General features: G+C 34.2%; 13 protein-coding genes and 1 long non-coding RNA gene across 20 annotated transcripts; 8 read left to right on the top strand and 6 right to left on the bottom strand.

Moving 5' to 3' along the window:
- Window positions 1-6,787: 6,787 nt before the first annotated feature.
- On the top strand, window positions 6,788-8,961 carry LOC11425069 (cyclin-dependent kinase inhibitor 4). Its single transcript, XM_003590663.4, has 3 exons — window positions 6,788-7,323; window positions 8,188-8,382; window positions 8,477-8,961. Exons 1-3 carry the CDS (start codon window positions 6,920-6,922, stop codon window positions 8,544-8,546), a joined length of 669 nt encoding a protein of 222 aa, XP_003590711.1. The 5' UTR covers window positions 6,788-6,919; the 3' UTR covers window positions 8,547-8,961.
- Window positions 8,962-13,490: 4,529 nt separating this feature from the next.
- LOC25484359 (uncharacterized) lies at window positions 13,491-14,573 on the bottom strand. Of its 2 annotated transcripts, XR_003010841.2 has the most exons (3): window positions 14,205-14,573; window positions 13,992-14,042; window positions 13,491-13,896 (listed from the first exon to the last, which is right to left on the bottom strand). It is a non-coding gene; the product is annotated as an uncharacterized lncRNA (long non-coding RNA). The 2 variants fall into 2 exon arrangements; XR_003010840.2 differs by having other exon boundaries at window positions 13,992-14,573.
- Window positions 14,574-19,457: 4,884 nt separating this feature from the next.
- Window positions 19,458-24,028, top strand: LOC11423132 (uncharacterized). The gene is made up of 4 exons (XM_003590662.4): window positions 19,458-20,057; window positions 20,936-22,177; window positions 22,264-22,334; window positions 23,581-24,028. The coding sequence occupies exons 1-4, from the start codon at window positions 19,608-19,610 to the stop codon at window positions 23,840-23,842; spliced, it is 2,025 nt and encodes a 674-aa protein (XP_003590710.1). The 5' UTR covers window positions 19,458-19,607; the 3' UTR covers window positions 23,843-24,028.
- A 2,163-nt stretch (window positions 24,029-26,191) lies between these two features.
- Window positions 26,192-29,825, bottom strand: LOC112418611 (uncharacterized). Its single transcript, XM_024775036.2, has 4 exons — window positions 29,669-29,825; window positions 28,538-29,562; window positions 27,159-28,293; window positions 26,192-26,769 (listed from the first exon to the last, which is right to left on the bottom strand). Exons 1-4 carry the CDS (start codon window positions 29,823-29,825, stop codon window positions 26,192-26,194), a joined length of 2,895 nt encoding a protein of 964 aa, XP_024630804.2.
- Window positions 29,826-30,476: 651 nt separating this feature from the next.
- Window positions 30,477-36,867, top strand: LOC11425617 (uncharacterized). Its single transcript, XM_003590661.4, has 8 exons — window positions 30,477-30,908; window positions 32,081-32,220; window positions 32,379-32,478; window positions 32,593-32,691; window positions 34,185-34,532; window positions 35,573-35,665; window positions 35,747-35,953; window positions 36,276-36,867. Exons 1-8 carry the CDS (start codon window positions 30,570-30,572, stop codon window positions 36,534-36,536), a joined length of 1,587 nt encoding a protein of 528 aa, XP_003590709.2. The 5' UTR covers window positions 30,477-30,569; the 3' UTR covers window positions 36,537-36,867.
- A 1,828-nt stretch (window positions 36,868-38,695) lies between these two features.
- On the bottom strand, window positions 38,696-56,995 carry LOC11433288 (ATP-dependent DNA helicase SRS2-like protein At4g25120). Its single transcript, XM_003590659.4, has 29 exons — window positions 56,834-56,995; window positions 55,616-56,663; window positions 55,476-55,517; window positions 55,142-55,305; window positions 54,160-54,358; window positions 53,386-53,442; window positions 53,181-53,286; window positions 52,948-53,081; window positions 52,749-52,823; window positions 52,499-52,624; window positions 52,272-52,403; window positions 52,097-52,180; window positions 50,949-51,062; window positions 50,719-50,819; window positions 49,739-49,805; window positions 48,466-48,516; window positions 48,017-48,094; window positions 46,025-46,231; window positions 45,886-45,924; window positions 45,085-45,156; window positions 44,892-44,978; window positions 44,765-44,821; window positions 43,350-43,561; window positions 43,148-43,241; window positions 41,496-41,546; window positions 40,314-40,376; window positions 40,144-40,203; window positions 39,458-39,520; window positions 38,696-38,873 (listed from the first exon to the last, which is right to left on the bottom strand). Exons 1-29 carry the CDS (start codon window positions 56,935-56,937, stop codon window positions 38,784-38,786), a joined length of 3,777 nt encoding a protein of 1,258 aa, XP_003590707.2. The 5' UTR covers window positions 56,938-56,995; the 3' UTR covers window positions 38,696-38,783.
- Window positions 56,996-61,708: 4,713 nt separating this feature from the next.
- On the top strand, window positions 61,709-65,922 carry LOC11429747 (nuclear transcription factor Y subunit B-1). 2 transcript variants are annotated; one of them, XM_024780333.2, is made up of 7 exons: window positions 61,709-61,854; window positions 62,025-62,266; window positions 62,697-62,826; window positions 63,036-63,041; window positions 63,141-63,224; window positions 63,347-63,385; window positions 65,409-65,922. In XM_024780333.2, exons 2-7 carry the CDS (start codon window positions 62,043-62,045, stop codon window positions 65,454-65,456), a joined length of 531 nt encoding a protein of 176 aa, XP_024636101.1. In that variant the 5' UTR covers window positions 61,709-61,854; window positions 62,025-62,042; the 3' UTR covers window positions 65,457-65,922. The 2 variants fall into 2 exon arrangements, with proteins under 2 accessions (XP_024636101.1, XP_039684277.1); XM_039828343.1 differs by having other exon boundaries at window positions 61,799-62,266.
- Window positions 65,923-68,709: 2,787 nt separating this feature from the next.
- LOC11421339 (uncharacterized) lies at window positions 68,710-72,568 on the bottom strand. The gene is made up of 2 exons (XM_003590657.4): window positions 69,395-72,568; window positions 68,710-69,250 (listed from the first exon to the last, which is right to left on the bottom strand). Exon 1 carries the CDS (start codon window positions 72,385-72,387, stop codon window positions 69,403-69,405), a length of 2,985 nt encoding a protein of 994 aa, XP_003590705.2. The 5' UTR covers window positions 72,388-72,568; the 3' UTR covers window positions 68,710-69,250; window positions 69,395-69,402.
- A 12,248-nt stretch (window positions 72,569-84,816) lies between these two features.
- Window positions 84,817-90,126, bottom strand: LOC11423131 (pre-mRNA-processing factor 17). Of its 2 annotated transcripts, XM_024780322.2 has the most exons (2): window positions 88,179-90,125; window positions 84,817-85,138 (listed from the first exon to the last, which is right to left on the bottom strand). In XM_024780322.2, exons 1-2 carry the CDS (start codon window positions 89,924-89,926, stop codon window positions 85,132-85,134), a joined length of 1,755 nt encoding a protein of 584 aa, XP_024636090.1. In that variant the 5' UTR covers window positions 89,927-90,125; the 3' UTR covers window positions 84,817-85,131. The 2 variants fall into 2 exon arrangements, with proteins under 2 accessions (XP_024636090.1, XP_024636095.1); XM_024780327.2 differs by lacking the exon at window positions 84,817-85,138 and having other exon boundaries at window positions 88,175-90,126.
- Window positions 90,127-92,801: 2,675 nt separating this feature from the next.
- Window positions 92,802-96,203, top strand: LOC11431277 (protein disulfide isomerase pTAC5, chloroplastic). 3 transcript variants are annotated; one of them, XM_003590650.4, is made up of 7 exons: window positions 92,804-93,472; window positions 93,602-93,697; window positions 94,014-94,142; window positions 94,612-94,852; window positions 95,494-95,531; window positions 95,629-95,758; window positions 95,842-96,186. In XM_003590650.4, exons 1-6 carry the CDS (start codon window positions 92,894-92,896, stop codon window positions 95,722-95,724), a joined length of 1,179 nt encoding a protein of 392 aa, XP_003590698.1. In that variant the 5' UTR covers window positions 92,804-92,893; the 3' UTR covers window positions 95,725-95,758; window positions 95,842-96,186. The 3 variants fall into 3 exon arrangements, with proteins under 3 accessions (XP_039684272.1, XP_003590698.1, XP_024636086.1); XM_024780318.2 differs by having other exon boundaries at window positions 95,629-96,203; XM_039828338.1 differs by lacking the exons at window positions 95,494-95,531; window positions 95,629-95,758; window positions 95,842-96,186 and adding an exon at window positions 94,964-95,452 and having other exon boundaries at window positions 92,802-93,472.
- Window positions 96,204-97,142: 939 nt separating this feature from the next.
- Window positions 97,143-108,491, bottom strand: LOC11423130 (non-lysosomal glucosylceramidase). 2 transcript variants are annotated; one of them, XM_013613154.3, is made up of 19 exons: window positions 108,002-108,491; window positions 107,413-107,523; window positions 107,170-107,226; window positions 106,942-107,018; window positions 106,654-106,753; window positions 105,504-105,577; window positions 104,581-104,690; window positions 104,395-104,498; window positions 103,505-103,558; window positions 103,356-103,411; window positions 103,220-103,258; window positions 101,166-101,307; window positions 100,853-101,037; window positions 100,437-100,504; window positions 100,219-100,291; window positions 99,551-99,612; window positions 98,121-99,426; window positions 97,513-97,706; window positions 97,143-97,412 (listed from the first exon to the last, which is right to left on the bottom strand). In XM_013613154.3, the coding sequence occupies exons 1-19, from the start codon at window positions 108,098-108,100 to the stop codon at window positions 97,375-97,377; spliced, it is 2,949 nt and encodes a 982-aa protein (XP_013468608.1). In that variant the 5' UTR covers window positions 108,101-108,491; the 3' UTR covers window positions 97,143-97,374. The 2 variants fall into 2 exon arrangements, with proteins under 2 accessions (XP_013468608.1, XP_003590701.2); XM_003590653.4 differs by having other exon boundaries at window positions 97,143-97,706; window positions 108,002-108,490.
- A 5,558-nt stretch (window positions 108,492-114,049) lies between these two features.
- LOC11434597 (BTB/POZ and MATH domain-containing protein 2) lies at window positions 114,050-117,447 on the top strand. The gene is made up of 4 exons (XM_003590645.4): window positions 114,050-114,728; window positions 115,343-115,691; window positions 116,273-116,549; window positions 117,001-117,447. Exons 1-4 carry the CDS (start codon window positions 114,289-114,291, stop codon window positions 117,189-117,191), a joined length of 1,257 nt encoding a protein of 418 aa, XP_003590693.1. The 5' UTR covers window positions 114,050-114,288; the 3' UTR covers window positions 117,192-117,447.
- A 2,054-nt stretch (window positions 117,448-119,501) lies between these two features.
- On the top strand, window positions 119,502-124,235 carry LOC11424433 (protein PALE CRESS, chloroplastic). The gene is made up of 7 exons (XM_003590644.3): window positions 119,502-119,785; window positions 119,866-119,939; window positions 120,662-120,856; window positions 121,125-121,211; window positions 122,819-122,869; window positions 123,297-123,485; window positions 123,725-124,235. The coding sequence occupies exons 1-7, from the start codon at window positions 119,656-119,658 to the stop codon at window positions 123,959-123,961; spliced, it is 963 nt and encodes a 320-aa protein (XP_003590692.1). The 5' UTR covers window positions 119,502-119,655; the 3' UTR covers window positions 123,962-124,235.
- Window positions 124,236-125,006: 771 nt separating this feature from the next.
- Window positions 125,007-127,256, top strand: LOC11425068 (legumin J). The gene is made up of 4 exons (XM_003590641.4): window positions 125,007-125,334; window positions 125,445-125,716; window positions 125,870-126,643; window positions 126,746-127,256. Exons 1-4 carry the CDS (start codon window positions 125,049-125,051, stop codon window positions 127,121-127,123), a joined length of 1,710 nt encoding a protein of 569 aa, XP_003590689.1. The 5' UTR covers window positions 125,007-125,048; the 3' UTR covers window positions 127,124-127,256.
- The last annotated feature ends 443 nt before the right edge of the window (window positions 127,257-127,699 follow it).

Here is a 127,699-nt window from a genome sequence, read left to right as displayed (position 1 = left end):
CTTTTTTGAATAAATATAGTATAACACTAACAATGTTCCTTTTGAATATAGTATAACACTAATGGTGCTCTTTTTGGGATATATTATGTATGTAATCGACTAATCATCACTCTCTTAATCGTCAATATTATTTATATTTATGTTGATGTGCTACGAGCCTATGACCGATTTCTTTTGTTTGTTAATATATTTGCATATTAAAAAATAGTTATAATTACATTGTACATTTAATTATATAATTTTTCTTATTAACATATCTCAGCCGTATCATATCTTGATTTTTGAAATTTTTCCGTATCGACGTATCATTGCAGTATCATATACGTATCGTATCTCGTATTCGGGCTTCACACACACACACACACATATACATACACATACAAGGGCGGTTTTACCACCCCAGCTACATGGGCACACAACCGTACTCACCACAAGAAAATTGACTTTTAGTGACAGCCAAATTTCGTCACTATATGACAAATTTCTGTAGCTAAATTTGTCTGTCATTGCCAAATGGTCGTCACTACATGTTTTCCACCTTTACCTACGGACAAAACTGTAGGTAATTCTAAGGAGACCATTTTAAAAACATAATGGACCTTTACCTACGGTTACGGCTGTCACTAAAACTTATCATTGTTTTATTTTATTTTTTATATTTTCTACTCTATTATAAATTCTAAAAATGAATAATTCATAAAATTACCACTAAAATTAGTTTAATCGATATAATAAAATATTATAACTAATATCATTGAAATTTGAAATTGATTACTATAATCAATTTTTAGAACAAATTTTTGAAGTGACTTAACTAGAATAATTTTTTCTAACTATGAACTATTATATCATTCACCCAAACCAATACTTAATACTCACAAGAGAAAGAATTGTTACCAACAAGATCAACGATGTGTGGTTCAATGACTTGATATGTTACACCAAACGGGAGATATTCAATTCACTTGATGATGTTGATATTATTCGAACATTTACGCAAAGAGGTATCGAAAATGACATTTACCTCCTAATTTTATTTAGCACACTATTGACAGGTTATGATTCACCTCTCTTATTTTAAATTGTAATTTATTGACAAAATGACGAGTCTCTTTTATTTCGATTTATGATTATTTATATAACATGTCACATGTGAATTTGCGTTCAAATTTTTTGTCCAGTCTCTACAAAATTCCTGGCTCCTGGCTCCGCCACTGTGTGTGTCTATATATATATATAGGTTTGTTAGGATACACCCACTAATTTTTTTATTAAGGCGTGTTTTAGCAAAGATGTAACTAAAAAGTTGTTAAATACATCTCAAGGTGAATGTTGCTAAAACACCTGCTTAGAAGGTGTGTTTTAGCACATTATATAACCAAAAAATAGGTAAATGCTTAAGGTGTAGCTTGCTAAAACACTTACACGTAAAAACCAGTAGATGTTTTCTAACAAATCCCATATATATATATATATATATATATACTAGATCACAATAATAATAAAAATAAAAATAATAATGATATAACATTATTTTTGCAGAAAATACTACAAAAACTCTGAATGTAGTTTCATCAAATACATTGAACATAAAACAAAAAACTAAAAACCATTGAATATGGTACTTTCTTCGAAAAAATATGTCAGTCACAAAAAATATGCAATTGACCGGTGGAATATCTATTGACGGAGTAAGAAAATAAATCCAGTCAAAAAATTAAGCACTTTTAATAAACGAGTAATACAATTAATTTACTAACTGAACATATAAAACATATTGACATAATAATGCAGATAAATTAAATCATCCTAATCCTAATGATAATAAATCAATAAGATTTTCTTTCCATCTAAGGAAAAAAAGATTTTCTTTTGAAATGAAAAATAAGTAAATATAAAAAGCAATTTTATTCTATATCTTTACGCCAACAACTAAATCATAAACCTTCACACGTGTAACTTGAAAAATATTTATATTTAAAGTCAATAGTTTTTAATAATTTGACAATTTTGTATTCGAAAAAATAATTTGACAATTATTTATTCGAAAAAATAATTTGACAATTATTGTTAATTAATAGTATAAAAATGTTTATATTTATTATTGTATATAGATTAAATCTTAAAAACAATAATAATAATAATACAATATCATTTTGTGATAGAAAATAAAAAGATGATTATAGGTTCATAATAAACATTGAACTGTACACAAAAATTTAAAAAACATTGAATATAATACCTGCTTAATTTTTTTTTAAAGAACTTGCTTAAAAAACATTGAACACAATATATTTGACCTTCAAGAAAAAAAAAAAAAAAACCACAAAAATCATACATATGACTTGCAAAAAAATTATGATATAGTCAAACTTTTTTCCAGCCAAAAAGTCAAACTATTTTATATACAACAATTACGATAATTGACTGTATAAAAAATTGCTTAGTTAAAAATTCAAATAAATTAAACAATAATACTAATGCATGAGCATTTTCTTATATAAAATAATGCCAAACATCTGGAATATAGCTTCGTCAAAAACATTGAATTGCACAAATAAACAAAGTTAAAAAAAATAGCACTTCCTTAAAAAAAATTGAACATATTATTTTTATTTACAAGGAAAAATATTGAAATACAAATATCATATAACAGTTTCCTTTTTAAAATAAAATGAATATAATAGGTTAATTATTTAAATACCAAACTATTCCATTCACACGAAAAAAGTGAAAATCATCGAATATAGTACTTCTTTAATAAAAATTTGGACATAGTATTTTTATTTACAAGGTAAAAAATTAAAATGCAAATCTCGTTCAACGGTTTCTTTTTAAAAATAATATAAATATAGCAAATCTATAATATAAATACTAAACTATTCCATCACCACCTTTTTATATACCTATGTCTTCCCTATTAACAAAAAGTAATATAAAGTGATTGAATATAGTCGGGTTCATAAAAAACATTGAATATAGGTTTATTAAAAATGGTATTTTAATAACATTACAAATATTTAAATATCAAAAGGAATATACCAATTTCCTTTATTTGGATGATAAGAAATATAAAAAAATAATAATATAAATACCAAAATATTCTCATTTACCTTTTTCTCCCACCGACTAAACTTTTTTAAATCAATTTTCCTTCTTGTAAAATAAATAATGAATAGGGTCATGTTTTAATTTAAAAATATATTTTTAGTGTGTGAAAGCTATAACAAAAAAATAGATTTCCCTTAAGTTGAAAATGACAAATACATGAAACGAAAATGGAATTATAAGGTCAGAGGTTTTGTTGTTTCTCTCTGCTGATGTTTCATCCTACGTTTTTTGTTGTTGTTGTGGTTGATTCTTTTTTGAATGTTTGGCCATGTATGGAGTTTCTTTTCTTAGAATATGGATTATTATCCTATTCTACCTCTATTGTGGTTAAAAAATATAGGGCACATTTATTGGTTTCAATGTTGCAACCGAGTATTTCAATGATATGTTGTGAGTGTTGAAAGTCCAATTGTGTATGTGTTCAATTTAGGGTAATATTGATCAAGGAGTGAGATCAAAACCATAAAGAATTATAATACATCTATAAAGAAACATGTCTACGAATGAAATCAATGATGAAATGTTATGAATGGTACAAGTTTGGTGACACAAGCCTGATGGTGGAATCTAATGATTCATTTATGCATGCTGAATTGGCTAAGGATGATGGTGTTCAACTAAAGTCCTTTGCTTAACTTTTAATCAATGCTTGTGTTATTTCTCAAAGTTGGAATGGATGCATGCAAGAATCATCTTCAAGGAGGTTTGGTATCGTTTAAGGGGCAGTTCTCCTCTTAAACTTCAAGAACTACACGCCAGGTTGGAATTTTGTTGAAGCCTTTGGGAAAATGAGGAATTGTTTCTTTAGAAAAAGGATTTTATGAACTTTTATTTGCCATTGAAGATCTTTAAAATTGTTGGATTCTTGCTATGGGATTGCTTCAAGAACAATGACGTTCAAAAATTCTTTTTGCAATTACTATTTGCCTCGGAACAAGGGTGAGTTTGGATGTTGTTACAAGTAAGTCATCTCTTTCTATATCTTTTAGTCATTTTGCATGAATTTTAAGATATTGATTTATTGGCAAAAATGAGAAACAAAGGTTACACTTTTCTTGTTAATGTTGGATATGAAATTATTCCTCTTGTATGTTTGTATTGTCAAAGTATTAGCCACACTTTTTATACTTATAAACATAATATGATTAGTTTAAAGCATGACGAATTTTACATGAGAAACCTATTAAGCGAGTATTCAGTAAATATATTCATATTCGAAAAGATTTATTTGAAGAAAGTAAAATATTATAAGGTGGGAGATAATAATGATGTTATTTTTATACATTATTTGACCATTGATATGGCTATTTTACGTATTAATAATGTTTCTGCTCATGATTATGTTGACATAGTACTAGTTGTAAGTTGTAACAATGATTATAAAGTCTCTCTCGTTACTTGGGCTGGTTAGGAGATTATTGGTGATGGGATATTGGCATTTAAACTGATTTAAAATAAACCTTAAATCGATCAAAAAAAACTTGAAAATTACTCAAACTTAACATTTATTTGGTGCTTTTGAAACAACCCTTCGTATTCATTTCAAAATTTGGATTCTTTTTTCAAAACCGAATCAAACTGAACTGCATATATATACATAAATATTAATACTTATTTATTTTTTGTTAGTATACAAACTGAATAATACATCTATAAACTCTAGTTTTGAGAGCGGTGAATCTGGACATATCAACTTAATATTAAACGTCCACAGTTGGTATAGTGAAAAAAGATCATGGTGCCAATAAAACAAGGACTATATATATATATATATATATATATATATATATATATATATATATATATATATATATATATATATATATATATATATATATATATATATATATATATATGAGATTTGCTAGAACACATCCATTTGTTTTTATGTGGGAGTGTTTTAGCAAGTTATAACTAAAAAATTAATAAATACACCTTAAGGTGTATGTTGCTATAACACATCTTCTAACAAAAACAAGTGGGTGTGTTATAGCAAATCCTATAGACATTTGTTACGATACACCCACTTAGTTTTTAGAAGGAGTATTTTAGCAAGTGAATAACTAAAAAGTGGTTAAATACACCTTAAGGTGTAACTTGCTAAAACACTTCCACATAAAAACTAGTGGGTGTGTTCTAGCAAATCCTATATATATATATATATATATATATATATATATATATATATATATATTAATAATTTTTTGATGAATACATTTGTAACACAAGGATGAAAATACAAAAATTTTTATTATAAATTGGGTTCCAATAATTTTTAAAGTCGTTTAAATAGAATTTCCCTATGAGAGAGCATCTTCTCAAATTAAATAAAAATCTAAGGGTAAAAAATGAAAAAAGTTACCCTTTAGAGTGTTTATATTTAAATCGATGAAAAAATACAACCAATAAAGTTATGGGGGATTAGTCACTTTAGTCCCTAAATGCAAATAAATTGCAAAATAGTCCATGAATGTATTAGTCAATTTAGTCCCTGAATGCAAACTCTGTTAGTCAATTTAGTCCCTGAATGTAGACTATGAAATTGACTAACACAGTCTACATTCAAGAACTGTTTTGCAAATTCTATGCATCCAGGGACTAAAGTGACTACTCTTTCCTATTCAGGGACTAAAATGACTAATTCCCCGTAAAGTTATATACTTGTGACAAAAACAAACATTCTTATTGATTTTTTTTTTGAGTTGTTTGGTCAAAGATCAATCAAATCAGACCATGTTTATAATTTTAAATAGGTCAAATGCATCTAAAGATCCTTTAAGTTTTTTGTTTTTTTCAAAGTGGTCCTTTAAGTTTCAAAATCCCAAACAAGTCCTTTAAGTTTCAAAAGTCTCAAACAAGTCATTTTAGTTTTTGAATCTTTTCAAACAAGTCCTTTTAGAGGATGATGGTGATCATTCAGATGATAGTAACAAAGAGCATTATCCACCATTTGTCATGCCTAAAAAGATGACTAATTTAATATTTGCTCGTACAATGTGCATCAATAACGGTACTAAAGTTTGTAACCTTAAATAAAATTTAAGGATAATAGTTTAATTAGATACAATGTTAGTCTAAATAATTTTACACTAACAAAAAAACCACATATAGATTTGAGAAATATTTTTTTTGGAGGGAATATTTGAGAAAAATTTATATAACAATATAAAAAGAAAAATTTATATAATTCTTCATATTTAAATTTATAATTAAATCCTTATATAAGTATTATTGAATAAATATTTATCTTGTGAATTATTTTTGATTAAGTAAAATATTTTTTCACTCAAAAAGGTCAAATAATTTTAATATACAACAATTAGCAATGTTTTTTTAGTAAAAAAAAAAAAAGCAATGTTCTTTTTTACACAATAGTGTATATAAATAATAATATAATATAATATAAAGCAATGTAAACACATTTTCTTCAAAAAAAAAAAAAAATGTAAACACATTAAATATAGATTCATAAAAAACATTGAATTGAACACAAAAGAAAAAGTAAAATCCATTGAATATAGTACATTCATAAAAAAAATATTGAACATAGTAATTTTATTTAGAAGGAAAAACAATAAAAACAAAATCTGATACAACAACTTCCATTTATAAAATAAAAATAATATTAAAAAAATAAGAAAATGAATAATATAAATAGCCGCAAACTTCCGCCCTTTCTTTCATTCTCTCAACAAACAAAACCACTTATAACCATAAAAACCACTCTTCAAATCAAACACTTTCTTACATAAGATTCCTCTGTTTTTCTGTGTGCTTTTTCAAATTCTTCCCCTGTTTTTCAATTTCAATGGGGAAGTACATGAAGAAACTCAAATCCAAATCAGAATCACCTTCACCCAATTCAACACCAATCACCAATTCACCACCAACACCAATCACCACCAATTCACCACCACCAGCAACAACACCCAATTCCTCTGATGGTGTCATAACTCGTGCTAGAACCCTAGCTTTTGAGAATTCCAACAATCAGAATCAGAATCTTTCTGTTTCTTCTGATTCTTACCTTCAGCTGAGGAACCGTCGCCTTAAGAGACCCCTAATTAGGCAACATTCCGCTAAGAGGAATAAGGGGAATGATGGAAGCCCTAAATCCCCAATTGGGAATTCAACTGCTGAAGAGAAAACTGTTCAGAAGAGTCCTGAGCCTGAAAATGCTGAATTTGGGGTGAATGCTGAGGATGCTGAGAGGTGGGTATTTCGTTTTCTTCTAAATTTCGATAATTTAATTTTCGCTATTTTTTTTTTTATCGCCAATTTTTTGAATTTCAATTGGGATTGTTTTCTTTGGCGCTCTCCGATTTTTATATTTATTTTGACAGAAAAAGCTGACAATTGATTTTTTGATTTAATTTTAAACTACGGTTAAAAAAATTGTTTTTTTTTCTTTCTATTGTTATCATTTTTATTTAATTGTTACACTGACATTAGTTTTTGGTTTTGATTTGTAGAACAAAGCAGAACATGAATTTGATTCTGGGATTCATGATGTTTTGTTCAATTAACCATGCTGTTTTTATTCCCACAAAAAGAACAAACTTTTTCTTACCAATTACACAATTTCATGGTGCAATTCAGTTCGTTTCTGTTTTTCCTGATTATGGGTTCTAAAGATGATTGAATTTGGTGAAGTTTTTTTGTTTTCAAGCTTAACGGTTCCCTGTTGATTATTCCTTTTTGAGTGATTTCAGCATTTGCTTTATACAAGTTCTCTTACCTTCTGGATTTTGCCTGATTTTAAGGGTTTTTTTTTCTTCTGCTTTTTAGTTTTTGTGATCTTCATCACATGCATAATGCATTCATGTTTTCTTAGTGCATAAGCTTAATATGTTGGGATTAATGTTTTTTGTGCCATGTTGTTATTATTTATTATTATTATTGTTACTTTTTTTGGCAGAAAGTGGCGTTACTTTCTCACAGTTTTACAATTTTTTGTTTTGACTTGTTTTAATATATATATATATATATACTTATTCACAATGATTGGAATCTTTCCAATTCATGTGCTATTTATTGGATTGAAATTGTTATCTATGTATTATTTACTTGCAACAGAAGCGCTAGGGAAACTACACCCGTCCATTTGATAATGCGATCAGATGTTCTCAGGCCTCCTAGGTCAATTACCAAGCGTACTTTTTCAACTGAAGCTAATCCCAGAACGGAGCAGCCAACTATCCCAATTTCACCCGAATTTGAGGAATATTTTGCTAAACATGAAGCTGAGCAGCAAAGGGAGTTCATGGAGAAGTATGTTTTGTTGATTTGATTTTCTTAGTTTAGTTCTGTAACTTTTGCATCTCTCCAAACCAACTAATTTATTTATTTTATTTATCAATTTCAGGTACAACTTTGATCCTGTGACAGAGCAGCCACTCCCGGGACGTTTCGAATGGGAAAAAGTGTCACCTTAGAAGGAATGCTAGTATTAAGTGTTCCGTCAATACATCTTTAAAGTAGCAGCATAGTTAGAATTTGTTGAAAAGGGTGGTGGTGTTATTTCCATTTTCCATCACTTTCTATTTTACTTGTAAAGAAAGTAGGATTTTCAACATATGTAGACTAATGATCTGTAACTTTACAGAGGTGTTGATTACACAACAATACAAAGTCCCCCTTTGTCTAACAGATCATTAAAGAAGGGTTTGAGGGAATAAGGGTCTATAGTTGTAGGGTTTAGGGTATAAAATCAAAGTAGGGTATGTAAGAGAGGTTTTACAAGAATTTCCTTTTGTTCTTGTGTTTTACTCTTAGTTTTGTCTATACTTGTACTCATGGAACTTCAACAAACTCTTAAGAAATAAAGAACCAGATTCCCTCAAGTAGAAATGTATGTCATTTTCTTTGTCATCTTTATTCAGCTCTATAAAAAAAAATTGGCATTGTTCTAGCGGGAGACACTGAATCTTAAATCTGTTTTAGATTATGCTAGCTGTTTCTGTGGACTTTAGCTATATTTCTAAAATATGTTGGTTTTTAGTGTCCTATAGTGTGGGGCCATGTTATGCCAAGAGTGAAATGTTGTTTTCTCTGTTATCATGTTGGAAACCTGTATGTTGTCATTGCACACGTAGTAAAGGGCCAATAAAATGGAATAGAATGGGATAAAATAAATGAAATTGGATATTAGTATATATCATTGTATACTATGGATATTTTTACCGAGCGATTATATTTTAAACTCGCGTGGGGGAAAGGAGAAGTGTTACATAAATTAATCAAAAGTCGTTGTACTTTATAAGATCGTAGTATTTATAATTTACAACAACTCAAATAACATCCTAATAAGTGCCTAAGGTCTTAAAAAAAAGTGCGTACGGTCTAACTCAATCAAGAACATGGATGCCTCCTAATTGAATGTGAGTTTTAGTCGTGTTTGCCACTTAATCGAGTGTATATTTGGTTCCACTTTTAGAGAGGTGAGAATTGATTATGGAATTCTGATATCTTCGATTTCTTTTGAGTATAATTGATTATGTCTCCAAAATTTATACTATTTCTACTTGAAGTTAGAATTTGTAATTTTTTATTCTAGAATTATTTTTTACACACAAATTTATAATTGAACTTGCTTTTACATGAATGTATCCAAACACAAATCACTTTATAATCAATCCATTATTAGTCAAAATCAATTCTACACAATCAATTCACTCAAAATCAATTATTTTATCACCGTAAAACCAAACATACACAAAGTGTTAACATTATCTCATAATAAGTTAAATAACATAACATATTAACAGTGACTTGACGCTGCGAGAGGCATTGCAAATTGGAAATTACGTGGTACTAGTAATGTAGCACTTGCTCAATTTGAGGCCATGACACAATTTCCACGTTTTGCGAGTGTTATCATATATGTCTATTCGGGATGGATCAATGTTGGAAAATAATACTACACGTATGATTGATGCGGTTTCTTTAGAATGATATAGAATTTTAAGGAGAAATTCTTGCATGCATGCAAACGCACCTAACACATAAGGGTTTTATAAACAACAACTAATAACTTGACATCTCATTTTTTTTTTTATATTTATTTATGTTTGAAAAAAAAAAAAAAAAAAGTTCGAAATGTCGTGCAACATTTCTCTCTCATGTGATGCAAAACGGTTTTTTCTTCTTTTGTTTTCTTTTCTGTATAACTATTGTAGCAAACTATTTCCATAACTATTCTTAAGTTGTACCTAAGAATGAATTGGGGTCCTCGCTCTCATCTTTAAAAAAATCTATTTCCCTGTTTCTTTATTGTGGATACAAGACTTTGATTGAGTTTCTATAATTTATTTTGCTGTCTCTTAAAAAAAATAAAAGTTTGGGCATCAACATATAAATGCAGAAAATCAGGGGTTGTTTTTTAAAATGATGTAAAGAGGCATATCATATATTCACAAATATAAAAGCATGGTGGTAGAAGTTTAATTGCAAGTTTAGATGGGAGGTTTTGTGGAGCTTTGAATATGCTAAGGAAAGGAACGGATGACATTGAAAGTGTTGATTGGATGATCTATTGAGGTACCAATATCAAATTGCATAAAAATATATGCTACGGAAAGGAATGAACATCAATGAAGGTTTTATTGGGCTTCTAATTGCTTAAAAATATATCATGTCAGCATCACCTTAGGATAACAATAGCTCTTTGGATTACAATTTAGTACAACCTGGTAGTGCAAGATTCTTTTGATTACAATTTAGTATAATACTAATTAATACAATATGGTATTACAAGGCTAAGACTCTTTTGATTACAATTGGAATTTCTTCCATTAATTCAATACAATTTACTTGAATGCTTCCTCTTCATAATCAATGTTGTTCTTTTGTCATTAACCTTTATAGGACATAATATCAGTCAGTGTCGTGATTATTAACCAAGTAAGGCTTTTTTGCATTTTGAATCCACTTTCTAATAATGTTTTTAATTTGTCGTTCCACTAGTACATATATTTCTTTTGATGAATATTGAGACAATTGTCAGGACATAATCTTTGCAACATACAAGAAACAACTAATTATTAAGTCTCTCGTTTGTTGACATGTAGAAAAAGGTCAAAATTTATTTGCTTCCAATTTACATAACCTATACATGGTAATTTTAAGGGTCTGTTTGGTTAACCCTAAAAAAGAGCTTTTAACTTTTAGCTTATAGCTTATAAGCTTGTTTGACAAAAAAAGCTCTGTTTGGTAACACTTTTTCACCATGAGCTTATAACTTATTTCACGAGCTTATATGCTATTTTTCAGAAGCTATTCCAAGTAGCGTTTGAGCTTATAGCTTATAGCTTCTCACTTTTTCTTCCAATTTTACCCTTATTATTTCATTTAAATTGTATTTTTATCCATTATAATTTTTATAATAAGCTACGTAATAAAGACTATTATCCCTTTATTCCAATTTTTGTATATATATCAGCTGGCCTTTTTTTTTATTTTTTTTTTGAAAAAATATATACCTTCGTTTTTTTTTTTACGAAACAAAATACTATTATTCTATTAGTGTTATTTTTTTTTTTTTAGAGGTAAGTGTTATTTTATTTATTCTCTGTTATTAGTATTACTCTATTAGTGCTACCCTTTTTTTTTGTTTTTGAGGTAAATGTTATTTTTTTTATAAAGTGAAAACACTTAAATGATAATAAATATAAGATAAAATTTTAGTGAATAAAATTTAATTTAATTTATAATACATAGGATATATTAAATTAATAAATTTAAAGTATTTTTTTAAAGAAAAATTAGTTTACAAAATTACAAATACTTAAATTAATGATATAATTTTTATTATGAATTAAGAATACCCTTTATGTCATTTTACATTTATCAGCTAGTTGAACCGCTATTTTTACCAAACACTTCAGTTAGCTTATCAGCTAAAAGCTATCAGCTAGCCTATCAGCTAAAAGCTATCAGCTAACTTATCAGCTATCCGCTATTTTTACCAAACAGAGCCTTAATGATGGTCTTAAATTGACCAACACAAGTTTCACAACATGAAGCACTCATAATAACATCATCGAGCAATAATGTTTAATAACCACACAAGTCAAATGCACATAAGAGTGAATCCTATCCAATGATCTGTTAATTTTCTTTAGAGAAGAAAAAAATAGTTGTAAAGTGACGACCCAAGATGGGTTGGTGATATAAGGGAGGAAGAAATTATAGAAATAATTTGCTACAATAGTTATACAGAAGAGAAAAAAAAAACAGTTTTCTACCACACGAAAGAGAAATGCTGCACGGTATTTCCGACTTTTTTTTATTTTATTTTTTTAACATAAATAAATATAAAAATGAGATGTCAAGTTATTAGTGGTTGTTTGTAAAACCTTATATGTTAGGTGCGTTTGCATGCAATAATTTCTCAATTTCTAGTACGCAATCGAATGGAGAGTTGAATAGAAAATTAGAGTCATGCCGAAACAAAAAGTTATTCGCTGAGTAAAGTTATTGCTATAGCTAATTAGCTATGTTGTTAGGGGATTCAAGTTTTCTCTCTCTCTTTCACGTATCAATATTTAATCAGCTACGAAACATTTACTTATCTAGTTTATTAATCTGGTTAACCAATATCATAATGAACTGAACAAGAATTTTTATATGCAAAAATCACTTAGATAAGATGTAGTTTAACCAAAGTTTTGGGTTGAAGTTTAACCCTGGACATGCAGCCGATAAAACTCGTATTTGCACAACAAAAATTCAAGTTATAACTTTTTTTTTTTTTTTTTAAGAAATCATATGCAACTAAAAGAACTCCCTCTTCAAATATTTAGAGTATACTTCAAGATTGCCTCTATATACAGTAGATCTTCATGAGCACGGGTCCTACATTTGAACTAAATTTTGAGATTTTAGTTCTAGTTTTATAACTCTTTTTATTAAGTTATATTTTAACCAAAAGCAAATGAGTAGGCAATAAAAATTACACACGAAAATTTAACCAGCATCAAGACTTTGGGACTGGAATATAGTTGTGGTTGATGTTGTTGTTGAAGGAGGTGGATTGATCTCCAATTCCCAAAGCAAAACACTTTCTCTTTTTTACAAAATATATGTTAGGATGGATGGATATCCCTTTGCATCTGCATGCACTAAATTCAAACGGGTATTCATGATTACCTCACCCACTAAAATACACTTCATAATGAAACAAATTTCAACATGATGCTTTCTTTGACTATACGGGAAATCACAATGAGATTGTAAAATAACTAGATAAGGTTTGTACCTACTAACGGGTGTACTTATAGCAGCACATCTCTACTGAATTTTTAAAATGTTAAATTATACTCTCCATCTATTAACTGGGCAGCGATAATTGAATTTGATAATTTTTTAGGCAAAAAGGAGTTATAATAAATAAATAAAACGAGATAGAGAGACTAGGGGATATAAAAGCTGATTGAGGTACAATCCAAGTGGATATAACACATAAAAATACAAACCACATGGACCAACCTAATCAATCCTAATAAAACAAACATTTATCACGAGCGCAACCTAGCGAACTCGCGTACGAGCACGAAACCATATTACAAAAAAAGTGAAGAGTGAGCGTCCATAAGATCAACCAGGTTCACAATTGGCGAATGGATCGATCACCAATCCACGTACCAACAACCCCTCAAACAATGCAGCAGGCATAAAAGCTCTTTCGAGCATAACATTTCAATCTCAATCGCAAAACTGGGATGGATAAGAAGTGCCGGAGAAGAGGCATCCATGAAGTCTTGAGACCTGCAGATCTCAACTGACCTGTGATATCAGAGAATCAAGCATCAAGCATACATACACCATTTCAACCAATTTCAAAGAACACCAAACAACCATTTCAGGTTAAAATAACAGACCTTCAGGTTTAAGCAACCAAACCACCGCAAAGCCATATATGATGCCACCACCTAATGTCGTAACAAAAACACACAGAAGCGCAAAACAAACATGAATAGTAACACAAAACGATGACAAACAAGCAACAACAGAACACGAAAACTAAAAAACGGCGAAACCTGAGCCTAAACCGATTTGAAAGGCAAGATCCACCGAGAAGACAATGAACCAACCTATTTTGAATCTGAAAAGAGAAAGAAGAGCCACCGGGCGAAAAAAACCCCAAACCCACTAACTTGGCTCCGAACCTTGAATCACCAACCAAAACGCAGAAGCTTACTAACAATCACCTTCAAACGAAGGACGGTGGAAGAGACAAGCTAGATCACCGAATCTTGAAGGAGAAGACAAGGAACAGAGAAGGAAATTCGTCGTCCGAATAGTAAATATGAGTAAATGGTGGTGCGAAGGGCCTAACACCACTCATCGCACCACCAAAAACAAGGATTACGTGGTGGGAGGCCGCAAGCGGCGGATTTGGAGAAGGGAGTAAAGGGTGGTTTCACTAGAGAGAGAGCATAAGATTAATTTTTTTTTTAAGTAGTTGATCGAATTTGATCAAATTGATTTTAAAATAATTGATTTTAGTCAAAAGTGAGTTGAATGTAAATTGATTTATGTTTGAACATATTTAAATAAAATTGATTACCATCAATTTATGATGTTTAGATAGTTTGAATTAAAATTGTTTTTGAATGTATAATTACCCAATTTATGATGTTTAGCTAGTGTTAACATAGTTTTAAAAACCGGCTCGGACCGGCCGGTCGAACCGGTCCGACCGTGAACCGGTGTGTAGTCCGGTTCGAGACTAATATCGGATCGGCCGTGTTATTAAACCGGTCAAACTCGCTAAAAACCGGTTAAAACCGGTGACTCGGCCGGTTTTTTGAGTTAATCCGGTTTAATAAATATTTTATGTTTAATGCTCCATTATGCCTACTTTAATATTAATTAATGCTAATTAATGACTTATTTAATTCCGATTATGATTCAACGGCCTTGACATTTTAATATTAAGAAAAAATTTCGAATTTGAAAAAACTGCCGAGCAGAAATCAAACCGCAGACATTGTGAAGGTCATAAGAAACTTAACCACTGCAACAACTAATTGATCATGTTAACAACTGTAATTTATTATATATATTTAAGTATAACACAACTTTTATTAAAATTGAAGGAACACATAGTTTTTTTTTTTCTTTCAAGAAGAACACATCATTATTAAATATAATATAACAATAATACTAATACTGGTAATATACATATCATCTCTCCCCTAAAAACAATATACATGTCATATGTTTTTGTAGAAAATCTATTTACTATATTAATATTAGTTGATATGCATCTATTTGTTGTCAACAAAATATAGTTATACTCTTTTAAAAAAATATAGATATACAAATATACATATTATATGTTAGATTTTTAGTTTTGAGGTGACCGAGTCACCGGTTAAATTCGATTTAATTTGGTTAAATAGTTATAAAAATTTAATCTTAAGACCGAGTCATCTAACCGAGTTATCCGGTTTAATCCGATTCAGTCATGCGGTTCAACCAGTGACCCAGTGGTTCGACCATTAACCCAGCGACCCAATACCCCTGTCGAGTCGATGACCGAGCCGAATTTTAAAACTATGAGTGTTAATTCTCATAAACATATGAGCTACCGATCCTTGCTTCTACTTAAATCACTTTTGATATTACGTTCAACAATTGCTATCCAAACATCTAATAAATTGTTTTGAAGTTTCATGTTGTTTGCCTAAGTAACAAGTGTCGAGCACTCTAACTCATACAATATTTTTCATTCATTTTGATTTCTTAAGTTACAAACTTTAAATATCCAACATTTGTAACTTTTTTTTGCAAGTTGCCACAGCCGAAATGATTTCCATTTTCTTTGCATGCCTCATTACAGTTGAGTTTGACCCATCTCTCTTGAGGATATTTCCAATCAATATAAATTATTTCGGTGTGCCCATAATCCATCTACAAAATAATTACGAGTACAATCATCGATATTACGGGTAAACTTTTGGATGATACTCGTATGATTATCCGATCTTTGGAACTTTTCCTCAAAGATTGTTTTGTTCCACCATTTCCATAAATGCCAACGAGTAGACATGAAAGTTGTCTTCCACCTAGAGTTGGTCTCTCTGTTCCAATGTTTGACATGAAGATTAGTATCCACGTAAGAAGTTGTCGCTAGAGAAACGAGGGAATCGTTGTTTGGAGCCCACTTATCCAACTATAAATTGACATTATTACCATCTCTTATTGGTCAAACAATGTTTCTTTGAAAATCATCCCACACCCCAGCGAGAGCTTTCCGTAAAGTAGAGTCATAAGGCTGGAGCTTGTAGTTATATGCAAATCATCATTTCTCTCATACTTACTATACCACCCTACACCAAAGGTCATTTGGCTTGTTGACAAGGATTAAAAAATTGTTGCTTCCATATTTGTAACTTAAACTCTTAAAGGATTAAAGTGAAATGGAAAACCATAAAAGATAAAAATGCATAACATTTATATTTTAACCGTATGTTATAATTGAGTGTTTAGGAGAAGAAGAGAGGAGATAACCTAGTTTTTTTTTATTCTTAAATTACGGACACCGTAAGATATATAATTTTTAAATTGAAATAATAACATGATAGATGATTATATAATGTTTCAGTTACACTTAATTCAATTTAAAAAACAATTTATTTTTATTTGTAATTCAGAAAAACAAAGTAAGCTCTCCTCTACATTTTCCTCCTAGACCCTCAATTTTAACACATCAAAAGAAACCAAAATGTTAGAAAAACCTTATTTTTATTGGACGTGTCATTGTATTCAGATTAAATCCTAAATTATTAAATATCAAAAGCACATTTCTTTTATAAGTTAAAAAAACGTATAAATCCGAGTTGGTCGTGAAAATGTGTCTTTGTGCGATGAGAGATGGCTTCATAAAGGAAGAATTTGTAATAGAATTCCTTTTGTTCGTATTAGTGATCCTAGCTAGTGATACTGACTTCCTGAGGTGTTTTTCATGATTCTTTCTTTATTTTGATGATTGTGCATGACTGGTTACCCAATAATTTATTGAGATTCAAGCATCACATATATAACGACCCTTCCAGTCCTAATTCCTAAATGTGGTGCGCCCGTGGAGAGACCTCTTCACACTTTGCGGGATTGTCCAAAAGCCACGGGAAACATGGAAGCTCTTGGATTTTTCTACAACTCATAACTTTTTTGATCATATTTGCTCTAATTGGATTGAAAGCGACGATCAACACTTTTTGATTACTTGTCGGTTTATTCTATGACACCCCTATATAGAATGATGTATTATTAATCTCATTAAATCAGAGTTGGAAGCTACAATCAGGAGTTTTGGTTTCTTAAAAATTGGCAATGAGTGATTAGCCTCATGGCTTCCTCCTCCAAGCAGGGGCGGATATTGGACAAAAGTTTTGGTGTGGCTAAAATAACAGCGTTAAAATAATTTGTTCAACAATGTTTAAAATTGTACTGTTTCATTTAAAATAACACTTTGGGCTAGTTTTATTAGTCCAAGTCAATTTGCAACCCTAACAATTGACAATTGGAACAAAATGAATCACCAACTTCCTGTAACATTTCATTCTCATAGATATAAAAAAAACGGATTATTTTTTTGTGTGTAGCTATGTATTGGATCCGCCCGTGCCTTCAGGTGAAACTCGATGTTCATGTAGCTCCTTTGGAAATCCTGGCTGCTCTGGTCATGGTGGTTTAATTCACATCTCCTTTGATATTTGGTTATACAAATTTTATGATAGTCGTGGTATCGCTACTTATATGGATGTTGAATTGCAGACTATTTATTAAGGTCTTGGGGAGGCTTGGAGTACTGGATTTAGATGTGTAAATCAGATCGCAAATCTACTCTAAGTTTGATTGGAGATGGAGTCCAACCAACACATCCACATGCTCCTATCATGAATAGTATTCAAAAGTTTATGAAATATCCTTGAGTTTTACTTTTAATCATTCCTTGAGTTGAGAGAGAGGGAACAATTGTGTACTTTGGTTGACGAAATACAGTCCTAGGTTGGACTATTGCAACATGTCTTACGAGTCCATGTCCAACTTCTCCAACTAGTTATTTGATTTTTTATATCTATTTTTTTCCTTTATTTTTCATAAGAAAACTGTCAAAATTTAAAATATTGGGAACTAAAATATTAGCGCTTATGTTTATGTTTAGGAGTGTTCAAATCAAAACCAATTCAAATTAAAATTACAAATCGACAAAAAATGAAAGTCGCACAAAATCGAATATTGTTAATGTGTTTGGATGAGGTTAGGATCCTCTCCATTTATACATTTCTCCATTTCTTCAATTAATGATGATGGGACCTACTTAGTAGTAGGATCCACCATCTATCTTTTGTGTCCATCTCTCTCCAACTTACAAAACTCTAATTATTTCACCAAATGGAGAGGATTTTCACCGGTTTAGATGTCATTTTATTAAAACCATTCGAGTTGAATTGTATTTTGGATTGATTTTACAAAAGCAAACCAAACAGAACCAAATGACATACATATATTTTAATACACATTTTCATTTTTTATAAACATTATATATTATAACATTCTATTATTTTTTCTTTTTAATTCTTTTAACAATACGAATGAGTTTAATTTAATCAGTTTTGTTACTATATTATATATTTGAAATACAATCAATCATTGTTATGTTGTGCTATTAATCTTTTATAAATCATATGTTTTATTTTTAGATATAACACATCTTTGGATCCTTTAAATTTGATAAAAATATCGGAGTAATCTTCTAAGTTTGTTAAATTTCAAATAAGTCTTTAAGTTTTTTTAAGTTTCTAATAGGTTCTTCAAGTTCTTAATTTAATGCACCTATTTAAAATTTTTTAAGTTTTAAATATATTCATAAAAAGTAATAAGGACTTATTTAAAACCTAAAAAATTTAAAGGACTAACTTAATATTTTTGTCAAACTTAAACGACAACAAAATGTATTTTAACATATTTTTACAAGATTATTATTAATAAAAAAAAAAGTTACAATTTATAATTTGAATATCCTGATTCAAATTAAACCACATCAAATTAAATTGAATGAGATGAAAGTATTTCCCTTTTTAAAATTAATCATCCGAAGCTAAATCGAAGTGCATATAACTTTATTTTTATGAGTTTTTGAGTCAAAACCAATCCAAACCCTACGACACTGCACCGTCAACACCCCCAATCAATCATGTGACATGACCTCTTTCCTTTCCCCCACACATTAAATCACATCAAATTAAATTGAATGAGATGAAATTTTTAAAATTAATCATCCGAAGCTAAATCGAAGTGCATATTATAACTTTATTTTTATGAGTTTTTGAGTCAAAATCAATCCAAACCCTACGACAGTGCACCGTCAACACCCCCAATCAATCATGTGACATGACCTCTTTCCTTTCCCCCACACACATTTTCCCTCCAACTGAGTACTGGAGTGTGAAAAACAATTGTGTCCTCTCTCCGATGAAACCCTAATGGACGAAACCACCACCGCAACCACCACCACCACCACCACCGTCACCACTACTACCAATCCAATTCTCAAAGACACCACCACTCTCTGCGAAACCCTCTTCAATCAACTCAACGCCAAGTTCGAAGAATTCTTCTCCCATCTCCCTCTACACCATCATGAGAATCTCTCTGGGCCCCTTCCGCCTCCGGATTCACGGTTGTCTCCACTTGTTGAACATCTTTCTCTCATACTTCGCCGCTCTCTGGTTGTTCTGACACTTCCCTTTTCCGACCAGGAATTCCTCATCAACAAATGCCGCTTCATTCTCAGCATTCTCAAATCCTTACTCTCCGCCGATATCACTCAACTCAGCGATGGAACTACCGTTCTGCTACTTCGCAATTTTCTCTCTCATGTTCAATTCCAACTTTCTGATTCTTACCGTCCCTTTCTCTGTACCGTGCTTGAGGTAGGACCAAATTCATGTTTAATAGAATCGGGAACATTTTTCAAATATTCATAATTTTAGTTATCTATTTGAGATTTACTCTGTTTGTTTTTCTTGCGATGATGATGATGATTATTATTTTATGCTAATAAGATTGTTTGCAAAAATAAAATAAAAAATCAGTATGCAATTAGGATTTAGGTTTCTTTTAGTAGTAAATTAAATACGAGCAATCATGTAGAAGTCTTCTAGTGTTTGGAAGTACAATGAATGTGAGAGGGAAATGTAAGAAAAGAAGAAGTTAGTTTTGGCAAAAAAAAAAAGCTTATAGCTCATGTCTTATAAAGTAGCTTATTGCTGATAGCAGATAAACTAGCTGATTGAATTTGTAATGTTTGGTAAAATTAGCGTTTGAAGTAGCTTATAAAAGATGAAATGACAAAAAATGTGCATTTAATTAATATTTTTTTCTAATTAAGATTGTAGGGATAAAATTGAGATAAAAAGTGCTAAGCTATAGGTTACTTGAATTAGCTTATCAAAAATCGCTGTAAGCTCATGAAAATAAGCTATAAGCTCGTGTAAAAATGACAGTTGCGAAACGGATCTTTTTTAATCATACGAGCTTATAAGCTATAAACCATTAGCTCAAATCCACGTCTCACCAAACAGACCCTTTGTTTCATTGCTCGAGTTTTTTTTGTTTCAGTTTGAGTGGACATCTATGTGATATTGGTATTAATGATTGCTATATCTTGTCTAATTTTTTTTCCCGAGTTATCTGATATTCTGAAATTTGGTAGTATGCTTAGTTCTGTGTATTTTATACGATATTAAATGTGTATAGGATTCTTACTAGAGTTGTATTCATTCATCTAATCTCGAAAATGTTGTTCAAGGTTTTTGCAGATGAACTTTTAAGACATCAATCATTGAGAATGCATCTTATGATGGCTGATTTAGCAGCATCTTCCAACAGTGAAAAGATGTTTGTGTGCCGATCCACCCATTGTGATATTGCTAGTGTCCTGGAGGTGATATCCGCGCATTTTATCCTGTCAGTCTCTAATGAGAAAGCATTTGAGAATTTCATCAGCAGATTATGTTTACATTGCGACAAAGATTTTAGATTTCCTCAACTTGGACTTGAACCTGCCATGGCATTGCTGCTTGATCCTATTGTATATTCTGCACCAAAGATATTCCAGGCACATGTAATTTCATTGGTTTATGAAGTTATTGGCTCTAGCTTATCTTCTGAGAATTTGTCTCAAGATGTGGGCTTCTACTTAATGGCATTTCACAAATCTGTCAGCTTGTACTCTATTCATGTGGCTAGCTTGCATATGGATGGTTTTTACATCGAACCGAATTGTGACTATGATGTATCCCTGTTCAAGAAAGGTCATCCAACTTTTGAATCGTATATTCAGGAAAGAACAAGTAACAGATTAAATCAAGTCTTATCAAAATCAAATAATTCATTGGACTCTTCTCAGTGCAAAATGTCATCCAAAACAAAAGCCGATCTTTTGGCTGAATACATCAAATATATGAAAGGGAGGCAGTACATATTTGCTGATTCATGCCGGGATAAGGCTACCTCATTCTTACATTACATAATCCATCGAACTTTCTCTCAAGATGCAGCTGGAGATGTATTGTATGTAAAGCAAAATACTAGTGCTGAAGACATTTCTCTTCTTGCGTCCATATTGAAGTTAATGAGTGTTTCGCTGTTACTTGCAATCAAGTGTCTAAGTAACAGTGGTGTTTCACGTTGTCTGAAAACAATGGGAAGTTCCTCTGTGTGTGATGAATATGATTTCTTGATCAGCATCATCAACCCTTTTCAACAACTTCAATTTTGTTTACCCATTCAGACTTCACTGTATGATATGATGAAAAATCCGCAGTCAAACTACAAAGTCTCCAAGTCAATGCTTGTGCACTTTTCAGGCTTGCTATCTTTAAGTTTTTACAATGGTTTTGATGTGTTAGCAAGGGGGTGTATATCTGTAATGATCTCACTGATGTCTATGTTTATTTTTGAAGAGGGAGATTTAGTTGATTTAGGGTCACTCAGGGGTCTGCCATTGCAATCTTGCTCATCTGAGATTTCGTTCTATAAGAGTGGAGAGGTCAATTGTACTTTTCAATTCTCATTCACTTCTTAAATTAAAGTTTGCTTATATTTCATGTCTAAATCATTGGTGCAATGTTGCAGGGGGCCAGGAAAAAATCAAGTGTATATAAAATTGCAGCAGAGTTTAATAGAATTCGAACACGTAATTTAAGGTATGTATTGTGCCTAATTCTCTATGGCCTTTGCGTATGCTGTCTTAAATGAGTTAAATATTCTCAATTTTTTATTTACATATTATCGATTCATTCAGCCCTTCACCAGCAACCCGTGCTTGCTCAAGTGGTACTAGTAAGGGAATACTCTTGTGGGGTTTGGATTTTATTTATTTAAAACCTGAAGTCTCGTTGTTCTTTCATGAAACTATGAGATATTTAGAAATTCAAAGTATTACTCTTTATTCAATTGGATTATATCATATTCACTTTCACTTTTCTTGTAACTCGGGGGTTGTTTGAACTTTGAAATTACTTGCATCGGCTTGTTAATCTGTATTATCCATGATTTTGAGATAAAGTGGCATATACTAGTTAAGGAATGAAAAATAGAATTTTGTTATCGAAAAATGTGGTGTTTATGCATGTTTGTTTTGAGAAATTGGGATGAGAGAGGTACAAAAGTGGGAAGAAGTGAAGAGAGACAGGCTTTCTCCTGATCGGTATAGGCGATCAGCTTCAGCTATAGAAACTAAGCAGACAACTTAAGCAGACAACTTTTTTTTTTTCGATCTTTGCATTCTTCTTATGGATGCAAAGAAAGTGATGAGAAACAAATTGACAAATTTCCAATTATCTATCTACACATCCTTATTGATTATCACTGCCAGAAGAAAGGAACTTGCTTGTTGCTTAGACCCATTCTGATTTTTGGTTATTTGTTTCTTTTTTATTCTAATCTTTGCAGTGGGACATGCCTTTCTTCTATGTTTACTTAGTTAACTTTTGAAATTTTCCAGCATTTTATCCAACGATCTCTCCCCATATTTTTTTACTAATAATATGTTTAACTGACAAGTAATGTAGGTAATGTTGTCCTATGAAAAACATTTTTCTTTCTTTTCACTTTTTACTTTTCTTTCTCCTCTCTTTCTCACATTTCTTATACTAGATAATACAGCAAATCTATTATATTTCTCTCTTCTCACTTTCTCCTCACAACAACCAAACACAGCATTAATGTTACTGTTGCATGAATACTGCATCTTTTAAAAAAGATTTTCCTTCTTGACTCCTTAACCATAAAGGAATTGGTCGGCATGATCCACAATTTTAATAAAGTAGACTATGGATGGTGTTGTGTAAATAGAAATCTTATGAAGTTGTTCAATGTTGACTTTTAATGCCATTACTCTTTGATGCTATCTTGTGGTCTGAAGACTCTGAATCATCTTATGTTTTTCAGAAAGGGTTGCATAGTAGCAGATGGATCTGAGGAGATCTGTAACGGGGAACTGTATCTTGATTGCACATTATCAAAAAATGTACCTGATTATGATGAACTTGCAGACTTCATTGTGTGTAGGGAGGAGAAAGATTATTCCAGCTGGTTGAATAAACGGCAAATATACAGAAGGCAGAAGTTTCATAAAATAAGAGGCTCAAAGAAGTTTAAGAAGGAAGGAGTGTGGAAGTCTTTGAGATTGAGAAAATTAGTAAGATTTTGAAGCGAGGTGATACGATGGATGTGATTTACGATCTGTCCAATGTATGTATAGATGTTAACATACTAGTATAACCATTAGGTTCAAATATTTCCCCTTTTTGTTCCATACAGAAGTACAGAACATACACTAATTCTTCCACTGTATATGAGAAGTGTCATAGAGTTGAAATATTTATATTTAACTTAATTTTGCATATAAACCTATAAATTTGAGGAGAAAGGAGCACCATATTTTTTTATCGAAACAAAAAACGTTGTGAGTCAGAGCGGTCGCTATATCGGCGTAGCGGAGCAACAAGAAAGTGCTATGGTTATAAAAAAATATATATACGTATTTACTTGACAAATTGTAAAATAATTTTTTTTAACTATATAGATAGGTCAAAAAGTACAATGAAAAGTTTAAAATATGCATATTTCCATGTAATATAAACCCAGTCTTGGTAAATTTGTACAGATGTTGTTTGTTGTTTTGGTGCGAGAGTTGGATATGGACCAAGCGAAAAAGTGAGCTTAGTAAGTTTAGTTTCTTCTGTACAATTGGATTTTAAGATTGAAAATAGAAAACCTAACCAATCAAATTCAACTTTCTTTGATTCGGTTCGATTTTTGAACCGGACTAGAAAAGATCAGGTAATTTTCAATTTGATCTGGTTTGATTTTTTGGTGTCATCAATTTTGTCTAAACTACTTACACTCTTTAATTGGAGTCAAGAATCAATCACTTCAACCTCAATGCAATCAAGTTCAACTAGAATCAATCATCAAAGTGATTTTTTTAGAGGTGTGTTGGGGGTTATTGTTTTGGTGATGGTGCCGTGTTTTTGGTTTGGTTGAGTGATTGTCAAGCAGTTTTTTGTTGCTCTGGTTGTTGGCTTGTGCGTATTGTGTACTGGTTCCCAAGATTTTTGTATTCTTTGGGTTTTCTGCTGTGTTGTTCTTTCGGTTGTAGATTTGGTGCAGCCGCATATATACGACAGCTGATTTTTGCATCTCTTTTTCATAGCCTCGTATGTTCTCCTTCTGCGGGGATGACCTTATATGTATAATTTGATGATTAAAAAAAATGACAATAACCTCCCAAAATCCCCCACGCACGAGTGGGTAAGTCAAGGTTTGAATCAAGGTCATGGTGTCATGCGTATCAAGATCAATATATTTTTTGTCACTTGAGCTAAAAATTTATGGACACTTGATTTTGATTTTTAAACATTAATAATAATGAATATATGCTAGCAAGTGACAATGTAATATAACTTTTACATTAACAATAGATACAATAAAAAGTTGTTCACAAATCCTAATTCAATTAACAAAAATATCGAAAATGCTAAGTAGGATGTTGCAATCTCCGATATAAAATAACTTTGCACCAAAGTTCCGTGTCAATTAATCTCCTAAAATGTTCTCACAATGACTACCTAATTAGTATTAAACTAATTTGGTTAATTTACGTTTTTTTTCTTCTGAATGTAATGTAACATTAATTTACATGCATCATAAAGTTTTACACGTAAATATTATCTTTCTCCTTAAAGAAAGTTTTAAGCGTAAATACAATGAAATTCATATAAATTTCAATGATTTTAATTAATATACTATGTCAGTGTAACTATCAATCACTTAAAATCAATTTTTAAGACTTCACCAACAAAAAAAAAATCAATTTTTAAGACACATAAATTTAATAAAATCTGGACTAATAACTTCGATCACTCCACCATTAGTTTTTTTTTTTTTACATTTTTGATTCAATATCTTTTTGATCTTCAAACTATTTCTCCCGCACTTGTCATGGCAACAAATTTAATCCTAGAATGCTTTAGATCAATATAAATCTCTTTATTAAAAAATTGAGCGTAAGAAACTTGTAAAATTGAGCGTAGTTGTAAAACAAAATTAATTTTTTTTCATGCTCTCGCACTCTTACCTAATGCTCCCTATCTATTGTTTTAACAACGATCCAACAATTTTTTTTTTCGAACAAGCTAAAATGGAATTATATACGAATTAGTAGTTCCAAACGCACAAGGTGTGCCTTAGAGACTACCTCAAAAACCAAGAGTTACAACGGTTACAAACAAAACACAACAGAAAAACATTAGCCAATACCCAAACAAACAAGAGGGCTTGACCACCACTGCTGAGTCCCAAAAACAAAGGTAGCTTTTTTAGCTTTCAACCAACCTAGAGACAACAGCTTAATCTTATCAAGTAAACAAGGGATGGGGGTAACAACATAATTAAACATACGGTTATTACGTTCATTCCAAACAACCCAGGCACAAAGAAGCCAGATTAGTTGCATAAAAGAACGTCTAGCAGCACCACCACCTATCAAATGAGTGAACTATAAAAAATGATCTGAAATATTATCTGTGTCCACCCCAAAGCAACCGATCCAATCTCGCACCAAATGCCACAGAGAACCAAAAGTATCACACAGTAAAAATAGATGTCGAGCCGATTCAGGATGACCACAGCCAGCAACACACGAAGACATGTCAGGCGACAACACCCGTCTAGCAATCAAATTTGTCCTTGTTGGTAAACGATCACGGATGAGCCTCCACGCAAAAACGGAAACCTTCAAGGGAACCTGTTTGTGCCACACGAAATCCAGATCATAGTCGGCGACCGGAGGTACCTGAGAGATTAACAAACTATATGTGCCTCGAACTGTGTATCCACCAGATGGGTCCGGAAGCCACACCCAGCTATCTGAAACATTAGGATTCAAGGAAACATCAAGAAGTAAAGCCCTACACTCATCTAGCAACTCCTCCTTCCACTGCCATAACCTACGTCTCCACCTCCACACCTCCCCCCACCGCTCCGAATCAACAGAGAGCAAGTCGGCCACGGACATAGACTTATTCTCTGTTAACTCAAACAACCGCCTAAATCGCACACAAAGAGGAGCCTCCCCTATCCACATATCAGACCAAAACGAAGTGTCAACCCCATCACCAACTCTCCTCAACACCTGATCCTCAAACCACCCGCTACCACATCCCTAAGACGCCTCACCTCCGACCACCAGCATGAAACACTCCGGCCCCCAACCTCCAACCTGCCACCTAATTCGCCATACCTAGCGACTAAAACCCTATACCACAAACCACCTCTATCCACCAACATCCGCCAACACCATTTTCCTAACAAAGCTAAATTAAACTCCTTCAATTTCCTCACCCCCAAACCGCCATACTCCTTTTTTAAACAAACAGTTTGCCAACTTAACCAAGAAATTTTCCTATTATCCTCACTCCCCCCCAAAAAAATAATAAACAAAGAATCAATAGAGGAGATTATACCTGCTGGAGCTTTGAAGAAGGAAAGTGCATAGACAGGCAGAGAGGTCAAGACAGATTTGAGTAGAACCAAGCGACCACCAAAAGAGAGAAACCGACTATTCCAACCCGACAGTCTAGATTTAATACAATTCACAATAGGTTCCCAGAAACACAATCTTCGAGTGTTACCACCAATAGGAATACCTAGGTACAAGAAAGGGACAGTTCCAACTTTACAACTCAACACGGATGCAGCTTCATATAACCAGGACAACCCAATATTCACCCCCACCAGCATACTCTTATGAAAATTCACTTTCAAACCCGACATAGCCTCGAACAGCACAAGGGCCGCCCTTAACGCACGGACATTGGCCCAACTTTTAGACCCTAACAATAATGCGTCGTCAGCAAATTGGAGGTGAGAAACAACAACCGGATTAACGGCCCCAATGTTGTAGCTAGAGAACAATTGAGCCTCAACCAATGATTTCATCACAATATTAAGACCCTCCGCCGCCAACAAGAACAAAAAAGGAGATAAAGGGTCGCCTTGTCTTAACCCTCTCTTCAACGGGAATTCATCAGTTGGACTTCCATTAACTAAAACAGACGTTGTGGCAATGCTGACACATTCTTTGATCCATTTTCTCCAGAGAACAGGAAAAGACATGCACCCCATAACAGAATCTAAGTAACCCCAGTCCACCGAATCATAAGCCTTCTCAAAATCCACCTTAAACAACATAAGCTCTTTTTTAGATTTACAAGCTTCATCGACAATTTCGTTAGCAATTAGAATACCATCTAAAATTTGTCTATTCTTGACAAAAGCCGACTGAGACTCTGAAACAACAGAACCAATAACCCCCCGCAATCTATTAGCTAGCAGCTTAGCCAAAATCTTATACAGACTCCCCACCAACGAAATAGGACGAAAATCATTGAGCTTTTGAGGACTAGCTACTTTAGGAATGAGAGCAATGAAAGTAGTATTGATACCTTTGGAAAGCTTCCCATTGCGGTGAATTTCAGAAACAAAACGCACAATCTCATCCTTCATATCAAGCCAGAACTCCTTAATGAAGCCAAAATTAATCCCATCAGGACCTGAACTCTTATCACTATCACAATCCCACACTGCTTCTCTAATCTCCTACACTGAAAAAGGCTTGATTAAGCTCCCACCTTCCGACACAGACAAGGCCCGAAAGTTCAAGTTCGCCACACTAGGACGCTCAACATTGATAGCCTGAAAATGGTCCGCGAAATGCGTGTAAACAGCAGTCTACCACCACCCCATCAACAGAAATAGAACACAAAGCATTATGGCGGCGCCTAGAAGACATCTAAGAGTGAAAAAATTTCGAGTTAGCATCACCATCACGCAACCAACGCACTCGAGACTGTTGCCAACAAATACTAGCATTAAGACGGGACAAAGATTGAATATCTGTTGCAATACCACGCATCTCAACACACTCAACATCAGACAACAACTCGCCTTCTCCTTTCGCATCTAACTCCGCCAACCTGTCCTTTAGTGCGGTTATCTTACCTGGTAAGTTTTGAGTATGGTTGACATGCCATTCCTTAAGGGCCACTTTAATCAATTTGAACTTTTCCTTTAACACATAACCACTCCAGCCGTCGACCTGAAAAGATTTCCATTTAGTACTAACAAACTGCTTATAACCCGGAATATCAGTCCAACACTTTAATAACCTGGACGATCTAGGACCCCAATCCTCCTCATCAACAGACAACACCAAAGGACAATGATCCGATAAACCTCGCAACTGAGCTATCTGTAAACAATTTGGCCAAGCCAGACACCAATCCTCCGAAAGCAAAAATCGATCAAGCCGACTCATAGATCTCCCATCCCCTTTAAACCAAGTAAACTTACGACCTCCCAAAGGCAAATCATTCAGAGAATTTTCGTCAATGAATGAATTGAAATGAGAAAAATCCAAAGAGGAATATCTTGCATTCACTGATCTTCTTTCTTCACTACACCGGACATCATTAAAATCCCCGCAGGCACATATTTTCCGACCCCTCAAAAGCTGTAAACGCAGAGTTAAAGAATCCCATAACAACTTCCTAGCTGCTCCATCACAAGGAGCATAAATGTTAAACAAGTAGAACTCCTCATTAGACTTAATAAAACGGCCATTAATTATAAGCGTATGGTCACGACTAACAGAAGACCACACCTCCACCTCTGAAGTATCCCACACTGACAACAACCCCCCAGACGCCCCACAAGAAGGACGGAACGAAAAGGAACAAGGCGAATCCCCCCACAAAGAAGAAACCACCCCAAGATCAACCACTTGCAATTTAGTCTCTTGTAAACACAAAATAATAGGCCTTTTCTCAAGAACCAAAGAACGAACCTCCTTCCTCTTCTCAAACCCTCCTAACCCCCGAACATTCCAAGAAATCAACTTCATCTCAAACCCCCTCCCCCGCCAACACACCCGCAGGCAACACCACCACCTAATTAGCCCCACTAGACGACCCACCTCCCTCCGACACCTCCTGACTCCGCGACGTAACCCTACCTTTCCCATTTCTTGCTAGCGCACCAAACATATTATGAGTATCCCCCTTAAATTGGAGCCCTATCGCCTTACCAATCCCCCATACATCCTCTACCGCAACCTTCTCAACCCCATGCATGACTACCCAATTAGACCAATCGTTATTCACATAATCAGATGAAGACGGACTATTCAATTTGCTTAGAGCTACCACATCCACCCCCTTCTTCAACCTAGCGGAACCTTGACGCTTCCTCACTCTATTCTTCAAAATTTTCAAGACTGACGAGCGATCCTTACAGGGTAGCCTTACAGAAAAAACAACCCTTTATCATTAATTGAGAAGCTTGCCGTGTTGTATCCACCATGAAAACTAGGTATGAAAGGTGAAAGGAGGAAGTAGTTCTAAAGATAAAAAAGAAATTGAATCAAAATTGTAAAAAATTAAACATGGAGTGATGGCAATTATTACTTCAGTCTTCAGATTTTACTTGATTTTTTATTTTTATTTAGGCTGATGTATTTTAAAAGAGTGATTTTATTTGGTTGATTACTAATTTTAATCGATTGACCGTGTAAAATAATTTTATAGTTTTAGAATATTTGAATTGAACTTATTTTAATTAAAATACTTTATAAGAACATCAAAAAAAGAAAACATATAAATATTCATATTTGTTAATTAATGTCACGAATATTCGATCTTATCATTAATCATTAATATTTATAAATTTTATGTAGTAATATTTTTATAAAAAAAAAAAAAACAGAAAACATAAAAAGCTCTCTAATACAAAAACCAACGTATGTATGAAAGTGATTGGTAACAGATCAGATTCCGAAATGATCTTTCAACTGTCACAGTAATTCAATTCCCTTTCCCATGGCACCTTCCTCCCCTCCGTCACCTCCCATCACCGACAATTCCGACCCGGAGCGCCGTCTTCGCGAAGCGGAGGACCGTCTCCGTGACGCAATCGAGGAGCTTCAACGCCGTCAACGACGCGCCGCTGCTCATGCTTTCCAGAACCTCCACCACCACAACAATCTCGACTCTCCTCCCTGCGATCATGGTCCCGATGAGTCTTGCATCGCCCACGCCATTGGTAATCTCTGCCAGACCTTCCTTCTTTCCTATGGTGTTAGAGTCGGCATTGGTATTCTCCTTCGCGCTTTCAAGCTTGCTCGAAGGCAATCTTACTCTTCTCTCCTTGATCTCAAGGTTTGTGATTGATCAAATTAGGGTTCTAAAATTTCAATTTTCGATGTTTATTAGCTGCATTGAATGTTTGATTATATAAAATATTGAATGTGTTTGACTTAGGAAATGTATGTCTGATCAAAATTCAGTTCAATTTTGTTTTTTGTTGGATCAAGTTTCGATTGAATGAACCAGAGACAACAGAAACCTAAAGCTGATTTTGAAATAATTGTGCTTTCAAATTTATATATTTTGATAAATTATAGTTAAATTAATCTAGAAGTAGGGTCTTATCAAGTTTAGTTCAATTTTAATTTTGTTGTGTGTTGATTTGTGAATTGGTATTGACTCGGGTAAAAAAATGGTGGATAGCTTATAGTCTAGCTTACAACAGACAGATGATAAATTAGCTGATAGTTGGTGGCTGATAAGCTAGTTGATTGAATTTGTAGTGTTTGGTAAAATTAGCGGTTGAGCTAGCTTATAAATTTGAAATGACATACTCCCTCCATCCCGGATTAACTGAGCCATTTGCTCAAATCACACATATTAAGACAAATGTATAAATGAAGGAGAGAGAAAAATGGTTTTAAGTGCTCTTGTTAAGTATTGGTCTATTTTCCACTATCACAAATGCAAAGTGGAATATATTGAATTGGGAGTGATGAAAGTAGTACTACCTCCGTTCCTTTTTAATTGTCACTTTTGACATTTTACACAAACCAATACAATCAATAAATATTACTACTTTTGATACAATACTTCATACTTTTACTAGAATAACCTTATTCATTTAATATCTCATTTTATATATTTCTTTCTCCACAATAAATAACTAAGGGTAATATTGGTAAAACAACATTTAATGTTGCATTGAACTTTGAAAGTGGCAGTTAAATTGAAACAAAATTTTTCTCCAAAAGTGACACTTAAAAAGGAACGGAGGAGTATTAATTAGAGTTATAAAGGGAAAAAAGTAATTAATGATGTATTGAAAAGTGAAATAGCTCACTTATATTGGGACAATTTTTTATTGAAAATGGCTTAGTTATTATGGGACGGAGGGAGTAAAAAACACACCCAATGGGCTTCTCTTAAAACTATTGGCTGTTGTTTATGTGGTACATTTTTTGCTTTTAAACAAAGTGAAGAACCGGGAACATATGAGTATGTAAACATGTTTTTATTTGCAGCAACTTGTTTCAGAAAAAGACCTAATGGTGAGGGAAGAAGCTTGTCGTATTGGTTTACTTTTTGGTGGTTTCACTGGATCTTATCATGCTCTTAGATGCTTGTTTAGAAAGTTGAGGAAAAAAGAGACACCAGTGAACGCGTAAGTTACAATACAAACTCTTCTTGATTTAGAGGTTATTGAATAACCTTCTTTTTGATTTTGCTTTGTTGTATATAAATGCTTGGATATTGTTTTATGTTGTTGATGTATGCATACGTTGCTTATTTATGACTCTGTTTAAGGGGATGATGGAGCAGAATTTTAGCAGGTTCAGTTGCTGGCTTCTCAATTCTGGCACTAAATGATTCAAATAGGAGGCGCACACTGGCTTTATATCTGTTAGCTAGGTTGGCCCAGGTATTTGAAAGCGAATCCCCGGAGTGGTTTCTGAACAATTTGATACAGATGTATAAACATTTTTAACTTGAAAATTATCTGCATCCACAAGGCTAATACATGTTTATATATCAGTGCGCTTATAATTCTGCAAAATCTAAGAACAAGTTTCACCTTTGGGGAAGTCATTGGAGACATGGAGATTCTCTGCTGTTTTCCCTTTCTTGTGCACAGGTATTCACTTTTCATTTGGCTTTTCATGCTAGGGTTTATTCGTAACTTATCACCCTTGTAATTTCTAAGTGTCAAATAATTGATAATCTGGCATCAATTGAACAACCATGAGAATCACGGAATTTTTTTTTCATGAATAGAAGGGTTGATATTTGTATGGTGACAAAACTAGAGTTGTTACGTAAAGCTCAAATGGGAAGGGAAAGTAGTAAAATTTGAAAAGAAATTAGGGAAGGGAAAATATACATTTTTACGTTATCAAGAGACTTCTCAATTATCAAGATGCCAAGCCTTGTTGGATGGCACTGGCTTTTGTGAACTCATTTCTGATGCATTTTTCTGAAAAGGAAGACATATACATATAACTTGACCTCATAGGAGATATGTTTATCAAGCGGGTATTGCATGTTGGGCTGTATAGTGACAAAAGGAGGGGTGAAATAATTGCATCAGACGTGTATGCTGAGGTGAGTGATTGGACTCTATTTAAGTCATGGGATTTTAGATAAAGAAATGGTGAGAATAGAAGATCAATAGAGGCTTCTATGAAAAAATGGATCAAATGGAAGATTGAAAAAACTCTAGGAGAAAACCTTAAAAAGGAACTCTGATAATAATCGAAGCCTCAGAAAATGACCAGACAAAAAAAGTATTGAACGGGCTTGTGCAAAAGCTTTTTGAAGATCAAGTGACAGAGTGCAATAGAACTGGAATTTATTTAGGATATTTTCATATTTTATTAGGGCTTTATTTGTACATATGATTGGTACTTTTACATATTTTATTTATGAATTTGATTAGGTTTTCTATGTTTTATTTGGAGTTTTATAATCTTATTTTGTTCTTTTGCAATTATTAGCTATGTAGCACTGACACTTTAATTAAAGATGTATCCGATGTCCGAATGTGTCGGTGTCCGAAACCGACAATGACACAAGTGGTTACATTCAATCCCTTTCATTTTCATAAATTACTACTCGTTTCAGTATCGTGTCCGGTGTTTGTATTTGTGTCAATGCTTCTATGATTATTCATTCTTTGTGTTCTCGTACTATGTAGTATGTACTAATGCAGTTTGTGAAAATAATTGAAGATGTATAACTTATCGTAGAAATCTACCAAATTACCATGAAATGCCCAACCATTGTAAGACTGATCTGGTGTAGATTTTGTTTTTCCTGGTTTGAAGTTTGTTAATTGTTATCGTCAAGCCTTGTGCAGAGGTTCAATGAATGAGTCTCTCACAATCTCACCAGCTCTTCAATTATGCCTATTGTGCCTATACTCTCTGCAGAGTATAAATTACCATCTGTGTGACTAGTAAATTGCTTAGTAATTAATGTTTTCAACTTGATTCTTTTTAGTGCAATACGTCATGGTTTCCTCAACTAAAATTATCAGTGGTTATGGTTTTCATGTAAATCTTAAATTTTTTGTACGTCCTACTTGGTGGAACACTTTCAATGATGTTATTAATAAGAAAACTATTTCAGGTTATGTATGCATTTGTAATGCGTCCTGAGAGCTTGCCGAAATCCTATCAAGATTTCATTCAAAAGACCGGACCAGTTGCAGCGCCTGTATACAGGGCTGTAAGGGATAGCTGTAGAGGTCATCCAGTTGACGTTGCATCACTGCATGCCTTCTTATCTCGCAGAGGAAAATCTGACTATGTGAAGTTGGAAGAATTTCCCTCCATTATTCCTTGTTCCATCATTCACGCAGGAACAAATTCATGTTTAGCTCACGAAGTAAATGCAACATCAGCAACATTTAAGAAAACGTTCCCGCTATACTTCTCTCTGACCTTTGTGCCATTTGTCGTTCTGCACCTACAAAAGGTACTCCCCAACCAAACTATTTGTGTAAAACTCGAAAAGTTTAGCAATAAAACGGTCATGTAAAAAGCAAAGATATGCGTAAGTTTAGAGTCTGACAATTTTTTATAGAATTAGCTATGTGTCTATCACGTTGCCACAAGGATGATAGTTTCAGTTTGATGGTACAGACATTTGAATTTCATGTTTGTAATTTTTATCTTTCCTCTCCACGCATTTCAATCTGAAATTCTGAGTAATTTGAAACGAAAGGCTTCTAAAGGTCCAATACTACTGATTCCCAGTTTTTTATTGATGATTTCTTTCACCGTCTCCATATCTCTATACTGCTATAATGCACTTGTCAAGGTGCCTCCGTTGCCACAATATGTTTAGGGTTTAGGGGGTCAAAATTTGACTATTTATTGTTGTCTCTCATTTTTATAAGTTACATATTTATATAAGTGGGAGGCATCTCTTACCTTACAAGCTGATTTTTTAGGGTTGAGTTAGGTTCAACCCAATTTTTAAGATGGTATAAGAGTCTATCCAAGATCTGGTAGGCCACCTTCTATTGGGCCAGTTGGGACATGTTCAAGATATCTAACCTTGGGCGTTAAGAGTGCGTGTTAAGACTTAAGAGGCCCACATTGGATGAGATATGCTTGAAAAGTTGTTCATAAATGGGATACATCTCTCACACCCTACAACCCGGTTTTATTTGAGTTAGGCACAACCCAAATTTTAATAGTTCACTTTAAATCTTGGGTTTCATTCGTTTTCTTTTTCTATCATCAATCTAAGTGATTTTTTTTGTCTCATTTCCAAACTGTCATCTCATGATTTAAAGGATGAAATAAATATTCTACTAACATATTGCTAAGATTGAGTAGTTTTTTTTGCTATGATTGAATAATGTCATTGATAGACATTTTGTCTTCAGTCTGCAATAACCAATGCCGCAACTTCTATCACTGCCGTTGCTGTAACTTCTGTGATCGCCATTGTTGTTATTTTGGACCTTTTTTATTTCTTTCTGATGAAGATGCTTGTTTTTTTTTTAGTTCACTGCTGCTCCTTTCCGCACTTTCTGGTTTGCCGTTAAAGGTGCTGTGCGCTCAACAGCCTTTTTGTCTGCTTTTGTTGGAATCTTTCAGGTATATGTTTTTCTTTGTTGTTTTTTACATTTCTAATACATCCGTAATATTAATATTTCTAATGTCTTTCTGGTTTTGCAGGCAGTCATATGTTTACATAGAAAAGTTGCATCAAAAGATCACAAACTTGTGTATTGGATAGCAGGTGGAATATCTGCCCTTTCAGTGCTATTGGAGAAAAAAGCAAGGCGTGGTGAGCTAGCTTTATATGTTCTTCCCCGATCAGTAGATTCATTATGGTATATCTTGGTGAACAGGCACCTGCTTCCAAAAATTAGGAATGCAGAGGTATGTTGTTTTGTTACCCTGCACTGAATTAAAAGAAGCAATTCTCTTATCATTCTATAGCATCCATCCATTTGTTATGAAATGAATGTTTGTTCGACCATTGAGGCTTCTTTTTTAGCTCTAATGTCCATCTACAACTTCATATAATCAGAGAATGAGAATTTAATTGTAGGAGATATAAGAAATACGAGTAGGAATTAAGACATTAATTCAACTAATACTCCAACTATTTTGCATAAGGGCCCTCTATGGTGAGAAAATTGAGTCTAGCCTTGTATTACGACTGTCAAAATTATCTTATTTTATGCTTTCGGTGGTATAGGTCTTCTTGTTTTCTCTCTGCATGGGAGGGATCATGTATTACTTGGAATATGAGCCAGAAACCATGGCTCCATTTCTTAGGGGACTGATCCGCCGCTTCCTTGCCAGCAGAATTAGCAATCCAAGTCCACCACCGTCTAATCAAACTGCCTCTTACACATACTTACAAGCTCTTGATGGCATCGCGACGCCGAAATTACAAGAGAGAAGGGACGCTGAATCTTCCGAGAAGTACAATCTTGAGTCTATTCCTGGGCTTTGACTTTGTAATTTGGGTATTTTTTCTGAAGAGGTTCTGAGAGGAGGGAACCGTCTCCCTGAACTTCTGTTTTGTTTAGGTTATAGGATATCCTTCCTGGTATTCAATCATTTCAACATGCCAACTACAAGTTCGATATTCAGGGAGCCAAATTCTATATTAATAATCACCGTTGGCTCCACATTTTTTATTGGATTGTTCATGAAGTTGTTCTTGATGTTCAGGTGGATTGTAATTTATTTATTTTTATCAAACATTATTGAGTGCGTGGTTGTTTAGTTTAGGAATAAATGTTTTTGGCCTTTGTAAAATTAGTAAATTTTAGTTTCAGTCACTGTATTTTTAAAATTTTAATTCTTTCAAAAGTATTGTTTTCTATCTCCAGGATGTGCGAATTTTTAGTTCAATTCCTTCTAATTTTTCCCCCTTCGATCTTCGATTTTCTAGCACACAACATAACCGTTTTTTGTCCTTGACATTCGCTTTAGACAAATGTCTATGAATAGTCACATGGAAACATTACAATCACATCGTCTACAATATCAGGTTTACCAAAGATGATGATTGGGTGACATTTTGTTGGAGATAAGCGGTTAAAGGATAAATCAAGGAAAATATTTCATAGGAATTAAAATGAAAATTTGTTAATTTTAGAGGACTACAAATATATTTAATCCTTTAATTATTATTTTCCATCCACATAAAAGAAAAGAAAATAAGGATGTTCCTTTGAATGTTTTAGTTTCTGTGTGGCATTATTACTAATGAGGCACATTTTTATACCGGTGGTTGCGGCGAGGTGAAATCGTAAATCATTTGTTCTTAATTGTAATTTTTTTGCTATTCTCTGGGTTCTGGTTCGTGATTGGCTGGGGTTCTCTTCAGTTGACCCTAGTTCTATTTCATATCATTTTGTTCATTATGCTAATTTAACATGTGGATCTAAAGCACGATGATCTTTCATGCACTTAATCTGGTTTGCTTGCGTTTGGGTCATTTGGCAAGACATAAATGATCGGATCTTTAATATTAAAGAAAAAATTATGACTCAGTTGCTTGATAAAGTTAAGTATATGTCATTATGGTGGCTGAAGACAAAAACTGCTAATGTTTATGTAGGATACTATGGTTGATGGTGGTAGCCTTTTAATTGTTTGGACGTGGGTCAATTGTGTTTGATTAGTGTATACCTCTCACTCTCTAGCAAAGGCTCTGGTTTCTTGTTTTAAGTTTTCTTTTTCATTTTCTTCGTTCAAACAAGGGTTTTGTTTGATTCAAATTGATAGATCAAGTTTCCGTCTTGACATTGTGTTTGTTTGATTCAGATTGATAAATCAATAATACCTCTCACTCTCCAGCTTCTTTTTTGTTTTTGGCGATGTTGAATTTATATTTGATTCTAATATACTCTATAAATTTGAATGAATGAATATCATTCTTTTAGAAAGAAAAAAAAAGGCTTAATTGCACTTTTGGACCCCTATCTTTTCAAAAGTTGCGGTTATGGACCCCTAACTAATTTAAATGCAAAACAGCCCCCTATGTTTTGATTCTTTGGTAGTTTTGAACCCCCATTCCATTGTTGACTCGGTCAACGCTGACGTGGCACCCTAAGTGAGATGCCACGTGTCAAATTTGTTTTTTTTTTCCTTGGGGGTCCAAAACTGCCAAAGAATCAAAATATAGGGGGCTGTTTTGTATTTAAATTAGTTAGGGGTCCATAACCGCAACTTTTGGAAAGATAGGGGTCCAAAAGTGCAATTAAGCCAAAAAAAAATTCAGCATTCGCACATTTGAATTGGCTAGTGTACGATGATCGGTTCTTAAATACCATCTTGTTATTTTGGTTCATTGTATGCATTTTGCAAGTAATCCAACAAGCGATGATAGTATAAACATCTGCGATGTTGATTTAGGATTTCTAAGTGTCTAACATTTATCCTTTAATTTTCTATGTATCATCCTTTTTTTTTGTTTAAAGAAATCATCCATGTTTACCTGAGCGGTTTTTCTTTAAGGATCTTATACTGGAAGACGTATAAATCATTTGAAATTTTAGCTAAGGCTTAACTACGGGATATATTGAGCGCACACATTCAGTTTTAACGAAATACCTTTGCAATTTTTTTTTTTTTTTTTATATTTATAATTAAGGATAATAATTGTAACATAACATAAAGTTGACAAAATTTAACCTTAGTGGATGATAGAAAATCACAACTTATTGTACCAAAAAAAAATCACAACTTATTACAATGATTTGTATTGCTCAATAAGATGAGAAGCGTGGAGGCGGGATGTAGGGGTCATGGTGCACCCAAGTTTCTTCAAATAGGAGATCTGCGATAAGCCAAAAACAAACCATTAATTTTTTACAAAAAGTAAATAAAAGGTAAAAGTCCATCAGTTTTTTCTTTCAACTAAAGTGTGACACCAACATCATTAAGCTAGTAGTTAACAAAAGATAAGAAAGAACCAATCAGGTATTTTCTTGAAAAGGATCACATAGTATGGATATTGTCAACTTATGAAGCACATACATCAGACACGATACGGTCACGCCGATACTAATAATAATTTGAAAAAATGACATAATTTAATGCAATCATGTGTTAGACACCGACACGTATCCGATATCGGACAAACTAAATCCGAGGAGGTCTAACAAACAAAAATTAAGACACGGTAAAATATCCAATCATGATGATAAAACTTTACTGCTACAAAATCGATAAAAAAAAATGTAGATTCAGAACCAGTAAGGCAGTTGGCAAAACAAGATAAATAGGACATTATAATAAATAAAATTAAACTCAACATAGCATGAATGTAGAAAGCAGTTTTAAAGGCTTCAAGTGAATGCATGAAAAATATTAAATATGAAAGGCCTAACAGCCACAGGTCCGTTCACCGTGAATTCTTACCTGCTTGTCAGTTGGTGTTGCCGAACCCATTGCATTCTCAATCTTTAATTTCAGGAAATGTTCCTGAAAAGTGCAAAACATGTTTTTAAATCTCAACTCCATTATAACAAGGAAAACCCAGGTCAGGCTATGTCAACATATCAACCCCGCAAACTCACGACATCACGCCCAAGTCAATAGATTTCACTTTGCATCATCAAATGATATATACACCGATTCTTAATAAGGTTAACTTGGTAAAATTATTATTCTATTTATTTCATTTACAGTCTTTCCTTAATGTGCAAATAAAAATTTGTCACTAATCGTGAGAAATGGAGTATAAGATATGTTATTATATTTAACGTATACCAAATATTCTAGTGTAGTCGTCAAAAAATATTTTAACTGGAGATATGAGATCTCAATCCTTACTAGACATAGCCAAGGCTAATTGACTTATGCCAAAATTAAGGGATCAAATACTATTTCCTCTTGAATATATTTGTACAGTCCTTTTTAATGTCAGTGAAATATTCAGAGGTTCAAATAGAAGGAAAGGATAAGAGTTAATGATATGGGATATGTGTGAACATTATTCACACCAAGAATACCATGAGATGGATAAAACGGTAAGAATACTAATATTTTAACAGATCCCATAAAATTCTAAATGATAACTAGTGAACAGAGAAAGCACAGCTAACCTGTTTTTCCCTCATAAGATGAGCACGTTTATCAGCAGGGATTTGCTCCCATCTCAAAACCTACAAGGATAAATTTCAATAGGATGTGACAGAAGTTCCAATTTCCTCTATCCTCTTATCTAAAAATTGAAACCATGTTTGGCCTTAGCTATACAAGTAAAGGCACTTACATATTGAGCATACTGCATTGCTTCATCACAGCTTAAGCTGGACTTTAGAGAATTCAACAAATCCTGAAATCGCAATTACAAATAAGGTGTTTAAAATGATTAATGATCAATTACCATGCATCCACCACAAAGGAATTTAAGTTATACATTGTTGCATAAGATATATCAACAGAAGTAATGGGAACAATATTTGACAGACTGGTGTCAGTAAAGCCAACTATTTGTCTGGATAAAACAGAGAAAGACAAATTATGTCTTGCTTCTGGAAGAAAATTTATAAATGAATATGTTAATCGGCATATCGTCTTGAACCCTTTTTTTACAGAGGCCTGAATCCTTTAATCACTGTATCTAAACAACCGACATCATTTCAAGTCAAATGCATTTTCTTTAAACTTTGGTCTCACGCAACCTAACATAAATGGCTTGTAAGGTGATAACTGCCCAAGTCTTTTAAGCACTACCAAGGTCATATCTCTAGTCGGTGTGAGACTCTCAACACACCCCCTCGCACTCAAGACTACACATCTTAATCATGGAGTAATGTGAGTGGAATAACAAAGACCTCGATACACCTTGTCACGTCCAGACAAAACATCCAACATCTAGAAATTTGGCTGTAATAACAGATTATGGCTCAACAACAATTGTAAGATAGGATAGGTGTGTGGACTAATGCGGGTGAAAAAACAGGGATATCTCATTACCCCTCTCACGTCTAGAACTAGATATATTTTGGCCCGTTAACAAACCTAGGATAGGCTCTAATACAAACCTAAAATTTGGGCTTAGGGTCTAACTCGTCCTTACAAAATCAGTGATGACTAGCCAAATCTTATAAGCACTACTTAAGCAATATCACTAGTCAATGCGGAAATCACGACATATCCACAATCCATCATGCTTAGGATTGCATATCTAAAACACAGTCTAATAATGTGGGTGAAATATTAAGGATATTTTGTCAACACTTTTAAATATTGGAAATACTCAACACAATCGAACAATAATACGCCCATTCACTTCACTATTAATAATGAGTTAATGCCAGAATACATGAATGTATCCATTAGAACTATTTAACATAACAGAGAATTTGTTAATGTGAAATAAAATACACATTCAAGAAAATGATATGTAACAAAAAAAACATGCAGTTGAGGGAAATATGATACCACAGACCTTGTGTTTGTTCTTCTTCTGTCTTAGGCGTTCATCAATTACAAAACCAACCTGAGCATCCAATAGGAAAATAAATCATTTGCAAACAAGCAAATTTAATAATATTCATACAAGATATCTGTGAAATGCCTCATTAACAATCCCCCTACCTATATTCAAGATAGACCATAAGAAAATTATTTACACATTATGATAATAACTCAGAGCTGAACAAAATTTCAAGCAAGTTTATCTCCATGAAATCAATTATAAGGGACTTGATCAATTCAATTAGTTTGTAATTTCCAACAATAAGATAAACACGAGTCTCACTATCTCAATTAGTTATTCAGTTCAAGCATATCTATTTGAAGGATTTACCATAAGTACAAACAGGATCCTTCTTGGTCACAAAATTTCTGTATTTCCATATGCATTTCATAACAGTTTTTTGTAAGAGACTCTGTAAGATATATAACCGATGACACTCTTTGTTCCAATCTTTTCATCTTTTGCTACCTTTTCACAATTTTCTTTTAACACTTTTGAAGGATTCCCAATCCATGCTGCAAGCTTGCAATAAAACCCAATAAGTAATCAAGGTGAAGTAAACCATCTATCAAATCGGGGAAGCTCAGTCCCACCATCCTTCACTCTTTTGTAATTAAAATCTTTGTGATTTGCCAATTTATCCATCTAAGTTGAACTTGTTACACTCCTTTTGTGTGCTGCATAGAGAACCTATCTTATGATGTGTGTGTTTGACCATCAATTTTGAATTGTAATGCTATGTTTGAATATTCTGGTCAAGTGCCAAACTAGAATATTGACTATTAACTTTGCACAATAGAAGTTGTCTTTAGATGCTATAGTATATGTTTTAAACATTATTTTGCATCAATTGAACTCTTACAAGTTGTACTTATGGAGATTTCACAACATTACGTAGACGCTGACAATCTTGTCTAGGAGAAAGAAGTGAATCTGCTAAGTTTGAATAATTTTTTTTTATAAAAAAGACATCACCAGAACAAATTTGCAACACATTTTCATTTTAATAATAACACATAATCCTAAAATATACAAAAATAGATAATAGTTATGCATATGCATGTACACCATATAATAATTATAAAATGATCAATATCTGAACTTGAATTAGTAAATGTTTTCCAGTGGCAAATCTCATAACAGTGCCCGGAATATCATAGAATTGTAGATGTAGTTCAGTTTGCGTAGCTTGAGCAAAGAAAGAAGGCCTTATCGATATTTTTTCACAGGCCTAAACCCAAGTCCCCAAAATCGTTAGGAGTCAGGGTATGTGTTGAGTGTGCAAGGGGAGGAAATTGAGTTATGGAAAGAGGAAGTGAATCCAATCTGGTAAAAGGGGACATTTACAAGAAAGGGAGAATCACATGCTGGGTAATAGTTGTCAGCTGATAGCATTGGGCCTGAGAATCCATTACTTGGTTAGGAATGATCGTAATAAATACACCACACAAGCACACATAGACAAGCCCGGGGGGTTGGGTAGCTCAACTCGTTTAAGTTAAGGGATAAGGAGTTGAAGGTCTTGGGTTCAAACCAGGACAAAGGAGAAAAATTAATCTAACAACAATTATTAACATTTGCATTCAAAAAAAAAAAAAAAAAAGACACAACTATAGAGTCACCTTATCTAGCAACCTCTTTGGATCTTGAAAGGCTTTCTTTTTGGCCCATTTATGGAATATATGGGAAACAACAGATCTGTCTTCTACATCGAATCTGCAAAATAACAATTATGTACTGATTAATACCAATTTTTCAAAATTATTCATGGCTGAGATCATCAATGCATAATAGTAATGCAATCGTCAAAATGAAAAGTGAAACCTTCTTATGAAATCATTGCCGTTGTTTGCCTCTGCAAATTCTGCAAGCTCACTGGAAGCCTCACTAAAATGATTGTTGAGCAAATTATTTGGCACAGGGTCCAAATCAGCCTCAGATTGTTGCTTTTTTATCAACAAATCAGTGGTACAACAGGTAGTTTCCTTTTGATGGCCTTCTCGCTTTATTTGTAGTTCTTGCATATTTATATCACCCTACACAAGTACATACTACACACTGACTCACAACTTATAAACCTTGATGTTGAAGTTATAAAGGTCTTGGATAAAAAAAGAAAATATTTTAGAAAGCAACTCAGAGATGTTGGAGAAGTCGAAGAGAATAGCTAGAAAGATATTTTTGCAGGCAGGAACGGATCCAGAAATTTCTACTACAGGAGGCGGGATTGTATATTGTAAATACTTATATAACATCCACTTTTAAAGTTGAACTACCTTTTCAATTCAAATAAATAAATAAAAATTGAAAACACCTTAACATCTACTATTATAACTCTCTACACGTCTTCATATTTTAAATTTGTTGTATGATATTTTTATTTTCAACACTATCAATTTCTAGTATAACTCTTCTGGGGAGTTGGATAGTTCAATTGTTTTGAGCCAAGGGTGGAAGGAGTTGGAGAAATTAAAGGACCTGGGTTCAAACTTTGGTGAAAGAGAAATACTAAAATAACAACTAATCACTAACATTTGCCTATAAAAAAAAACTTTTCTATGTATGTGACCAAACAATCATTCAAAAATTCATCTATCATACCGTTGTGCATTTAATTCTGCACAAATAAAGTTACTCATCAATTCATCTATCATACCATTGCGCATTTAATGAGAACAAAGCAAGGTCCGTGTTTTTCGAAACCACGTTTCGAAGTTGTAAATCAATAATATCACAGACCCAAAAGTACTTGTTTGGTTTTGAAACCAAATTTGAAAAACCTCCATCTTATCATAGGATTGTTAACTCAACTGTTTTTACTAATTTTCCTCTCAAATCTCACATCCATAACCAATATTCTACGTTGGGTGGTTAGAGTGAAAAAGTATAACTTTACAGTTCATGCAAAGTTTAATATCCAATTTCCTTATAAAAAGAAACAGGTCAACATAATTCATAATGTTGATAAATATAAACGTCGTGTACATATAAAATTAAGAGATGATTGAAGGGAACAAACACTTTGTAGGTTTCTGTTTTGAATAACAAAAGGTATGTAACTTGTCCGCTAAAAACAAAATAATAGATATTTTGCCTTGACATATTCAAACTTAAAATATTATGCCGGCATCCAAAGACACGCTTCACACTTCTCCAATAGAAAGGGTAAGGAATTCAAAATGGCTTCTATTCAATAATGTGAAAGTTGCAATTGTTTATGAAAAGGCAGTATGACATACCTGAAACTCTAGAAGATGATGAGGGATTTCTTTCAGAAATCGTGAAGGTTGAAGCATCTAGAGACACACAAAATTAGCAAAACCCAACAACTATAAAGAGTCGAACTGAAAGTTATGCTTGACAAACCTGCCAATTTGAGTCCACCATGACATAGAGCATAAAAAGCTTCTGCCGAGCACGAGTCATTGCAACATATAGTAAACGTCTTTCTTCCTTATAATCATAAAAGAAATAATCATTACCAATAACCAATCTATTATAACAAACTACAAGACAAAAAATGAACATATGAATAAATTATAGAATAATAATAATGTACCTCAACTATGGCTGCAGTGTCCTTCACAACACCTTTGAAATCGTGTAATAGAGGGATCTCAGATTCATTTGCCTGTTTAATATACCAAAATAGAAGTCAAGGAAATACTTGTTTTCATGATAAATTTGAACAAAACAAGAAATTGACCCCCAAACAAGGCAGTCAAATTGCAATTAGACAAATTCCTCCCTCACCTAAGCTGTAACACTTGGTTAACCAGGCGTAAACACCAGCCATAAAATTATTAATAGATAACATGAGTAAATAATAACATTTGAATAACTTTTTTTATTAACATGAGAGAACATGTTGAGGAGGCAATAAATTACCATTCATAAACAAAGTAATCATACAGAAGATTCAGATCACAAAAAAGATATATCCTAAGGCTATATGAAATGCATTATTTGGTAATTATGCAACTGAATCTTCAATGAGTTTCTCATACAAGGAGGGAGAGATTATTCTTTTCCACGTTCCATTTAAACCCTGGATTGGCTACTGTACAGGGAGAAAAAAAATTAAACACACTCCTTTCTCTTCTATTGCTCTCATTTTTCTCATTTACCAAACAATAAGTCGAATCTAGTTTATTTCTCACATTTTTCTCATCGTTCACTCTTCCTCCTTTCACAACCAAACATATCCTAAATGTTGGCCATATAATTGTCCAAGGATAATATGGATAAACAGGTATAGAAATCTGAGCATCTGTTTCAAAAACATCACAATCATATATTCATGCACTTGTTTTGTTTTTAGGCAAGACAAAAAAAAAAAGTTCTGAATATTATCACATACCTTAACTATGAAGACAATGTCCCACTCTAAACCTTTTGCCTACAGGACAAATGAGTATGAATTGGCATTACTGTGGAGCTTAACTCTATTAAATACTAATCAAGCTGTTGAGAAAATACTAATCAAGCGGGATAGCTACCTGATGAATGGTAGTCAGTGTCACAGAATTTTCATTGTCCTTCCTCCGAGCACGAAAATTTTCTTTCTCGCGCTCAAATAAATAATCAATGAATGCTTTTAACGTAAAAATGCAGCCTTTATCTTCTGACATTTCCTTTTCCCCTCTTACCTCAATGAATTTGGTAGACAAAAACTCAGAGATATCATCTAATAGGTATTGAAGAACCTGAATTAAGGGAGAAATTCAAGCCTTGGATAAAGAAAGTCTAGATAAAACTGAATTAATATGAAAATCGGAAGACATAAAGTTAAAACTAAAATTACAAAATTTGGAACAAAATCTTCCGCCAAACATCAAATACCCTTGATGTATATTGCACAAAATTCGTTCCAGAAGAGCTTTAAATTACAAAAGGTGGTAAATGACTCTAGAAAATCAGGTCGGGGGTTGATGATGCTCAAGGTTGATTTTAAAACAGCTTATGATTCTGTTAACTGGGAAGGATTTTCGGAGACGTGGAGGCAATGGATCTCTACTTACCTAGCATCTTCAAGAGTTCCAGTGCAGGTAAATGGTATCTCAACGGACAAATTCAGTATTCCACAAGGATTGAGGCAAGGATACCCATCATCACCTTTTCAATTCCTCATTGTTGCCGAAGAGTTAAATGTGACTAAAAAAAACTGCAGAAGTGGGTCTGATTTATGGATATAGAGCAGAAGTTCGGGAGTTCCAAATTTCCCACTTACAATTTGCATATGAAACATTGCTTCTTTGTCAAAAATCAGAAAACAATGTTTGGGCAAATTAATGTCTTTTACAATTGTTTGAGGTGGCTTCTGGGTTCAAAATCATTTTATATTTTAAGGAACCAAAAGGTATTATAAAGATTTATGGGCAATGGGAGGGATACATCGTTTTGGTATGACAATTTGGTTGATGGTGGTTCCTTGGTTTCAAGATTTCATACTGTTTTTTGGCTTTGCGTTTTCCCACCGCATCAGTGGAGAAGATGGTGGAGTGGAGGTTGGGGGAGATCATGGGTTTGGCCGTGGAGGAAAGAGCTATTTAAGCGAGAACTTGGTATATTACCAGGATTTATTAGAGGTGGACTTGAAAGAAGGGCTCGGGATAAGTGGACAAGGATGCATGTATGGTCGTGGAAGTGTCTATTTGGTGTTGGTTGGCTCACGACTCCAGAGCACAAATACTTTCTTTTGTAAAATTTGAAACAAGTTGATTCCACTGAAGGTATCATGTTTTGTTTGGCGCAGAACAGAGTGCCCACAAAGGACAGTCTTGTGGATCGAAGTTTATTACCATTGTTAGAATGGAGGTGTGTGGGGGTGTCATGGAGGAATTGCGTAATCTGTTCATTAAATGTCCTGTTTTTGCCCAGGTAAGGAGGCTATACCTACAATGGTTGGGAATCACTTCCGCATTGCATACTGACAGTCAAAATCATTTTTTTTACAATTTCATGGATTGCCATCTTGTAACACGGATGTTAGGGAGGCATGGCAAACTACTTGGTTTGCAGCTATTTGGTTGTCTTAAATTTTTATTTTTGCTGGTTGATCCGGATTGCCAAGAGATCCTAAAAGTTGTTAAGTTGAAATCTTGGAGTTGGTTAAACGCAAAGTTAGGTGGCTTTACATATCCAATTTCATCTTGGTTTGCCAACCCAAGGAATGTTTAGGGGTTGCTGATTTGTATGATAGTTAGATGTGGGATTCATCACTTAGATTAGTTGGTAGTAGGTGAATTGGTCTTCTGTTATTCTCTAGGGATTAATGAATGGGTTCAATCTATATTTCTGTATTTTGGTACTCCTTGAGTTCAATATTGGGGGTTTGATAACTTTTTAGCTTATAAAATAACTGGGTATTACAAAAGCGCATATATATACAGAACTAAAAATTACTATTGCAATAAATTCAGGTCCATTTTTTCATGACATAAAACAATGGCTCATAGTAACTTAAGTTTTATCTTCCATATAAAACTTACAGATCTGATGTCACAATCTTCATTCAACAATGTCCCTCCATCAACATCAACAATTGCCCGTTGCTCAAGAAGGTATTTCTAAAATTCAGAGTCCATGTAATAGTAAATATATCATGAAATTATATGCAACAAATTTAAAAAATAAAATTTTACAATTTATGAGATTTGTATGTCAACTTAATTTGTGTATCTCCATATTCAACTAAGCACAATATTGCTGGATCATGCAATAAAACAATTATATAACTGATGGATACATTCACAAAAGTGTTTCGTAGAGCTATGGAATCTAAACATACAGTTAAAAACTAATCAAAAATATGTTCAAACAACAAGCTAGTATACCTACACTATTAAGTTGATCATACAATTATAAGAAAAAATGATAACCTATGTGTAAATACAGTAGTTATTTAGAGTCATAATTCCAAGTGAGAGGTAAGACAAACCTCAGGTATCATGTTCGCTACAGAAGTTATGATAGCAGAAATTGACTTTTCCTGTCATAAATAAATATGGCATGCATTTCAAGTGAGAAAAATATTTATTGCAAGATGTGAAAGAAGTCAATCATAAGCCTTGGATATTACAGAAACTGTTAGGACTAAAAACAGTAAGCGGTGTTAAATTTCATTTAGGGCACCTATTAAGGAAGAGGAATGTAAGATAAAAAAATTCGAAAAAAATAAAGAATATGTACTGACAGTATAAAAGTTTTATACAACCATTGAATAATATTTCAACACAGTGTCACTTTGCTATATTGCTTTTTAAAGATTTCAACAAACATAAATAGATGTTGAGATATGATTGTGTAAAATTTTTTTGTATTGTCAGTGCATATCTCTTAAACTCTTCAAATAAAGCAGTATGATTATGCTTGAGAGACATAGAAAGAAATAATTTTATCATTGTATGATAACATTGATTTCCTCTATCTAATAGAATCATAATATGTTATTCAAAAATTGAAGGAGATCCAAATCCAAGGATAAAGATCTTCTCTAATGAAGTTCAAAAGAAAACCAACAACTGTGAGAAAGGGAAGGTAGAATAACAACAATCTGACTAATAAATTAGCGATACAGACTGATAGACCCCATTTAGATTAATTAGAAACCAACTGTTCAGTAAAACCATAAATTATCCGATGAAGCCTCTCTCCAATGCTACAATTTGATCCACTACTAACTAACAACAATGAAGCCTCTCCAACAACAACATATCTACAAAGACAGTTCATGCTTAAAAGGAAAAATGCCAATCATCACAAATTATCCGATGAGCTAACTAGACAACTTTATTCGGGTAGTAATGGCAACAATAAAACACTGTCTTGAAGATTCCAAAAAAAAAATCTCTAGGACGAATTGCACTAGTAACATTTGGAAACATTGTAAACAAAACACCTCTCTATTTGCCCCCAAAATCCTACAAAAAGGTCGGGTGTGTTTCTAAAGTAGTCAGAGTCATTTTAGCTGTGTAACCTTTAAAGGGGTCTTTTGGTAAAAATTCATTAATGTGAGATCCAATGGTAAATATTTGCACCTATCCTCTCTCATCATATTGAACACTCCTCTCATTCAATATTCCCCACATGTATGAAAAGTTGAAAGGAAAGACACCACCTCACCATGGTATACTTTATCACCAATTAACACAAATGTAATAGTCATTAAACATAAATAAGATCAGCAATCAAAGTGTACAGAAAGCATTTACCCTGTGAACAAGTTTTGATATGATCTCTATTGTCGTTAAAACCTTCCTTCCATGGGTAAGATCACTCCTATGATCCATGAGAGTGATGAAAATCAGTGTATTAATTAGTTCATAATACTAAAAAAGCAGAACAAGAATACAGATGGTAACATAATAAGCCAATGAAGCCACAGGTAAACAAAAAAGCATGAACTACTAGAAAGTAAATCAAAATGTAAAACTAGATACATTCAAACTCTGAGCACAAACCCCGTGAATCTAAAGAATTAATAGCATTAGAGATATCTCCCCAAAGCTGTGTAAGAATGTGACTGTTTTGAGTTATGTATCTCTTCAGTAAAGAAACTCGGAGGAATTTCAGGATTAACAATGAAATGGTGAAACCTGTGAAATATGACCGTAAATAAATGGTTCCACCTGTTGCTTCCGCAGGTGGAAATTTTATTATCAAATTTCTAAAAAATGGTGTAGGAGATTGATCATCGTGGATTGAGGAACGGTGATGTTTGGCAGTGCAATATTGAGCAGGATAGGTGAAGCTTATCTGCAATTGAATGGGTTGCAATGGGTTTGTCGGCGCTGGAACAAAGATCTCAGACAGTGAAATGAAGTTTTCCCAAGGAAATGAAGGAGTAGAGGCCTCAAAGTATTATGCGACTAAAGAAAAAAATTACATACATATACATATTGACAGAGTGGAAATCTATATTCTGATTATCATACTTAGATTACACATTACAGAGGTATATTTAGTTACTCAGGCTTTCTAAGAAAGCTTTACAACCATAAGAGAATCTAACAGAAACAGTAAGCTAAGACTTAGGTCTGTACACCAAGCTAGTTATTGAGAACATTATACAGTTTATCCAGAATGCTGTGCCCGTATCATTAGTCGAAGTGGGGTTTTAATACAACTAAAATATTTCAAATAACTTTTTATACAACATGATAAAACTTTCAAGGAGGAATGTGTTTACCACCTTTTATAAGTACCAGAAATCTTTGCACTAAAGATGTCACAGGCAGCTGATAAGAAACTGCATTTTCTAATGGTTGAAATTTTGCTAATATGGTCGATTACCTGCAGAAATTAGCGGTAATATGAAACATGAATGCTGAAAGGATAACATAAAACCAAAAGTTAGGAAGCCAGCATAGCTATAGGTTCCCTTGTGCATGTCCAAAATGAAAATCTTTATAAAACTCGTACCCTCTTTTTCATATCCTTCTCGAAAGGAAGTAAAGCCTTGAAGACTCGACTATATGAGTCATCGTCGCAACCAGGCAGTGCTGTTTGAAGCATAGAGATGATAGTTTTGACTACCTATTATAAGAAGGGACAAAGTAAGAACTTATGCATGTACGCAAAGGTGAAGATACAAGCATTTGCAGATCAGATAGTTGTAAGATTATAAACATAAAACTTTCAAGAGCTTGTGAACTCGAATAAGAAACTAACAGATATCTCCACCAAATCTCGTCAAGGCCAACGGCTAACTTACACCACAACAAATACTTTTGAAATACGTTATGGGTACATCTTCATTGGGGGTGATACAGAGGGGCACAATGGGAGCCTTACGTTTTTAAAACTCTTTTACTTTTTTTTTTTACACGTTTGTTCATAAAAATATATTTTTAAAACATTTAGATTTTACACACTGAAAGAAAAAAGTCTCTCCCCCATAAGAGAAGCCCTGGAATCCTTTTTCTTTTTTGTTGTTAGATTTTTCAACAACGGCGTTAAAATATTTCAATTTAGGAAAAAACTCTGTTTTAACCACAAGTATCTTTTGTAAATTGAGATTATACATTAACGATGAATTTATTATTGACTATTTCATTACAAGTATTCACTTCTATTTAAGTTTTTATTAAATTTTATTAACGTATCTAAGTCGTGTCGTATCTTGAATTTGAAAAAGTTTGTGTATCCACGTATTCGTATCGTATTGCACCCATATCCGTACTGCATATCCAGGCTTCATACGATATCCACCAAACTTGTCTTTGTAAGCCTTGGGCAGTCCTTACTCGTTGAGCTAGATTTTGGGGCCAAATTATGCCTAACCCAAATTATAAAATGGTATCAATGTCTATCCTAACGGTCTAGTGAGGGACAAATTCTTGTTTTCATTCAGTCTCTTGCTACCTGTTTTGTCCAGTCTCATGACCAGTTTCTAAATCAAACTGAGTACAAAAAAAGTTGTTCAGTACAGTCCCCTATTTTTTAGCAAATCAAACACACGCTAAGCCTTGGCTGTTAGTGGAAGTCCTTGAATGATTAAAAACTCTACATTAGTAAATCAAAATTCCTAGAAATAAACACTCTTTTATCTTAATTACGGAAATTAATACCTTTTTTCTGTAAAAAGCTACACCGTGAATGTTAAATGGTATTTTCCTATCCCGAAAAGCCATTTGGAAGGCTTTCCCTGATACCTGAAAAGGGAAGAAAGGAAGAAGCACAGACCAATCAGTCAGATATGGGGTGATTGCTTATTTACATAGTTATAGTATCAAGAAACATCACCCGCCTACGGTAGAGAATTGCAATGTTGCCATAGGAACAGTTATCTGCTGAATGATTAGATGAAATTTCTGAGATTTTGTCAACAATGAATGCACATTGTGCATCCTCATTGTGACACTCCTTCATAATTATCTGCAGGTTATTGCAAAAATCATTGTATATAAAGAGGAAAATCACAATAAAGCATAACATACTTTTCAAAACAGCACACTGCATGATGTATGTACCTTGGATCCAGAAGAGTTATCAGTAAGAACATTCTTCAACTGACATCGCTTGGCATTATTTTGAATAAGAGAAGCTGCAGCCTCGACAATGTAACGTGTGGAGCGATAGTTTTTGTTGAGCCTAATCTGAACCAAAAAAGTAAGTGATATCCAAATGAAGACATTTAATATGGCTGTGTGAGTAAGGCAAGAGAAAATATGAATTAAACATGTAGCATAAAAATCATAATCAGTGAAGGACGAGAGAGACCTCTTTGTAGTTTGGAAAATCATTACGAAAGGAAATAAATCCGGAAATGTCAGCTCCATTGAAACTGAAAATGGACTGTAAGAAAAATATGACATTAGACCAGTAATTAGGATGATCTTTTAAATTAGCAGAGAGAAAACAATACAGATATCCAATCAGGCATCTCATACATTAGGGATTTAAGAAGAAATATTCAAACCTGATCATCGTCACCAATAATTGTTATTTTATTATGGGATGCAAGAATCCTTAGAAGCTTGTATTGCATGGCACTAGTATCTTGGAACTCATCTATGACAACAGCTTTCCATGAATCCTGACTTTCTCTGAAAACTTTGAAATAATTTGAACAAACAAAAGTTGGTACAACAAACTGTAACAAATGAGTAGATTGCAGTTAATTTTATATTTTATATTTCAGGAAATGTTTACCTTCGGGAAAATCAGTGAGTAATTTCACAGAGTAGCTGATCAAGTCATGATAATCCACGGCATTACAAGATTTTAATATGTTACTGTAATTCTCAAGAATTTCCGCCTGATTACAATCCAGAGCACGGAATCAGACATACAAAACAGAACAAGGATGTGTGTCTGTGTGTGCACACGCATATGGGAAAACACTTTAGCAGCTTACTCCTATTTGATTGCCCATATCACGATATTCTGCAGAAGTTCTTCCCGAGGCTTTGGCCTGAAATGGTATACAGTTATTTCATATGATAAAGCTAAAATTTAACTGCAGCATAAAAAATATAAAGAGGTATTGAATAAGCCATTTTAAGCAAATATAAATGACCAAGATTAATATAAATCATACGCATTAAGAAATGCACGGTTTTACAAATTTAATCCCTGATAAATAATTTAGATGCAAGCAGCTCAACTTTCCAGCACAGGACTAGGAGAAAGGAGAAATTATCTCAGTAAAAGAACTCTCAAGTTTCATAACAGAGACTTTTTTTTTACATATTTAGAGGTGTTCTATAGAGTCTATTTTGTCCCTTGAAGTTATAAGACTAAGCTCTTATCACTGAGTTGACACCTCATGGACAGAGTACTAACTTGAAATTAAAGGAATACACTGGAATTGTACGCCTGAGACTAACCTCGCAATGGTACATTAATTGTTTACACAAAAGTACTGATTACGGTTGTAGTTACAATATATTCCTTAATTAGAGCACAAAATGACCAGTGATACGAACTGTAGTTGCAAGATATTTCTATTTTCTAGTATAAACCGTCACTTCTAATCAAACTTCTTTGTAAACAACAGTTATATTTTTAACATGATCATAAGATCACATGGCAATTGAGGGAGGCTAATGTAGATTTCGTAAATTAAGCATCAGTTCATTATTTTAACAAGAAGTTTAGAATGAGTTTCTCTTCAAAAATAATCACACACCTGAGTCACAAAATTTTGCCATTTCTTTGCCTTATCCTTGAACTGTTTAGGGGTCTTTAGACCATCGGACGCTTCTCCAATCAACAATTCACCATTTTTATGTTTACTTGTTTCATTTTCTAATAATCGGGTGGCCTCAATAATTGCATTCCGCTGTTGCCACTGACCATATATTAAGAATTCAGATGTACGACCTAACCTGCAACACAGGTGTCAATGATAAAAAGAAGTTTTTTAAGCAGCGTGAGTTAAAAGCTTATGGGTGCAAGTGCAGCAGATAGATCACTTGGATCCAATCATGATATATGTGTCTAGTAGGGTCATGTACTAGGCAATAAGTCTTAAAACCTGAAGCGGCATATTATTTTTCATTACATGTTTGGTTTATCACTTTATCTTAAATATTGTTCAAGTACTTATTTCCTCCTTTCTCTAACAATGTTTCCTTTCAGGTTCTAAGCAGATTCCCAATATTAACCACCACTGCTCAATCAACTTAACAGTATTACAGTGTCAAAACCACTATTCCTTGCATGGTCAAGGAAAGTATGTGCTGCACTGTATGTTTTAAGAGATACAAATTACAGTTTATTCATTATTTTAATGCTGAATAATGCAGTTATACTTAAGCAAAGTTTTCAGTGTTTGTATTAAATGGAATTTATTGCTTCTTAAAGTTAAATATTTGAAAATGTACTACCTGTCTTATTTCTGCTAACTTATCCTTAGCAGATTCAATTCAACTATTAAAGGGGAACAAATTCACAAAATATACTTCCCACATATCAATTTTTTAGATGGGTTATCAGTTTTGAGGAATAGTGGATTAGAATCATGGCAAATGCCACAATTAGGATTTAAATAGCAAGAAAATTAAATAGGGTAGTAAACGCAACATAATGGAACACACAAGTTGGAACTGATAAACTGGAACTGATGACAAAGTTAAAAAAAAATCTCCAGCAAATTCAGAGCAACTAACTTTTCTGCATGTGAACGACAAAGTTGCAAGCAAAATGAATGAAAAGTGCTGATTGTAAGTTCTTTTGCCGTTTGCTTCCCAGCTATGGCTCCAATACGTTTTCTCATTTCAGCAGCTGCTGCTGCCGTAAATGTCATTGCAAGAATGTTTAAGGGACTAATGCCCTGCACAAATTTAGCAGACAGTGGAAATTATAAACAAAAAATTGACCAAAAACATTTAAATGCATAGCTTCAAACAAATCAACTTGCAAACAAAGAAAAAGAGGGACAATAATGAAAGATATGCACAGTATCTATATCTTATAGCACAAAAGAAAAGAAAAAAGTGATACCTCATTAAGCAGCATCAAAACTCGCCCAACCATTGTGGATGTCTGGTATCATCAAAAAATAAAAACAATTCAGTTCCAAAGCAAAAGGCAAATACTCAAAGGAAAAACAAAATGTTGAAGAAAGCAGAGTTTAAGAAAACCTTTCCACTTCCTGGACCAGCTACAATCATTAAAGGGGTAGAAACATCGGTGCAAGCTGCTTCTCTTTGCCTTTCATTTAGTGATTTCAAGTATTTAGAATATTCCTCTGGCATGGTTCCACTCGGTAAACTTTTCCTAGTAGTCTCACTATCCACATGTTCTTCTTTATGATCCAAATCGATTCCAAAACAAAGCATGTCACCACTTCCTATACCCTCAGAAACAGCACTAGTTGCCAAACTCATATCAACAGTACAAACTAAACCGCTCTCGCTTGAAACATTCTCCTGACAGCTTTGATCTAACCCCTGCCCAGCTGCTTTCACCGCGGATTTCTGCTCACAAAGAATATCAATTTGTTCCAAAATAGACTCATCAAAATCATCAATTTCGCCATTTCCTATATCCTTAGGAAAAGCACTAGTTCCCAAATCCATGTCAACATTACTAACTACACTGCTCTCGCTGGAAACTCTCTCCCGACAGTTATGTTCTATCCCCATCCCAGCTTCTTTCTCCGCAGATTTCTGCTCAAAGAGAATATCAATTTGTTCCAAAATGGACTCGTTCAAATCATCATTTCCTATATCTTTAGAAACATTAGTTCCCAATCCCATATCCACATTACCAACTACATTACCCTCACTCGAGACTTTCTCATGACAACTATGACCTAACCCCTCCACCCCAGCTGTTTTCACCGCAGATTTCTCCTCACACATAATATCAATTTGTTCCAAAATAGAGTCATCAAAATCATCATCCAATAATCCACTAGCATAAAAGTAATCAAGTGATTCAGATTCAAATCCTCCAGATTCTTTCCTCGGAGTTTCAAAATTCGATTGACACAAATTCTCCTTCACCGCACTAACAGCAGGAACAACAACAGTCCTTGCACTTGAACTACAGCAAATTACATCAGAAGATGCTTCGCCACCATTACCGGATGAATGTAATCTGTTTAACGGAACTTCTGCAAGAGGAACTCTCTTCCCAACTCGAACCCTACCCTTGGCACCATCAACATCGCATAAACTCTTGATTCTAGAAATAAAAATAGATCTCATATTATGATGATTACAATAACGAAATTAATTAAACAACTAAGTTGCATTGCAAGTGCATTATATTGATTAATTTGAAAATTGAAAACCTAATTGAACAGAAAATGATGAAAATGAAGATTAAGGAATAAGAGGGGAGAGAGAAGTTACTGGTATGGGGAAGAGATGGATGAATCGGAAGCCCGTTTCTGAGGAAGGAGTGGTTTTGAGGCGCTGAAATATGCGCTGATTCGCCCATTTTGCTGGTTTTGCATTTTCTGTGTCACAACTATGGGAACTGAAGAGGAGTGTATGTTATATGCACGATTGAAAAATGAGAGGAGGCGCCAAAGACTCCTGTTTTTTTGAATTTTTTATCTTTTTTATTAAAGGAAGAATTTTGGCTTAAATGTCTTTTGGTCCCTTAATTGGTACTATTGTTTTGGTCTCTTAACTAAAAAACAGATTGTTTGAATATTTAAGTTTTTTTAGTCTCGCTTTGGTCCCTTCTGTTAGATTTTCGTTAGGTTTAATAAAAAACGTTAAGTGTAGACACGTGTCACCTTGTCATTGGCTCTGAGAATTTTTTATTACCAAAAAAATAAAATTTAATATACATATTTTAATTTTTTGTAAAAAAATTCTCATAACCAATGACAAGGTGACACGTGTTAACTTGGACACGTATCGCTTTGTCATTGATTTTGGGTTTTTTTTTTTTAAATATATATATTTTTACTCAGAGCCAATGATAAGGTGACACATGTTTAGGAGTTAACTTTTTTTTTTAAACCCTAACGAAAACCTAACAGAAGGGACCAAAACGAGACTAAAAAAAACTTAAAGTACTAAACCAATTTTTTTTTAGTTAAGGGACTAAAGCGATACCAACTAAATACTTAAAGACCAAAAGAGCATTTAAGCCAAAAAAAAATTATCTTTGGAATTAAAGATAAAAAAAATTGTTTTATATATTTTCTCCGTCCTTATATATAAATTGTGTTTGCCCTTCTCACGTTTCTTAAAAAATGTGGTTACTCATTTTTTTTTTTAGGAAATGTGATCAGTGTGATTCGTGTGTAAATTTTATATAAGAATATTATTAAATTGTCATTTTTTATAAGGTGAAAATTGTCATTTATTTGTATGTGTATTGAATTTAACAATTTATATTTTAAAACATAGCAGTATTAATTAAGGTGTGTTTAAGAAAAAATAATAAATGCATATAGTAATTTGTATTAAAAGTATATTTAGAGATAGTTTTTTTTTCTCAAACAAGCTTATAATTTTTTTTTCTCAAAACTCTTTATTTTTATTTATTTTATTATTGTTGTTATTCTTCTTTTCCTTTTTAGTTAAATTAAAAATGTTGAGGTAAGAGATAACCACCGACATGCAAATTATAATATTGAAAGAAGTAATTAGTGGTCCATGATAGATAAATATTTTAAACTCTTAGATTAGTAGAGCTCATAAATTTTACAACAGATTCACTTCACCAAATAATTTCTCTATCTTTTTTTCCTTCTCTTGTTCATCATCTTCTTTGACCAACAACCACCGCATCGAATGACTACGATGGTCGATGACCAATCAAACTCTATCACACAATACCTCGTTATTTCTCGACACACGATCCTTTTTCTTTCCCTTTCAAATCTCCAACATGGTTGAAGGAGAAAACCTCTTCACTCCTCCACATGTGCAATCTCGTTGTCTTTGTCTATGACACTAAAACATCAACATTACCGCTACGAACCATCCAAACAGAAAGTTGTCTTCTCTAGCGCTCTAAGCTCGCTCTACCCATCCCTTGAATCGCGAGCTATATTCTTCAATGTTGTAAATTCGTATTTTCTCTAATTCTCCAATCTCTCGAATCTAGAGAAATTTTGTAAATTATGTAGTTTTTTTATTCTATTGATTGATTTTTTTTATTTTTCTACTCCAAATTCCTTGTTTAAATATTTTTGAGGTCTCGTTCTCCTGTCTATCCTCTTTTTTAACACGAGTGTAGACAATACAATTATTTGTTTGATGTTAGTTTGACGTTTCTGGATAAGTAGATTGTATGAACTTTTCAATTTGGATAGGTCGTCGAATGGCAATGGTGTTGCTCTGGTAACTACGGTTTTCCTCGAACATCACACTAACATATACGGGAAGAAAGAAAATAGGATAACTAAAAAAAATTATTGCACAATAACATTACTTAAGCTTGTTTAATCTGATGGTTCTAAATCATGGTTTGCGATGGACTATGTTATGTTAGTCCCCCAGAGCACTCACATGTGCTGACGATGTAAACTCAGCTTTGCATTGTTATCGAATCAAGTTGTATTTTAAATGTTTAACTAAATTAACAAATTATTTAAATAAATTTGTGCTTTTATTAACAAGCTAAAAAGTTGATATCCAAATGTCTTGAATTCCATTAATGTAAAGCCTAAAGAGGCCTGGCCCGAGCACCTCACTGTAACATTTGTAGTGATTATACCTACAAAAAGTCGCTTGACACATCTTGTAAAAAGCATATCATGACTACAAAGTTGTTTGATTATGGTGAATTCGAGTCGGTTCAAGGTATTTTATGCAATTTTTTCTTCTCATTGTCGTTCTTCTTCAATTCATTACACAAATCAATTAAAACATTCAAATAACATAATTAAAGACTCCAAAATGGCTCAGAAATGACACTAAAATATTGTTATGACGCGGTATCATCGACGTTATCGCCTCAAACTTGTTATGTAATGCAGAGTTAGAGAAATAAGTACAAATTTAATAGGTTTAAATGCTCTTTTGGTCCCTTAAAGTATTTAATTGGTATCGCTCTGGTCTCTTAACTAAATTTTTTTTTTTTTAGTACTTTAAGTTTTTTTTAGTCTCGTTTTGGTCCCTTATTTTAGGTTTCCGTTAGGGTTTAAAAAAAAGTTAACTCCTGGACACGTGTCACCTTGTCATTGGCTCTGAGTTTTTTTTTTTTTTTTTACAAAAAAAAAAATAATTTTTTAAAAATATATATATATATATATTTTTACAAAAAAATAGAATATATATAAAAAATACTTTTTTTATAAAAAAAATATCTCAGAGCCAATGACAAGGTGACACATGTCCACACTTAATGTTTTTTATTAAACCTAACAGAAGGGACCAAAACGAGACTAAAAAAAACTTAAAGCGTTCAAACAATCTTTTTTTTAGTTAAGAGATCAAAACGATACCAATTAAATACTTAAGAGACCAAAAAAACATTTAAGCCAATTTAATATAACAAAACAATACAAATATTATAGAAGTAATTATTGTTTGGTAATTATTAAAGTTTGTCTTAAGAGTCGATATACAAACTCACATGTGCCCTTCCTTACGTAAGTTTAGCTACAAAGTTCGCTCAAAAAAGGGGAGAGGGCGTGGAAATTTTAAGTGTTTTTGGAAAATATGACGAGATAAAATTGACGGCCTCCGCCTAAATAAGACTCATCAGTGGCATTTTCACATTATTGACAAACTAAATTGTCTATAATGTTAACACTATAACACTAATGATATTTTTCACATTATGAAAATATTGTATTCAATAGATTGGATAAATGTACTAGATGAAGTGTAACCAAAAAAAATGTACTAGATGAAGGTGTGCTATAGTACTTGATAGTTGATACACACCTCGTAACAAGTTGAGCCAAACTACTAAGCACAAAATACAATACTCACAAAAAAAAAAATATGTTGTCCATATAATATTGAGAAGAGTGAGAAATGATATTTAAACATCCATTTGGTGACAACTTTCTCTCTCATACTCACATTATTTTTCACTTCATCTCTCTATTACTATGGTTTCCGTGTCAATACTACTTTTTCTTTGTAAATTATGGTTGTCATCAAATTGATTGTTCAAATAACACTTTTCCAATGAAAATTCAGTTCAAGTAATAGATTAAGTGTTTCAAAATTACATCTCTTTTATAATACAAAATATCTATATAAAGTGAAAAATGTCTCACGAATTAATGAAAATCTAAATAGCCAATCGAATTTGTTTATGGGCAGAAAACACGCTGGGAAGGATGTTAAGTTGAGTTGATATATTTTTCCACGTCACGTGATATACACCTTTGGGACGATTTCACACATTCTCTTTCTCGCTATACATGTCATTTCCCTTTTATAATCATAGTCACGTTGATTATATAATCGTAAATATCTTAAGTCAATTGTCGACAAAGCTTTTTACACAATACTCTCTCCGTCTCAAAATAGAAGAAAGAAAACTCCCTTTCTTTCTTTCCATATTATAAGAAGAAGAAGAAAACTTTTTATAGTACTATTTAATCTTGTTTTTTTTAAAATAAAAAAAAAATATTTTCCAATAAAAACTTTTACTTGTTCTCATGAAATTAAATGTAAATTACATTCAATTTTTTTTTCTCTCTCTCTCTCTCTCATTTTCTCCATAACCAATAACCAATGAAAATTGTTTTTACATCTTCCAATAAAACTTATTTAAAAACAAAAAAGAAAAAATTATACTCCAAATTTTTATATTTTAATTTTTTAATAATTGTGATTTGAGTTTCTTGCTTATAATTTAGAACAATAGACGTGACTAAGTTTTTCTCTTATAATTTAGGACGGATAGAGCATTGATTGACAACATACAGACCACACTAGTTTCAATCGTACGAATGTAAGAGTTAACACTAGGGGTGGACATAGTCCGGTATGAAAACTGAACTGAACTAAACTGTACTGTTTATTTAAAATAATCGAACTGAACCGAACTGTTCCGAACTAAACTAAACTGTTAATATTGGTATCGTTAAAAAAATATAAAATACCAAACAAAATCGAATTTTATTTATCAAACCGAACTAAACTGTTTCGAACCGAACTGACAGTTCAGTTTCAAAATTGTTAATAATAGTTCAATCTTTTAATTTAGTTCGGTTCGGTTCAGTTTGTTGGTTTTTTTTTTCCCACCCCTAATTAACAACTAGTACTTTTTAAGCAAACATAAGATTCATCCAACAAAATCTAAATTAGTTATCACATTCAATGCCTTGCTACTCACCTTAAAACATTTGTTTGCCTATAATTGTCTAGTAAGCAAACATCCAATCAATTGTGTTCTCCTTGAGCGCCAAATACACTTTTCTCTCTCACATACTTTCAACAAATAGGTACGTAACTATTCATTCAAATCTACTCCACCCAATCCATGTGCATTTCAGATCTTACCGTTCCGTCACTATCATCATTTAATTTCCACCATTCACTTTTTTCAATACTATTATTATTATTACGATCATTGTCATTATTATTTTTCTTTGATCTGATTCGTTGGTTTTAGTTTTAGGGTTTATGCGCCATGGCAGATGCACCGAACCAATGCGAAGAAAGCCACGAGAGTGGTGGTGAACAGAGTCCACGTGGCTCTTCTTCTGCTTCACGTGAACAAGATCGTTTTTTGCCTATAGCTAACATTAGCAGAATCATGAAAAAAGCTTTACCTTCAAATGGGAAAATTGCTAAGGATGCTAAAGATACGATGCAAGAATGTGTTTCTGAATTCATCAGCTTTATTACCAGCGAGTGAGACCCAATTCCAAAACCATAATATTTTTAACTTTTTATTGAATAGTTCTAATTTTTTTTAGTTGAAAAATGCTTAAAAATGTTTTTTTTACACTCTCTTTTAGATGGGTAATATAAATTTCAGTTTTTGGCAATTGGATATATTGGAATGTAATGAGAGATTAGTGTTTTGCTAATTTATATGATGTTGGGTGGAAAATATTTTAGGGTTTTATTTTGTTTGTTTGTTTGTTGAAAAATGCTTGAAAATGTGTTTTTTTTAGTCTCTTTTAGATGGGCAAGTTTTTGGCAATTAGGATATATTGGAATGTGATAAAAGATTAGTGCATTTGTCAATTTATATGATATTGGGTGGAAAATATTTCAGTCTCTTTTGTTTGTTTGCTTGTTGTCTGAATTGGAAATGGTTGTTTTTGGTGGGTTGTAGGGCAAGTGAGAAATGCCAGAAAGAGAAGAGAAAGACCATTAATGGAGATGATTTGTTATGGGCTATGGCTACTTTAGGATTTGAAGATTATATAGAACCACTTAAGGTGTACCTAGCAAGGTACAGAGAGGTAATTTTACTTTCTTTGTTTTGCCATTTAAGTTAATGCTTGGTTTTGGATGATTTATGTACAATGTTATTATGTTTTGAAGTTAATGTTTCATTAAGTTTTCTTCAAAATTTTGATAATGTTCTTTACGGCTTAATATTTATCTGACCGTTTTTTCTTTCTTTCTTTCTTCTTCCTTCGTGATTTTGAAATGTTGACGGATATCACAGTTAGAGGTTAGTTAATCCTCCCCTCTGATTGACTGTCTTTGTTTTTTTACGTTGGATTATCTTGCCAATGGAATGCTAACGTTTGTGAGCCATGGTTTCTGATAGGGTGACAGTAAAGGATCTGTTAGAAACAGTGATGGATCTGGTAGACGAGATCAAGTTGGCGGTCCTCCAGGTCAAAATGCTCAGGTGTGATTGCACAACTTTTTTGGATTTGTGTTTTTATTCTGGTGACTTGTTGGTCAAAACAAGGTTCAGTTTATTAGCTAGTATGTGTACTTTCTCTTGATGTTGGTTTATGCATATTGCAGTTTGTTCATCAGGGTTCTTTGAGCTATATTGATTCCCAGGTAACAATCTCTTTGTCTCTCTTGAATAGATGCTTGCTCAATGTTTTTAGTGAACAAGTTCATGCTCATTTATGGAGATTGAAGACGTGAAGTTATGAAATATTCTTTATTAAAAGACAAAAATATGAAACAATACATGTTGCCAATTTAAGGCTATGGTTAGCTCAGCCAATTCATTGATTCAGTCGAAATAGATTGGGGACAGGAATTAAACTCATTCACCGAACTCTTATCTGATTGGCCAGGATTATCCACGTAATTATCTGCTTACATACCAATCATCCAAAATTGAAATCTGGAACTAAAACATGAGATGTTGAACTTTTCCTTACCTTGCTTGCTCATTTTTTTTTCCAAATGTTAACATTCAGTTTGAGATCGTGTATTTCTTGGGTACTCATTTTCCCATATAAGTTACACTGTCCTGTCCTGCATGCAGGGTTTTTATCTCAGTGTAACTGTCCAGGGAACTTTTTTTTCGTGACCTCAAGATCTCTTTTTTGGCCACTTATCTCATACTCCAAACTCATCCCCACCAGTCCCCATTCTGCTCCATAACATTCACCCAATGTTTGCTATATCAAAATCTGGTATTCAGGTCTAATGGGTTAACCCCTATTGATCCATTCTGTTTTGAGTATCAGCAAGCTCTCATTGTCCTTGTCTATGTTGAAATTCAATGCCCAGATTGAGTTATTATGAAGACTAAACATGCCAAGAGTTACTCTTGGAGTTGGTTGATCCCCAACATATATATTGCGATTGCTCTTGGTTTAGAAACAACTTTCATGAAACATAATAATTATTCAGATTATGTCTCCGATTTCTATCTCCCTGTTTTCCCTAATCTTCTCATTCTTTCTCTCACTTTCTTGAATCTCTACCTTTATCAGAACTTTATTGATTACTTACATCTTACCCTGCTAACTTTAGCTAGCTATTTTCTCTTTCAATCTAACCGAATCTAACAGCTGCATAACAGAGGAATCAACTGACAATTGTTTTTTGTGGCATCTTCTATTGGCTGTGTTAATTACCTTTAGGCCTGAAGGATAGTACCATATTGCCCAGAGCACCCAGTAGAATGCATAACAGTACTCACACAAATCCCCTAGACCAGACCCAAAAGATAGTACCATATTGGAATTCACCCAGGACTGATATGTTTAGAGATGGGTCTGAAATATAATCCATACTGAATTTTGTTTGTTTGAAGCCACCAATCACGAGGCTAGAGATACCATGACATATGACCTTTGGTTTGTAACTTTCGAATGTACTTCCATTGGGTTGATAATAAGGAGTCACTGGGAGATGCATGCCACAAAAACAATCTAGCTTACCAAGTTGCTTGAGAGCAAATGCTGAGTGGCGTTTAGTGATAGGTCGTTGTCTTTCTCCATGATCCTGTCATTATTTCTGCCTGGTGCTCTTCTGATTTTCATCTGCACCATCTTTTTCTCTTTGATCTTTGTCAATGTTTTCTATTAGTTGCCACCTTGTCTGTCACACTTAGTACCACAAATCTGATACTACTATTATTTCTGTAATTTTTCTGTTCAGTGGTATTATATAGGTTGTATTTGCCTTTGTCCTGCTCTACTTGTATCATGAACTGTTGTATTCGATTGAGTAACACTCCGGCCGATGTGTTTGGTTGTTCTCTATCTGGCTAACTCTACGGTTGAGACTGAAAATAATCTGGATGTCTGGTCAAGATTGAATGTCCCACATTTGAGCTTTTGTTTGATTGAGTCCAAAATACAAAGTCGGAACTTGACATGACAATTCGAATCAATGACTGTGTGAGTTCTAAGAATCCAAAACCATGTTATATCGTCAGAGTACTCATTCTTTGAAGATCACAATGACTTACATTCTTAAGAATTAAGAGTTGTGATTTGGTATAAGAATTCAAATCTTTATTCAAGTGATGAATGAAATATATCTTTGCTTACAGCTCTCCACTATGAACATATTTCTTAGGACTTGTAACATATTTTAATTTGTTGCTGATTTGCAGGTGCATCCACAACATCTGGTTATGCCTTCAATGCAAAATCATGAATAGATTAGATGCTTCTCCTCACCTGCCATTTTCATTGTGTTGCACCTCTTCCGCCATTTTCCTACTAAAAAGACCAAGAAGCTTCTCCTCAAAAAAGATGAACTGAAACAATGGTTTGGTGATTTTAAATTTAGGCGCTCGTGTGTAGAAACTAGAAAGCATGGGTGTCAAAATTTTGTTACGGTATTCAGGTAGATTTTGAATACAATTATTAAATTTAGCTGCCTTGCCCACCAAAGGGAAGATAATATGTGTTCTGTATGTATGTGATTCATCATGCAACTTGTCATGGTGAGAAGTGCCTGTTTTGAGAACTCTATTTAGATCTTAGTATTAGCATGTCATTACAAACTGCATTTATTATTTCATTTAGTTTAGGACAAAATGTTGTTTCTCTCTTTGATGGATTTCTTAGAAGTTGATTTGTCAAAGCACAAATGTTCTTGGAAGGATTGGCAGGTTCAGTTAAGTGAAATCATCATTAAGACTTATGAATGGTTCAATAGAAAATTTAAAAAATTAAAGTAATGCATGGAAATCATAGTACTTAATAACTGAAAACGATAGTTCTGATCGTTTTTTATTCAATTTTTACAATATGGTGAAATTTTGAAATTGAAAATGATGGCACACTAAGTTTTCTGAAAGCAAGTCCTGGCAGGAAAGTGAGTCAATCTTGTAGTAAAACTAAAATCAAATGTACTAGTGTTTGGTGATGTCCATAATGGTGGGAATGAATGTGCCTGTCTGCTGTGTTATGCCATGCAATGTTTGATGCAGACAAAACCAAAATTCTTCCCAGGAATTTGATTAGAGGTAATGAATGTGCCCACATCAAACACCATGTGGATTTAATTGTGCCCGGTGGGATGTTTAAGTCCCTCATGGAGTGATATAAGTTTCCCTTATTTGAAAATACACTTTTTCCATTCTAAATTATAAGTCACTTTAGAAAAAGAAAAATAAAAATTGTCCTATATTATAATTTACTTGGCAATACAAATGAAATACTGATGCTTTATTTTTCATACCTTTTACTATTTATTACTATCTTTTCTTTTAATTTTTTCTTAATGTCTTTTTTCCGTATCATCAATGTGAGATAATTTTGTAAAACACTTTTTTTTCCACACAATTAAATTCATTTCTTAATATGTGTGAAATTGCTAAAATGACTTGTAATTTGAGAGGGAGGGTATATCGGTTTTCGGTACATCCATTATACGATCCACATTTATTGGCATTTGCATTGGATGTTATAGGAGATGCTCTACACCAAATATTATTCATCTCTTTAAAAAATTTAGTGTTCTTCAAATAAAATAAAAGCTAGCAACTTCATCTTCTTCATTATCTTTCCCATAAAAGAATGGTGCTGGTATGAAAAGAAAAAAAAAAAAAAAAAAAGGCATAAAAGTGATTGATCTTAGTATAGGGAAACAAACTACAGCGTAGAAACAAGAAACAAACGGTGAAAGATAGCTGAAAATTACCTACTGCCGCGGGGATGATTTCCGGTGGAGTGGTCGCTGGTGCCCAAGCCGTGAAACAAACCAGTCTAAAAGATGGTTCTCGTGGCATAGATCATAGATGGGTGAGTTTTCTAGAGGAGGAAGAGGAACAAAATGGTGGTCATGGTTTACATTGAAACAATCGGAGGTGGCTGAAAGATTCTTTCACTAAAAGTGACGCATTTTAAAGATTGTTACTTTTAAAAATCTACTATGATAGAAAGATAGATGAGACCCCTAAATGGTGTGACGATGGTGCATAAGGCTATGGTAGAGCTTTAAAAAGGAGGGTAGATCTTTAAAAAAAAGGAGAAAAGTAAAAAAAAAAAAAAAAAAGGAATTATAATCTCCCAACTATTTTTTGAAGGAATATAATATTCCAACTTGAATGAGTAGTTTATTTTTCTTTATAATACAAAATACGCATTATATTTCTCATCAACAATAAAAATACACATAATATGAGGAAACTCAAAATGTATCCAAAGAAGATCATCTTGGGGGACTTGAATAAACTGACGAAATCCTTTCGATACACGCAAAATAAAGATATATTAATCATATGTAATTTTTTTTCATCTTCCACAAGAATAATCTTTCAAATAAGGTGGACGATTTCTCCCTTTTATCACCTCCCATCCTATCTCCCTCTATCTACCGTTTCATTTGTCTGGAGATTAATGTGATAGCCAAGATACACTTCTCATTCCAATCCAAATCAAAAGATTCACTAGAAACCAGTAAAGATCTCGTACTCTTAACTTCTTAAGTCTTATCCTTATATGGGGAAAAATGACGGAAAATAGAACATTGTTTTCTTCAAAAAAAAGAGTCGGTTGCCAGCGAAAAGCCACATTGGCTACCACATTCAAATAGACAATGAAGAAGAAAAGATGAAAAAGAAAAGGAAGAGGTGGCCAAATATGAAGATCACCTAAGGACATATGCGACTGATGAAATGATACACTAACATGTAGTGGTACATGTTGCATGCGTTATAACATGAACGAACCTCACAAAATATGAGGGGATTGATTGAGGTTCCTAAATCTTGTTTCCCCTAGCAACAGTACAAACTTAGTGACTTTCAAGTTAGACTGAAAAAAAAATCAATAAAACCTGTCTACAACCAATAATGAGATTCTCCATGTGTTTCTTACTAGCTTGATGTCATGGTTTCTTCAAGACTTCAACCAAAAACTTTTTTTGTGTTAGTGTTAAAATCCAAAACATTTATTTTTGTTGTTCTTAGTTAATCACAGCCAAGCTTCTTCTCACTACATGGATGATACAAAGTCATGGTTTGAAAGGCACTTGAAATTGAGCTGGGGGATCCAACTCCAACGTGTGCACTGAGACAAGTTTATTCACACAGCCTTCTTCATATATCTTTTAACCGTGACCTCATAAACTATCATTAAAATTTTCATATTTTCCTGTTATATCATACATGCAAAAATTTAAAGAAAGCAAGAAACATCAGAGTAATGCCTTTGCTCTGTAAGGACACCAGTTGATTTTGTAATGATTCTGGTTGTATATTTAAGAGCTTGGATCCGAGTTTTGAGATCATCAATGGCCATATCGCAAGCATAGAAGCAGGATGCAACAACATCAATAACAACCGGAGCCTATTACCACTAAGTGAAGCATCAAAACAGGGTATATTTATTTAAAAAGAGGGTTTCATTAAAAACATTGCAGAAAAAGAAAAGGTAACAGAAATCTAAACCAAACACAAAATGTAAGGATGGAGCAATCATTAGCATGCAATAAAATCCTATGAACAGACATTTCAGTATCTGTATCTCTTTACGGAACAAATAGTTAGAAGGCCTAAGAGTAGCTAAACAAATAGGTAATCAAATTCCTATTTTCTACCACAGAACTGGATAGTTTACTTATTAACATTTTCAGTGGCAAACTTCAAGATAGATCTATACACTGTTCTCACTACCACCCTGTCCTAGATTAAAACTTTTGTTTTGTAATGCCAAATATCTCTAAGAAAGTAAAATAGAGCTAATAGAGGATACATTGGCATTTAGTATCATTAAAATCTAAAAATCATTAGTTAAATTTGTCCAAGTATACCTTCTTTTCTTCCAAAAATCTTTCTTTAGTAGTCTCATACTGTTGCTAGACATATTTCATTTTGTCTTGGCCGGATTGAAAATTGTAGGGGTTTCTGAACATTGTCCAGGTTTTCTTTTAATGGTCCTTCACAATCACTGGTCAACCAACATGCTTCCTTAAGAACAATATTGGCACTAGAATATTCATGACCTATAAAGGAAATAATACAATCAGCCCTCAGATCAAAAGCATAGCACAGTACATTATGTACTGCTATCACATCAACCATAACAAGTGCACATATCAAAGAATTCAATCGCAAAATAATGCACATGAAAGTTAAAAGTTATTTACCAAATGATTTAGACCACATTAAGTTCAACATTGGAATGATCAAGATGCAATTCCTGGTCCTGTGTGGTAGCAAAAGATGAAGCTTTCAACAATGCACTCGGTGAGTAGTTAAGCTGGTAATCTACAAGACTTCGTCCAAATATATTGAACTGTTTAGCACTGCCGAAAGCAGCTTGCGCATCGGCACACTTCTTGAAAACCACTCTTGCCCGCCTGCTTCCTCTATCAATTTCTGTCTCAGATTCCTTTAAAGGTCCAAAATGCTTAAAAATGTTATTTAGGCTTGTTTCTGAGGGAACAGAATCCAAATCAGCAAAGTTCAACACAAGTTCAGCTGGGGATTTCTCATCTATATAACCAGCAGGTTTTTCAGGAACCTCAGCGTGATTGCTACCAAAATACTGTTTCCTGGAACAGGACCTACGTGTATAAACATGAACAGGTTTTTCTGGCTCAGAAGGGGCGCGCTCATAGTCTGGTTTGCTGCTTCTCTGTGATTGTTGTTCTTCGGAACCATTCTGCATGCAACATGTGTCAACCAGATCATCAAAGTCAAATGTTTCAGGAGATTCACCTATGGCTGGTTTCTTCCTTTTAGTGCCAACTTTTGTAGGTAAGATTTCTTTCCCAGAATCGCTGGTCACAATGATTGAATTCCTGAAATCAGAGAAGAAACTCCCTATAACATTCAAGAAACTATAATCTCCCTTTGGTTCCTTTGCTACCCACTGAAGTAAAGATAGCAAATCTTCTAGAGATGAAAACTCTGTAGGAAAAATCAAGCTTGACTTCTGAGTCTCCTCAAAATTAGGGGAGAAGGGATCAGATTTATTTTCTGATAAATTGTCTCCATTACCATCTGCCATCAGAGAAGTGTCTCCAGAATATTTCAACATAGAGGGCGACCCAGTAAGTTGGCTAGCAACCCTACGGATACAATCGCCAATTTTAAATGATTGTTTTGTGGTGCTTGAACTTTTGTCAAGGGAAATAGTCTTTCTTCTGCCTTTCACCCTTGGGACGTCAGCGTAATGATGAGCAATAGTCTTTCGTTTCTTGGAAAGGACAGGGGAAAAAAGATTAGCAATGGCCTCATCATCATTCGGATAATCACTGTGGGTAGAATCTGGAGTCCCATTGGCTGGTTCAAACAAGCTTTTCTTTTTTGCTGTATCACCAACCTTTAGATTATGTTTACGCTTGCGACGGGATTGGTTTGTGGCTTTTGAATCTCCGGTTCCAGTTTGATCACCATTTTTACTTGTATGAATTTTGTGCTCATTAACTTCACTCAATTTTTTATCAGTATCATTAATTAAGGTGTCAGTGTCATTTTCCAAACCTCCACAATATTGTAATTCGGGCAAGCAAGAGTAACCCTTTAACCGGTAGAATGCAAGCAGCTGAGCCTTCGCTGTTGTAAGCTCCAATCGATCAAAGCCTCCAGTTGAAAACTTGGATAAAGCTTTCAAGTATTCCATAAGCTTCTCAGGTGAAAAGGAGGTAGCATTTAAAGATTCATCAACTCTATGTACCAAACTTGGCTCTTGTCGAATCCCACAGTTTTCAACAACCTGAAGTTTAATCTTGTCATAAGTATCTTTAGGTATGCAGGAACACGCCAGCCCAAATTCGACTCGTCTTTTGACTTCATCCAAAGCAGAATCTACAGCACTCCGGAACACTTCCAAATTTTTCTGCTTTTCAATATAAGAGAAATGTGACCTAAAGGACTTCAGCTTAGACCCTTCATTCCACGCGTACGTTCCATCCCCATAGTATGCTACCAAATAGCAGTTCTTTCTAAAATGCTTCATTGCCTGCGCAGATGCATCCGAGGGATCAAATATCTGTCCTGGCCACCATGGATGGCTTCTCACCTTGCCCCAAACCAGATCATTCACAGAAAACTTCCCTTCTCTACGACTTTTCCCTGAACTCTTCACGGGGCCATGCTTCACGACTTTTCCATCTGATGCTTTTACTTGTTCTTCGGCATCATTAAATACTTCATCTCCAATTTCCTTCTCTTTGTCCAAATCAATCTTCTCAGAAATGGCAACTTTCCCTTCATCTGACTCAACCTGAATAACATCATCGCTCATCACTTTGTTCTTGACTTCTCCAGCTGATGCTTTTACCTGTTCATCGGCGTCATTAACTTCTTCATCTCCAATTTCATTCTCTTCCTGTGAATCATCAATCTTCTCAGAAATACCAACTTTCCCTTCATCTGACTCAACCCGAATAACATCATCACTCATCACTTCTTTCTCGACTTTTCCATCTGATGCTTTTGCCTGTTCTTCGCCATCAATAACTTCTTTGTCTCCAATTTCCTTCTCTTTGTCTGAATCATCAATCTTTCCAGAAATACCAACTTTCCCTCCATCCAACTCAACCCGAGTAACATTGTCACTTACTACTTCTTTCTCCAATATTCCATCTACCTCCTCCTCCTTCTTCTTCTGCTCATCCAATGTTTTCAAAGTTGCTTCATTTCCACCCAACTCAACTACCTCATTCTCACTCTTACCTTCTAATGACCCAACAACTTGAGAATCCTCAAACCCTACAATTCCTCCAATAGCAACATTCACAACTTTACCCTCCTCAACTGACCCATCAAAACCCACATCGTTATTCACCTCAACACTACCACAAACACCATCTTTATGCAAACTTGCTTCATTTCCACCAAACTCAACCTCCTCCTTCTCACTCTTACATTCAAATGACCCAACAGCTTGAGAACCCTGAAACCCTTCAACTCCTCGAATAGTAAGACCCACATCTTTATCCTCTTGAACTGACCCATCAAAACCCACATCATGATTCAGCTCAGCATTAGCACAAACACCTTGTATGCACAAATCAGAACCCAAAACCCCAACTACCAAGTCCTTCCCAGTATCATCCCTAACCATAGATCCCTCCACCTCTATAGGAGGAGGAGGATTCTCTAGGGTTTCAGTTTGACTAGCCATGACCATAAGGGTCACTCTAACACAAATACAAAATCTGCGTGGTTAACGTGTTAGGGAAGTGCATAAAAATAGAAGTAGGTTCCGATAAGCGTGGAAGAAAATGGAAAGAGAAAGAAGAAAGAAGGAAAAGGTGAGGAAGAGGAATTTAGGTTTTGATTTTGCGTTTAATAGCACGGTGACCTACCCGCATTAAATCCGGATCCGTTTATGATTGGATTGGATTCAACCCAAACCAATTCCTTCAAACATGAAGTTAGTTATTTTGAACATGAAAACCAATTCGTTTATTTGTTAAATTTTTTAATTTCAGATAATGTGTCTGTCTTTTCGATCTTTTATTGCACTAACGTTTAAAAATTATGAACTATATTTTAAGCATGATTATCAATTTCAATAACATCAACAGTATAACAAAAAAAATATAATATAAATTCATTTAACACCAACAAATCTTTATTATAGAAAAAATTGTTTAAGGGTATAATTGGCATAATGAAAAATTAAGTATAAATATACTCATCTAGTTTGTTACACTTTTTAAATGATAAAGGAAAAAAATAAGATATATTATGTTCATATCGTGTTTGTTACACGTGTTATTTGTATTGAAAAATAGAGAGTGTTTTTGAAAAGAAAAATTCAACCCAAAAATACTGAAAGGGGTAATTTTTTTATATATAGGATATATTTTTTGGGAGTTTTTAAACAAATTATGCTTATAACCCATTGGTCAATTAAGTTTGATATAGAAAAATTAGATTTTTTTTTTATCTAATTCAAAACAATTAAGTTTGATTGCGTTAAGCAACGTGTTCAACCAAAACTGGACCAACCCGACATGTAAACACCCTAGGATATGGACATGAATTCTGCTCTTCTCCCAACACAAAACACTCGCGCCCAACTGAACTTTCCAAAATATCCCTGCGTGAGTTAACTCATGCAAGTGTCAATTCCAGCGTGAGTTAACTCACGCAAGTGTTAATTTCAGCGTGAGTTAAGTTGCGCATAATTTAACACATGCGTGAGTTAACTCACGCAAGGGTATTTTCGGTAATTCAGTTGGGCCCGAGCAAAATGTATTGGGTAAAGAGCATAATTCTATAGACATTCGCTAGAAAGTGGATTCCTCTCTCTCCATTTTATGGATTGTCATTTGATGATATTATATATTGGGTTAAATATATCTTTAGTCTCTATAAACATGTCAATTCTTCGTTTTATTCATTTTAAAAACTTCTTTAACTTTTAATTCTTCAGAAGTTTTTCATCTTCACTTTTGGTCTCTCCTTTAAAGTAAATTCATATGTAGAATTCATATTTTTGAATAAAATTTTAAAGAAAAATTTATAATAATATAAGAATCTCTCCAAAAAAAAAAAAGAACATTTTCACAAATTCATATTTAATTCATGCTCTCTTAAAAAAAAATCTAATTTTTTAGTGATTTTTACAATATTTTAATCATTTTTGCACAATTTCATTAAAAAAAATACAAAAATTGACTTAAAAATAGGAACCAAAAGTAGCGATTGAAAATTTTAGAGAAACTAAAATAAAAAATTGGTATATCTATAGGGATCAAAAACATATTTATAGTGACTAACGTGCCTGTCTCTCCGCTTTTTTTATTGCGCCAATGTTTGAAAATTACGAACGGTGTTTTATTATGAAATTTTGATTTTGATTAAAACTAAAAATATAAATATTTTTTTCTTTTGAACTATAATAAATTAAACTAATCATGATTATCTATTTCAATGACACCAACAATATAACAAAAAAAAAAATCTAAATTCTTTTTTTTTTTAATAACACCAACCACAATATTTATTCTTGAAAATTTGTTTAATGGTATAATTGGGATAATGAAAAAGTAAGTATAGATATATTCATCTAGTTTGTTACACTTTTAAAAGATAAAGGAAAAAAACTGAACATAATTATATTCATATCATGTTTGTTACACTTTTATTTTAATATTTAAATTTACTTTTATATATTTGATATAACATATATGTGTTATTTCTATTGAAAGTTGAACGTAAATTTGAAAAGAAAAAAAATCAGGCCAAAAGAATCAAAACAAGTAATTCTTTTATATATAGTATAGATTAAAAGAGCCAATTAAAAGTATTCGTTTCAATTAAACATCAATTGCCTATTTATGAAACGTTCAATTAACCGTAATATTATTGTTTCAAATATTTTATATCATAATTTAACTTTTCCTTCAATTTATCTACATTAAAAGCATTCCTTTTAATTATCGATTGAACCTGTAATAACAATGCATGAATAATTGCGATATGCTAAGATACAATTATTTTTTGTTGTTATTGTTACATGTTTAGGTTATGATTTGAGAATGAACAGAGACTCTTATAATGTTTTTGACTTTTAGTGGGATCTGAAATGATCCAAGACTCTTTTAGTGTAACAATGACGTGTAAGGCCTATCTGTTTGGTTTACGATATATGGGCGCCCACTAGCCGGTCTCGTGGAACTTTGACCTCCATATTTGTCCTTGACATAAACGAAGCACGAGTTCTGTTTAAAGGCGAAGTATTTTTAAGGGATATGATGATCCACAACCTCCCAAACAAAGACGAAATAGTTTTAAGAGTATACATCGGTCCACAACCCACTAAGCACGAATGCTTCTTAAAAGGAAAGGTGGTTTTTAAGAGTATATGACGGCCCAAGACCAAAATATCTAGTTTTCGCGGTCATTTCACAATGCATAAACACATCCCCTTCAATTAATGATTGAACCATAACCGTTTATTGTGAATTTTCTTAGTTAATTAAACCACCTTACATATATATAAGGTCGATTATTAGATCAATGAAATGATCCATATATTTTTTTTTTAAGGATGAAATGAAATAAAATGATCCATATGAATATATTGAATCATAAACTTTTATTTTGTTATCTTTTTAATTTAAAATTGAATTTAAATTTATTTGAGTATAACAATTTGCGAAATTGGTGTTAATGCAGCTGTTCGGTTGATGCATTTTTAGTTTGCGGATGATACTCTCATAGGTGAGAAGAGCTAGTTAAATGTTCGTACTATGAGATCGGTGTTGTTGTTATTTGAGGAGTTGTCAGGTCTCAAAGTGAATTTCCACAAAAGCATGTTGACTGGTGTTAATATTCCCGTCTCTTGGTTATCAGAGGTGGCTAAGTTGATGAATTGTCGAAGAGGTGCCATTCCTTTTGTCTATTTAGGGCTGCCTATAGGAGGTGATTCTAGAAAACTTTCTTTTTGGAAACTTGTTATCGACTGCATTGTCTCGCGCCTGTCGTCGTGGAACCATAAGTTTCTATCCTTCGGTGGTCGTCTGGTTCTTCTAAAATCAGTCATGTCCTCTCTTCCGGTTTACTTTCTTTCCTTTTTCAAAGCCCATGCAGGTATAATTTCTTCTATTGAATCTATTTTTTTAATTTTTTTTTGGGGGGGTGGTGAGGATTTTAGGAAAATTGCTTGGATAAAATGGGAGTCGATTTGTACTCCAAAGGAGGAAGGAGGTTTGGGGGTTAGGAGGATAGGCGCTTTTAATTTATCTTTATTAGGTAAATGGTGCTGGAGGATGTTGGTACATAGAAAGGATTTATGGTACCGTGTTTTAAAGGCCCGCTACGGGGAGGAGGGGGTCGGTTGAAAGAGGGAGGTCGTCATTGTTCGGCTTGGTGGCGGTCTGTGGGTAGGGTCCGAGAAGGGTTTGGTGAGGGTGTTGGAAGTTGGTTTGATAACAACGTTAGGAAGGAAGTTGGTAATGGGAAGGGGACTTTTTTCTGGCATGACATATGGGTTGGGGATATTCCTTTGCGTTTAAAATTTCCCCGGCTTTTTGACTTGTCCGTTGACAAGGAGTGTTCGGTGGAGAAGATGAGGAGGGATTTAGGGGCGGCTGATGGGAGGGAGTGGGTGTGGCGTCGACGTTTGTTGGCGTGGGAGGAGGAGAGTGTGAGGGAGTGTTTTATGTTACTCCATAACATTGTTTTTCAGGAACATGTCGAAGATACTTGGAAGTGGTTGCTAGACCGTACTCATGGATATTCTGTGCGTGGGGCTTACCGTTTTCTCACTACTACGACCGAGTTGACGGACAGGTCCCAGTTTGTCGATATTTGGCATCAGCATATTCCTTCTAAGGTGTTAGTGTTCGTGTGGCGCCTTCTTCGCAATAGACTTCCAACCAAGGACAATTTGGTGAGGCGGAGGGCTCTATCTCATGAGGAAGCATTTTGTGTGTCTGGTTGTGGCAGCCACGAAACAACAACACATTTATTTTTGGAGTGTGAAGTCTTTGGTTCCCTTTGGTATCAGGTTTGGCTATGCCTAGGTATTTCTACGGTTTCACCGCGTGATCTTTATCACCATTTCACGCAATTTATTACAATGCTTGGTTTGCATCGATCTACGCATCTGTTTTTCAAGATTATTTGGTTCACCTCGGTTTGGATTCTTTGGAAGGAAAGGAACGATCGTGTGTTCAACAACACGGTATCGACACCTTTCAACCTCATAGAAAAGGTTAAAATGACATCTTTTTTATGGTTAAAATCAAAACAGGCAGTTTTCACTTATAGCTATAATGACTGGTGGAAGCAACCCCTCCTTTGTATGGGCGTCCACGTGTAGTTTTTTGTCTGTTTTGTTATTTTAGTGGTACTGGATCTTGGTGCCGCTTTATTTCTTGTAAATATTCTTGAGTGGTTTCCCCTTTGCACGTCTTGTGCTGGTAAGCTACAATTATATATATATATATATATCATTTTTGTTTGTTAAAAAAAAAACAATTTGATAAAAATATTAAAAAAGTTAAAATGATCTATAATACTAGAAAAGTTAAAAAAAATATTTAGAAAAAGTATAACTTTTGGTCATTTCAGAAATTTAACATGTAGAATAAAAGAAGTATTGTAATCAATTTATTTGTGACTGTCAAATTGATCTCAATATTTGTTAGATAAAATTCAAAAGGTGGCTAGTGCTGAGGGAGACTCGTGGCTCTAAGCATAATCAAAACCGGCGACCACTCAAGACCCTATATTTAAAGGGGCACAACATATTTTTAATAAAATATGTAGTATGTATAAATATTTAGAGTAATACTATTTTTTTTTTAAAAATAGATCATGACAAATGAGAGATAAAAAAAAAAAAAAAAAAATCAACATTGTTTATGTTTTTCGTCTAATTTTAAAGTGACAACCGATGTAATCTATATTAGAACATTACAAAATTGTATGCAGTTATTTAAACAAATAAATATATAATAGATACATAATAATTAAATATAACAAGGGATAACATTTACAATCATTTTGTATTTTAAACATATATAATATTCATTCTCATATGACATGTATGACACAAAAAATTGTATTTAATACATGAAAATAAAAAGATATATATTCTTTGTAAGGTACATTGGTGGTTCATGGAAGCAGTTGGTTGTGTTGTTTGTGATTGAAATTTATGACTTAAAAGTCATGTTTATTTCATGATAATGAGAGAAAAATAATTGTGTGCAATTTATTTAATATTCAAATAGATTTTTTTAATTTAATTATATGATATAGATTAATTGTGTGTTTTTTGTTGACAAAATAAACGACATTCATTCGTTCAAATTCATATAGTATATCAATACAATACAAATTTAAAGTCACTCAAAACAAAAAGATGAATTTGCGAACAAACTCACATCATCCATGTTAATAGCATAAAATAGTATAGTGCATATGGTTACAAATATGACCATATTCAAGTCACCAAAATACTTATGTTTTCGGATCTGCAACATTGACGATGCAAAATTCATTTATTGAATAAACACTTGATCAAAGCTAATCTTTCAACCTGAATCAAATAAACACCGCATTAAGACGAGAAATAAAAAACACACCGCACAAAGATGGAAAATTAAAATAAACAAAGTCGTGCTAGACGATGAAATCACAAAAACAAACGAAAGAATACTAAAGATATGTGAAAATCACTTATTTTGCTAAAAGAGAAATTAAACAATTCGGAGGGGTGATCAAGTTGTCACAACTTTTCTTCTCCTTGATCTACCAAGCTTTTTGAAAATCCACCCATTGTGCGCAAAAAAAAAAAAAATTATAATAATATGGTTAAGAGAGAGAATCTATTATTTTAGTTGGCCTGGGGCATAAAAAGTCATACGATCGGCCCTAGCAGAGTGGGGAAGGAGATAGATAGGTGTAGCTAGGAAAATGTCGACAGATACACGACTTGGATTCCAACGTCGACGATTCCACCACCATTCGTTTTTGCGACGAACCAGACATATAACCAAAATGTCACGACATAGATTCCTCCATCGTCTTCAACTGTTGCCTTTGCCAATGTTAACGAACTCCAGATGAACATCATGAACCTAATCCATCAACAATTGGACTAGTGTAGCAAAATCAAGAGAAGATTCAAATGGAAATTGCAACGCAGATAGAATTTGCACATGGTAACTTGCGAAACGCCAATTCGACGGTTGCAACAGATGTTGTTTCCGTTCCAACAATGCTGCCGCGAAACAGAGGCAAACATCCAAGTGATTATGACGAAGGCATTAGTAGCTGATCACCACCATGTAGGCACGTCAAAGATTTACCACCACCTCACCGCAGTCGTAGAGGCTCTCTGCCTCCTCGTCGTAGTCATAGAAGGCACAAAGAGGATTCCTCTGTGCGACATCGTTCACATCACAAATGAGGCCTGTTCACAAGGAGGATCGTAGAATTTCCCATCCCACACACTTTCGAGAAACCATCAGAGTTATTAATTTAATAGTATCAATGATTATTTTTTGATAAAAAATGATTTTTTTAAAATTTTTAAATTATTTAATTGAATTTTTTGAAATATGCAATAGTTTCACAAAGATTAAATATGTAAATATATAGGCTATCATGTCATGAGTGTGTACTACATGGATAATACGATAACATAATATTATCATATTTGTTATTACGTGCACATCAAACGACCCTAAATTTAATTTATTCAATAAGTGTTCACTAAACGCAGATGTTTTCCCTGTATTAAGAATCCTAAGGCTTTGTTTGGGAGTTTGGAGGGGAAGGGAGGGGAGGGCTTTGGGAGGTTGGAAATATGTAGAAAAATGGACAAAAAATTCACATTTTTTAAAAGAACAGTTTTTTAGAAAATGATAAACTAATACTTATGATTAATATACTTTTAATTTTAAGAATATTATAACAACATAGATTGAATTTTGAATCTCCCTCCAAAATGTCACGACATAGATTCCTCCATCGTCTTCAACTGTTGCCTTTGCCAATGTTAACGAACTCCAGATGAACATCATGAACCTAATCCATCAACAATTGGACTAGTGTAGCAAAATCAAGAGAAGATTCAAATGGAAATTGCAACGCAGATAGAATTTGCACATGGTAACTAGCGAAACGCCAATTCGACGGTTGCAACAGATGTTGTTTCCGTTCCAACAATGCTGCCGCGAAACAGAGGCAAACATCCAAGTGATTATGACTGATCACCACCATGTAGGCACGTCAAAGATTTACCACCACCTCACCACAGTCGTAGAGGCTCTCTGCCTCCTCGTCGTAGTCATAGAAGGCACAAAGAGGATTCCTCTGTGCGACATCGTTCACATCACAAATGAGGCCTGTTCACAAGGAGGATCGTAGAATTTCCCATCCCACACACTTTCGAGAAACCATCAGAGTTATTAATTTAATAGTATCAATGATTATTTTTTGATAAAAAATGATTTTTTTAAAATTTTTAAATTATTTAATTGAATTTTTTGAAATATGCAATAGTTTCACAAAGATTAAATATGTAAATATATAGGCTATCATGTCATGAGTGTGTACTACATGGATAATACGATAACATAATATTATCATATTTGTTATTACGTGCACATCAAACGACCCTAAATTTAATTTATTCAATAAGTGTTCACTAAACGCAGATGTTTTCCCTGTATTAAGAATCCTAAGGCTTTGTTTGGGAGTTTGGAGGGGAAGGGAGGGGAGGGTTTTGGGAGGTTGGAAATATGTAGAAAAATGGACAAAAAATTCACATTTTTTAAAAGAACTGTTTTTTAGAAAATGATAAACTAATACTTATGATTAATATACTTTTAATTTTAAGAATATTATAACAACATAGATTGAATTTGAAAAATTCATATAAACCCTCCATAACCCCCCCCCCCCCCAAACCCTTCGTCAATACAATTTTTGAGTTCCCCCAAATGAGGGGGATTTTTTATTAGACTATTAATTTTCCCACCCAATGGCCTTCTAGGACGCCCTACGCAGATTACCAAAATGCCCTTCAGATTTTATAATCTGGAACATCTATGCGTATTTCGGAATTTATATTTCGGACAACTGCGAAGTATAAAAGGGACTTCACCTCCCATTTTTACAGTTTCACATTCAACATTCACTCTCTCTCTACATTATCCCAAAATCTTAACACCACAAATCTTGACCAAATTTGGAGTTTTGTTGGTCAAAAGCACCACATTTCAACCCTTGTCAACCAACATGGAAGGTAAGTTGGATGAAGGTTGTGTTCCTCCGAGGCGTCGGGGTGCTAGAGGACGTCGTGCTGATGTCGAGCCTGGTGTCGAGCATCAGCCGGAGCAACAATAATATATGGACTTGCAGCAAGAGCAGCCTGATGTGGGATTGCAGCACATGGAGGAGCAGGAGCTTGAGGAGGAGTTGCATGCTATGGACGTGGAAATGGAAGATGCCGAGCCACGACAAAGGCGAAAGAAGAAGTAGAAGGTGGTGGACCCTGAGCCACTAGAAGACTATCCCGGTGGCCCACACGAGAATGGCCTGCTGTGGAAATACTATGTGCACGTGGCCAGGAAGGCGGCTGATGGCGAGGTATTTATTAATATTAAACTCAGTTTAAACTCACTTAATTAATGTTAATCTGTGTGAAAATAATGTTGATATTTGTGAAAATGCCTGTTTATGTAATGTTAAATTTGTTTGTGAAATCATAAGTTTAAACTCACTTTATTAATTTTAATTATTTGCAGTGGCGTGGAAAATTAAAATGCATCAACAACGGAAAGAAGATAGCAAAGATGCATGATGATGACACCAGACCTATCATGACTGCACGGTGGTGGGAGAACATATTGCAGGGCACCGACATTGGTTGGCTCCAGGATACTAGCTACAACATGATTGACCATGGTCTGATCTGTGCCTTTATGGAGAGGTGGCACGAGGAGACTTCCAGCTTCCACCTTCCACCTTCCGGTTGGGTAGATGACAGTCACACTTGATGATGTGGCCTCTTTGCTGCATATCCCCATTGACAGCATGCTCCTGTCCCACGGGTCCATACCATGGGACGAGGCGGTGGAATTGATGGAGGAGTACTTGAGGTCTGATACGGGTGATGCTCTTATTGAGGCCGACAAGACCAAAGGTGCACATTGCCGATTTAGCTACTTGGAGAGGATCTTTAAGGAGCGTTTGAAGGAGCAGAGGGATTTGGCGGCCAAGTATGGTGTGACTGAGGAGGTGGAGAGGTTGCGGGACCAGGCTGTCAACATATATTTGATATACTTGGTGGGGATCACGATATTCACTAACAAGAGCCAGTGGGCTGTTGATGTGGTCTACCTGAAGTTCTTCAGAGACCTTGATCTTGTTTCTAGTTATTCATGGGGAGTTGCGGCACTAGCTCTCTTGTATAAGGAGCTCAACAATGCTGCACGTTGGAACTGCAGTCATGTGGCAGGATAACTGACTTTGCTGCAGGTATAAATTAAAAACTATGTTTTATTTTTTAAAATGTAAGTGTATATGGTTTGTATATTTATATGTGGTTGTCTTTGGTGCAGGCTTGGGTGTTTCATCACTTTCCAGGTATGGGAAGCAAGGATGTCTGGGAAAATTATGTAGAGAATCAGTATCCACGCGCGATGCTTTTTTTTTTTTTTTTTTTTATCATTGTCTGGTTTAGGCACAGTGTGTAACGCCCTATTTTATTTATTAGATTATTTTATTGAGTTTAGAGTATAAATACTCTGATTTATATGTGATTATATGTGAAATTTTTAAGTTGGGAAAACGGGATGTTACAATTGGTATCAAAGCAGGTCGGTCCGTCCGGCCAAGTAGTTGAGCCGTTTGTGTAGTGTGACTCTAATTAATGATTATGTTTTATTATGTGATCATGTTTGACTGACTGACTTTAATGTGGTTTATGTGTGTATTGTTTGAAGTTTCTATTTGGCTATATATAGTTTAAGATACTTAAACAATAATTGAATCCATTTTTCTCTTGTGCTTTGAATTTCGAGGACAAAATTCTTTTAAGGGGGGTATAGTTGTAACGCCCTATTTTATTTATTAGATTATTTTATTGAGTTTAGAGTATAAATACTCTGATTTATATGTGATTATATGTGAAATTTTTAAGTTGGGAAAACGGGGTGTTACACAGTGGACCACTACAAAAACTATCTCGATGCGCTAGATTTGACGAGGGTTGTCATGGCCCCATATGGAGAGCACTGTCAGGCACGTCAGTTTGAGCGGGTCAGTCTTTACTCTGGATGGCCGAGATTCGGAGAGCGCATGGTGAGATATCTGCCGGAGAGGGTGCTTCGTCAGTTTGGGTGGGTTCAGACCATACCGAGACATCCCATTGAGAGTGCAACTGTTGATGTTAGTTTGGCGGAGATCACAAACCGCTTTCTCTGTGCACTTGATTATGCGCTGACACCTCAGCAGTTGGGAGAGCCTGCAGTTCATGGTGTGGAGGCAGAAGATGGATATATTGATTGGTTTTATCGACATTCTCATCCACGCATGATACTTCTAAACATGCCGGTACCGGTGCCAATGCCACCGGAGCGTGAGATCCTTGATGCGCGAGCTACTCAGGAGGATGGAGACCTTGCCTACTTACAGCTTAGCGGAAGGATGAGCCGCATCAGAGACCACATCTATGCTGTGATGAGAAGTGGTCTGGTGCTGAAAGGGACCGATGAATTGTAGCATTTGGAGGACGCGTTGAAAGAGGTGCATGATGGGAAAGTTTACCGTCGTCGGGGAGCTATTGATGGTGGCAGGGGTGGTGGCAGAGGTGCTGGGGGTGTAGTTATTAGGGATTGATTGTATTTATTTACTTTTAATGTTTGAATATTTTGGATCATAATGTTATGTAACATTTGGATAATTATGTTTTATTAATGTTTTAAAATTATATTGTGTTGTTAATTTCGATTTTATAACTTGATTTTTTGGTTTGCATATGGTCAAAGGCCAACAACATCGACTAAATCTGCTCTAAAACAGAGGCTCGGCCAAAACAGATGGCTTCTGCCTCTGTACTGATGCATTCCAGATTATATAATCCGGACAGGTTTATCACTTTCCGGATTATATAATCCGGAACCGTCGTTCACCACCCACTTTTGTTGACTTTCAACGGGGTGATTTACACTATTCAGATATAATCCGGAAATGATATAAAATGTTGGGATTATATAATCCGGATTCATCTATTCATCATTTACATCTTCATCCATGAGGGTGATGAAGTGCCAAAATCCACGAATAAATTCGGAATTAATATTTCGGAAGTAGTTCAGATTAAATTTTCAGGACAAAGGGTATTTTGGGAAAAAATAGGGCGTGCGAGGAAAGGTATAGGGTGGAAAAAGTAATAGTCTTTTTATTATGAGTAAAAAATTAACCTCCAAAGCCCTCTCCTCCCAATGTCTTCTATTTCTTCCACTTGCTCCTTCTTTTTTTCCAAAATCTTCCCCTCCCCTCTAAACTCCCAAACAAAGCCTAAAGATTTATGGTCGGTGGCAGCTAACTCCCTTTATCTTGCTCAGCATATTCAGCTTCAATTGGTTTTGTTGCTAAGACAAAGTGTAGGGTACGCACTACAGCTGGAGATATCTTAGCCACCATAGGGGAAAGGGGTGAATACCTGATGGCATGGCAAAAGGCTCCTATTCAAGCATTAACAATGGAATCAGAACATAATGTGAAACACCATAGTCATAGAGGATCATATTGATCAACCATACTTTTTATTTTGGCTTAATAGGAGTTTTAGCCCCTAAACTTTTTCAAAGTTGCGATTTTGACCCCCTAAGAAAAAAAATTACAAAACCACCACCTAAGTTTTACATTTGTGACAGTTTTGGCCCCCAAAGCCAATTTTAACTCGGTCTACCCGGACGTGGCACCCTAAATGAGGTGCCACGTGTTATTTTTTTTTTACCAAAAATTGGCCTTGTGGGCCAAAACTGCTACAATTGCAAAACTTAGGAGGTGGTTTTGTAGTTTATTTTTCTTAGGGGGCGAAAACTGCTATTAAGCCTTTTATTTTTATACCATGCAGTGACAAAAATCCCAACAGAATTAATGACAGCTCCAAGCGCAAAGCTAAATTGAAGTGCAACATGACAGGGGATTTTTCAAACTGAAGAATATCTAACTTAAGTTACTATTATACAAAAGACTAAAACATCTTAAAAAGAAACTCTGATATGGTACTACAACAGTGCAATTAGCACACAATGCTTGGCGACAGTGTCTTGATAGGTATAAGAAAAATCTGATATTCACTATGTTGCTACTCCTTTGGTCGTCAAGCGGTGTTTTGTCTACCTTGCTTCTGCTACTTAGTTCCAGCAACAGGCATCATTGAACAGACCTAGTCCCTGCAATCCAACATAAAGACATTGATGTCAATAAACATCTATATCCAGAAACTTGAATTAATAAATGTGTTTGAGTTCATGTTTGAACACAGCTTGGTCCAAAGCACAATTTGTTTGAGTGCAATTATGGATATTTGAGGTAGTTCAAAGTCAAATGGTGTTGGCAGCATGATTTATAAAGAATGAAAACAAAAGGGATTAAGAAGTGTGTGTCTGTTTGAATATAAACATTGATATTTGTAGAATCTTATTAAAATTCAAATAAAAAAGATATGCAACAACTGCCAAAATAGTATACACGATAAACAAGCAGAATATCATCTTGAATCTCAGCATAAACGGCATGGAAGCTGTCAGAGGAGCACCGAACACCTTGTTAATTTTATCAGGATTAGGAAAGGGATATTGCCAAATTCTATTGATTCCGGTGAAAGGAATCATAGCAGGATCAATATGTCAAATTCTAACTGACGGAATAGCAAAATATATCATATTGTGTGTTAACAACTTAAGATACTAATAGTGTTTAGCTTGAAAACATTTTACAACAAAATTGTCACATAAACTCTGCTCAAAGATAATATTTAAAGCATGTATGCTGATTGCTGAATAGTTTAATACTACATGCAAAACAAATACAGTCTAAATTAATATCAAAGCAAGCCACAATAGCAAAGTTTTATAAGTCTGTAAGCAACCAATAAATTAAACCAAGGTGGGACCACAGCTCCAGATCAGACCAGACAATACTAAAGATGAGCATTTCTTTCCTTCAATGTTATTTTAGTGGGCTGGCTGCCACACTCAAAAGGATGAAAATGAAAAAATCCATTGAGGAGCTGCTGGATTCAGCTTGGTAGTTCTAGGTTTCAGCTCAACGGAATTGAATTCAATCATCTCGTTGGCCTCTTAGGTATGTTGCAAACTTGCAACCATAGGTTTTCTTATGCAGTCATGAACCAGAAAACATAAAAGCGAATGAAGTTGAGTGCTACAACTAAGAGGTTAGTGTCTGTGCATTATGGAGTCTTATCATTGCTGTATTTATGAGTCTATGCAAAACTGCCTGAGTTTATATGAAAGCGATTGTAGGAGTTAAGTCAATTTTGACACCTAAAATCATAAACTTGAAGGATTCTATGAGTTAACTCAATAGTTTGACACCATGGCTATCATGATTTAGAAAAGGGGGTTGATTTTTTAACCAAAATCAAATGTATTATTCACATCCTAATTCCAATAACTATCCAAATGTATTATTAGAACATTAAATAATTTAACTACCACTTTCGCCGGAAACTTTGGCAATGACCTTTGCAGTAGTCCCTATATTAATGAAACGCAAAAAATATCCTTGACCTGTGATTCCATTGGTCTCGTTAGTCCCCTCTGCTTAGGGTCCCCATTAGTGGTAACAAATGTGCCTAATCTGCCATGTTAAATGCTAGTTGGCGTCTAAGAAAGGAAAATCCAAATCCTTTCTGAAAGACTTGATCCTTGGTGATGAGTGTTAATCCATGTGGCATTAAATGTGCCAAACAAGCACGTGTCTTACTACTTATCTATCTTGGATAGTAAAGCGGGAAAGGCAATATTGTGAAGACTAAAAAACAGTAAACAAACTAAACAGAAATCCCAATAGGATACGTAAATACTCAGAAATAGAAAAATACACAAAATTAAAGGGGTAATCATACTTAATAATTACAATTAACTTTGGTCATTTGCCACCAACACCCTAATACCTTAACAACTAACGGAACAGAGAAGAACAAGAAGAACATAGTAAAGAAAACCAACAGAACAGAGAAGAACATAGCAGTCTCCTTTGCATGCAGAAGAAGATAGGAAAACCAACAACACAGAAGAACAGTTGTGTAGCTTTGCGAGGAAGGAGACACAGCTTTGTAGCTTTGCGCAGAAGAAAGCTTCACGCAGGGAAACAAAGCTTTGTACAAGGAGAACAAAGCGCCGCGATGAAGGAGAGGAACTTTTTTTGTAACCAGAAAAAAATGTTCGCGAATACAAATAAATAAACTGGCAACTTTAAAAACATGCATTGATCGGTATACCCTTAAAATTAAACAAAACAGTTTAAAAATATGGGTATTTGTGAAATTTCACCCACGAACCCTAGAAGGTGGACGAGGAAGAGTGACTGCGCCCAATTTCATCGCAATTTGGCAGTGATTCGCTGCCACAAACACTGTTCCTGCTGAACGCAGCTCGCAGGAATAAGGGGTCACAGTGTGTATGTCGTCTCGGCTATCCTGCTATCACGCATGATAGTACCGCTACTGGTAACATAACTACTTACTACTAACAAAGACCCCTAAATTGCATGACCAGGTGCAATAAACAAATTCACATGTCAAGGATAAATTTTTCGGGTTTCCTTTGTATAGAGATTGATGTGAAAGTGTGTGCCAAGGTTGTGGATGAAAATGGCAGTTTATTGAATGTCAAACACCTTAATATACAAATGATAGGAGTTAAATAGCCATGCAACTCCTCTCATTCCAAGTCAAAATATTCAGCAGAAATAGAACATTCTTTTCTTGAATAAGAGCAAGCTTAAAACAAGCTATCCATACAAGTGGAGAAGAAAGTGTTAGGAAGACAAGAGACAGTACGTAGACAAGTGTCAAACGGCTGTAGATAACAGGGATTGGTTTCCTAAAAGCTAGAGGTTGCCGAAATGAAGATTGTCTAAGGACTCGGGTGACTTCAACAAAATAAAATTTTACACAAATCTCTACTCAAACACCTTCCCCATGTCTCCTGCTAGACTCTTGGACCAATAAACTGATGATGACTATCACGACACTATAATTTAATGCAATCTAAAGAAGCTAAGATATGTGTTATGTCGAAAATAAACTAGAGACCTATATTAGCTAGAATTGAATATTGAATAATATACACAAAATTCTATCAAAATGGTAACAGAAAATCTGGCATGAGCGAGGCATGCTTCAAACAACAACATACTAAATAAGATTATGTAATTACATATGGCACAGCATGAGAATGAACTTACCAGTACTTTATCAACCCGTCCCAGCCACATGTTGCTACTTTGCTCTGTTCCAGAGGATGCCACTCGCAACCAATGGTAACGCCTTCATGACACTTGAGAGTTCTGAAGACTTTGCAACTCTTCCAGTCCCAGAACCAACACTTACCCTCACCATCTCCCGACATGACAAAACGACCATCCGGCGAAAAATTTACCTGACAAGCATATCCAGCAACAATATGTCCAGCAAACCTCTTCTTTTTGTTAAGTTGAAACTTCTCCCTTGTGCTATAAATAAGTATCTGGTTATCCAAACTCTGCGCGGCGAGCCAATTTGCGTTGGGGTGAAGCGAAATGGAAGGCATAGAATGCATGTGTGGCTCGCTAATATACTTTATAACCACAGGAATGCCATATTCCCAGACCCTGAGGGACTTGTCATCACTGGAAGTAACAAATCTCCGATTATTATCAACAAAAGTAATGGTATTCACCGCCCCCAAATGTTGATCATACTCTTGAGTGATCTGCCCTGTATTCATATCCCACTGAACAATCTTCTTATCACTCATACCAGCCAACAAAACATTCTGCTTATCCTCGTCCGGGTTAAGCTTCACAACATAAGGAATCTTCCCAGTGGAGAAAGTTGATATAACCTGCCCCGTTTCGGTGTCCCAATACTTAATATTCTTATCATAACCGGCACTCAAAAACTTAGTTCCATCATTGGTAAAACAAATATCCCTAACAGCTTTTGAATGACCCATATAAGTCCTCATACATTTGCCAGTATTGAAAACATCCCAAATCTTGACCTTAGTATCCATACCAGCAGATAGAATCAAATGACCCGAATTCGGAAAAAACCTAATAGCGGAAACCCCTTTCGTATGTCCACTCCAAGTATGCACCAATCTCTTCGGTATATAACAATGATCATTACTCGCTTTTGCATCTTTTGGAGGCGCAATCCAAGACCTACCTTGATAATCCCTTTCCTCTTTCCCATGAAAGGTACTCTTATCTGTAACAGCCTCAACTTTCTCACCACCAAAACCACTTTTTTCTTCGCCTTTCTTCTTCGCGTGCTCCTCAGCGTATTTCTTCTGATCTTCAGTTAACTCTCCTTGTAAACCTTCCTTCTTCCCAGCCCAAGGACTCTTCTTATTCTTCAACAACCACGCCTCAGAAGCTGGATTCTCAATCTCAGCACCCTGTTTGTCGTTGTTACTTTCGTCTTCTTCGTTATCATTGTCTTCTTTCTTCTTAAGAGATTCAATTTTCCGCTTCTTCTGTTCACGGTGTGGGATATTATAAACAGAAGCAGCATTATTCTTCTGCAAAGCATCAAAATCACCGACATAATTCGAAGCAGACGGATCAGCAGCATAACCGAATTTTAAAAAGGTATTATGCTGTTCATCAAAGAGGAAAGGTTCGATATTAGCGTCTTCAACAAAACCGAGCTTGTGGTTACGCATACCTTGTGCTAAACCGTCTTTAGCGTAAGGGTGAGATGGACCTTGAATCGGGGCCCAGAGCTGGTCGTAGGTAGGGTTGAAGGCGATAAGGTGTTGAGTTGGGTCGATGGGTTTGGAGAGGGTTTTGGGGTCGGCGACGGTTAGAGCGAGCATGGTGTCGTCTACTTTGGGGGCGGCGGAACGGGAAGGGAGGAGACGGGGTGGAGAATTTTCCGGTGAATTAGGGTTTTGAGATGGTGAGTCTGGATCGTTGTTGTTGTCGGTGTATTGGTTGAGTAGATCCATTGTTGTGAATGTGTTAATTGAAGAAGGGAAAGGAATATTGAGTGAGATTCAGTATCGGAAAAGTGTGAAGTTCAAATTGTAGTTTGAGAAATTATGAATCGGTGGTGAAGCGGGAAACGATGGGGGAGAGTGAGGCGCAAAAGGGATTCAAGCCTCGGGAAACATGAACTATCTATACTTTTCAGCCCACTTTTGAGTTAAAATTTTCATTCCAAAAATACTCTTGTCTTTGATTTGCAAAACAGGTAACAACAGTACAAGATAGAAGAGTATAACATAAGCCAGAACAACATAGGATAAATATTTTATGACATTGAATAATTTTATGTTTTATATAATTTTTGAGGGACAAAATGCTATTTTGGTATTTTAAACAACTTGTACGTGGAACAAAAAGTTGTGCTGTGGTTTGGTGAGGGACAAAAATATGAGTTTTTGTCTTGTCCCTTGCCTCCAATTTGTCCTGTACCTGAAACAGTTTTACAAATCAAACACTGGACAACTAGAGTTGTTCTGTCTTGTCCTTCATTTTTTAGCAAATCAAACGCACCATAATGGTGAATGCGACCCTTCGGTGAATGCTTATGGCGACATAGAAGTCGACTTATAAACATCGATATGTTTTAAACATGTGTCATGATCTTGTTTGTATAGTAGAAGGATATGTACCAACTTAACTTGGCTATCATAGTTGAGGTGCTTTATCTTACCAACATGTCGATGTTGTTTAATATGTGCTTTACGTCTCGAGTGAGTGTTTATTTTCAAGCATGTAATTTGTTTGTACCATTGTTTGGTGCATGTTTTTCAAACTTATAGTTTTTTATGTCAAGCTCGTCCTAAGGTCAAACTTTTCACGGTGAGTTGGAAAACCCAGCTCATAGTCATCGTCAATGGTGGATTTTATTGTACGATTTCATTATCCCCAAAGAGTTTGATTAGTTGTTAATTTCATTACGGTGGTGAGATGACATCACCTCAATTTTTTCCCAGGTTAGTTTATTCCTGGAAAGAGGTCAACCTTTTCGTTTGACCTCCCGATTGTGTATTTTTCTTCATCATTAATTTGATAGTTTGACAATTTGCTTGTAAAAGGTAGTTTGTTAGGTTTGTTACAAAACCATTATACCTTTACATTGTCTTCGTACAAGGGTATTGATAAATGTTTATGCTTATCCACTCATAAATAAAAAATAAAAAAAAACCTTACGGGTGTTATTAAGAAAGTATCATTCACCACCCCTAAGGTTAGTCCTGGCAAAAATACTATGTTGAGAACAAGGATTTAATGTATTTTTTTAGGGTTAAATATGTTTTTAGTCCCTGTAAATATGTCAACTTGTCGTTTTAGTCCCTCTAAAATTTTCCTTCAACTTTTAGTCCCTATAAAATTTTTAATTTTCACTTTTGGTCCCTCTTTTAAAGTAAACTCATATGTAGATTTCATATTTTTTAATAAAATTTTCCAGAAAAATTCAAAATATTATAAGAATCACTACAAATTTTTTTTAGAATTTTTTAACAAAAAATGAATTTAATATGAATTTATATATTTTTTACGGTTAAAAATTCGTATTTAATTTGTACTTTGTTAAAAAATTCTAATTTTTTTTAAGAATGTTTTTTAGAATATTTTACACATTTTTGCACAATTTTATTAAAAAATAAAAAAATTAAATTAAAAATAGGGACCAAAAGTAGTGATTGAAAATTTTATATGGACTAAAAATTGAAGGAAAATTTTAGAGGGACTAAAACGAAAAGCTGACATATTTATAGGGACCAAAAACATATTTAACCCTTAAAATTTCTCAATTACCACATCCAAACAGACTCTTACTCCAAGAGTGTGTTTGGATGGAGGAAAGTTTTGAGGGAATGTAATGTTTTGAGGAAATTCAAATACTTTGAAGTGAAATCCATTAGTTTGGATAATAATTTGAAGAATTTCCAAAATGATGGAAATTTATAAAGTATTTTGTTCAAGTTAAATATAGAGATTTCCAAAGGCTTTGTTGGGGGTTTGGAAGGGAAGGGAAGACAAGACTTTGAGGGGGGTAGAAATATGAGGGGAAATGGAAAAAAAATTCAAATTTTTTAAAAAGTAATTTTATTAGAGAATGATAAATTAATGCATATGATTACTATATTTTTAGTTTTAAAAATATTATATCAACATATATTAAATTTGAAGAAATGATATAAACTCTCCAAAACCCCTCAAAACCCTCATCCAATACAATTTTTTAGTTCCTCAAATGAAGAGGATTGTGTATTAAGAAGAAAAGTTAACCCTAAAACCTTCCCTTTCCATTTTCCTCTATTCCTTCTACTTACTCGTTCATTTTTTTTACCAAACCTTCCCCTTCAAACTCGCAAACAAAGTCTGAGTTTTATTCTCCACGATATGATCCATTGACAAAGTCTTTGACGTGTAGTTCTGTTAAAAAGTTGATTCTTTTTTTTTTTTTTTGGTAAAAAAAAAGTTGATTCTTTACTCATCCCTAATTAGAATTAATGTTGCTGCAAACATAAAAAATGAGTTTTGTTTATCATTGTGTAGTCTCAATCTTGACTAAGTGTAAGGTGTTTACGACCTAAAGACTCAGACACCAAACTCGAGAAAGAACTATTTCCCTCTACTCGCCTGCGTCAGTATTCACCACCATTATATGAGAGGTTTCCTCACCTAAAGTTCAATCACCTATAATTTTGATGTCAACCAACAAAATAATTATATTTAGGTGTAAATGCAAGATTATAGGATGGATGGAGTAATAAGAACAATTTTTTATTAATTAATCTATCGGTAATCCAGTTGGTTTCCCGCTACTTGGTACTAAATCAATCATACTAATAATTTAATATTAATTTTCTCAATTGCTAGTGACTGGGAAGATAAGCATCTAGCAAAAATATCTCTGTAAGAATACGGAAATATCCACAATCCATGGCCGCTGTTTCACAATGTCTTTCTCTGCACCTACCGTTCCCATAACCGTCACTGTAAGTGTGAATTCCACACTCTCTTTCCCCACCAAAACCCTCCCATTTCTCAAACCTCATTTTCCCTCCTATAAATTCAATTCCCTTACCACTCACTGCTCCATTCCCGATCGTGAAGAACACCGCTGGCTCCGCGAAGAACAACGATGGCTTCGCGAGGAGCAACGGTGGATTCGTGAGGAGAATCGATGGAACCGTGAACGGGCTGAGCTTCTCAGAGAGATTTCTGAACTTAAACTTCAAATTCAATCTCTCGAGCACCGAATTCTATCTTCATCTTCGTCTACCTCGGTTTCCGACGTGGTTGCGCCGTTGTTGCAGGTGTTGAAGGATAAGAATTTGGTTCTTGATAGTGGTTCTATTCAGAGGAGATTAGTGCTTGAGGAGGAAAAGGAACAGGAAGTGGAAGAAGAGAAGGAATCTGTTGAGGTTGTTGAACATGTAAAGGAGATTGTGGTTGTTGAGAAACCTGCTGCTACGGTTGAAAAGAGGACCGTTTTGCGAACAGGTTCTGAAGGAGAAGAGGTTCAAAAGTTGCAGGTTCGATTTATTCCGAATATACACTACTTTCATGAATTGATATGTTGTGGTTTGCGTTGATGTTGCTGTAGTAGTTGATACATTACTATTAGTGAAATCTTATTTTTGTGATGAATTGTGTTACAATAGGAAGCATTGCTAAAATTGGGATTTTACTCGGGTGAGGAGGACATGGAATTCTCTAGCTTCTCAAGTGGAACTGAGCGTGCTGTGAAGACCTGGCAAGTTAGTAGTCTTTGTTTTCAATAATTTATGATGCTTTGATGTGAATTGTGAAGAGAATAATAACTGTCTTGGATTTATTTTTGTTACTGTATGTTTGGATTGGCGGTGATTTCAGCAAATTCATGGTGGCACTGTCATTTTGTGAAGCTCTAATGTGTAGCTTTTCTCAAGATCACGGTGATTTACCGTGATTCTGCCAATGTCATCATCAATCCAAACACGCACTCGGTACTATTATAGTGTTTTCTATATGCTATGCTATTTTTGGAGTTTTTAATTGTCATGATTTTGATGGGTATATTATATTGTTTAACAGTCTTCGTTGGGTATCCCTGAGGATGGGATCATGACATCACACCTTCTTGAGAGGCTATATTTGGATATACGGACTACGGATATAGATAGTGTAAATGAAACCAAAAAATCTGCCTCTGTTTTACCGAAGGTATGTCTGTTATATAAGTTGTACTTTTTGCTGAGTATGACATGTTAGTGTCCAACACCTACACAACACCAGCACATGTGATCACATTGAATCACTTATATTTTCTTAAATTGTTATTAGTATCTACACATTGGTATTGTGTCGGGTGTCCATGTCTCTGTCAGTGTTTCATAGATGATATGCCATGTTCTAAGGGATTGGTCAATGATTGGTCCTGATGGAAATCTGAATAAGGAACACAAAATATATGCAAGACCTCAACATATGAAAAAAAAATCTTTTAGATATTTTAGAACATAAATTTTGATTTTGATAGAGCACAAATTTGATTTCATTATTTGACAGTTATCAAGGACTCACTCTTCTAAAAGTTTAAGCTTTTAAGTTTAAGGTTTTAAAGTTCTAAAACAATGAAGAGACAAAATATGAACCATTTGTATTTGATTCTTTATCAATCTGTGAGTTCTAGGAAGTTGAAAATGGAGCTGCAGTTGCTTCTGTGACAGAAATTTCAGAAGTTCAGCAAAAAGTTGTTGGAGAAGTTGACCAAGAAACAGAAGCATCCCATCCAAGAGTTTTCCTCCTTGGGGAAAATCGGTGGGAAGAACCATCAAGACTTTCGACGAAGGTTAGAGTTGATAGGGGCAAGAACAAGGACGGAACAATGAGATGCCTTCAGTGTTCTGGGTTAGGTGTCTTGTTGTGTACAGGTATGTAATTGTCCCCATTGTTTTCACTTTTAGTTCAATATATAAGCTCTAGTAAGGAAAGCAATTCTTGAAAAGTAAAATGTATTTTCTGAGAGTATACCTTTTCTCTAGGTTGTTTTGTTCCTCCAACCGGAGCTTCTCATACTCTTGATTTTTGTGAAGTCAGTTTATTTTTCTTCACAATGTCATCTTGTTGACAAGGCCTCTCCGAATCCCACTTCATCTAAGTTATTTGAATACCTCAAGAGAAAAACCATGTGAATGTAGGTCAATCCACTCAAATTGGCTTAACTAGAGATTTGATTTGTAGGCCATTAGAAAATCAACAGTGTGATAATGGTTAGAGTTCATTTTGATGTGATACTGGCTATTGTGTGAATTCGGGAATCAGAATCATGATAGTAGTATTCATAACAGCAGGCATGGCCCAATGACTCCAATGAAGCAACGAGAGTTGAGGCGGTTTATCCTCACATTTAGGTCTTCATAAATAATAACCATTTCATGGAAAATCATAAAGGCAGTTTCTGAGAGATTAACATCTTTATTATACTGGTCTAAATATATTATGTATGCTATCAACTTTGGAAATCTTTCATATATCTCAAGTCTCAAATCAACTTCCGTTTCTTTAATTGCAGAATGTGATGGATCTGGCGAGCCAAATATTGAACCTCAAGTAAGGGATAATTGTGCTTTTTATGAAAATTAACTTTTGTAGTTACTCTTTTGTGTTGCATAAGCTTTTGAGCTTACAAATGAGATCTGTGATGCAGTTTATGGAATGGGTGGGCGAGGATACAAAATGCCCATATTGTGAAGGCCTAGGGCATATAACTTGTGATTTGTGTCGAGGGAAAACTATGGTGTAGGCATGACTTTATGTTTCTTCATCGTTTCATACAGGTATCTATTCGTCAATATCGTTGTATCTCAAAATCTTGTATATTTATTAGTTTATTTATTACTTTCTGTTTTTGATTGAGCAGAAAGAGTTGTAATCCAAAGCTACAATTGAGTGAACAATACAACAATTATAAAAATAAAAAAAAAGTACAGTATGTTAGCTGATAAACATAACTGGGAAATAGAAATTTGATATTCTTAGATGTTCAGCTTTTGGAGCTTACAAGCGAAGTGAAACTACCGGGAAATGAAAGCAGATTGAACGGTTCATGTACATTCCTCGAAAATGAATGTGGCCAAATGCAATAATGAGTATACTAAAACAATCATTCTTTTTTCCCAAATCAATTTGTCAAAACTTTCTTGAGATTTGGAAAAGAGAGTTTGTTGTCATAACTAAGATTATATCAGTTTATGTTTTGAAAGTAGCTTCACTTTTGGCAAATGCCCAAGGGCACTTGTTAGCATTTTCCTTTTAAAATTTATGACTAACTATAATCTGTTCTAGTTATACTTAAGTATGAATTTCTTGTCAAATGCTATACTTTAAAATCCTACATTCATCTGGGATGGTTCATAAAAAATGGTTATCTACTTCCAGATATTTACATTCAATCTCAACTTCGCAAGTATAGTGTTCTTTGACGTCAAATTAATAATAAGAGTAACTTTTTATCTTAAGGAAATTATCATGCTAAGTGCTCGTGTTAATTGAAACTATTTGAGTAAAGAGAAAACTATCTTACTTGAGAAACATAAGCAGTTTGTGAAAGATGTCCATAAATTGGGTTGATTGTGCTTGGTTTTTGGTAAGAGCTGTGTTTGAATAATAAAAAAATGAAAGGCAAGGTTCATTTTTGTCTCAAGACTCTCTAGGTTTCTAGGGAAAATGTAACTTCAATAATTTGAAAGATGGGATAGTAAAATTTAATCAGGTTTTATTTGGCTGAACTCCGGATTACTAAAGTCCTCTTTCTTCTAGAAACCAGAAAATTAACAAAAAGAAAGAAAGTAAAATTTAACTTTACTAAAATTGTTTTAGACTTTTTTACTTGGCCAATGATATTTTTGGATAAAGACTATTCACTTTACTTTAGTTATGTATATTTTTACCAAATGCATAACAGCGTAGTATTATCATTTCACTCTGCATCCTATATCGATCATAAAAATATGAAACAAAAATTGATCACAAATCTTTTTTAACATGTTATGCATTTTGAATTAAATTATTATGACATGAAAGAAAGTTTCGATCTCCAAATAATCTGGATTCCAATATTTGCCATCTCTATCAACTAGAAATTGAAATTCAACATGAAATAATAAGGCATTTGCTTCATTCTTAAGCCGAAAGGACCCTCGAGTGAAAGAATTTGAAAACTATAACCTTCTGAAATAATTAACTCATGATAATCACCACATGTTTCAATAATGTTGTGATTCATCATAGGATGAATTTAGAATATATCTTGGGATCTGGGAACTTCAATAAATAAGAATATACAGTTACAGTAAAATGTATCTACAATCATTGAACTTTGAACTTACACGCTATATATTATTACAAGTTACAACTGAACCCCGGCCCTTGACCACCATTTTTAACAGCTTCTCTACGAGTGTTGGGTTAGTAACAGTGTGAAGAGGTTACCTATACAAAATTTTCATGTGCTTACACGTTAACAATCAGCAAGCACAATTAAACACAGAACTGCTAAAGCATTTTGTTTTCGTTGCAATCTTTTTCACACCTGTTTCTTTATGTAATCCTCCACTAACAGGAGATAGGTGGATTCTGTCCATGAAGTTGATTTTAGGGGCCTCAAGTACTGCCTTTGGCATAGTTAATGCATATTGCATGCCCCAAATTGATAGTGGCCTCATATATATGAGGGACCGATAGTGCCCGTCAATTGTAAATGCCTCTGGAGTCTGAAACCAGTATCTGTTATGGGAGAAAGAATTAATTCTTGATAGAGAAGGAATAACTGCATAAAATGTAAAGACTTGAAAATTACAGCAGTAAGAACTCGCAGAATGTGATTTTCATCAATCCAATCATTTGAATAAAAATCATCAGTGTTCTATAATAAATTTGCAACCAAATAATTGAAATTTATTGGGTGAGAAAAATGCTAGCTTTGACTTTGAGAAACAGATGGGCACAAGCATAATATGCATGAGGCACACTAATCTAATAGCATATTTTGTAATATTGACATATAATCATTAGTGTAGGAGTAGTTTTTTGAAGACATCTAGAAATCCTCCCTAGTCCCTCCTACACATGCACAAGAAAGAAAGAAAAATGCAGGTGAAACACAAACAATCACTGATGGCAGGGGATGTAAGAAGTTACCCGGATCCTTCTTCTGACCAGCCTGCTAGAAATATACCCTCAGCAGTTGTGAAGGCCTCTTCTTCCATTCCTGCAAGTATCATTGTTGCAGCAACACCGTAGGTCACACCTGCCCATATCTCTCGAGACTGCATACAGGTTTCATCCACCTTACCGTTGGGATGCATGCCATTTACAGCACCCATTCTGCCGCCTTTAACTTTCATCACATTGAAATCAAAAACCTTCCGGAGAGAACTTTTGATCTTGAAATCATCAAAAAGAGAGGGAAGCCCTGAGGATGCTGTATACCATTGCCCAGCCAATTGATCGGCTTGAATGGATTTACTGTTACTACTTGATCCACTGTCATAGTTAAAATATGAACCATTCCACAGCTTCTGTTCATATACTGGCTTAGCCTTCAGAAACTTCCTTTTGCATGTTTCCGCAAAATCTCTGTCACCTAGTTGAAGGGCCATTGCAGCTGCAGCTTGAAGAGCAGCAAGCCAAAGACCACCACAGTAAGCACTCACACCATGGACAGTCCATGTATCATATGTTTGATCAGGGAAACCGTCATTCTCAATAAGACCATCAGCATCTCTATCGAATTGCTCCATGTACTCCATTGCAGCTCGGACAGCAGGCCACACATCGACACCAAATTGCAAATCACCTGTTGCAGAAAAATCTCGATACACCTGAAGTACAAATTTTGGGTTCAGGTCTTTCCACTTACTAGTATCATGAATGTTATAAGCATTCATTTCATGCCATGGATCATGTGTCCCCAAATCATGTGGGACAGCCCCATAAACCTTACGAGTTCCCCAGTTTCCCTCTGCCAGAAACTTTACTTTCCTTCCATCTTCGCACAGGACAGCTTGAGCAAAATCGCGTTGTATATTTAATTCGATACGAGGAAAGAGCATAAGAAGTGCAAATGAAGCATAGAAGTGCACATCATATGTGCACCACATGACATATTCCACACCTTCCAAGTACAAAAACCTTCCACCATCATCATTATCATCATCATGTTGTAGATTCTTCATTGTTGAATGATGTGGAGTGTTAGCAGAGTTTCCTTTTCCGAGAGTATTCACGGTTCCATTTTCACGGGATATATCCCTATTATGTTTTTCATCCAAGTGATTATGTCCCCTATGAGCAGTAGAATCATAGGAATTATCTGTCGTACACTCGACAACTTCCCTTTTTCTGCAGTCCACTTTAGCTTCAGTTATTCGAACTACTGCATTTTCCGACTCTTCTAGCTGATCCTGGCTATTATTTCTCTTATTTGAAGATAGCAAAGTAGAGTCTGACACAAGGATCAAAGCAGAATTAATGATTTCCAAAAGACTAAATTGGCAACAAACGCCTAATATGATAAAACAAACATTCATTCAAAATTAAACTAATGCAATAAGTCTATTCATACTTACCTATCCAAATTGTTCCTCCAGCAACAAGAAAGTAGAGTTCGTTAAATAATGTAAACTTGTACCTGTAAAAAGAAATCTTAAATACGTTATTTATTTTCTCCTAACCAATAAAGGCCAATTTAAGAAGGACTAAATAGATAGAAGATAGCTCGATAAATATATGTAGAGCAAAATATAAAAGAACTCTAAGAAAAACCATTAAAAGATATTTCTTAAAAGTTAATTTATGAAACACAATGGTGTCTTTAATCCATGCAGCCTACTCAACCAAGTTGGAAAGATACTTTTTCATTGTTGTTGAATTACCTTATCTTTACAAACAGGAAAAGATAAAAAAGAGCATGCATACTCATAAACGGTAGAAACAATTGTTGGAATGTTTTGTAAAAACATTTGATGTTGATGAATGTAATGAAATCTGTATGGAAAATCTTCGTATGAAATGTAACATTGTTATCTATAGAATACAAGTAAAGTTTTCTAACAAGTCCAAAATGCAGTTCCCAGGAAAAAAAGAAGCTAAAGATCGGCAAAAAAAACTATGTTTTGCTTTAATTTGATCCTAAAATAATAAATTCACTGGGAATGACCTGTAACTGTAAGTGTAGCCCACAAAAAAAACTGGTGATGATCTAAAAAATACTATGATAGTTAAACTTAAGAATTACCATTCTGGTAGCTTCTCATCCTTAAGAATAGGATCCTGCCATTTCGCAATCTCTTCTTCCCACCGTGTATAATCTGTTTTGAATCAGAACACTGTATGATATTTAAATGCTACAGATGAAGTATTCAAATCACTACAGAAACATTCATATATATATTTTTTTATGTGATACAATACATGTCTGAAGAATATAAGTTTTAATTGAAATTAGAAACATACGTGTCAATGCATCATGAGCCAGGTGCACTGCAGCTCTCTCAGAAGTCCCATAAAATTTTGTATATCTCCTGCAAGAAAAGAATTGAGGGAATTTGATTTGATAGAGCGGAAAAAAAAAGGAGAAAACAAGCATTGGGTTTTCCTCAAAGGCACAGCTGCATGTCATGCAACCTTTATTGCAACCATTCACCTAACAATTCCATATACAAAGGCACAGCTGCTCTACTAACAAAATGAAAACATCATTGGAATTTCCTCAAAGACAAAATGCATTCTGTGCCACTTTAGATATAATAGTTAAAACACATTTTAAATTGCATGCAGAAGATATATCTTTATTTATTCAAGATATAGAATAGTCGTCCAGGGATAAATATTAACCACCCAAAATATTAGCACATCATAACAATGGTTACCTGTTGAAAGTGCTGCCTTTCACAAACTTCACTTTCGGAGATGACCATGCAAGACTAAATGCAACGGTACATTTTCCATGGGGTTCCACCCATGCAGAAGCTGCAACAGCAGCACATAGTGTCTCTCCAGGTGATGAGGGCATGCTGGGTCCAGAAGAGAAATTTTCCCGATCAAATTGCCCATCCTTAATATACAAGAATTTCAATTAGAACCAATGTGTACTTTCCATACTAAAAAAATTTGGAAGGAGATGATGGACATAGATCAATATAAATATCATCTAGAAACCACAAAAACACAAGTAACCAGTACCTTCACCATTTTAGTCCACATTCCTTTTGCTGTTACGCTACTTCGGTCGGACAGCCCAAAACATGGCAAAACAGAAACACTAACATTCTGTGTTTCACATGCAGCAATTGAAAAAGTAACAGGGGGGTTGTCTTTCGCTGTCCTGAAATATTCAACGACCTTAAGAATATATCCACCAAAATAATCATCTAAAGAGCAATTTGAAGACAGGAAATCCAATTTCAAATATATACATACAAAATAAAATTAGAACTATCAAAGGAGGTTCTTTAATTCTTTAAAAGGATTATTGATAAATCCTTAACCAAAAAAATAACCCAAAGTCAAAACAAACTATTTCCGAATTATATGTTCATTTTCATCTATTTCAGGACAATTGCCTACACTTTCTCCATTACTATTTTAACGAGATTGTTTTTCTTAATAGAAATGTTAATTCTAGGAATAATAAAGAAAGAAACTCGAGTGTTGTCATTTTTTCGAATGGAGATGATCACCCCATAGCTTCAAAAAGATGATTATATTAGAAAAGAGAGTACAAAGGGTCAGTATAATATTTTCATCAAATCACTTTCTTTACCAACTTAATAAGTTGGATTATCTACGCAGTTCAGATTGCAAAATCAAATATAGCAATCTAGAATAGATATTTCAGACATTTGCAGGTTCACTAATATTTAGTTATATATCTCATTGTGTACTTTTGGATGAATGTTTGTCACATAGTGTTTTTAGTTATGATTGATTATTGTCCAAAACAGACGTCTACGCAGCACACAACGCACATGTTTGGATAGATACGAAAAAAGAGTTTATAATTTTTCACATAAAATAACAGCTTTACTCAATAAGTTTAAGCATTTTGATTTTGTTGGGTATTTCGTAGCGCTACTGGGAGAAAATATATCCCTTATAACCATGGGGGGAAATGTTTTATTTCTCCCATGTAAAAGTGATGCAGATGATCCTCCAGGTATCTATTTACAACATTAGTCTGCCCATTCATAATATTTCTTTCTGATAGCTCTAGTCTGTAATCTTGACCGGGCCTGAGAAGATTTAAACGGTCTCTACTCTCTATACAACATCACTCTCCCATCCTATTTCAAGCCAACAACATATATGGAGGGGGATTTCGAATCAACGTGCACTGGAATCTCCTGAACAAGGTGCTCTTGAATCTTATCATAATTGAATCTCGATGCAAGACTTTCACCATTTGTACCGTGGTAAAGCCTACCCTCAACTCTATCAGGGCTACCTCCAATATATCTTTTTCGGGAACCCCCTACAATCGAATATATCTTTTGACCATTCCAATCCACCCTATCATGTCACCCCCGCCAAAAGTAGGAAGTGAAAGATCGTGTCACGGTCATTCTAGTCTGTCTTCTTGTACCAGCAGAACCAGTGTCTGGCACACCACTTTCTTCATACACTGGAGTCGTTCTACGCTGACCATGCTTCGTTTATTCAGGCTGTAACGTTTCTAATCTTTTTCCCAACAGTTTTTGCAACCTAAACCCAATCTCAATGTCTAGTATTGTTTATGTTCCACATCCTCTACCACACACTGATGCAGACTCTACTATCAATTTCTATCTACCCCTTTATTAATTAATTACACAATCTGTAACTTTTATTTCTTCCTGTGTAGTCACTTTTAACAAGCGGTCTACTATCCCATGCCTAAAAGTGTGGACCAAACAAACCTTAAGAACACCATACATAGCCTTTTACAAACCACACAAAACTCGATCCTAAACGACAACTCATTTTGAAGTTTCAATCATCCAAAATATTTTGCCTGCTTTTCTGATCTCAGGATCATTGGTCGTAAACAAGCGGGATGTTAAGCTCGCAAATCCAAAGTAGTCCAGGAAAGGCATCTTTCTAGTTTATATCAAGTTCAGGTAGTTAATAAGGATACGTAAGATATCCTTTAGAAATTTCAGAACCTTCAACTCATTGAGTTATTAAGCATTTGCAAATAACCTACAAAGAGAAATCTGCAAACCAACCGTCAAATATAGCTATAAGGTTTGATAACTTGCTTGTGATATAGAAGTACGCCGGAGACACCATCTTCAGCTCTGTGAATGATGAATAAAAAAGGAATTAAAATGTTGGCTTAAAGCATATTCTACATATAATGCAAACTTATATCAGATTTTAGAAGAAAAAGTGTACATGAAAGGTTCATTCACATGATCTCCTGACAAGTGAGAGTTCCCACCAATAGAATTCTGCACAAGATTAATATTGATGAATAATCATCCATGCCGATTATAAATATCTGATAAATGAAATCAATACTTCAGACCATAATAATATCTTACCGCCCAAGTAAATAAAAGGCTGACTTTAGCTCTTTCTTTACCAGTGTTTACCAACTACAAAAGAAACAAGTATAACTCTTCAAAATCGTGACAATCTATGCTTCTTCATGTCAAAACATACTGAAACTTAACATGGAATGTGGCGGATGAATTTATTGTATAGGTAGGCATTTACACAATTTAGAGTATCATTAACGAACCTAATTGAAAAAGGCTTTGGTGGTGGTTTGCATGTATGAATTACAAGAATAGTTATCAATTATAACAAGTATTTACCAACAATGACAAACAATAAAGAAATGATTCTCAGCAATCACCATACATATACATATATCAAGGAAAAGAGACTTAAGCCTATGAACCAGCAAAATTGTCGTTGTAATGAATTCTATAAAACATGGCAGCTCAAATAAAAGGCATAGCCGCATAGCCATAGAGCGAGCTTTGGTCTTCCAAAGGGGTTTGTAAAAATGTAGCATGCCTCAATTTAATAACTGAGCAAGAGAGAAGGATTGTGCAATATCATCTCAAAAGGATCACAGAAATTGATTTCAACTGAGGCAAGTGATTTGTAACAGTCAAGAACACATTTATACCATGCATCCAACCCAATTTTTCATGTAAAGGAAAGGACTAACATATACAAGTGAGTTGCCAGTTCAATAAAAGAGGACACTATAGTAGAAGCTGTGCTATTCTGACATAAAGAGAAACATCCAATCATGGTTTTCAATTTAGAAAGCTAAACAGAAATTGCCAGTCTGCACTTTGTTTAAAATAATATAACAAAATACAGATTTTTAAAAACACTGCAAACATTAGTAACAGAATCAGCCATTCCATTTTCGGACAGATAAATTTAAATAACATTAGTTGAAGAAAATACACACCGTATAGACAAAAACGGCTGCAGGTAGACTGCTTTCTCTGTAATTATGTGGTATGAAAGGGGATATCTGCCGACATGATATTTTTAGTTCTGGGTCTGGCTCACCTACGATATGGAACTTCTATCACACAGGTATGTATAAGGATACACACATTTAGCAATAAAAGAACTAAAAAAATGAAGATACCATCATAAACAGTCCAAGCTCTTGGAAACAAAGCATGGTAAGTTGAGTGCTGGCCATTTAGATTCCATCCCCATGATGATATACCCTGATCATCAGCTTTCCTGCAAGCTCTGAAACAAAAATTCATGAAAAATATGAGTCCATGTATAAGTTCCTAGATGCATGAAAAATGGCCGTTGCAAGCAGAACTCAGATTACAGGAGAATAAACCATCTAGTTTTTATCATTTAATGGATATAATTTTACGTAATTGGAAATCTTCACTAGTACGATACAAATCCCCTCAAACTCCCACCAAATATGCAAGGTATATTCCCTCAAATAAGACACGGGTAAAGTATAAAATAGATACCACAAGATGATCTTATCCCCCAACAAAATTAGAGAATGACAAGATGAAAAAGTAATTTCCATTGAAGCCATTTTACCCCTTACTACTTGAACTTTTTATTTTGGCTTAGAACCAAGCTACTTCTCACAGATAACTTATACTTTTTATACCACATCCATTATTATGCACTCTCCAGGCAAGAAGTTCCAAGATTATCCTTTCACCAGAAAGAGCGCAATTGCCACTGATTATCACCTAATTTACTTGCAGTAACAGTGGCATAAAATGGTGAATCAGAATTTCATTAACTATATGCAAGGCTATATATTAAATGAAGATACTGTAGGAATGTTAGAGCCTGTTTGGTTCAAATAAATGTTTTTTAGTTTTCGTTACCTAATTTTATACGTAATTACAAAAATAAAACGTTGATTCTGCCTTGTTTTCCTACACTTGAATATATAATGCACACGAAACTGTGAAAACAATGTAACATTTTTGTAATAAATGAAAACAGGAAATAAAAAAACAAAATGTTTCTTAAACCAAAAAGTCCTTAGTAAGACTGTTATCCAAAATTATTCTTTCTTACCCTACACCTTCATGCTGACCAGGAGCCAAAACTGATGCAAAACTTTTGTTTCCTCCCTCTCTACTTACAAAAATCTGCAATTAGATTAAATAACTTAGATATTCAGAATATAAGCCACAGTTATGAATGACCATAGTTATGAATGACCATAAACAGTAAATAAGTATCATTCCAGGTTACAGGGAAATAAATCATAGGTTTTACCTCTGCGAAAAGAGAACACTCATTCCCCCAACTTACAAAATAATCCTCATAAATAGAAGGAAAATAGACCCATAGATGATTTTGTCTTGATCGTATTTGTGAACACTATTTATGAAGCAAAATATATGTATAAAGTAAAAACTAGTGAAACCAAAAACTAAGTTCTGCACTTCTGTTTTTCTTATTTGGGTAAAAGCTCTGGGCACTATCTCACCAAGTAGAAACATCAATAGTAATAGAGTTAAGAAGCTAAAGTACCAACCGAAATCCAATTGAATTAAAACTGATTAACTTCTATCCATACTTCTGTTTCCATAACAACACTGACTCCATTGTCTGTCTAATTTTTAGATTTGTTCCAAACAATGATGGGATCTGTAACCCACTTACACAATGAATTTCAGAACTTTATCATTATACGCTAATTAGAATTGCAAGGTTCTTGGACATCACAAAAAATATCTAGAATAAATACTCATTTGTAATATTGACCCAGCATTTGCTGCCCAACAACAAAACCTTTGTTTTGGTTAGCCGAGAGGATTTTAATGTTTCTTTGAACTTTTTCCTTACCTTCTTTAGGTAGCTTATGGGCAAAAGATTAGTTGCTATCTACAGAGGCATTAAAAAATCCTAACATGCATTTATGCGATTCTATGTTCAAAATTATATTACATTATAAAGTTGCTATCTACAGAGGCATTAAAAAATCCTAACATGCATTTATACGATTCTATGTGCAAAATTATATTACATTATAATTTTCATTTTATATAATTCACTTTTCAAGATACGTTCTAAACACATTGGTAAAATTATAATAAGACAATCAGGGAACTGTGCATACACTCATTCGTATCAATATAAGAAGATATATGTCAATGTAAAGTCATACAATTAGAGAAGTGTATAGCGAGTCGATAGTACATGGAAAAACGAGACTTACAGAGAACTGGTTGGCCATGACAGGTGATGGTTCACATAGACCAGGAATGATTTGCCATTGTCTGAATTCTCCTCTAAATCCTCTTGATATGCTGCCACTCCTGCGTAGGTAGATAATCGCATCAAACCAGTACAAGAAGAATGAAAAGGCTTACTTTTTCCCGAAAATTGCTACAAAAAGCCAAGGATAAATGTATTTGTAAAATATAAAGCATTAACCATTTGAATGGTATGCAGGAGTGACCAGTCAAGTGATTAATTGGAAGTTTTAAATTGGACTATGTCATACCCCATCCCTCCAAGTGGAACCCCTTGAGATGCAGATGGCTTGCAACTTTCTCGAGTGAAGGGATCTATGGGTGCTTTCTGCATAATTCAGGCGAACAAACTGAAATCTTCAATCTCTACTTTCAACACACTTATCCAATACAAATTTATAAACTCTTCATTTATATCACAATAAAACACACACAAAAGAAATTGATGACTGATGAATGGAGGAGAATCTGAAATTTACCCTTCCATGAGAAGCCTCTTCCCTAACATATGACCACATGCGTATACCTAATCGAACCTGGAATTCCAATTTTCAATAGAGTTAGACAAGACAGAGAGACAAGAATTAAAAATTACAAATAAAAAATGGCATAAAGCAAACTACATTAATTAATAAGCATATGCAAAGGATTCCAATATATTGAACTAGTAAATCCGTGATATTGTAACTTGTTATCTAGAGCGAGAAATAGAAATCACTTGCCATCTTTATAGCTTCCATAAAAGTTACTCTAAATTCTTTAAGAAGATTGGCGTGGCTGTTTAATCTTCTTCTCCAAGCTTGCTCAGGAGGAGCAGCATTATCAATATCAAACTGCAAAAAAGGTGCAAGAGACACAGATTATCAGGAGCTACAAATTTCGTCTACTTCACATTCACGCTTGTTAGTTATTTTAGTCCTCTGATGTGTCTTTAGTTAGTCAGTTTAGTCATCGTATGTATTTTTATTTTTATTTTCCTCGATCAATTTAGTCCATAAAATTACTAACAAAAGAGACACCTGAGCATGTGTTTGAAATTTCGATACATTCAGGCAAACACTACGGTGATAACGCCTCACACATTCAAGTTGTTCGTTCAATGGTAACTACCTAATAGGTGGCTAATATATTCAACATTCCAAATTCAAAGTTTCAAATCACAAGGAAATGCAAATTTTTCACACAAAAACTTGAATCTCATCGTAATAATAAAAAACTACAAGCTGCAAATTCCGATCAACTAAATCATTGAATTTGAATTTGTTAGTGAACTAAATAATTAACATAAGCTAGTTAACAATTAAAGCATACCAATTGTAAAGTGGTTTTATTGATATACTCTTCAGTAGGCCACGAATTCTTTCTAGAATGAAATAAGTTGCCGCTAACCATTCTTTCAAAATCTCTCATAACAATAATCCACAACACAGATCGCAAATTCCTCCTGCTTCCACAATCGATCAACCGAAAACCTAGATATTGTTCAACGATCTTCAAAAAACAGAATCTAGCTTTTGAAGATCGTGCTTAAGATTACGAAAGCAGAAGAATCTATGAAATTTGAACGCAGAAATCAAAGTGTGTGTGTGTGTGTGATGAAGTGTGTGTGAAGAAAGAGATTGTTTGGTTGTTAAGAAAATCGCGAGATATTGGATTGGGTGCAGAAGAATGATGGCGTGGCTAGATGAGAAATAGCCGCCTGTAACACCGAGTCAGCGTGGCGTGGCGTGGCGTGGCGAACGAGTTTGATGAGTTACCAACTCGGATCGCTACGGAGAGAGAAATGAATCAAAGAAGTTAGAGAAAAAGTAAATTAAATACTAGTGTTTGGGCCATGCCTTTTTAATCCTTTTTTTTTTAGTGAAGGAAATTAACAATACTAATTTAATAATGTACAGTTTTTTTATTTGAGTGAAAAAAGTTGTGTTTGGATTCAAGTTTACTGCACTATTGTCGGTTTCTTTCACCTTGAGTCTTATGCTAAGTCTTAACTTTTAAACAACGGTCCACTTTGATGTCGGTATTCTACACTTTCTTTAATAATTCATCAAGCAAGCAAGTTGTTGTTTCAAGTAGTGATATGTCAACATTCATATTAACTTTACCTTAATGTTAGTTTACTTCCTTAAGAAAAAAGATCAATGTTAGTTTGCTAGAGGACAATTTATGGGTTACCTTATGTTTTCACCTAAGTCTATGTTTGATTATGTCATGTTAATAATTGATTTTGTGTAAATTGAATTTGTAAAACTAATTCAAACTAAAATTGAATTGAAAGATAGAGTGATTTTAAATTTGGATATATTTTCTCCCTAAAAAAAAGTTTAGATATATTTTTGTAAAAGTAAATCAAGTCATAGAAGTTAATTTTAGAATTAGAAGTTATAATTGAAAATCAATTCTAAAAGCAAAATTATTTCTATTTAGGGAAAAGTAAGCATGTTAAAATCAATTATGTGTTTTTAAAGTAGGTTTTGACTCCTCTAAAAGTGGAATCAAACATACACAATATAAAGATGTGTTTGATTTGCTAAAAAATGAAGGACAGGACAGAACAACTCTAGTTGTCCAGTGTTTGATTTGTAAAACTGTTTCAGGTAGAGGACAAACTGGAGGCAAGGGACAGGACAAAAACTCATATTTTTGTCCCTCACCAAACCACAGCACAACTTTTTGTCCCATGTACAAGTTGTCTAAAATATCAAAATAGCATTTTGTCCCTCAAAAATCATATAAAACAAAAAATTACTCAATGCCATAAAAAATTTGTCCTATTCTGTCTTGTGTTGTACTGTTCTATCTTGTACTGTTTTGTCCAGTACTTGCTGTTTTGCAAACCAAACACACGCAAGTAAGTTATTAGCTTGAAATTCCAAATAGTCGAATTTAGGGTAAATCAAATTCATAATCGATTCAATGTATTTTGAAGTCAATTATTATTGAAGGTCTTTTCCAAACTTATTTATTATTATTTTTGTTAAATTAAGAGCACAATGATATTAAAGAGAATAGAGGGTGACCCAACAAGACTCTAATAACTTGTGTAGGTCGACCCAAGCGGTTAATATAGAAAATTAAAACAACTCAGGTTGATTTGCCTCTAATTAATCCTAAAACTAATCAAAGGTGTGATGTATGGATCGTCCGTCAATACGAAAACAGGTCCATGTACCATTAACTCCCTACAAAAAATGACGACAAGCTAAACGGCTCTTTCGAGCCCCACAATCAAAGTCAAACATAGTAAATGACGAATAAGAAAATTTGGCGTATAAACCATTGCCAACACATAAGCGATCAAAGATTTATCAACTCTCTACAAAAACATAAGCAAGCCACACCAGCCCTTTCAAACCAAACCATCCATTGTCGAACTGACTTCATCGTGAATGAGCCGGAAGCCCGAAACTTGAATCTTAATAACTAAAATCAACATGTCTCAATTCAATCGCGAAGGATTGAGATGGATTTAAGACATAGAACCATAATATTTTTTAAGTTTTTTTGTCTCTATAAATATCTCAAATTTCGTTAACATAAAATTATATTTATGTTTCATTGAAGAATAATTTTAATGTTGATGTGAACTTTATACATTGTAGTGGAACTTAACCGATTTATATATTTATGTTTCATACTCCGGTTGAAATTGAATTCGACCCTAACTACTAAATAAAACCAATCAAATCTAACATACCTCAACTGAAATTGAATCTCGAGTGAAGACAATGATTGTCGTCTTAGAATCTTGAATTCTGCTATGCAGGAATAATCCTTTGATGAACTAATCTTCTAGAGTGTTCCAATTCTTCAGATTTATTGTTGGTTGATCCAAATTCTAGTATTTGGCATGTCAAGCGAGATGATGATGGAATAACCTTTACTAGATGATTGATGGGATCTTCATGGTCTATTTCGTTGAATGGATTCGATTGCATGAGTTGGATGACCCTCATCTTCATCTCCATCTACCTCTAGTTATTACCATGTTGGGCTGATTAAGCAAATTTATTTATCCTTGTTGCTATTGGTCATGTTGGCTAACATTGTTGATTGCTGAAATGCTTGTTTTTTCAATATCAAGATAAAAAAAAACAGTTGGTTGTAAAGTGTTTTGCCTCGCATACAAAGACAATCAAACAAATATATTGGTAGGTTAGTATCCAGGAGTGTTATATAACTAAAAAAATAAATAAAAACTAAACTAAAATTTACAAGTTATGTCTTGTTCGCTGACCAATCTAGCTTTGCCCAGCAAAACGAGCAGAAAGGAGAAAAAAAGATACAAACTTAAAAAATCCATAACACAGGCAATATCAAAACTAATTCAACGCAATCCCCAACAACTGACGCCATTTGATATAAAAGATCTCATCTATCCTCGTACAACGATAAGTACTATGCCAGTTTGTGTTATCAAAAATAAATTGTATCGATCCACAAAGACCGCGCTTAGTTTCGATCGTTCTTAAATTCACAGGAATTCTAAATTAAGGTTTGTAAAATTGGTTTGGTGGCAGGATTGCAATTAAGTTAAGACAAGTTATATAAAGTTGTATACTGGGATTAGAATTAGATAACTACTCATCTAATGGTCCCTTGTAATCAATTATATATATTTTTATGCTTACAATATAACTCCACATATCCCTCGGTGTACGTCCCCATTTTTTATTAATGATGTGAAAATCATTGAATCAATTGATTTATGATGCTCGGGTGCAAAATAGCCAATTGATTTAATGACATGGAAGCGAATAGTCATCCATATATGCATGATTTAAACCGGATCCCTTAGATAGCAAATCGATCTCTCACACTTACTAAATTAAAATAACGTTTGCAATGTTCATCGACGGAAACATTCATAACATATTTAAACAAAAAAAGTATATTAAATACATTAATCATATATATTCGGACAAATTAAGAGTAATACATTATAGGAAAATGCTAAAGAGTGTTTTTGGGGCATTGATTAAAAGAACATAAATAAAAATAATTTGTTGAAAAATGGTGAAAAGTGTTGAATTCAACTTTCTAAAAGTCAAAAAATTGTAATTTCCAACGTAAAACTACTACTTTTAGTTTCCTTAACCATTATCCTGAGGGCACTGGTTAGCAAGACCCTACATTATAATCCTAACTATTTACATCTAATTTAAGCATAACACAAAGAAAGGTTTAACGACGATGAAGAAACATGAACAAGTTTGCTTCCAAGCTTCTTATCTCTCGGTGGTGAAGCGATCACCTTCCCATCCTCTTCTTCTCTCTCTAAAATGCATTGTGTTACAAGTGATAACCTAAAATTTTGATCACGTTGCCTATTTATTGACTTTCAACAAGCGTAGGTTCGTTTGGCGAAAGTGATGTTCGCCTAGTGAAATGAGAGGGAAAAAACCAGATGTCTTTTGTCCTTTCCACATGTTTTATTTTGAGTAGTGATACATAGACCATCTTAAGTGGCATGTACAATTTGTACACCCACACACAATTTTGACAAGTGTCCTTGTGGTCCTTCCACATACAAAAAAACTCACATGTATTGGCTCTCACACACTCTCACATGGAGTAGTACAATGTGTGTATGGAAAAAAGTGTGTACATGAAATATTATCCTTTATTTTAGGGAGCTTCTACGGTGCAGTCAGGAAATTGACTTTTTTGAAAAAATTAATTTTGATTTTAATGTTTGATTCATTTTTAAATTGTTGATTACTGATTAATGTTCAATAGTAATTCATCTAGTAATGCTTGCAACATCTTGGACCTACAGGTACTATTTTATAGTTGGAATATTTAACATGCAAACAAAGTTGATGATATTATGTGATAGTCTTGAGTGTTACACTTTGTGGAGTGTTACGCTTATAACAAGGTAGGATAAAATTAGATTAAGTGTAATCTTGTTAATCTGATGGGTTGATGATAATATGAGGAGTGAACTTTTGATGTCATTGTACAAACAGTGGGGTGTTACTCATTACATTTTTGATGTTATATTGTTAACTTCACAAAAAAAGTCATTCTTATGACTTCACCATAAAATTTTCCTTTATTTTATCAACTTTAAAATTTAGGGTTAAATATGTTTTTGGTCCCTACATTTTACGCGATTTTGAGAATAATCCCTACATTTCAATAAATGTTTTTAAAATCCCTACATTTTTCTTTCGTTGGTGCAATTGGTCCCTGCCTTCAGTGTCATATTGATGAAACACAAGCCATCATAACAAGTTCAAACCCACCCCACCAAATCTCCACCACAACACCTTCCACACCTGCAACAGCAAACACTTTCAACGATAACATCATCGCTTTCGGCCTCCAAATCTTTCCATCTAAACCAACATATTTCACTGGAAATGTCACGAACACTGGCGATCCGCATCTACGACGTTGCGGAGAAAGACCGTGGTGAAGTTCCCCGCCGTTTTCCAGCGAGATTGAACCACCAACATTGACATCACGTTAGAAATTTGACAACAAGGACTATTTACGCTAACGGAGGAAAAATGTAGGGATTTTAAAAACATTTATTGAAATGTAGGGACTATTCTCAAAATCGCGTAAAATGTAGGGACCAAAAACATATTTAACCCTAAAATTTATATTAATTAATCTCACTTGATGTAATTTATACCTTTCGGTCTCATTTATACGAAATAATTTTCTTTTTAAATTCATTCAATAGATGATGTATCTAGTTTTTAATATAGACTATCGTTCATATTCGCATTATGATTTTATCTTTTATTTCTGTTATTTTGATTTTCGTGCAAATATTTATTTTTCTTTGTAAATCTACAATTATTCATAAGGTGTCATGCAAATAGTTGTTCAAATAAGACACCTCATAAATAAGATGGGACTAATATCAATTTTAATAAACGACTAGAATGCCCTTAAAAAATTATTAGAATAAAATACTAAAATTTTTGGGTCATTTAATTTGGTTGTTAATCAAATATTTCCTCCGATCCTACTTATAAGAGAAAATTATCTCAATAAAAGTTGATGTTTTTTTTTTTGAGAGAATAAATAAACGATTAGATTTTTTCTTTTTTGAAAGAATAAATAAATGATTAGTTTTTTTTTTTTTTTGAGAAAATAGTAATGATTAGAATGAAACCTCATGTTTGGTTTAAGAAAGGTGTTTACTTTTCTTGAGTACGGTGGAAACTGGAAATTGAGGCGCCGCCAAACGTGACAAAATAATTCACTGTATAAATTCACCGTCGTCACAACTTTTTTGCTTCCTAGATCTACCTATCACACCCATACACGTGTTCAAAAAATAAAAACAACTCAACCAAATGAACTATAAAATCTACGCGAAGTCCATAGCGCGTGACACATCAACTTTCCTTTATCACCACCATCCATAGATTTTCTTCCATTTTTTCATTTATCTCTTCTTTCTCCAAATCCAAACCCTAGAATTTCCATCTTCAAATTCCCCTATATTTTCTTTCCAAAATCTCACCTTTTCTCGATAAAGATTCTCACCCGATCCCAATTCCCACAGATCGGGTTTGAATTCTACATAATCTCACCCTAATTTCACCACCAATTCACCTTCTCGTGGCTCTCATATGGGTAAGATTCTTCGAGAAACAACGAGGCCATCCTCAAATTCATCATCATCATCTTCATCACCATCACCACCCTCAATTCCATCAACAACCTCCTCAACATCGATAACCGACACCATCAAAGGCTCACACAGGTTCAAGATAACGGGGTATTCACTCTCAAAAGGGATTGGAATTGGGAAATACATAGCATCGGAGATTTTCACCGTTGGTGGGTACGAATGGGCGATTTATTTTTACCCTGATGGGAAAAGCGTGGAGGATAATGCTACGTATGTGTCGCTTTTCATCGCGCTTGCGAGTGAAGGGACTGATGTTAGGGCGCTTTTTGAATTAACGCTTTTGGATCAGAGTGGGAAAGAGAGGCATAAGGTTCATAGTCATTTTGATAGGACGTTGGAGAGTGGACCTTATACGTTGAAATACCGTGGTAGCATGTGGTTAGTTTTCAGTTATCACTTAGTTTAATTTGCATAAAAACAGTCTTTTTTAATTTTTGCTATGTTCTGATCTTGTTGTTGAGGGTAGTGTTTGTAAAGGTTTGCACTTGATGGGTTTTTTTACATTTTGTGTAAATTTTGATTGTTATGTTCTTGTTCTTGAATTGACCCAATGTTGGTTACTTGGAATGCTATGAATTTTGGGTGATTTTTATTTATAAGAAAGATGAATATTTGGAAGTTATACATGTCTGTGACTGTGAGTTGAAAATGCTGAAGTGTTTTGAATTGGGAAAAGGGGTGAAAGGATTTCTGATATTAGTAATTTGTTCATTTTGCGGTGGAATGTTTCGTGTTATTTTTTCATGTGATGCAAATGTTTGATTCGTTTTTTGGGGGGTGGGGGTGTGAGAGGGCCTCTATCCCCTTAAATAACTCAAAGTAATGGCATTTTATTTTCTGATTTATAATGAAGTTTGCTGTCTCCCATTGAATGCATTTGTTGATTTTGGTTTGGCGAAATATTTCCTGCTGAATTGAGTTCATGGAACTTTTTTGTGACAATGGAAGATGTACAGTTTTGTAAAGGCTAATTATTTTAAATTGTGTTTCAGGGGATACAAGAGATTTTTTAAGAGAACGTCATTAGAGACTTCAGATTACCTTAAAGATAACTGTCTTAGTGTTAATTGTAGCGTCGGTGTTGTGAGGTCACACACAGAGGGCCCTAAAACATTTTCAATTCCAATATCACCTTCTACTATTGGTCACCAGTTTGGGAAGCTTCTGGAAAGTGGAAAAAGCAGTGATGTGAATTTTGAAGTGAATGGCGAAATTTTTGCGGCTCATAAATTGGTATTAGCAGCTCGATCACCTGTTTTTAGAGCTCAGCTTTTTGGTCCTATGAAAGATCAGAATACACAGTGTATAAAAGTTGAAGATATTGAGGCTCCTGTTTTCAAGGTTTAAATATATTTTTTTTTTTTGTGCTTCCTCTTTATCATTTTTTAATTTTTATTTATTTATGTTTGCAATGCTGTTGCAAAATTCGTTGCGATTATCCTTTTTGTCTCTGTCCTGATATAGATATTGAACTTCGTTTCGTTTTAGAATATTTCCCCTTATTATAATTGTTAAGCATACAATTGCAACCGACTTAGTGACCAATCCTGCCTGCTTCTGGCATTAGTAGGGTGTATCATCTTAATACATGTTTGCAAAAAATGTTGGCGTTGATTGTTCTGATATACATATCTTTTGAAAATTGATTGAAATTAATTCCGAGTTCCTTTCTGATTTTAGTTCCTTTATTGCTTGGTTCCTGTTTGTTGAGTTGTTCTAGCTGGTTTCTCTAATTCTTATTAAACCATTGGTTTTTCAAACCGCCGTTGACTGTATGCAGTTTACGTATGTTTACAACATGTTGTACTTGTGTTTAATGTGTTTGTGGTATTATTTAGTTTATAAATGAAGTTTAATAACATGCATATGGAATGTGCAACTTGTCTGCTGTGCTATGCCATATTTTTTTCTCTATTTTGAAGGCATTGCTTCATGTTATATATTGGGACTCGCTGCCTGACATGCAAGAGCTTACTGGGATTAACTCAAAATGGGCAACTACCTTGATGGCTCAGCATCTGCTAGCAGCAGCTGATCGGTATGCCTTAGATAGACTTAGGCTGATGTGTGAAGCAAGTCTATGTGAAGATGTTGCAATAAATACCGTGGCTACAACTTTAGCTTTGGCAGAGCAGCACCATTGTTTCCAGCTGAAAGCAGTCTGTTTGAAATTCATTGCAAGGCCTGAAAATCTCAGAGGTGTGTTTTAGTTTACTGAACTTCTATTCTGTCTCTCACATACAACAAAAAGAAAAACATGTGCAATATTAGGGGAATTGGGACATTAAAAGGCCTGAAAGTCTGTATGTTGCTATCACTGAAAATTAAAGTCATTAATGACATTCATGTCTGTATGTTGCTATCACTGAAAATTCGTATGCTTATGCTTTATTAAGGATTTGTTTTTACAAAAATTACAACTACTTTGTTTATGCAAATCAAGCTTAGTGACTTTGGGTATTTTTGATGTAGTAGCAGTTCTTAAACTCTTTTAATTAGGATGCTGTATATGATGGCTTTTACAGTTTTACCCAAATTGTTGGTAAATTTGTATGCGTACAATAACAACAAAAGAATTGTTTGTACCTATTTATTCTTCATCAGACCTATGATATCAACTGAAGTATTTCGTTTCCTTTCTTCTTTTCAGCTGTGATGCAAACTGATGGTTTCGAGTACTTGAAGGAAAGTTGCCCATCTGTTTTGACTGAGCTCTTGGAGTATGTGGCTAGATTTACTGAGCATTCGGACTTCCTGTGCAAGCATAGAAACGAAGCAATACTTGATGGCAGTGATGTAAATGGAAGGCGGGTGAAGCAAAGACTATACTGTGAAAATTGACCAGGTCTCCAGAGAACCCTGTTCCACTCACATTCAAAAATTACAGTGAACCGTGGATAGAGGGAGAAGATAAACATTCGTAGGATTAGTTGCAATTTTCATTTGTCGTAGCTTACTCCATTTCTAGATGTAAATGTAACATGTTTGGTGGTGTTGCAGGTTTGTCTTCGATAGGTTTCTCACTTTCTAATATTTTGTTTTCTCTTGTACTAGTAAAACTTGTTTGAAATGAAAAATGTTGATGACTCCTCTGTCCCTTTTTTGCTTGCTTTTACATTTCGATTTGTGCTTTAATATTTCTACATATTTTTTCGTGAGAGGTAGTCACCCGAAAAAAGCAGTTTTGGGGGAAACATAGATGAAACAGGATTTCTTTTTGCGCATGATTAAGAAATGCTTAACACAGATCAGTGTGCAAAGCTCCCATAAAAAATAGACGCTGAAGTCACAACAAGCTATTCAATTGTACAATGACAAGTGTGTAGATTTTTTTTTTGAAAGAGACAAGTGTGTAGATTTCTGCATGTTCACTTGGAATGTCCGCGGGACTACACATAAATAGTCTAAGATAGTGTAAAACTCAAGTGGAGAAATACAAATCCAGTGCAGATTCTCTAGTCTGCAGAAGTTTTGGAATTGACTTGGGAATGAAGAGAAGTGTATTTTTTTAAATAGCTGACCGGAGGAATTTATTGTACTGTTTGCTGCTAATATAAGATCTTCTATTTCCTTTGTGGATTTTTTTCTGGCATTAAAAGAGGAGTGAAAAATTGGACATTCACTGTTATTTGCAACCAGTCCAGTTCCCGTCTCAAGAGACTAAACTATTTAGAAGCGCTTAACCCTCTCGCACAAAACGCAACTGTCTAAGATATATCACCAAATAAAGAAGTAACAAAGTATATGGTGATGTTATAGAATGGTCTTCGTTCGTAGAAAAACTTTTTGTGATGTTTAACTTACATGAGAACAAATGTAGAGGAAACGAAATCATACAAATAGGAGAGTGCCAAGTCAATTCGTACAAGTTTCTTATGAATTCGTTAAAAAATACACCAATAAAATATTTGATGCGTGGAGTAAATTAATAGCAACCAATATCAAAGTGGATGATGGTTATAAACACAAACGAAAGTTAAAATAGCGAGAGAGAAGAAGAAGAACATAAAAATTTATTTACCTAGTTCGGGACCTACTCTGGGGGGGAGAACAACTCTCCGTTCCACTAAAATGATGAATAACTTTACAAAGAGATATAAAAGTCCCGAATCTCTTACCTAATGCTAAAATAGCGTTTTGAGTCTTGGTGTTTGATAGATGAATAACTTTACAAGAATTAGTCTTCAAACTTAATGCTACCCAAAATCCCGAATCTCTTACCTAATGCTACCCAATGTCTCGAATCTCTTTCTGTGACCAAGATACTCCATCCTAATAATGTTTCTCCAAGATGAATAATGGTGATTCGATCCCAACCCTAGTCAGTGTTTGTTGTCAAGAGAAAACTCTACAAACCTTAGTTTTGTTGTTGGCTTCTAAACCCTTGTTTTCTACTCTCTCGATATTTTGTACACAAGATCTATATTTATAGAGAAATATAACTCGTAAATTTGAAACGGATGTCACATTGAATATACATTTTTTTTTTCCTCCTTCGATGCAAAATATATTTGCATCAAATATTCCCTTTAAATATATATTTGCCTTCATACGGTACAAAAATATATTTATTGTTCATAAATATATTTTCAGCAACAATCTTCTGAAAACACAAAATATATTTTAAACAATTCTTTTATATTTTTAGCAACAATCTTCTTCATCCATCAAATTTTGAGTCAATTTCAACACATTATTATTAGAAAAGTTCATAATATAATGCGTGGATGTTCGCCACCAATGCATAGACCTCTTTGATAGATGATATGTAAGTACTTTTCTAAGCATTTTGAGTCTTGGTGTTTGTCATGACCTTCGTAAGTCTACGAAATCCAACTCACATACACTTGAAAAAATGTGAATCTTTCTTATTTTAAAATTTCTCGTACTTTATCAAGTTAATATTTTACATTTTCTTTCTTTGTATTTTAGTCTAATGATATTGATTTGAGACCTTTAAGTGTGTCCATCTCAATTTAAAATCTGATTCTCTTCTTTAACAATTTCTATAGATTAATACATATAGAGTTTTGTTAAAAGCTCCGGCATTAAATTGGCCTAACATTGGTCCCTTCAATTATAGTAATTGAATTTTATTTCATAAAAAATTGAAAAGCACAAAATTAAGTCCATTTTAGCACAACTTATATTTCATTGTTTTTTGTCTTAAAAAGTTATCGTAATACTCATTTCTCTCGGTTCCTACTCCTACCGAACATATCTGCTGTGACCGTGTCTCATAATTGATGTTCGACTCAGTGAGACAAACCAAGAAGAAGCAAGGGTTTAACTCATTAATTTCTTTATGGGGATGAATTTCCTCTCTCTAACCTCTACTTCTCTCTCTTTCCTTCCGGTTTATTCTTCATCCCTTCTTACTGCAACACCTTCTCCATATCCCTCTTTTTTTTCATATAAGTGCACTTCCACACCAGGTTAGTCTCCGCCGCTACTAATATTTCAATCACACCCACTCACTTTCACACTAAATTCATTATTTTTCTTTTCTTCACAGTTTTAAGAACATGTGTCAACAAGGAAAAGGAAGAGGTGCTTCTAGAAGGGATGCCTTCTCACTACTATGATGATGTATGTATGCCTTCCTTCTTATCATTTCTGCTTTTCACTTCTTTAACTCGACCTTCTTCTGAAACCGATTAGGACAATGTCCATAAACTATTTCCATTACTTCTTCAGTCTTCAGGATAACTTAAAAAACCAGTTTATAGTTTATGTGTAAACAAATTGACTTTATTTTATCTTTTCATTAACCACTTATATGATATGCGCTTATCCAAACAGGGTCTTAAAATGGTTTCCAATAGTGTCAATTCATCCCTCTTTAATCGTGTTTTAGTAATATCTATCTATTTTGTTTTATTGTTGTTAGCTTGTTACTATTTCTTCTTCAACTTTCTTTGAATTTCCATGTTTAGTAGTTCTTTGAAGAAAAAACGTTGTAGCCTGTTGAAATTGGGTGAGGAGTGCCTCCTCTTTACAAACTCTTATCAATAGTCCTATCTATAGGCTCTGATTTTTGTCAGCCAATTAGGTAGTGCTTATACAAAACAACCTTGACAGAATATGTCTGGGGAAAAATGTATTGTCATATCTTTGATGCCTGGCACAATTTCTGATTTTCAATTATGTTTTCTTTTTATGAGTGGACAATTTTCTTCTTTGCCGATGAGTAAGAACTGTAAAAGCGTTACGGTATCAATGTGTCTCTTGGCATGCAGTTGCTAGCTTGTGAAACCAATTTTATTTGAAGGTTTTATTTGAATAGATTTAATTAACCTTCTCTAAGATAGGAATGGCAAGCCCGACAACGTGAAAAGACCAAGGAGTTGCATCGAAGACGCAGAGAAGAAGAAGAGGAAGAAGAGAGAAAGATTGAAGAGTATCGTGAAGTTGGCATGCGGCTGAAGGAATACCCTGAAGAAGATGTTAGAAAAGCAAGGAAATTGATTTCAAGCTTCATAAGAGCCGCTGAAGAAGTAGAAGAGGTAATTTCTTGGTGCTGCAATGCAGTCTCCTATTTGTCACGCAGATAACATATTTCACCATGATCAAGTTTTATTTTCAAATTATAATTAATATACACCTGATTATAAATATTATAAAGAAAATATTTTCATTCCAGATGGTATAAGCCTTTTCTCCTTTCATTTATTTATGTTTTTTTCTTTTTTCTTTTCAGTGATCAGTTTTTTTGTAGGGACACTGGCATTACATGAATATTCACTGTTTCTGATTGATCTTTTTCTCTTGTAGAAAATTGAGGAAGCTGCTGAGAGAGGAGAACTTACCGAACTTGTTTTGATGGTCATATGGAATCGCCTTGATCTTGCTCGGCGTGATGTAAGTTGTTATTTTGGTGTTTGAAATATTTTAGGTAATTGGATTTAATTTGTGATGAAAAGAAAGAAGCATATATTTCTTGCCATTTTTCAATGAGCTGGTCCTTTGACTGTCAATCTTCGGTCACAGTTTATAAGGTAATCATTTGCACTGTAGAGAACTTTATGTCCTCAGTTATCCAATTTTTGACTTTGTAAACAACATAGTGGCGTCCATGCTTGTTAAACTCTTGAGTCAACTTATAGAACCATTGTCCATGCTTGTCAAACTATCGAGTTAACTTATAGAATCACACGAGTTTAGAACCTTGGTATCAAAATTGAGTTATTTTGTTAACGAAAAATTGTTTTTGTCTTAACTCTGACAAGTTCTTGAGGTTGAGGATGATGGAACAAGTTTACAACATACTTGTTATTTCCTCATACATGCGCAAAATGATAGTAGTTCAAATTACATATTTTTATTTTTTTTAAAAGGAAAAATGCCACAGCCGAATGATAAGGCAAACTCTGAGCCACTGGCCCACTATTGCACCCAAAAAAAAAGGCTCCATAGTGCACAAAACATTAACCTCATAGTTGTAACCCTTATCTCTATATATGCATCTCAACGTGAATCCATCTGCAAAGGAAGTAAACGACAGTGTATACTATTGAGTCTCAACCCCATAGCTCTAAGCATCCAATGAGCTGAAACCTAGCTCAGCTCAAATGAGGACAACCCCCCCTCAATCCTTCACTCTTTAGTAACTTTGAATCTTTCGATTTTGAACTTGTTATGCTCTTTTTGAGAGTTGAGTTGTGAACCTATTGCTGTATTTTCTGTTTTGAATTATGCTGTTAGCTTGGTCTGGTCTGGGTTTAACTTTTACGCTGATTACAAAATAGTTGAATTTTATTTTTGTGGTTTGCTTTAGACACTACAATGGATGTTTTAAGCAAAATTTTCTTATTTCCTCTTGCAAGTTTACGAGTCAAGTTTGCTGAGATTTCAGGAGTTTATAGACTCCCGAGTTTGACAATCATGGCGTTGTCTTTGTGAAGTAGAACTGTGGTTATATTTAATTACAGACTAAATTCATAGGGGACTCCATTTTACATACAATAATATACAAAAATTCTGAAAATACTACAAGTTTGGCTACATTAAATCATTTGAAATGTCTTTAGCAAATGCCAACTTCAGCAGCATCAGAAAAGAAAATTGTTGTGTCTGAGTGTAACCATCAAAGAAGAAAGTATTTTGTAGTTGTAATGCAATCCTTCAACTTAGCAGGTAAAAGAGTAGATGAACATAATATAATTGATGTTTTGCAGTTTTGGACCCATCAAATGTCAGGCCAACTATTTATTTTCACCGAGTTTGTAGTCAAGCTGTCAATTGATCCAAATAATTTATTATGATAGACGTATTGAGCAAAGTGTGATTTTGTTTTCTCCTTTTGTAACCTTCTATATTGGATATGATATGATTATTATAATCTGAAAGGGATTAACATAATTGAATCTTAAAATTTGTTCTGTGTTTATTTCAAAAAGTAGTCTGTATATTTTTTTCATCCTCTTTCTCTGACCATCTTGTTTTATACATTAATCACCTATTTACAGGATGAAAAGGATGCTATAAGAAGTCTGGATCTGTTATACAGAAGGGTTGAGGTAACAACTAACTGCCCCTTTTTGTTTATTACTAAAATGCTTTCTTGGTTCCCCCCTCTACGGCTCCACACACTTTGATGGTGAGAAACTTAGTTCCTTGATATTTGCTGAAATGTGATGTCTTAAGAGCCTATTATAGGGAAAAAATATTAACTTTCTAAATATTCTTCCAGAATATAAGTGTTCACTGCAGAACCAAAAAATCTGCTGCTAAAGAGTAGTGTGTTTCCTTAAATACTCTTTGTTGATTTTAATGCAAAATATTTAGCTTTTTCGTTTGTTCTCCATTTTTTTTTAAAAATACATGGGATATTTTAGACCTCTTCCTTCCCATACCTATGCTTGCATCAACTTTCATATTGGAGCAGTTCAACCTTCATAATACTTTAGTTTCTGTTCTGAGTTTAACTTTCGGTTTTGACTGTAGACTGAGATCTTGAAACGAGAGGCTACCCCTGCAATGAGATTGCTCAACGATCTTTTGATTATGTATGATGGCTTTAATTTTGACGAGTGGCTAAAGAAATGTAAAAAGATCATGATTGATACATTCCCAAGGGAGGATCCATATAGCATTCTTGTTCCCCCTGGATTTGAGTCATTTGATATAGATCAGGTAAGTTTTACCAAATCTATAATAACGGATACCGTAGTTTGACATTATGGTTGAAGTGGATTCTAGAGTACAGTTGGATGGATCACTTTAAGTGATTAAACTTGATTGGTTATTTTTTGCAAAGTTTGATTAAAAGTAAGATGGAGCAGATACCATTTAAGCTAAAAATTGTAGGTTAGAGTTCATATCTGTTTGAATTTTCTAAAAAAAAAATTGTTTTCAATGTTGTTTGGAATCAGCATCACGGGCCATTGCGTCCATCACTTGAAGTTGATGATAATACTCTTTTGAGGATTGATTTTGTAAGGGAGGTTGATGAATTGCTGCAAGACGTTCGATCGGAACAGGATGAAGAAGAGAATGAACAAGAGCTTAATGCTGAATCAGTTGCTAATATTTTAAAACAGCAGGAGAAGCAGCAAACGATACGCCAAGTAGAAGCTCTACTAGATTTAGCTATTAGTTTGAACTGGTAGCTATTCGTTCCATGTTTGTATTTTGATTTACATACATCGGTTCAGTTGTCCTACAGTTTATAGTGTTAAATAAAAATTAGTATGCATTGCATTTGCAGTCCAAGTAGCTTCACTGTGTTGTATTTTTCCCCCTTGTAAGGATGTAAAATTTAGTAACAGCAGAAATGACACACAAATGTAGGCATGACAGTTTAGGGTGATGAGAATCTTTTGGGTGATAATGTGTTTTTAAAGGTAAAGACATGTTAAAAGTTGAGTTTTTGATTTTTCATTATATACATCTATCATCTATCCAAATGGATGGTCCTGTATTTTTAGTGTTTGGTTTTGTAATGAAAAATTAATGTTACAAAATTGATTTGAGTTAATTGTAGAGTGGTCTTTGTTTATATTTATATATGTATGCATAAATGTGTTTGAACAATAATTTAAAGCTTACATGTTTGGAGACAAAACTTCAAATTTCATATTTAAGCTAGAATTATTCTGGAGACAAAATAACTCTACTTGATAACACCAAAAGATGTCATTCAATTCTGTGTCAAAAATATTTTTGACCTCACAAAAGGCACTAAAATGATTTAAACATTAATGGTTACTTGAATGCTCTTACTCTAGTATTTGGCTGAGTTCAAATACTTGCAAGGTAAATATTGAACTTTCAGAGAATAAATTTTAACATCACCAGTCACTACCCTTTCTGTTCTGCTCTTCTGTTTTGAAAGCTACATCTATGCATTTAAGTTTGAGCAACATGGTTTGTGCTTAATCAAGACTGTAAATGAACTAATTAAAGTGAAAAAGAAGTACTGATATGTAAAGAATGGACGCAGAGTGCATGGGGACCATTCCATATTGCCATGTCTGATTTATTTAAACTGCATTCAGGATACCAACAAAGTGGATATATATAATAATGTGATGTGTAGGAAATTAAGAATTCATAGGCATGCATGGTGAAGAATGTCATGAACTTAGCAACCTACACTGTGTGACGTGTCCCTTTCTCACGCTTCTCTTCTTACTATAAATCACCACTCCACAGGTTCTTCTCTTCACCAATTCATTCACCAAACTCACAAACACAATGAGGAAGTTCTCTCTATCTTTGCTTTCTCTTTCCTTGCTACTTTTTACATGTTTAGCTACTCGCTCTGAGTTTGATAGGTTCAACCAATGTCAGCTGAACAATATCAATGCATTGGAACCAGACCACCGTGTTGAGCATGAAGCTGGTCTCACTGAGACATGGAATCCAAACCACCCTGAGCTACAATGTGCCGGTGTCTCCCTTATCAGACGCACCATTGACCCTAATGGCCTTCACTTGCCATCATACTCACCCTCTCCACAATTGATTTTCATCATCCAAGGTAACTATTCTATATTAACATAATGATGATTAAGTATATTAATTGCTAAGTATTCTATATAATGCATGCATTAAATTGTTTTGTGACTGAATTTTGTTCTATATGTACAGGAAAGGGAGTGCTTGGACTTTCAGTTCCTGGTTGTCCTGAGACTTTTGAACAGCCACAATCATCACGGTCTAGACAAGGATCCAGGCATCAGGAACAACAGCAGCAGCAACCTGACAGCCACCAGAAGATTCGTCGCTTCTACAGAGGTGATGTCATTGCCATTCCAGCTGGAACTCCTTACTGGACATATAACCATGGTCAAGAACCTATTGTTGCTATTAGTCTTCTCGACACCTCCAACTTTGTAAACCAGCTCGATTCAACCCCCAGAGTAAGTATAAGTATAATTATAATTATGTGTTATAAATTGTACTTTTATGATGCCGGTGTTTATGACTGCGGATTGCAATTTAGAACTATTATACACTTTACTAACTTATAAAATTTTCAACTCAATTAATCACATGTAAATATGCGTTGGCAGGTATTTTACCTTGGCGGAAACCCAGAGGTCGAGTTCCCTGAAACTCAAGAGAGACAACAAGGACGACATCAACAAAGGCCCAGTTTCCCCGGACGTAGAGGAGGACGCCACCAACAAGAGGAGGGATCTGAGGAACAAAATGAAGGTAGCAGCGTGCTGAGTGGTTTCAGCTCAGAGTTTTTAGCGCAGGCTCTCAACACGGATCAGGATACAGCTAAGAGACTACAATCCCCACGCGACCAGAGGAGCCAAATCGTGAGAGTAGAGGGCGGTCTCAGCATCATCAGTCCTGAGTGGCAGCAAGAAGATGAAGAATATGAAAGAAGTCCCGAGGAGGAAGAAGATGAAGGGAGATCAAGACACCTTCTTAGACGAGAACATAGTCAAGAAGAAAGAGAGCGGGACCCAAGACATCCCGGACATAGTCAGGAAGAAAGAGAATGGGATCCAAGACATCCCGGACATAGCCAGGAAGAAAGAGAGCGAGACCCAAGACATCCCAGACATAGTCAGGAAGAAAGAGAGCGAGAAGATGATCCCTACGGTCGTGGTCGTCCATGGTGGGAAAAAGAAAGCAGAGAGAAACAAAGAACACGTGGACAGAATGGTTTGGAAGAAACTATCTGCAGTGCAAGACTTGTGGAGAACATCGCTCGCCCTGCACATGCAGATCTCTACAACCCACGTGCAGGTCGCATCAGTGATGTTAACAGTTTAACCCTCCCAATCCTCCGCAATTTACGCCTCAGTGCCGAATATGTTCTCCTCTACAGGGTATGCATAAAACTAATTATTTAACCAATGTGTACATTTCTATGATGTGATAAGTTAAATTAATGAAATTTAATGAACTAATCAATAACATGTACTATGCAGAATGGTATATATGCTCCACACTGGAACATCAACGCCAACAGCCTATTGTACGTGATAAGAGGACAAGGAAGAGTTAGGATAGTGAACTGCCAAGGTAACGCAGTGTTCGACGACAATGTAAGAAGAGGACAGTTGTTGGTGGTGCCACAAAACTTTGTGGTGGCGCAACAAGCCGGAAATGAAGAAGCATTTGAGTATGTGGTGTTCAAGACAAACGACTTAGCTGCTGTTAGCCATGTGAAGCAGGTATTCAGGGCCACCCCTGCTGAGGTTCTTTCAAATGTTTTTGGCCTTCGTCCACGTGATGTCACTCAAATCAAGTTCAGTGGAAACCGTGGTCCTCTAGTTCACCCTCAATCTCAACCACAATCTCAGTAAAACAATCACAATATCAATAAAACAATGCATGCTATGCAATGCAATAATGAGGTGGCATGATGTACTGTAGCCAAGAACTTCAGTTCTTGAAATAATTAATATAAATGAAAAAGTTTTGACGTAGTATTTGCTTTGCTTTTAATTTCAATTTTATTTTTCATTTAAACTCTTTAATTTATAATATGAACATTATATATCTTGTAGACGATATCTCTAACATGGATCTTAATCTAAACTACTAGTTTACATGTATGTACAAGTGGCGAGAATAACACTGTAGGATGCATTCATGCCAGTAATACACCTTCCAATTGTGATAAAAAAAAAATGCAGAGAACAGGAGGAGATTGAATATTTTCTCATATGTTATGTATATATGGGTCGGTTGAGTAATGCTTGGATGGTCCCAACTATAAATATAAATGGTTTGACAAACTCACAAATGGAAAAAGAGTTTGGAATTAAAAAAAAAAATCAATTTATTATTATTGTTGTTGAAAGTATTTCTTAGGTTCAAATATAAATGCTTCATTATTCGAACATTTGATCGATAATTTGTACATGAATTTAGTTGGA

This window comes from Medicago truncatula, chromosome 1 (assembly GCF_003473485.1).
Source record: "Medicago truncatula cultivar Jemalong A17 chromosome 1, MtrunA17r5.0-ANR, whole genome shotgun sequence".
In the NCBI taxonomy this organism is placed as follows: domain Eukaryota; kingdom Viridiplantae; phylum Streptophyta; class Magnoliopsida; order Fabales; family Fabaceae; genus Medicago; species Medicago truncatula.
Note: the sequence above shows the minus strand (reverse complement) of the source record. Positions and strands in the feature narration are given on the sequence as shown.

Bases quoted from the DNA above. Each gene is read 5' to 3' on its own strand.
- LOC11425069 (XM_003590663.4), top strand. From the start codon at position 6,920: ATGGGGAAGTACATGAAGAAACTCAAATCCAAATCAGAATCACCTTCA. The intron at 7,324-8,187 runs GTGGGTATTTCG...TACTTGCAACAG, and splicing joins AATGCTGAGGATGCTGAGAG to AAGCGCTAGGGAAACTACAC. The intron at 8,383-8,476 runs GTATGTTTTGTT...TATCAATTTCAG, and splicing joins CAAAGGGAGTTCATGGAGAA to GTACAACTTTGATCCTGTGA.
- LOC11423132 (XM_003590662.4), top strand. From the start codon at position 19,608: ATGGACGAAACCACCACCGCAACCACCACCACCACCACCACCGTCACC. The intron at 20,058-20,935 runs GTAGGACCAAAT...ATGTTGTTCAAG, and splicing joins TTCTCTGTACCGTGCTTGAG to GTTTTTGCAGATGAACTTTT. The intron at 22,335-23,580 runs GTATGTATTGTG...TATGTTTTTCAG, and splicing joins ATTCGAACACGTAATTTAAG to AAAGGGTTGCATAGTAGCAG.
- LOC112418611 (XM_024775036.2), bottom strand. From the start codon at position 29,825: ATGCATGGGGTTGAGAAGGTTGCGGTAGAGGATGTATGGGGGATTGGT. The intron at 28,294-28,537 runs GTGCGTTGGTTG...TTTTCAGTGTAG, and splicing joins TTTGTTGGCAACAGTCTCGA to GAGATTAGAGAAGCAGTGTG. The intron at 26,770-27,158 runs GTATAATCTCCT...ATATGTGGATAG, and splicing joins CTTCTTCAAAGCTCCAGCAG to GGGAGGCTCCTCTTTGTGTG.
- LOC11425617 (XM_003590661.4), top strand. From the start codon at position 30,570: ATGGCACCTTCCTCCCCTCCGTCACCTCCCATCACCGACAATTCCGAC. The intron at 32,221-32,378 runs GTAAGTTACAAT...ATGATGGAGCAG, and splicing joins AAAGAGACACCAGTGAACGC to AATTTTAGCAGGTTCAGTTG. The intron at 32,692-34,184 runs GTATTCACTTTT...AAACTATTTCAG, and splicing joins TTTCCCTTTCTTGTGCACAG to GTTATGTATGCATTTGTAAT.
- LOC11433288 (XM_003590659.4), bottom strand. From the start codon at position 56,937: ATGCAAAACCAGCAAAATGGGCGAATCAGCGCATATTTCAGCGCCTCA. The intron at 48,517-49,738 runs GTAAATGCTTTC...TATTTATGACAG, and splicing joins TATCAAAACTTGTTCACAGG to GAAAAGTCAATTTCTGCTAT. The intron at 45,925-46,024 runs GTAGCTATCCCG...TTTGTCCTGTAG, and splicing joins CACTGACTACCATTCATCAG to GCAAAAGGTTTAGAGTGGGA.
- LOC11429747 (XM_024780333.2), top strand. From the start codon at position 62,043: ATGGCAGATGCACCGAACCAATGCGAAGAAAGCCACGAGAGTGGTGGT. The intron at 63,225-63,346 runs GTGTGATTGCAC...TGCATATTGCAG, and splicing joins CTCCAGGTCAAAATGCTCAG to TTTGTTCATCAGGGTTCTTT. The intron at 63,386-65,408 runs GTAACAATCTCT...GCTGATTTGCAG, and splicing joins TGAGCTATATTGATTCCCAG to GTGCATCCACAACATCTGGT.
- LOC11421339 (XM_003590657.4), bottom strand. From the start codon at position 72,387: ATGGTCATGGCTAGTCAAACTGAAACCCTAGAGAATCCTCCTCCTCCT.
- LOC11423131 (XM_024780322.2), bottom strand. From the start codon at position 89,926: ATGGATCTACTCAACCAATACACCGACAACAACAACGATCCAGACTCA.
- LOC11431277 (XM_024780318.2), top strand. From the start codon at position 92,894: ATGTCTTTCTCTGCACCTACCGTTCCCATAACCGTCACTGTAAGTGTG. The intron at 93,473-93,601 runs GTTCGATTTATT...GTGTTACAATAG, and splicing joins AAGAGGTTCAAAAGTTGCAG to GAAGCATTGCTAAAATTGGG. The intron at 94,853-95,493 runs GTATGTAATTGT...CTTTAATTGCAG, and splicing joins AGGTGTCTTGTTGTGTACAG to AATGTGATGGATCTGGCGAG.
- LOC11423130 (XM_003590653.4), bottom strand. From the start codon at position 108,100: ATGAGAGATTTTGAAAGAATGGTTAGCGGCAACTTATTTCATTCTAGA. The intron at 104,499-104,580 runs GTATCTTCATTT...TCCATATCGTAG, and splicing joins AGCTTGGACTGTTTATGATG to GTGAGCCAGACCCAGAACTA. The intron at 100,292-100,436 runs GTATGTTTCTAA...GATTCAAAACAG, and splicing joins GGCTCATGATGCATTGACAC to ATTATACACGGTGGGAAGAA.
- LOC11434597 (XM_003590645.4), top strand. From the start codon at position 114,289: ATGGGTAAGATTCTTCGAGAAACAACGAGGCCATCCTCAAATTCATCA. The intron at 115,692-116,272 runs GTTTAAATATAT...TCTATTTTGAAG, and splicing joins TTGAGGCTCCTGTTTTCAAG to GCATTGCTTCATGTTATATA. The intron at 116,550-117,000 runs GTGTGTTTTAGT...TCTTCTTTTCAG, and splicing joins AAGGCCTGAAAATCTCAGAG to CTGTGATGCAAACTGATGGT.
- LOC11424433 (XM_003590644.3), top strand. From the start codon at position 119,656: ATGGGGATGAATTTCCTCTCTCTAACCTCTACTTCTCTCTCTTTCCTT. The intron at 119,940-120,661 runs GTATGTATGCCT...TCTCTAAGATAG, and splicing joins CTTCTCACTACTATGATGAT to GAATGGCAAGCCCGACAACG. The intron at 120,857-121,124 runs GTAATTTCTTGG...TTTCTCTTGTAG, and splicing joins CCGCTGAAGAAGTAGAAGAG to AAAATTGAGGAAGCTGCTGA.
- LOC11425068 (XM_003590641.4), top strand. From the start codon at position 125,049: ATGAGGAAGTTCTCTCTATCTTTGCTTTCTCTTTCCTTGCTACTTTTT. The intron at 125,335-125,444 runs GTAACTATTCTA...CTATATGTACAG, and splicing joins ATTGATTTTCATCATCCAAG to GAAAGGGAGTGCTTGGACTT. The intron at 126,644-126,745 runs GTATGCATAAAA...TGTACTATGCAG, and splicing joins AATATGTTCTCCTCTACAGG to AATGGTATATATGCTCCACA.